Source organism: Camellia sinensis, chromosome 2, assembly GCF_055761805.1.
Source record: "Camellia sinensis isolate YWXY chromosome 2, ASM5576180v1, whole genome shotgun sequence".
In the NCBI taxonomy this organism is placed as follows: domain Eukaryota; kingdom Viridiplantae; phylum Streptophyta; class Magnoliopsida; order Ericales; family Theaceae; genus Camellia; species Camellia sinensis.
The window spans coordinates 118,440,465-118,584,643 of NC_138962.1; the positions used below are offsets into that span (position 1 = coordinate 118,440,465).

A 144,179-nucleotide genomic window follows, 5' to 3' on the forward strand; every position below is an offset into this window, starting at 1 on the left:
GAACAATGGATTGAGAAAGAGAGGTAAGAATCATTTCATTTAACTTAGTAAACAAGCTATCCTGAGTGTCTGAACTGACTTGTCCGTCAGAGTGTTAATTCCGGCACCCCTGACCGGAGTGTTTGTATCTTTTTAGGTGACTAGCTAAGGATCACTAGCGTCTCCCAGGATTTGAAGAGTATTTCCAAACCACTTCTCCACAGAAATCACAGCAGCATTATTTACAATTTTTATGTGGATAACTGCCAAATTAAAGTGGGGAATGAAAATAGAAGTAAATTTTGGCATGACAGATGGTGTGGCAACTTCTGTCTTAAGATTGATTTTCCCCTCCTTTTTAATCTTTCAACTAATAAAGATGGCACTCTTCATCAATTCTTTGCAAGGAAGACTAGCCCAAATAATTAGAATTTTCCCATCAGAAGAGTGCTGTTTACTTGGGAATTGGATGAAGAAACTACATTGCTTGGAGTCCTAGCTTCAGTCGCTTCTCTGAATCTCCATAGGGGTGACTGTTATATTTGGGCTAATGCTTCTGCAAGCACTGGTTAGTTCTCTGTTTCTTCCCTCTACTCTTTTAGTAATTCCATTCTTGGTCTTCATATTCCAATCTGTAAACATATTTGGAATAGGGCTATTCCACCTAAGGTTTCTTTTTTCTGTTGGTTGGCCTAGAAGAACAAAATCAAGTCAGCAGAATTTATGCATAGAATTGGTATTTTAGACCCTTCTATCTCCATCAGTTGCACCTTCTGTAGCTATGAATTTGAATCTGCTGCCATGTCTTGCTCCATTGCCATTTTTCTTGGCTGATTTGGTCTTCTATAATTCATGATTGGGGGCTATTTTGGTGCATTCAAGATTCAGTAGATGGCCTTCTCCAATGGTGGATGAGTGTCAAATTTAAGCATTTTGATAGGTTAATTTGCAGAGCTATCCCACACATTGTCCTTTGGTCGCTTTGGAAACATAGGAATGAATGTATTTTTGCAGAGGCTCTACCCAACTTCTCTGAAATAAGTGAATCTATCAAAATCAGCTCAGCACTCTGGCTAAAAGCATCTTTTAAGGACCTTCCCTACTCAGTTGTTTATTTAATCTTCAATTGGAGACAAATCAGAGATGGGTTTCCAAATCAATAAATGGGCTGGTATGCAGACAAGCAGGGGTCTGCTGGATTGCTCTGGGTTGTGCTGCTATTGCTACTATAGCTTGCTCTAGTTTTGCTGGTTTGCTCTGTTTTGTTCTGGGTCTGTTTGTGGCTTGCACTGGTTTTGCTGTGTCAGTGGCTTTGCCCTCATTAGTGGAAGTGTATGTTGTTTGTTGTATGCTGGAAGTGTATGCTGTTTGCCATCAGTGGCTTTTTAGCTTGGAAGTGTATGCTCTTTTGTTACAAGTGTAGCTCTTTTGCTGGTCTGCAACTGAGTTGGTCTGCTGCTAGGTAGCTCCTTCTGGTGCTGCTCTGCTATGCTGGTTTGGTTGCTGTTATGTTGGATGTTGTGTACTGTTATGCTTGTTTGCTGGCTGTATGGGTTGAATGTCAATGTTTTAGGTGGTTGTTTGGAGTTGCCTCAACTTCATCTATCTGTTTTTTTTTTTTTTTTTTTTTTTTCATTTTCTCTACTGGTTGTTGTGGCAGCATTTTATGCTTTTCTTTTGTTGGTTCCTCACCAACTGGCACTTGGAGCTTCGTCTTAACTCCAAACTCTTCTTTATTGATGTATCTTATCATACCTTATATGTTTTCATCAACAAAGATTTTTTTTGCTGACCAAAAAAAGGTGAACCAATCATTTTGTTCGGTTTTGATTAATTTTTTGAAAATTGAATTTTTTATTATTATTATTTTGTTTTGTTTTTTGTTTTTAGTGATTTTTTTAATATTGTAAATATATATATATATATATATATTTTACTTTCTAGATGCGCATAACTTTAATGCACCTAAAAAGTAAAATATTTTAAAAATTCAATAAATATGCAAGAATACGAAATGTACTGAATTTTTGTACTTTATTGTGTTTTTTGTAATCGATCAATTTTTTTTAAATATAGATTTTCTCTATAAATATTATATTTTTTCAAGTGTATTTAGGTTAGGTGTATCTAACAATAAACAAATTTCTTAAAATATTAAAATTTTTGACTAAAAACCAAAAAACATAGAAAATAAAAATAAAAATATAAAACTCAAATTTTTGAAAAATGTCTTAATTTTCTGAAACAAAACAAGGTGAATAGTTTTGTCATATATTTTAAAATTTTAGATTAGTGCTTTGGAACTCTTACAAGATTTCTGACGAAAAATCCTTTTTACTTAATATATCATTCATATTTGATTTTTTCAGTTTATTTAGCTTTAAAAAATGTGTTTTTCTTAAGTTACCATTTGTATTATTTTTTTATTCTTATTTGGATTTTATTTTTTAATTTGTATTGACACATAAAAGCTTTATCTTTTTTTGTCATAACGTTTTTACCTAATTATACCATAAAAAAGGTATGAGACAACTTATTTAATGGCCATCTTTCCCTAATTCCAATCATAAAAAGCTGTGTCAATCATATTTACAATTTATTTTAAAATAACTAATAACATAAAAAACAATAATGATTAAATCAAAACTAATACAAATATGCCTAAAGCATTCTCTAAATATAGCTTATGAAAGTCTTGGTGAAACAATGATTAAAGTTTGAGCACTACAAGAAATTATATTTTTGGCGATTCAATTTTTAGTCATCAAAAGTCATATTTTAGTTGCGGAAACGTTTTCCCGATTAAATATTTTAATCGCCGGATTTGTCGCGGGAAGATTGTCGGGGAAGGTATTGGCGACTAAAAAATATTTTAGTTGTCGAAAGTCCTAAAATGGCGACTAATTTTTTAGTCGCCAAAAGTAAAGGTATTGGCGACAAAAAAAAAAATTTAGTCGTTGATAATAGCCAAATTGGTGACTAATCTGTTAGTCGCCAAAAGCTTAGAATTTAGTTTAACATCACATTTTCAACTACTAAAATTGTCGTCGCCAAAACTTGAATAATCTAGGGCGACCAAAGTTTTAGTCGCCGATTTTCTTTTTTTTTTCTGTTCATCTAACTTTTTTTTAAATACTAAATGCTTAGTAGCCTAAAGTTCAATTTGTTGTTTAGCAACTAAATAGTTTAGTCACCTAAAGTCTAATTTTTTTCTTTAGCTACTAAATCATTAGTCGTCTAAAGTCTTTTTAAAATGGCTACTAAATATTTAGTCACCAAAAGATTTGTTTCTATTTAATTCTTTTTTGGCTACTAACTATTTAGTCGCTAAAAATATTTAACTCCATTTTTGGCTACCAATTGTTTAGTCGCCAAAAACATCGTTTTATTTTTTTTTAATTTTTTTTGTATATTAATTAATTTATCCACAACCTATATGTATCCCATGCAACATGTAACAGGTATAAAAACAAAACAATACGTATATATTATCATTCATTCCACAACACGTATTTCACTTACAACCATCTAAAAAAAAAAAGAATAACTTATAATGTCAAATTCTACAAAACCAAGTACATATTCCAATTGGAAATAATAATTTCATACATAACAAATAAGCATACAAAAACAATTTCCTCCATACACAAAAATATATTTACTACTATGCGAAATAGCCATCTGGCATGGTATAAATTACTATGGTAATCTATACCATGACAAAAGGTAATCTATATACCACAACAATAAATATTTGTTTGATGTCAAAAGTATTATGTACCCCGCTAAAAATTATATGTGCGATTCATCCAAATTCTACACAAAAAGCAAAGGACGACAAAAAAGCATGATTATTCAAAAGTCTAAATTATCCTCCGTACACAAAAATGGAAGATCGACATGTCTATGCCAAAAGCCATCTACAAAACAAAAATTACACCCATTAGTTCCATATAGCATTTGAACATAATTTCTATGCCAAAAAAAAGTTATTTGACCTGTAAAGGGATTTTTTTTCCCCCTTTTTTTGGCTGAGGCGTAGTTTCATCCCTGCAATTATAGTATTTTGAAAATGAAATTAGTATTATTGAAATGTTAGGAACCTAAATAACGCAAAGTGCACAGGAGTAAAAGTCCAATTAACTCCTAAAAAATGACAATCAATGTAAGGTTGTGCAACATATTCAGCAATAATGACAAAAAAATTCTTTCTAAAATACATAAAATACATGGCAATGCTTATTTGTCAAACCAAAAGATGATTAAAGGTCAACATTATGGTTAAATCAGGCCTATAGATCAGGTATGTTTCTCTTCAGTTTGGTTCTTTAGGACCCTTTTTGGTTGTGACATTTAGCAGAAATGTCATGTTGTTGAGTAAATATTTCAATGTATTGAGAGATCATTGAAATGGTTTTGCCTATTGCATACAATCTGTGACAATTAAAAAATGTAGCCATTGATTAGTCAATCCAAACCACCTGATCAGATCAATCAAGGTACCTAGAATCTTATAAATGGATACATCTACATGATCATTCTCATCAGTTACTATGTCTATCCATTCCATGTACACTGAAGAACCAAGATCTCTTAAAAATAAATATTGAAGGGATGTGTTTGGTGATAATAATTTTGTGTGTTTTGTTTTGTATTCGATTCTATGTCTTTAGACTTCTTGTTAATGTAATAGTAAGTTTCAAGACATAGATCTGACCACATAACCAACACCATCAAAATAGATGGAACAACAATTTGAGTGAAACTATTTTTGTATGGCTAGAGATCATTGAAATGTTTCAATGTATTGAGAGATCATTGAAATGGTTTGGGGGCTGCTTTGCATTTTCGGCCCCCGAATGACCTTTTTCAACTAAGTTCAAGGCGTTTTTCACTCCAACTCCCAACCTACATGTGCTAATTACATCCCGTTTATCCCCATAGGTCCTATTTGTCACGGTGAAGCTACCTGTGACATTCATAGAGTGGTTTAGAGGCTACTTTGCATTTTCGCCCCCATAACGGCCTCTTTCGACTAAGTTTAAGGCGTTTTTCACTCCAACTCCCAACCTACGTGGGCTAATTACATCACGTCTGTCTCCACAGGTCCCATTTGTCACAAGGAAGCTACCCGTGACATCCATAGAGTGGTTCGGAGGCTACTTTGCATTTTCACCCTCCGAACGGCCTTATTTGACTAAGTTTAAGGTGTTTTTCACTTCAACTCCCAACCTATGTGTGCTAATTACATCCTGTCTGTCCCCACAGGTTCTATTTGTCACGAGGAAGCTACTCGTGACATCCATAGAGTGGTTCGGGGTATAGCGACCCAGGTTTTTACCCCGATTTTCGTTGTGTTTCGGACTCAGATTCCATGATTGTATACTGTTGTCTATGTCTTGTTTCCTTCCTTTAACTCTTTGTATTGAGTTTTGGAATATGTTGGGCGTGTTTGGGACATGTTGGTTGTTAGTTGGTCTAGAATGTTGTTTCCCAAATTTTGGTTTCTTCGCTCGGGCGAGGCTTCTTGCGCTTGAGCGAGCCTTGTGTAATTTGCTTCTTCGCTCGAGCGAGGCTTCTTGCGCTCGAGCAAGCCTTGTGAAATTGTATCTTCGCTTAAGCGTGACTTTTTGCGCTCGAGCATGCGTCTGCATTGGTGGCAGACCTGAAGCTTTGCATTCTACGTTCGAGTGATGCTTCTTGCCCTTGAGCGGTGAGACCTTTTTGTGTCTAGTCGCTCGAGTGAGCTTGGTGTATATCAGTTTCCAGCAGCGTTGTTTTGCTTCATTTTTTGATCTCCTTTTCACTCAAAAATCCTAAATTTGCAGCTTCTCTCTCTGGAAGCCACCATCTCTTTTTGATTTCTCTAAATCCATTGGGATTTAGGCCTAAGTTCTTCACCAAAGTTGGTTATCTCCTTGAGGGCTTTGTTGTGTGCGGTGGAGATCGAGTTTTGACACCGTAAATTTTGGGGTTTCATCTCAATTTTCCTTCAAAACTTGAGGTAGGGATTTTCTTTGAGTTATATATATATTTTTGCATGATCTAGATGATTTTCAAAATCATCCTTTGTTAAGTTTTGAAAATTATTGTTGATTCAAGATGAGTAATTTTTTAAAATGTGTTTATCTTCTAGTTCCTTTTAAAATAGAAATTTAGAGTTTGGACTATATTGATTGAAGAAAGACGATTTTGTTGAGATTCCTTCAAATATTTTTAGGGATGAGTGGTTTTGGCTGAGAAAACCTAGAAATTGGGGATTTTTAAAAAGATGTTGAAAATCTTTGGAAGATGTTGTTATATTTATTTTGTGTGCCAAAATAAACAATGTTAGAAAAATTGTTTATTTATTTACAAATAAATGATGTTTTCATGGAATATGGGAATTGTTGAGATTGCTTGAAATGTGGGAATTATGTTACCCCTTGGATGAATAGAAATAAATGTATTTATTCATCTTGCGAAATTGTATTGAAAGAAGAAATGGAAATTTTGATCACAATGGAAATATTGTGTGGAAGAATTGAAAATGGATAAAATGTTGCATCACATTAATTGATACATTGGCATATTAATTCATTGATAATGAAGAGCTTTGAAATTTGATTTGAAAACTTTGCATTGAGTAAAGAATATTGAGAAACAAGTTTTCATGAATTGGTTTTGGGGTGAATACAGTGGTAAGTCTTGAAAGGTAGTGCAGAGGATAGGTGTCGAGCCTTCCAGTTAATACTGGTAAAAATGACAGATTATGGGTGTCGAGCCCTCCAGTTGATACTGGTGAAAATGACAAATTGGTAGTACTTATATAGTCTACTTGCAGACACAGACCTAGGGACTACCAGAGTTGTATTTGCTGCCCATTGAGTTAAATTGTTAAGCTTTGAATAATGGAAATTGCATAGCATCATTGAGCATGATGGTTTTCAAAAGATGAAGATGTGAATTATTTACAAAAAGGCATAGCATGGCATATGCATTCATCTCTTGAGATATGTATAAAATGTATATACTTTGTGAAGGATTTTCCTACTGGGCTTTATGTTCACCCTACGAGATTTTTGTGCAGGAAAAGACGTGGTGAATCCGCCTAACTGAGGGCGTGGAAATGTGTATGTTGAGAGCACAAGTTTCTCATTTGCTATGATTCTATTTGTAAGCCAAGGGCTTTGTATGAGGGGGTTGAATAACCTTTTTGTGTAACCAGACTTAAGCCTTGAAAACTTGTAAACCCTTGGAGGTATTTCATTTGTTTATTTACTTGTTGTTGGAGTTAATGTATTATAGCATGAGTAACTATTTATAATATGAAGTGCAAATGCGGGCATGTATAATTGGTTTTCCTTTAAAAAGGGCCATGATTATTGTGTTGTCACTTGGGTATAGAAATTGGGGCGTCACACGGGGACTGCTTTGCATTTTCGCCCCTGAACAACCTTTTTCGACTAAGTTTAAGGCGTTTTTCACTCTAACTCCCAACCTATATGTGCTAATTACATCCCGTCCATTCTTATAGGCCCTATTTTTCACGAGAAAGCTACCTGTAACATCAATAGAGCGGTTCAGGAGTTGTTTTGTATTTTCGTCTCATGAATGCCTTTTTTCGACTAAGTTTAAGGCATTTTTTACCCTAACTCCCAACCTATGTGTGCTAATTACATGCCGTCTATCCCTACATGTTCTATTTGTCACGATGAATCTGCTTGTGACATCCACAGAGTGGTTCGAGGGCAGTTTTGCATTTTCGCCCCCAAAACGCCTTTTTTCAACTAAGTTTAAGGCATTTTTTACTCTAACTCCCAACCTACGTGCACTAATTGCATGTCATCTGTCCCTGCGGATTCTATTTTTCATGAGAAAACTGCCCATGACATCCATTGAGTGGTTTAGGGGCTGTTTTGTATTTTTGCCTCTCCAAATGCCCTTTTCTGACTGTGTTTAAGGCATTTTCGACAAAGTAAACCAATTGTTTGGTTTGCTTTTGCATTTCTTTTTTTCTCAGAATAACTAGAGAAATCTTGGTTTGATTGAATTCAAAGTTGTACAAAGCTTTGCTTGTACTTTCAGAAGCTTAAAGTAAAAAAGTAAGCAAAACAAAATAGTAACTATTGTCTGAATTCTGAAAACGAAGCGGAGGAACGTGCCAACTTGAAGATTATTTGCTATCTTGTTGCCTGTTTTTGTTTACTCTCAATTTCATATCATTCAACATTTACAAAAGGGAGAAAGCATTTTAGGAATTAAGATTAAATAAGAAATTCAAAAATACTAGAGCTTCATATAAACAAATAATCTTAAGGGCATTATATAGCATGAAGATAAATTGGGCACAAACATCTCAAGTGCTGATGAATTATTTACTTAAGAACAGCAATCAAGATAGTTTAAAGAGAGCTATACATCCGATCATCACGAGCAATTACCTGAATAAGAATGATGTAATGAGAAGAGGAAGATATAATGATACATAGTACTTTAGGTTTACCAAAATTCAAATGCACTCCAAATTGTTATCAGTTCATATGAAATCTTGCAAAAAGAGAAATGTGATGTAGAGATTAAACCAAACTCAATGACAAGTACAACAAGAAGAAATAGAGTGTAGATGTCCCCGAATGCCCCGGGAGGAACGAGCTCCCGTTCTGTTCATTTGGGGTCACTACAGCTCAGGACTCTCAAATTTGTCACGGTTCTAAGTCTGAACCAAAGAGTCCAAATCTGGCAAATCGTTTTGAGAAAACAGATTTTTTTGAAAGAAGTACCAAACATGGACTGCTTTGCTAGATACAGAGTCGCCACCTAAATGTTTTTTAATGGGAAATTTAGGAAACCCTGACTCGGTGCCAAAGGCCACGTGTCCGTCGTCACCAAAGTTGCCTCGGCTCGGGAACTTGGGTACGATTGGGGAAGGTCACTTCGTGAGCACCCCCGCTCGCCCCGTCAGAGACCGGCCTCTACTAACCATGATATCTATTTTTGAAAACTTTGTGTGTTCTTATTCCGGTTATTAGCCTAGGTTACTATGTGATGCATACAACATATAAGTATAGACTGGGTCGCCTGAATTGGAACAAAACATTTCATGCTTGTTTATTTGAAAGATGGTTTGCTACTCGCAAGTAGGCTTAAAATGCAGATTTTGCCACCCGCAGGTGGGCTTAGAAAAGATGGTTTTGCCACTATCTAGTGGGCTTAAAACATTTGGTGATTTATTCCAATTTAAGTAACCCAATCTTCACCCACAGGCATTCAGGCAGTTATATCACATAAGCAATTAGCCTCATGGTAAGCATGCTATTCATGGCATTCACTCACACGCATGCAAGGATGCTAAAGCATAAAGCTCACCGGGTACTCCAAACCAAAACAGACATTCATTAGAAATCTATGCATGAATCCTAAGTATACAGAAATGCCTAATGCAACACATGCAAAATGCAACTATAGCAGGCTCGGCTATTCTAAACATGGCATATGATGATGCTACAACTAACATGTATTCGATTTGGAATTGAAAGTACAATGCGATTAGTATGATGCGCCAAGCCCGGTGCATGCAAAACAGATGAATGATGCAAACATGCTGTCATACTGTATGCTAAATTGAAATATGCCCTAATCTAACCATCATAAGCAGGTAAATAAAAGGGAAGAAAGACGCAGGGTTGGAAGACATACAACACACACACGCACACTTATTACAGTTGTGCCCTCGCGCGGAGGGTCCAAATAAATATACAGTCCCGAATAAAAGAATATTACAGTCCAAATGTTACAGTCCAAATAATATACAAATTCCTAATTAATTAATCAAATTAACTAAGAAAGCTGTAAAACTGGCGTGCAAGCTAGGGACTGCCTTGCTTCTGATGAATGATGCATGTCTGGGCTGCCTTGCGCGGAAATCCACTGGGATGCCCCAATTAGCCTCTGTTTACACCTTATTCTTGAAATGCGTGCCAAGCTCCAAAAAGTTACCGATTCTTCATTTTGCTGCAACAGAGAGCAGGAGAGGGGCATGGCAATGTATTTTCATAGATATATGCATGCCTCGATCCTCGTGCCACCAATCACGCATACCGATGCATGATGGCCGAGGAGTCGAAATGTGCAACTCAATATAGAATGAATGCACGTGTAAACACAACAAGAACCTAACTCCATCATGGGTGATCCGGAGTGTCGGTGACTTGGAAATTGAGACGCGTTCCATCACTCGGAGTACGATACGCACCTCGTTTCCCGCGCCCGGGCTAACTCCTATTCCGAACACGATGCAATATGCATGACATGCATGAATGCAACTAAGATACAGCCTAGCATGCTCAATGCTATGAAAATGAGATGCCTCGAAATGCGTGCACACAGGCACGCAAACCGAGAAAATGACATATGCAATGCAAATGACATGGAAATATGATATGGGCTTACACTAACATGAGAGAGCCTCAGCTACACTCACATAAGAGGCCGATGGATGAAAATGAAGTGCCTCGAAACGCATGCACACGGGCACGCAAACCGAGGCAGTGGCATATGCTATGCAATATGGCTAAAATGGCATATAGAATGCAACATGGACTTATACTAACATGAGAGAGCCTCAGCCACACTCACGTAAGAGGCCGATGGATGAAAATGAAGTGCCTCGAAATGCGTGCACACGGGCACGCAAACCGAGGCAATGGCATATGCAATGCAATATGGCTAAAATGATATGCAAACATACTAATGGAATTTCAGCACTGAAATGTGGGGGAAACAGCCCCGAAATGAGGCGAAAACACACCCGATGCATGGAATTTCTCCCGAATCATGAAATTTAGCGCATGAAATGGCCTATGGCTATGCAATGCATGCATAATTTGAACATGAGATGAAAAGACAGAAGCAAGGCAGACCCTAGACAAGCATTTTTACAGTTTAAAGCATGGCCAAACAGCAAACACAAATAGGGAAAAAATAGCATGCAAAAATAGCCCTAAATATGAGGTTATGAAGCAACTCACAGCTGCTGCCCCCAAACAGGTTAGGGCCCTTAAAAAACATTGAAGAGGGGCCCAAAATAAGCCACTTTACAGAACTATAAAAACCCCAAAAACAAACATAGATATGGCTAAGCTCTTATGCAAGAAAATGGGCCAAAAGGTGGCCAAAGAAGCAAGTGGTATATGCAAAGCCCAAACTGAAAAATGCCCTTCTACAACATTGAAGAGGGACCAAAAATATGCACATTTACAGTTTACGGAAGCCCCAAAATCAGTATACAAACATGCTAGAAATGCAATGCAAAATGAGGCTCAAAAGTGGCTATAACATGAGGTATACAAAGAATTCACCAAACAAGAAAAGACCCTTAATAAAACATGTTAAGAAGGTCAAAATAAGGCCACTTTCAGTTCTGATCATGGTCCAAAAATAGAAAAAAGATAGGCTAGTGAAGCATGCAAGAATATTGACATACAAAGAGATATTGAAACAAGTGCAAGATGGGGGGGTCAAACAGGGTTGAGCCCTTAAGCAAAAGTGAAAAAGAGCTCAAAAGAAGGCCACTCTCAATTAGGGCCAGAGCTCAAAACAGTAGGCATATATGGCTAAGAAATGGTGCAAAAATGAGCTAGAAAAGAGGGAAAGTGGACTTACCCTTGGAGACCAATGCTTTTGTTGCTTCTTGGACCAACTTTGATGACTCTAAGCTGCTGGAATTCCTCCCCTTGCTGCTGGAATGGAGTGGTGGTGGTAGAGCTTGATGATGATGAGGAAATGGAGCCAAAACTTGAAGGAAATGGAGAGATATGTATCTATATCTTCCAAGCAATTCTTGTAACCCTCTTTCTTGAGTTGGGAGGCCAACTATCTAGGCAAGAGAGGGAGAGAAGAGTCTAGGCAAAAGTGGAGGGAAATGAGGCTTCTTTTCTCTCCAAAAGGGTCCCCCGGATGTAGATATTTTTGGGGGAAAACCAAGGCACAGCTGGAATGCACTCAACCTGAAGAAGCAGGCCGGCCAGACATTTTTGCTGCAGGTGGCCGGCCGGCCACCTCCCCTAGCCGGCCGGCCAAGGGTCAAAAGGGCCAAGTTGTGTTAGTGGCCGGCCAGCACATATTGGTGTCCTCCCATGCCTCCTCATCACAACCCTGTGGTTCAAAATTACAAACTGTAAAACAGGAGAGAGAATAGGCCATTTTCAAGAGGGGTTCAAAAGGGTCAAATGGAATTTCTGGCCGGCCATATCATATTAGGATCCTCCCATGTGTGTACAACACAAATATGTGGTTTGGGTTTGAAGAAAGTGGCTCCAAGGTGTTCAACATTGGCTCGGAAGTGAGAAAAACGGGTGCCGGAGGGCGAAAATAGAATATAACTGGTTGCCAAGATAATTGCTGGCCTCCCACCCTCCAGTGACCTTCCTGGTGATAAAACAGAGGTACCTGCCAAAAATGAATGAAAACCGATGCAAAACGAATGCTCGGGGGCCAAAACACACAGTTCGGGGTCCCGAAAATGGGCTGCTAAGCACCGAAAGTGGCGTTCGGCTACGAAGTGGGTTTCTCAGACCCCAGCGTCCCTTGAAAGGGAGAAAATAAGATGTATGCCAAAAATCAGAGCGAATGGAGATGGTTAAGCAGTCCCAAACCGAGGCACACGGCCTGACGGCTCCGAAAACCGGAAACCGGGCTCCGAAATGGGCAAAATGGCCTATAGCCACAAAATGTAACCCACGGCCACTGAGAGATGGTCTACAGGACCTCTCCCTCCCCTCAGGAAAAGAAACAGAGAAAACCGAGTCTGGTTCGCAAACCGAGGCAAAGCATGAAAGGGTCCGAAAGTCCGGAGGCAAGGCTCGCAGCCGAGACTCTGAAACTTCTGAACGAGCACATTATGCAACATCACCAAGCGCTCAATCGGTGATGTCTGAGTCTTAAGGTCGGTCAAAAATGGGGTGTCTACATAGAGTACTCCAAATTGTTCCACAAAATCCACATATAATCCAAATTGTAATCAAATATCAATTAATATGAAATCCTGCAACAAGATAAATGGGATGTAGAGATAAACCAACTGGGCTTTTTTTTAGTTGAATTTGAAGAAGTTTCAGATGCAGCAAATGCCTCTTCCTGTGTCACCCACTTGCCTGTTTCATTTCATGCAAGTAAATATTATATCATAATAACGCATAACCAAGAAGAATATTTTGGGAGAGGCAACAAAAAATGACTCAACGTAAATCTACAAGAATAATCATATATGAAACTCATCACTACTTTTTAAATGCAATTGCTAGCTTATGAGTTCAAAAACAAAATCATAATTGTGTATCCAAGTGAAATTTCAGAAATATTACTTAATCATTATATTAAATAGCTGTAGAATCTTTATAAAATGATGCCAGTTTTAGGGTTTGTTTTCATTTGCTGCCAAATTTTCAACTTGTCTTATCCTCCCGCACTAGTGTTTCACCTTGTCTTAAAATGAGGCAAACCTATACTCATTTGTGTGGTGATGAAGTCATCAAGTTGTGTAGGACTGGTATGGTTCACACTTCACCATGACCTGAACCTAAAATATGTTGTAAGTTGCATGTTTTTATGCAAAACATGACCCTACATGAGCAATGAATTTTACAAATTCAATGGGCAGTGATGACTCTAGTGTGGTACGAAAGTTTGGGATTGATATGAAAAAGATAATAATAATACTTGAAGAGAAATCGGAAATGTGTTTTGACTAAGTTTTGATAGCTTTCTTTAAAGTTTCTTATTTGCATAGAATTTACTAAGGCATGGATGTTAAGCATCCATAAGGCCATCTCCAACGCTGCGCCAAATCTATCACCAAATTCAAATTTAGTGAAAACTTTTATTTTTTTCTACTCCAATGGCTTTATCAAACCTATATCAAATTAAGAATACAAAAAAATATTTCACCAAACTTAGGATGTCTAGCACCTTTCAGCATTTTACTATGCATAGCCGTTGAGTTTTGGACCCACTGGACGTTCGGCCGGATGTCCCCTGGAGGACCATCTCTAGGCAAAAATTTGGGAAAAATTTACATTAACCGGTCGACCGCCTGGTCGACCCCCTAGATGACCACCTCTGCATCTTTTTTAACAGGGCGCACCTCATGAAACCACGTCGTTTAGTCATGAAGGAGTTGCTAATTTCTTGTGAAGGGGTGCCCAAATTAGCAACTTTTTCTGTTGATAGAAACAATTGCCATTTCATAAAGAGATAACATGATCATCATCCTCAGAAGGATGCCAAAAATGCTACACACCATCATCAATTTCTATCAACATTAATAAAGCTATTAAAAAAAAATCTAATATTGAATTGAAGAGTTTGTCTAAATTTTATATAGGTTGAAGTTGTATGGAACTGCATCAGACAAACCCAATGTAGAAAGCACAAGGAGACATGAGAGCCTTCTAAAGCAAGAACAAACAGAGGAAAATAATCAATGACAGTAAAATTGTTGCACGTTTGGTTAGCAAGTCTGCCAGTGAAATCATGGTAATAATGCATGCAAAAGAATGACACACTCATCAGGAAAACAAGTAATGAGTCTCTGTCATACACTGATATTCCAAGAGGTCTGCGAGCACTTTTGCTCAATAAATAATATTTGAAGGAGTCCCCCTCATCAAAAGATCCTTGAAATCATCACCGTCACAATCCTCAAACTCGAAAAGAATAGGCATTCCACTCAGTTCCCTCTCCCTAATCTAAGGCACGGTTATAATATATACAGATTTGGAAATAAAGATCATAAAATAATCTAGAAATATTTCCTAAATGTAAGATTATATAATTTAAATCTTCTCAAATCAGTAGCTATACAACATGTAGTATGCTTACAGGAACAACACACAAATAATGAAAGTTATGAAACCATAAAATCTTGTGAGCAAAAAAGTATCTAACAACCACTAGAATTATTTGATTTGCAAGAAAATTGATGATACAAACCATTCATTGTGAACTTGCTCAGGAAAATCAGGTGGCACATCTCTGCTATGATATTACAATAGCCAGTTTAAACATATAATACCTATCATAACCTCCCTTTATATATTCTTGTCAAAGAAACCTCATAATTTCTCTCTTCTCAATGACCAAACCAACACCAACTAGGTCAAACAAGGTGCTAATAGCTAATTTTCTTTGTAAATGAGGCAATGATCATTAATTATAGAAAAAACCCCAAAGTCTCAATAACCCACCAAAAATTCCTTGAAATTTTTTAGCAAATGCTCACAAGCCAACAAATAAAAGTGTGAATGCAAGAGAAAAGCAAAATAGTAACAAACAAATCTCGTAAGCCATTGTTGGAAGAAGCGTTGCCTGGTCTAGGAGTGCTAGTTTTGCTCATGATTTCCTTCCCAAAATATATGAGCAATCACATAAAACCCATTAAGGATCCTAAATCGAACCCATTTTGGACACTAAATAAAAAAAAAAAAAAATTCTCTGTCAAACCCATAAACCCTAAATCGAACCCATTTTGGACATCAAACCCATAATTTTATAGCAATCAAACCACTTCAACCAAACCCATTTAAGAAATCAACACAAAAGTAAACTAAAAAAATCATATAAAACCCTAGCAAGTGTGAGAAATTGACAGATAGAGAAAGAGAGAGATAAAGAGAGAAAGAGACTGAGATCGACAGAGAGGGAGAGAGACCGAGTGTGACAGATAGAGAGAGAGAGAGAGAAACCTGTGATTTGTGGCAGTGGTGGTGATGATTTGCAGCACTAATGGTGCGACGTACGACGGTGGCCAATGACGGTGGGGTGGTGAACGTCAGTGGCGAGCGAGGGTGAGGTTTGGTGGTGACTGTTCTGTGTGTGAGAGAGTTGTGTGTGAGTGAGAGAGAATAGAGATCTGTTGTTTCTTTGAAAGAGGGGTGTGGGTGCCAATATATTCGCTTCCCTCTAAAAAGAAAAATTGTTTCTACTTTTAGCGACCAAACTTATATTTGTCGCCAAATAATAATCAATACTGACTAATGTTTTTGTAGCCAAAAGTGTAATTTGGCTCCTAATTGTTTTTTTCGTTGGCAAAAATTGATTGTACAACGACTAAATTTATTTTGTCACCAAAATTTTATATTTGCAGACAAAAATATTTGGTCGCCAAAGAGTAATCCAAAAAATAAGCCTACTATTTGGCGACTAAATTTTTTTTTGTCGGCAAATGGTTATATACGACGACTAAAACAAAAATTAGTAGCCTAAAATGTAGACTAACGCCAACTAAAATTTGCTTAGTCGCCTATTACATCATATTTAGCAACCAAAATTTTTTTTAGTCGCCAATAACTAATATACGGCTACTAAAAAATTTTTGTAGCTAAAATATAAAACATTGCCGACCAATAAAAATTTTAGTCGCCAAAGATCTGACTTTTGGCGACTAAATTTGTTTTAGTTGCCAAGTTTGCTCGCCAAAAGTGCAAATTGTTGTAGTGGAGGTTCAAATTGAGACCAGATGGATCATAGGAAGGATCACTTTCGAAACAGCTTAGTTGAGGCCAAAGGTTCTTATTACCATCATCAGTAGTTGCGTTGTTGGTTGCTGCGGTTGATGCAGAAGAAGAAGAAGAACCACTTTCAAACCTAGAAACGAAGGGTGGCGGCCAAACAACACCTGTACCACCACCATTATTATTATTATGTACCTAAAAGCCTCCTATCATCCTTAGCCTTGGATCATCATGTTCATGCCCAAAATGGTACCGGCCGCTTGCTGCCCATGATGACCATGGAAAGGAAGACTTGTTTATTATGGACTCCATCCTGTTTCCAAGTGATGATGACGATGATGATGATGATGATGATGATCTATTGAGAGAAGTATAGAAAGAAAGAGGAAGAGAAAGAGGACGAGGAGGGTAAGCACAATTTGAATAATAGGGATATAGTGGTGAAACTGGAAGATGATTTCCAAATCTAAACGGTCCAACTCCAACCCTTACCCTAACTTCAACGCCAACATTATCCATCATCCCGTGTCGCTATTTTACAAGTGCATGTTCTTGTTTGTGTCCGTTCTGGTGCCCTACTAGTCCTTCTGAAGTAGAGAACTTTCTTTTGCAGAAGTTGCATGAGAAAACCCTAGTCGTCGCTGCCTCTTCCTCCTCTTATGTCCGCTTCTTCTTTTTCTTCTCACGCGTGCCCTTCTCTGACCACGGTGATGATTCAATATCGCTCGCCTGACAAGAACCCACCTTTGATGGCTTTAAAAGATCCAGTTCCTCATTTGAGAGCTTAAGATCAAGCAAAAGGTGAGATCCAGTAGGTTTGGGTGGCCTTGGCAAATCAGAATCAAACCCTCTTTCCATACATTTTCCTTTCATCATGTTCATCTTGTCTTTGTCATTGAGCGGAGGCCCTTCGAAGATGCTGGAGGACTCTGATGGATTTTGTTCTGCACCACCACCGATTGCTTCCATCGCAAATTCTTCGCAACTTTGGCTTTGGCTTTTGGCTTGCGTTTGGTTGGGAATTATTAATAGAATGAATGAAATTAAGAGCAATGTTTTTTAAATAATGAGGGGACTTAATGTTGAATCTATAAATATATGGAAAGATATCTTGTTGTGCAATTAGTGCCTTGCATTGTGGATGTTTATATATACACACACACACACATATATATATATATATATATGTAACGTAATATCTTGCTCTCATTTCAAATTTGCAATGTCAACATAAAAGGGGAATTGGGGATGCTGTTGCGCACCCCGTGCAACAACATCTGCTATGCAGCGAAATGGTCCCATTTCGGGGCCTATTATGATAATCCCAACCATTCACATATTAGAATACATCAATTAGAACATACCTGCAAAAAATCAAGTCAATCGGATATCGTTTGTCCATTCACCCACTCACATTTGTATTTACAAAAATAAATAGTAATTGTGATTTAACGTATTGAAATGAATACAAATGTGAATGGATGAATGGGTAAACGATATCCGATTAATTTGATTTTTGGTAAACATGTTCTACTTGATGTATTCTAAAATGTGAATAGTTTGGATTATTAAAATAGACCTCGAAATGGGCCCATTTCACCACACAGTAGATGCTGCTGTGCCGGGTGCGCAACAGCATCCCAAAATTCCATAGGAGGAGGATAATTATAAAAACATGCAATGTCATATACAAGATCAAGTGGATGAACGATACTTATATTTCCTTAAATGATTTCACCAAATCTTGCTATATCGTTGCATCCATTGTAACGAAACATAAAGTTTTGGAAAGAATAGGAGGAAAATTATTATGTACTCTCGAAGTATTACGTGTTCGTACTTCTTCACTAAGGCCTCATTTGCCATGTGTCTGTTTTAATCTAAAAGTTAAAAAGTTACTAAAAAATCAAAAAGTCTATAACCTATACCAATAAGTCAAAGATTTCCTTTTTTCTCTTCTTTTTGCACATCTTTTCGTAAAAAATCAAAAAGTCATTCCAAACATACTAATTTTTTTACATCATATTTTAGCCAAAAAAACAAAAAGTTACTAAAATAATTTGTTCCCAAACGAGGCCTAATTATTATTTGTTATACCCCCTTCATGTTCCTCAATTACTATAAGAAATTGCACTTTTAGTGACTACTTTTGGCGACAACGTCAATTTTTCATAGCCAAAAGTATATTTTTGGTGACACAGTGATCAATTTCGTTGGAAAAAGTAGACCTTTACCAATGCAATTTACTGTCATCGCTAAAAAAGCATAACATTCACTAGGCGCCAAAATTTCAACAATTTTAGCTACGAGACTTATTTTTTAGCAACACAATAAGCGTCGCTATTAATGTGCTTACTTTTGGCGACAAGTTGGAGTGGGTAAAAAATTAAACATTTAGCGATGATAACACTATTCGTCGGTAAAAGTTTTGCTAGTGGAATGAGGCAGTTTAGTGATTTGTGTTTTTATTATAACTTTTCAAAAAGTTTTAAATATTCTAGTTATTGAATTGTAAAATTAAAGTAATCATCGAATTAGATCACAAAATGAACCTATCAAGTCCAAACACACTCTTAAGTTCAGATGTCTAATTTGAGATAATCTAAACTTTTTCGAAGAATGTGATTAGATTATCAATTTCAATATGTTTGGTTTTATTTTCAGAAATTTATTTCAGAATTTTGTTCCTAAAGAACTTAAAAAAAAAAAAAAAATTTGGTGAAAAAATAAAAAAATACTTATTATTTTTGTATAATTGTATCTTTTAGGAGGTCGTAAATAATTTTTAAATTTTTGAAAATATATTTTTGAATTTTATTGTTCAAATTAGTTTTAATTTTTTTATACCATTCATTCCAATTTAATAGCCTTTTATAAATGCTGTAAAAAATCAATTAAGCTTTAGATTCAAATGGCATTTTATTATTGTTATAATTGAAAATATAATGCTATGAAAAACATTAAAATAAAAATCCCTAAAATTTTGGCACCAATAGATTCCTGCTAGTTTGGGTTCCCTTATTCTTCTCTCGTCATGGACTATCAGTTCTTAGGGTTTTTAAAAGCAAACCAATTTGAAAGAAAGCTGAAGGTAATACTCTCTCTCTCTCTCTCTCTCTCTCTCTCTATTTATTATATAAATATTTATTGATTATAGTTGCTGTTTGTTTTGATATGAAGCATCAAAGACTATTTGTTGATCTCAGGTCCCATAGAGAGTAGAAAGAGATTCCAGAATTAAACCGTGAGTATTTTTCTTTGATTTTATTGGAGTGATTTGGTACATGTTAATTTCACCAAAATGTTATCTTTGATTTTTTGATTTTGATTTTCAGAATTAAACAGTTAAATATTTATTCCGATTTTGTTTTGTGTTATCTTTGATTTTCCATTGAAATCTACTTTGATTTATTTAGTGCTCCCATCTATTGTTATAATTCATTATAAAAAAATAAATAAATAAAACTTCCAAAATTTCTATGTGATAAACACAATCCCCAAATTTTTTGTCATGAATAATTTATTTAAAAATAGATACCTTTCAACAGAGCATTATAGTCCATTATAGTAGTTGGGCCCTCTTGTGTTACTGTTATGTTGCTTGTTTCTTTTCTTTTCTATCTTTGTTCCTTTAGTTGGTTGCTCACCAACACAGTCTGTGTGAACATGGTAGGGAATAGCAGTTAGGCCATCTTTGTGTTACTGTTATGTTGCTGGTTTCTTTTCTTTTCTATCTTTGTTCCTTTAGGCTTAGAAATTTTAGCATGCACATAACTCCAAAAAATCTGGACAACCTGGGGCTTGGGACTTCAGCAACCAGCAGCATGAAAATAAAAAATACCCCAAAAGTCCAACTAGTCCCTGCTACATAGACTATGTACACCGTCACTAATGGTAGACTCCACAATTTCCTAGTACAACCCACTAGGATAAGCAAAATAAAATAAACATTTTCTGATATTAAACATCTTAGACATAAGGTAATAACATAAAAAGCAAAATAATTGTGCTAGATGCACCTTTATTGATGATTAGTGGTGACTTCTAATTCAGGATTGTGTAAGATGTTATAAAAATTCCCATTTTTGGTTTTAGGATTGTGTCAGATTTGATCTAGTCTTTCTTGTTGCTTAAAAATAAAATGAAGTCTTGATTGCATATAAGAATTTTGAAAGATTGAACCCTTTGATAGATTGTGACGCTTGGACGACTCTATTATGTAGTCAAACAAATCATATGGATAAATATATCAGTGCTAGATTTTGTTTACAAGATTATTTTGTTAATGGAGCCTTTTCATTTGTAGACAACACTAGGCATTAGGCAACAACATTAATTAAATGAACTGGATAAACTAGATTATTATATAAAATAATTTGATAATCTTGGTGCATAGTTAGATCATTCTACCATGTGGGTTTGACATTCAACTTGAATCAGTGTGGTTTTAAATTAAGAATGGTTTTAAAAAATCAGCATCTGCCACTCAAATTTGTTCCTATGATTGAATTCAAACTGTGATGTACGAGTTTCATAATAAGTTATGCTATTATGGTTTCCCTTTACTGTCTGAAACATATACGAATATCACATGTCAATTTAACGTTTGCCACTTGTTGCATCACCCCTATAGAAAAAAACACAGCATCGATTAATTTTATATTATATTTTTTTAAAGAATGTGTATATGCTAGGTTTTGGATGTAATGCCCATTCTTGTTCCTGATTTTGTTGTCCTCCCCATCTACTTTGGCACCCGAATATCTACAGAAATAGTTCCACTCAACAATTTCAATATTTATTGATCCTTTAAAATTCATGACTAAGTTTAGGCATGTAAAATAAAAAACACTTAATTTATTTATTTATTTGTTGATAAATGTAAAAAACACTTAACTTAATACATAATACATGCAAATAAAATAGAATTTAAAGGATTTGTTGGTCGAAACCTTGATACAAAATTAAATAATCCTATAGCTAGTTGCACCTGTATTGACGATGACGTGTCACTCTACAATAATATTAACTACTTTGTCTTCATATTTAGAAAATAAATAATTATAATAATAAATAAATAAATACATAAATAAATAAAGGTTGTGCCCCATTGGTATTAACTGCTATCTTGTGATTAGATATGGCCAGGAGTTGGGTGTTAATTTCTGATAGATTTAGTCAGACATATGTAGATGGGGTGAACTCATTTATTGAATTTGCAAAGGCTAATTTGGGTGAGGCTAAGGAGATTGTCCATGCATCAATTGTTGTAACTTTTATAAGCAGGAGTATGATAGTGTGAAGGCTCATTTGCTCATAAATAGGATGATAGTATCGTAGACCACTTGGTTAGAACATGGTGAACTTCCAGAACACAATAACTTTAATGAAAGCAATAGTGAAAATGACGACAATCGAGATGAATATGATGAACTGATAGAGGACTATCAGATGGGGAATTGTATGGAGGGTGATACTCTTGAAAGAGAGGACGTACTACACTTTGATAAATTGTTAGATGCTTCCCAATGTTGCTTGTACCTAGGTTGCAAAAACTCAGATACTTTGTTATCATTCGTTATTTAGATGCTACATGTGAAGGTAGAAAATAGGTGGAACAATAAGTCTTTTGACAAGGTTTTGGAGATACAAAGGCGATTCCTACCAGAAGGCCATGTGGTGCCAGGGTCAATTTATGAGTGCAAGAAGTTACTACGTGACTTAGGCTTGGGATATGAGTCCATCGATGCATGCAAACATGATTGTGTACTATTTTAGAAGGAGAATGCTCATTTAGAAAAATGTCCCACATGTTAAGCATCTAGGTACAAAGTAAATGATAGCAAGGGTAAGAAGATCCCTCATAAGATATTGCGTTAGTTCCCATTGACACCTAGGTTGAGAAGATTGTACATGTCTAGGAAAACGGCAAAAGACATGAGATAGCATAGTGATAAGCATGTTGATGATGGTATAGGGAGGCATCCAACTGATTGTAAAGAGTGGAAGGAATTTGATTTACACTATCCAGAGTTTGCTGTAGACACCCCATTTTTGACCGATCTTAAGACTCAGATGTCATCGATTGAGCGCTCGGTGATGGTGCATGTTGTGCTCGTTTTGAAATTTTGGAATTTGGCTGAGAGCCTTACCGCCACACCTCAGGACCCTTTTGTGCTTTGCCTCGGTTTACGAACCAGGTCTTGTTTTCTCTTCCTGAAGGGAGGGAGAGGTCTTTTAGACCATCTCTCAGTGGCGGTAGACTACTTTTCGTGGTCGTAGGTCACTTTTTTCGTTTGGAGACTAGTTTCTGGTTTTTGGAGCCGTCGGTCGCGCGCCTCAGTTCAGGACCGCTTAACTTTCTCCGTTTGGCCCATTTTTTTGTACACACCTTGCTTCCTCTCTCTAGAGGGACACTGTGGCCTGGGAGACCATCTTTGTGGTCGCACGCCACTTTCGATGCTTAACGGCCTATTTTCGGGGCACCCGGCTGCGCGTTTTGACTCCCGAGCCCTCGTTTTGCATCCGTCTTGGTTCATTTTTGGAATGGACCTTGTTTTCATTGTTTGGAAAGTGGTACAAGGGTGGGAGACCACCTTTTCTCCTTGGAGACCACTTTTTCCCCACCGGCCAATTTTCTTGTCAAGTAACTGGTCTCCCTCATTTTTGGGCCACAATTGCTGGTCTCCCACCACACCACATTCAGTTGGGAGACCACCAAATGGGGCTACTGACCACTTTTTGTTGAGTTGACCCTTTTGAACTGGTTGGACGACCACCTGAACTGGCTGGCCGACCACCTGAACTGGTCGACCCCTTTCCTCCTGTTTTGTCTTTGTGAGTTGTTGGCAGTTGTGCCAGCTGGAAGGCACAAACTTCATCCTCTATACACGTGTATGGAGGATCTTTGGCCTTGGTTTTTAGCTTCTTGGAAAAGTTTTGGCCTCCTTTATCTATAAGAGAGGCTCTCTTCTTCCTTAGGGAGGGTTCAGAAATTTGTTGAAGGAAAAGTATATCTCCCTCTCTATATCTCTACACTTAGGCTTAGAAAGTGCTTGGTTCTTGCACCTTTGCACACCACCTCCTAGCCTAACACCTCCACCATTGCTTTGAGGTCCTTGGAGGTCATTTTCAGAGGTTGAAGGTCTGGATTTTTGGTCTCAAAGTTGCTGTCTTGCTGAGATACAAGGGTAACACACTTATTCCCTCTTTTGAGCTTTATTTTGAGCCATTTCTTAGCCTTATTTGCATGCATATTTGAGGTTGGTTGTCAAATAAAAAAAGCTTTACTTTTAAGCACTCTCCATGTTTGCTTAAGGTCATTTTCCTGTTGGGGGTCATCTACCCTCTTGCATGCTTCATTTTTCCTTATTTTGAGCCATGCCTTAGGGCCTTTGTGTTGAGCTTTGTTTGGCCCTTTAGCCACTGAAATCCAGCGGATTTTCAGTGGTTGGGATGTGGTTTTGAGGGCTAAAATCAGAGAGGGGTGATCCTTTCTCTTGTTGTCTTGTTTACTAGCATTTTTGGCCTTACAAAGGAGCCCTCATTTGCACACCTCCAAGCCTTATTTCAGGCCCTTTTCAGTGACTTTTAGGGCCTGCATAGGCTCTGTCCAGAGTTGGTTTTGTCACCTTGGGTGTGTCTCTTGCATGTGTAGAACAACCCCTCTTATAGCCTATCAAAGGAGCATATCATTCTTGCATGCATTGATAATGTTTCAGTGGGTTTTTGGGCTTTATTTGGCATGTCATGTCTCTACCTTTTGCTGGTTTAGTGGCCTCTTGAATGCTTCATATGCTTGTAGTGTAATCCATGTTCACTAGCTCACATTGCATGTTGTTTTGGCCCTTGATTCTAGCATATTTTGGCCATTATCCAAACTAATTTTATTCATATTTTGGGCTGCTTTAGCTCTGTTTGAAGTGTTTTGGGTCATGTATGCGTTGTTGTATATGGTCATAGTTCAATCAAGCTTACTAGCTTTGCATATCGGGTCCACTAGCATGCGTTGTTTGGGCTTTTGACATGATTTAGCATCATTCTTACCATGATTTCAGAGCATGTAGGGTTGCCATGTTCCCATGTTTTCCACTTTTTAAATGCGTTTGAGAGTTGTGCTTGTATGCCTCATTTTTGGGCTATTGCATAAGCTTCATTTTGTGCATTGCAAGCCATCATTTTAGTCCATTTTGCCACTGTTTTGGGTCTACATAGGGACTGTTTGGGACTAGTTTGGTCATTTGGGAATCGCTTTGCATGCCTCTAGTGTAATGCACTTAACTAGTTTCGGTAATTGTGCCATCCAACATGCATCGGGTGAGTTGTTTGCATGATTCGGGACCATCTTGTATGTCATTTTAGAGCTAGAACATGTGTCATTGTATGCCATATTTCATCCTTGTCATGCTTTGGTAGAGTTGCACTTTGTTCCTTAGGTTTGGTCCCTTGCATTTGTGCATGTTTGCATGTACCTTGTTGCCCCATTTTCATCATATTGGCCACTGATTTGGGTGTGGCTGAGGCTCACCCATCTTAGTTTAAGTCCATCTTGCATCGAGTATGCCATAGTATCCCTAGCATTGCGCATCCCGGGTAGTTAGTTGCATTGAGTATGCTATTTGACGTTCGCATTGTGTATGCTAGTTGAGAGGGGAGATTTGCGCCGTTAGTACGACCGAGCTAAGATAGGGCGGGTTGTGACAGACCTCACGGCGCCGTGCTATGTCCTCCATTGACAGGGCTGGTGGGTCTATTTTGCTCGGTCGAAAAGATCGGCTGACCGGGCGTGAACTAAGCCTGGCCGAGCTGCGACTAGAAAACCTTCGGCAGGGCACACAGCCAAGTGGCGAGGCTGGGCTACGGGTAGCTCGGGCTAAACTATGGACAAGTGAGGGATGGCACGTCTCTGACCGGTTAGCCGAGATGGGCAGATTCCAGATAACCTTGGATGAAAGTAGAACAGACGGAGGCCGGCATGCCTCGCGACCGGTATGCCACGATAAACCGGTCAATACCAGCTCGGCCCATAAGCATCACCCCTCTACCCCTTTGCCAAGGGGCAGTCCGGTGGGGAATAGCGTGGTTGAGTGCCTGTAGTGATAGTTCTTCGCCGGAGATAGGCCGGTCATGGTACTGCGGTCGGGTGTGCCACCTGGGCCAATGGCACGAGGGAGAGGACATCTGCTCCACGCATGCCTCAATACCGTTAGACAGTTCTGCATGTACTGGTGGGAGGACTAAGCCTTTACACGCGTAAGGTGGTGAGAGGCGAGCACTGCCACCTGTCTTGGAAAGGACAGCAGAGGTTGTGCGCGCATGATCTTGAGGCTGCATAGCCAGCCTTGAAATAGGGAGGAGGACGAACGTTAGAGGTATGCAACTTCTCCCCCAAAAGAAAATACTCTCTCTCTATCTGTCTTCTCCTTCCTCAAGTGGACTGACTTGATCGTCGAAGGGTCTATCCGGCACACCACCGCTGGGCAGCTCACCCTTTTTGTGTTACCAGGTAGACGCCATCAAGAGAAGCTTGGAGTATAAGGAGTACGGAAAGCAGAGGATATTTCGCCCCTGTACAATTGGCGCCGTCTGTGGGAAGTTTTTTGATACTCAACCCTTGTTCTTAGAGCTTCTTCGACCATTTCCATGGCTAACAACGGCGAAGCCCCACTGTCCGTCGTCGATGGCGTCACACCTAAGTACGTCCGCTTGAGAGAAGGTCCTCCAAATATTCCAGCCATGGCGGGCCTAGAGACTCCTTCGCGAAGTGCGCGAGACAAACGCGGGAGGAGTACTGATCGCTCGCAGAGTCCTGAGGGCCGCCGACGCCGGGGGGAGTCCCATGCGCAGCGCCTGGAGCACAAACTCAAGGACCAAGATGCCATCATTCGCAAGATGGCGGTGGAGATGGAGCTGCTGAAACGCCAGATTAAAGGGAAGGGTGTTGCTGGAGAGGGCAACCTCAGTGAGCGCACCCCGTCCCCTCGCTGTAGCAGTCGCTGCCAGGGGAGGACTCACTCTCTCTCCATCACCAGGAACTATGGGGTTGGAGGTTCCGACCAAGGAGAGGGCAGGTCCCTCTCTCGCGACAGCACCTACCGCCTCTCACGCCCGACGCCGACGTCGGGATCCTCTTTCTCCACACGTTCCAGGGACTTGAGGGATGTATTGGAGGAGAGGGCGTGCCGTCGGGAGGCTCGGAGAGTGCCGGCATTGTAGAGGTTAAGCGCTCCAGTTCGTTACAGTGAGGAAGTGGCGATGCCAGCCCCCAAAGTGATGGCCCCTGCGCTGGTGGACAAAGAGCTGGCACGACTTACTGCCACGCCGCTGTCTCCAGAGATTGAGAGTACGCCACTCCCCGCCGGATTCCACCAGCCAAAGTTCACTTTGTACGACGGCAAGACGGATCCATACATGCATGTGAGCCATTACCGGCAAGTAATGGTTGGGCACCGGCGGAATGACGCCTTGATGTGCCTTATATTCCCAGCAAGCTTGGGAGAACTGGGTTTGAAATGGTTCGAAAGGTTCCCGGAGGGGAGTATTGAAGGGTGGCAGCAACTAGCGGAAGCCTTCGTCACCAGATTCAAAACCAACACACGAACGCCGAAGGAGGTCGACCATCTCCTGGGCCTCAAGATGGAGTCTGGATGTTCATTGAAGGCATACAATGCGAAATACTGGGAAACTTACAATGAAATCCTCGACTGCCCCACCAATCTGGCGATCTCTCAGTACAAACAGGGTTTCCCAGTCGGACATAGGCTGCGAGATTCACTCACGATGCATCAACCCACAACCATGGAGTCATTGATGCAGCGGATCAATGAGCACATTCGTGTGGAGGATGATGCCGCCTCCACGACCGAGAAGGCTAATCCGGTCGCGGTGGACAGAAGGGTTGCGGGGAAAGTTCACTCGGTTGGGCAAGAGGATAACCGCCCAAACAACCGGTCGAAAGACCAGCGCTATGGTTCAAACTGTGATGACAGAAACAAGGGCCGCCGAAACGACCGGGCTGACCCTCTCCATGATGCAGTGGAGGATGCCAAAAGAAAATTTAAGGCGCGGACTGGGATCACCACGGTATTTAAAATCCCCATCTACCGCATTTTGAGCGAGATTCGAGGTGAACCCTTCATCCGTTGGCCGGCCAAGTTGGGGAGTGCACAGAGGGGCTTCAATTCAAAATATCGCTGCACCTTTCATGAAGAACGGGGGCACCGAACAGAGGACTGCTTGCCGCTCAAACAACACTTAGAGGAGTTGGTGGCAGCGGGGCATCTTGACCAATACATAGATGGGGGCATCAAGGCCACGCCAGCGGACCAAGCCGAGCCAAACGGCCTGGCTGCTCTAGAGGCCCCCCCGCAAGGTGTAATCAACGTCATCCACAGTATCATTGAACCGGCCAGGGTTTGCGAGCTGAGAGGGATGATCAAGAAGGCCGAGCACATGAGGGAAGTGCTCTCTGTTCAGCCCGCTGTGAAGAAGGGAAAGACCGAAGAAAGGGATATCCTTTCATTCTCAACCAAGGACTTGGAAAAAGTTCAGATGCCAAACAATGATGCTTTAGTAGTCACTCTTTGTGTCAAAGACTTTAACATCAAGAGAATTTTGATCGACCAGGGGAGTTCGGTAGAAATTATGTATTATGACGCGTTTAAACAAATAAAGTTGGAAGACAAGGACTTGGCCCCCGCAACGTCCCTTTTGGTCGGCTTCAACTCACAGCCAGAATGGCCAATCGGAAAGATTATTTTGCCGGTCAAAGTGGGATCGATCGTAAAGCAAGTAGAGTTATAGGTGCTTAAAGTTCCATCAACTTACAACTTGATTTTAGGCAGGGGTTGGCTGCACGCCATGCAAGCAGTTGCCTCGACCTTCCACCAAGTCATGCGCTTTCCGGCACCGAGCGGACTAATAGAGGAAGTTTGGGGGGACCAGGTGATGGCGAAACAATGCTTCGTTGCGGTAAATGGCAGCCGAGCGACCAAAGGGTTCGTCCAAATGATTGAAGGGCCTGAGGGTAAAGAGGTCCTTGAAGACGTAGGAAGAAAGGCCGAGGAAAAGTCGATCGAAGATTTGGTGGAAGTGCGCATTGACGAGAACGATCCAACTAAATTCTTCCTTTTGGGATCATCCTTGTCTAGCGCCGAGCAGATGGATTATGTCAACTTCTTGGTTTCCAATTTGGAGGCCTTTGCCTGGACGCCTTACGACATGCCTGGCATCGACCCGAGCTTCATTTGTCATCAGTTGAATGTCTTCCCTAATGCACGGCCAGTCATTCAAAGGACGTGTCGCTCAGTCTTGCACCATACTGAAGTGGTCGCAGAGGAAGTAAAGAATTTGTTGGAAGCTGGGGCCATAGAGGAGGTGCAGTACCCTCGGTGGATATCCAACACGGTGGTTGTTCCGAAGAAGAACGGCAAGTGGCGAGTCTGCGTTGACTACAAGACTGTCAACCGAGTTTGCCCCAAAGATAGCTTTCCCCTCCCACGAATTGACCAGCTGGTGGACTTAACCACTGGCCATCAGAGGTTTAGCTTCCTGGACGCATATCGTGGCTACCACCAGATAGCCATGTATAAATCGGACAGAGAGATCACGTCGTTCACAACCCCCAGAGGCTTATATTATTACAAAGTCATGCCGTTCGGACTAAAGAACGCCGGGGCGACTCTTCAGAGGATGGTAACGAAGATGTTCGCTCCTCTTCTGGGCCGAACAATGGAGGCCTATATCGACGACATGGTGGTGAAGAGTAAGGAGAAGTCTCAACACCTCGCCGACCTTGCAGAGATGTTCACCATACTTAAGCTCCACAAGCTTCGCTTGAACGCCACAAAATGCGCCTTCGGAGTCGGCACCGGAAAGTTTCTGGGTTTTCTGGTCACAAATCGAGGGATTGAAGCTGACCCATCACAGATCAAGGCCATACAAGACCTGGAGCGTCCCAACTCCACGAAGGACGTGCAACATCTTGCTGGGATGGCAGCCATGCTGAACAGATTTGTCAGTCGGTCTTCTGATCGTTGCAGGCCCTTCTTTAAAACTATGAAGTCCAAGTTCTTCTGGGATGACGAGTGCGACTGCGCACTAGCAGACCTGAAAGCATATCTCTCCTCAGCCCCTATTTTGGTCACACCTCAGCCAGGCGAAGAGTTGTACCTCTACTTGGCAGTCTCTCAACACGCAGTCAGCGCGGTATTGGTGCGTACTGAAGGCATCCAGCACCTACCGATCTTCTATGTAAGCAAGAATCTTCTCCCAGCCGAAGCGAGGTATCTTCCCTTGGAAAAATTGGCACTGGCCCTAATGATGGTGTCAAGAAAGCTGGCACACTATTTTCATGCCCATACGATAGTTATGTTAACCGAGTTCCCGCTTAAAGTACTTTTTGAAAAGGCAGACTTCACTGGGAGAATTTTGAAATGGGCCGTGGAATTAGGACAATATGACATCAAGTTCCGACCGCGCACCGCAATCAAGGCTCAAGCACTTGCCGACTTTGTGGCGGAATTTGCCCCTGGGATGCATCCAGGATGCCCGGTTGATTTGGTAGGTGCGGATTTAGCACAACCCATGGTTCTTGCAATAGAAACGAGTGTTGGTTCACAAGTAGGAAAAGGGACGAGCACGACCGGACTAACAAAGTCCGACGAGAATGAACCGATCAGAGACTTGGAAATGAGAAGCTCTCAGAACCCCTCTGACTGCTGGAAGCTGTTTATTGGCGAGATGTGGAAGCTCTTCGTTGATGGAGCGTCCAACAGATATGGGGCCGGGCTGGGCATCGCACTGAACTCGCCGGACGGGCTGATCATCGAGTAGGCAATTACACTCGGCTTCCCAGCATCTAACAACGAGGCTGAGTATGAAGCTCTCCTTGCCGGACTACAAAGCGCGCTGAGAATGAAAGCCACGGCCCTTATGGTATTTAGTGATTCGAAGTTGGTGGTCAATCAGGTCTCAGGGGAGTATGAAGCAAAGGACGAAAGAATGGCCAAGTATCAGGTGCTGGTACGCGCAGAGATCAAGAAGTTCACTGCAATAAGGTTGGAACAAATCGACCGCGAGGAAAACAGCACGGCTGATGAATTGGCAGGACTCGCTTCTGCTCAGACAACTTTTCTTAACCCCTTGATGATAGAATTTTTACCAAGGCCAAGCATTGAGGAACCAGAATCAGCCGAGGTACTTTGCACCGACTTGGGCCCTTCTTGGATGGATCCTATCATCGCCTTCCTGAAAGATAGAATTCTACCAGAAGAAAAGAAGGCGGCACATAAGATCCGGACAAAGTCAGAGCGGTTTTGGCTCTCCCCGTCTGGGGCCTTGTACAAGAAATCTTTCACCGGCCCGTATTTGAAATGTGTGCACCCCACCAAGGTGGAGGCTTTCCTCTATGAGATACATGAGAGCATCTGTGGCAGCCATACTGAGGGCAGATCCTTGGCTTACCGAGCAATTTCTCAGGGTTATTGGTGGCCACTCATGTAGGCAGATGTGCAGAAATATGTTCGCAGGTGCGAGAAGTGTCAGAAGTTCGCCCACCAGATCCACCAGCCGGCTAGAGATTTGCTCCCTCTCACAAGTCCTTGGCCGTTCGCGCTTTGGGGGTTGGATATTGTTGGGCCACTCCCAGCTGCACTGGGCAACCGTAAGTTCTTCATCGCCGCCACCGACTATTTCACCAAGTGGGTTGAGGCCGAGCCACTAGCGACCATAAGGGAAAAGGACGTGAAGAAGTTTGTATGGTAAAACGTGATCACCCGTTTCGGTATACCCAAGGCCCTCATCTCGGATAATGGCACTCAATTTGATGGTAAACTCTTTCGCGGATTTTGCGAAGAGTTGAAGATCGAGTTCTACAATTCGACGCCGGCCTATCCTTAGTCAAATGGTCAAGCAGAGGCCTCAAACAAGACCATTCTGGACGGGCTAAAGAAGCGGCTTGAGAAGGCTAAGGGCAAGTGGGCTGAAGAACTCCCTAATGTGCTCTAGGCATACCGCACTACGCCAAGGCGGTCAACCGGGGAAACACCATTTGCTTTGGCCTACGGCATGGAGGCCGTCATCCCTTTGGAAATTGGCATGCCAACCATCCGCTCTGAAAGTTTCCAGCCAGATCTGAATAGTGAAGCGGTGGCATTGGAGTTGGACCTTGCTGAAGAAAAAAGGGAGCAAGCATTGATCCACATAGCGGCTTATCAACAAGAACTCTCCAAAAAGTACAACAAGGTTGTGCACCCCAGGATGTTCAAGATCGGGGACTGGGTATTAAGAAAGGTGCTTGGCAACACAGTGGTCCCTAGCGAAGGAAAGCTCGGTGCAAATTGGGAAGGACCATACAAGGTGATTGGTCTTGCTGGTAAAGGGGCATACCATCTGGAAGATATAGATGGCAAGGCTGTCCCCAGACCATGGAATACGGCCAACCTTAAGGTCTTTTACTTTTAAGATGTAATTTGCTGGTGTTGTTTAGCTTTTTTAGACCTTCAGCCCTTTGGCACTTAATGTAAAGGATAGCAATGCTTTTGTAATAAAAAATAGCCCTCCTGTTGTTTGGAATTACATTTGTACAAATGGAATCACAAGGACGCAAGGCAATTATGAATACCAGGGGCAAGAGACCGACCTGAATGGGACCGGACTGATTTCCTCTCACCGGAATGAATGCAGACCGCACAAGCAGTTGGTGCATTGTCCAACGATGTAATTGGTGTATGGCCCCATTCGCATTAGGGTCGAGATAGTTTTGCTCACCCGGTTGAAATATTGGCGCCATGACCAACTCAACAGAAACATTGGTGTTTTGCCCAGTGTAAGGGCCGAGCTGATTTTGCTCGGCCCAGTGGACATATTGGTGTCATGCCCAATATGGAAAACGAGCGGAGTTTGCTCGGCAGAATTCGAAATGTTGGAATTTTGAACAACCGATAAGAAGCCGAGCTAAATTTGCTCGGCCTAAAAGAAATGTTGGCGACTTACCCAACTTAAAAGGCGAACTGATTTTGCTCGGTCACGTCGAAATTGCATGAAATTTACAAACTAATTAAGGCCGAACAGATTTTGCTCAAAAGAGTTAAAACGTCAGTTCATTTGAAAGTTCATGGAACTGAACTACTAGTTCTGATTAGAAAACGTTTGAGGTGATTTTAGCTCGGCAAACTGTACGACACAGCCGACCTGGCAGTTGTGAATTGTTAACAATTGAATCAAGGAATCCATGCAGATGCAAACCGAACAGAAATAGAAGATGAGCGAGCAAAAAGTCAAAAATCTTCATTGATAAAGGAAATTCAAGTACAAGACGGGGGGAACATAGCCTGGTTACATCATAAAAAAAAAGGGGGGGGAAAACGATCAATACAACTCTACGTCGACCGTTTGTTCGGCGACTTTCACAGTTTGCTCGGCCTCTTCCACATTGTGCTCGGGCAGGATTCCTTCGGCGTCATCGTCAATGCCTTCCACCACGGCAACATCCCGATCAGCCTCTTCCTCCGCATCTGGAGATGCTTCGGGAGGATTTTGTTCGGCTAGTTTCTCGGCGGCGGCTTCTTCCTCGGCCTCTTTCCTTGCATCTGTGATGAGCTGGTTTTGGGTGGCCTTGGAGTACGCCTGCATGTAGACCGGGATATAGGCAGCAGGCGGATTGATGAACATGTCAGAATCTTGACCAAGACCAACTTTCTCCACGGCAGCTTTCCAGCCGCACTGGAAAAAGATGTACTTGGTCGCTTGGACCTGCCGTTCGTAGGTCTTCTCGCCCTGCGCGTATCCCCGGTCTTCTGCATCATCTACGGCCTTGTCCTTCTCGGCTTTGTGCGCATCGCGCAGTTTCCTCAACTCGGTGAGATACTGAGCCTTCATCGACTTCACGGCCCGAAGTTTGTCCTCGTTAGCTCGATCAACCTTTTGGCTCAGGATATCTCGCTTGGCCTCAACTGCTTCCTGCGCAGCTTTAAGCTTCGCTATCTCGGCCTTTTGTGATTTATTCTCAGCTATGGCATCCTGCAGGCTCTGCCGCACTTTGATCATTCGGTTGTGGGCCAAATAGTTCTTTTGCGCGACCTGAAAACAAGCGAGAGATCGTCAGTATACGAAAAACCGAGCAAAAACGAGCAAACAGTTTGACGTAAAAAATGGAGACCTTACCAGAACTATGGATTTCATCGCCAAGTGGAGGACCTTGAGGTCTGAAAGCTCGTCATGTTTTTTCATATCAGCGGGCAAGATCAACCCCTTGGTCAAATTGAAACCAAGCGAGTAGTCCTTGTCCGCGTAGACAGAGTCTTCAGCAGAAACTGCTCGGCCCTGGTATTTGAACTCGGGCGCCCAGACCGGGGGGGTGGCTGGGCCCTTGGATTTGCTAGTCCGTGGTTGCTCGGTCTGCTCCCCGAGCTCGGTAGAGGCGCGTTCGGTAGAGTCATCATCTGCCAGATGCGGCCCGGTTTGCTCGTTCCTCGGCCGCTTCTTGGACCGACCAGCCGGCTGCTCGCTGGCAAGCGCCAGTACTGCCCCTTCTTGCTGCACGGCGGGTGTAGAGGATGTCCCCCCGGTTGCCTCTAGTCTTTGGGACTCGCCTTCTTCCCCGGTGATCAGGGACTTGATGGCCCTGATTTTCGCCATTTCTTGCTCGGCGGTGAGTGGAATAAGCCTGATCGGTGGTAAGTTTGGATCTGGTTCTGGGGTTGGCGCACGCAGAAAATCAGTAACCCGGCTCTTGCGCGGTGCGGTGTAGTGGTAGGTCTGATCGAAGCCGAGCAATTTCGAAGCCTCCCTTTCCTCGGCAGGATGGCGCAGCAGGACTCTGATGGCCTCTTGGTTGGCCCGGTAGTAGTCTGCTGCTAGGTGCTTATCTACAAAAAGAAGACAAGTGTTAGATCGACATGGAAAGTAAGTGATGCAAAGAAAATAGCACAGCCAGCTGAGCGACTCACCGGCACTGCCAAAATCCTTTCTAATATACCATCCCGGTATGGGTGCCTCGGTGTCCTCATAGCGACCGGACACCCACAAGAAGTCGTCGTCGTTTGTCTCCTTGTCCGGGTTACCCTCTATTAATTTTGCTCGTCCCTTCTTCACTTTGAGGTACCAGCAAAACCCGCTCTTATTTCTACTAAGACTATACTGATGGAAAATTTTAGCCAGACCGAGATTGAGACCGAGCCTCCGGTTCAGTTCGGCGACCCCGTTTATTATTTTGTAAGTGTTATTTGAAACTTGGGTCGGGCAAAGCCTTGTCTGCCTCAAAAACTCACAGATCAAAGGCTGGACCGGGAAGCGGAGCCCTCCCTCTACTATTGAAAGGGGGCTCCGATCTAGGTCCCCCCAAGGGGTGTCTCCCTTTTTGGCGAGCTTTAAGACGACGTCATCTGGGATGTTGTACTCCCTTCGAAACTCCTCCATCGCGCCGGGAGAACTAACCATAAATCGGTACTTCCCCATTTATCCCGGTTTTATTTGGTTTAGAGACTATCTCAGTCAAAAAGGATGGTGTATTTGCTCGGACCTTGAGCTCCACCAATGATGGTTCTGGACTGGCCTAGACGGTCCTAGTGTGTTCTGCATTATTAAAAATAATTTCCAAGGGTTAGCACGGCAAAAATTGCGCGGGCTCTTATTTCAACTAGCTCAATGAAAGTGTCACTAGTGTTTGGCCGGTTCAACCCCTACCTCGGCTAGACCGCTTTGTTGATTTCCTATCTCGGTTCGTTCCTATTTGCAGATCTAATGGAGTATTCAGCTCGGCTAGGGTATTCAGCTCGGTGCGTTCCTATTTACCAATCTAATTAAAGTATTCAGCTCGATTGCGACCTCAGTAAGAAGCCACAAACCAGTTTTTGCTCGGCTGTAGCTCTACCTGTGGATCTAAATGAGTGTTTAGCTCGGTTCTACCCAGATTTAAACTGTTCATCCCAGAAGTGGGGCAAACTCGTTCGAACCAAGGAGGAACAGGGGGCTCAGAGGCCCCTTCCGTTCTCAAAGTTCCCATTTGCCCTAGGGTGTACAAGTTCTACAGCAAAGAAAAGGGGCTCCGGTGGTCACAAAAAAAAAAAAAAAAAAAAAAAATGAAGCATAGTGGCACGGAATCGAAGAACATGTATAAAGAATTTCAAGAAACAGAAACAGAAAATGCAAGGGAGGGTAGTGTAGCTTACCAGGGGGACGGATGCGAGGGTGAACGCGACCTCGAGAGCTTGATTGTGGCCTTCGAAAGGATCTGAAATAGAGGATGTAGCACTGAGACAATAATGGCAGTGGTCTGGGGGGTTCGAAGGTTTGAGAGGCTTAGGGTTAGTGTGGAAGAGAAGGTGAAAAGTGAAGGGTTTTAGGCCCTTCGTTGGAATACAAAAGAGGGGGGAAGGAACCCCAAACGGCTGCGCCGTTTGAATTTTGCGCGTGCAGAACAGCTGGCTGTACGACCCAATGGTGTGAAGCCACGTGGCATTGGAAACGCAGCTGTCAGTACGGTGATTCGACGCTTGACAAGACTGCAGTAGAAATGACCGACCAAATGATATAGCTCGGCGACAAATATCGCCACAACCATGCTCGGCCGGGAAAGGATGCAATTCACTAACCGTTGGCTCGGTCACGGAGATAATCCCAATCACGATGACTCAGATGGGATTAAGGGGCAATTGAGAGGGGAGATTTGCGCCGTTAGTACGGCCGAGCTAAGATAGGGCGGGTCGTGACAGACCTCACGGTGCCGTGCTATGTCCTCCATCGAGAGGGCCGGTGGGTCTGTTTTGCTCGGTCGAAAAGATCGGCTGACCGGGCGTGAACTAAGCTTGGCCGAGCTGCGACTAGAAAACCTTCGGCAGGGCACACAGCCAAGTGGCGAGGCCGGCCTACAGGTAGCTTGGGCTAAACTATGGACAAGTGAGGGATGGCACGTCTCTGACTGGTTAGCCGAGATGGGCAGATTCCAGATAACCTCGGATGAAGGTAGAACAGACGGAGGCCGGCATGCCTCGCGACCGGTATGCCACGATAAACCGATCAATACCAGCTCGGCCCATGAGCATCACCCCTCTGCCCCTTTGCCAAGGGGCAGTCCGGTGGGGAATAGCGCGGTTGAGTGCCTGTAGTGATAGTTCTTCACGGGAGATAGGCCGGTCGTAGTACTACGGTCGGGTATGCCACCTGGGCCAATGGCACGAGGAAGAGAACATCTGCTCCACGCATGCCTCAATACCGTTAGACAGTTCTGCATGTACTGATGGGAGGACTAAGCCTGTACACGCGTAAGGTGGTGAGAGGCGAGCACTGCCACCTGTCTTGGAAAGGACAGCAGAGGTAGTGCGCGGATGATCTTGAGGCTGCATAGCCAGCCTTGAAATAGGGAGGAGGACGAACGTTAGAGGTATGCAACTTCTCCCCCAAAAGAAAATACTCACTCTCTATTTGTCTTCTCCTTCCTCAAGTGGACTGACTTGATCGTCGGAGGGTCTATCCGGCACACCACCGCCGGGCAGCTCACCGTTTCTGTGTTACCAGGTAGACGCCGTCAAGAGAAGCTTGGAGTACAAGGAGTACGGAAAGCAGAGGATATTTCGCCCCCGTACACTAGTCACATTGTGTCATATTGTTACACGCTTATGTTGTCTTGCATCGTGCATTGAGTATGCCATCGTTAGTTCATAGCATTGTGTATGCTAGTTACATATTCGTATGTAAGCCATTGCACGTTTGCATACTTGTGTCACATTCCATTATGCTTGCATGCATTGCATTGTAGTTAGTCATAGGGCATTGCATTGTGTATGGCATGTTCTTGTTTGCATAGTTGCATTGCATTCGGAATAGGAGTTAGTCTGAACACGGGAAACGAGGGACGTTTTGTACTCAAAGTGACAAAACGTGCCTCAATTCTCGGTCGCCAACATTCTTGACTACCCATGATGGAGTTGTTGGCTTTAGGTGTTAATTTGTGCATTCATTTCGCATTAAGTTGTGCAATTCGGTTCCTCAGCCATCATGCATCAAAATGCGTGATTGGTGGCCCGAGGGTCGAGACCTACACTCCCTTGAATTTGTACAATGATGGGGAGAGTGGTCGTGTACACATATGTTGAAAATACCTTGCCATGCCTCTCTCTTGCTCCTTGTTGCAGAAAACCAGAAACCAGAGGCAGAAACTGGTCGACCGACCAGCTTTTCTGGCAGGCCGACCACCCCTTTTGGTTTCTCCCACAAAAGGTGGTCGGCAGGTGGTCTCCAAGGCCAATAGCTGGTCGGCAGCCTTCCCATAGATCCCTAGGGTGGAGTTTCAGCCTTCTGGAGCCTTGTGCAGTGTTCTGAGGTCAATTGCAAACAAAGGCAAGTCGGGGCGTCGCAAGGGATTTCCGAACAAGGCAATTCAAGCATGCATGCATCCTTCATCATCCAAGGCAGAGCTGAGGTAGTCCGTTTCATGTAGTTTGCATGATAGTTTAATTGCTTACTTAGCTAATTTGTTAATTAGTTAGAGTTATGTAATAATTAGCTATAATTTGTTATTCATTGTGGTTGTGTAATAACTAGTTTAATTAGATTAGCTTAGATTAGCTAGGTGGTTCTTTGTATCATTTATTCGGACCCTCCGTCGAGAGGGCCAACTGTTGTAATAAGTGTGCGTGTGTGTGATGCATGTCTTCCAACCCGACGTCTTTCTCCATTTTATTTACCAGCTTATGATGGTTAGTTTTAGGGCATGTTTCAATTAGCATCCTTATGCTCGCATGATTGCATCCATTCATCTGTCTTGCATGCACCGGGCTCGGCGCATCATACTAACTGCATTGTATTTCAATTCCTATTTGAATACATGTATCAAATTGCATTTCACATGACATCTTAGAATAGCCGAGCCTATCTTAGTTGCATTCTTGCATGTGTTGCATTAGGTATCTCAGCATAGTTAGGATTCATGCATGTTTTCTAATTAGCTTCTTTCTTTGGCTTGGAGTACTCGGTAAGTGTTTATGCTTTAGCATCCTTGCATGCGTGTGAGTGACTGCCATGATAGCATGCTTACCATGAGGCTATGTGCTTATGTGATATAACTGTCAGAATGCCTGTGGGTAAAGGTTGGGTTGCTTGAATTGGAATAATTCGTCGAAACCTGTGTTTTAGCCTACTTGCGAGTAGCAAACTTCAATCCATTTTCAAACCAAATGGATATGCGATGCTTTGTTCCAACTTAGGCAATCTAGTCTATACTTGTATGTTGTGCGCATCACATAGTAATTGTAGGTTAATAACCGGAATAAGCGCACATGTGTTTTCAAAAACAAGATATGATGCTTAGTAGTGGCCGATCTTTGATCGGGCGAGCAGGGGTGCTCATGAAATGACCTTCCCCAATCGTACCCAAGTTCCTGAGCCGAGGCAACTTTGGTGATGACGGACACGTGGCCTTAGGCACGAGTCAGGGTTTCCTAAATTCTCCAAAAATAAAATATTTAGGTGGCGACGCTGTATCTGGCAAAGCAGTCCATGTTTGGCACTTCTTTCTAAAATCAGTTTTTCAAAACGATTTGCCAGATTTGGACTCTTTGGTGATTTATCGATCTCGCATTGCACTTTGCAAGATCAGATTAAGAACCGTGACATTGAGTCCGAACTGTAGTGAACCCAATGAACAAAACGGGATTTTCCTGGGACGTTCGGGCGTGTCTACATTTGCCTAGGAGACTCACAATGTTAGGTTAGGCCTAGCCACTGATGGGTTTAACCCTTTTGGGAACATGACCACTTCCTTAGTATGTGGCCTATCATACTCATGCCCTATAGCCTCCCACCTTGGAGATGTATGAAGGCCCCATTTTTCATGATGTCCTTACTTATTCCTGGACGTAATCAACCGGGGACTGATATTGATGTCTACCTAAGGCCATTGATTGATGAGTTGAAGGAGTTGTGGGAGAATGTCGTGATGACTTACGATGCCTCCACTGAAAAGACCTTTCAGATGCATGCAACTGTAATGTGGACCACAAATGACTTCCCTGCATATTTTGACTTATCCGGATGGAGAACTAAAGGTTATTTGTCTTGCCCTCCTTGTAATGATAATCCGTTGTCACGCGGGTTGATCAGTAAGATCTTGTCGGTAGGTCATTGAGCTTACTTGCCTGATAACCACCGTTGGAGAGTAATGTAGGAGAACTTTCAAGGGTATAGAGCAACCTGTACATATTGAAGAATAATTGTTTGGGTTATTTCTATAATTGACTTTCAAAGAGGGTTAATCCCAACCTTGGTCATTAAGAAACCATAAAGGTGTAATGCGTGTGTATATCTTTCTCATTGACCTCTTGTTTGTTTGTGAAGTTCTTTCTTTTTATTTTTGTATATAGCTTGTATTCACTTGATGCTATCTCTCAATAAAGCTTATTATTCATATATGTATATATATATATATATAAACCTATTTAATATGTATGGCTCTTAATGATTCCAAAAATGGCTCACAAATCTCAACATTATTTCTCCTTGTAGATCTTGTATTATGAACTTATTTAGTACATATGTCTATCAGCAATTCCAAAGATGGCTCACAGATCTCAACTTGTTGTCTTTGGCTCCTTGTAAATAAAGTGTTATGCATTTTAGATATTACTTGTAAATGTTACTTACAATTTTGATCAAGGCAATTCAACTTGCTGGTTTGGATCAGTTCATCACTCAAAATTGCAGTTGCAAGTTATTGTATTAATATTTACCAATTATATTTTTTTCCTTTTATTATTATCTTTATATAGCTTGATTTTAACTTCCTTAACTTATGGTTTGCTTTTGCAGTTGGAGACGACAGTGGAACGAATAAAAGCAGTTGATCTTGCAGCTGCCATGGTTGAAGAGATACTGAAACAAGGTTCTGTCAAGTGATTTGGAATGGTAAATGTCTCACACCTAAGCTCTATAAGCCTGCAAAATGCGGTTGACAAATAATTACGATTATTTAAAACATGTTTCTAATCCTCTAAGCACATGTGTGTATTTGGGTTTTGAAGCAGACCTATCCTTGAACATTGCTGCTCATATTCGTGGGCCAAATGTGAGCCTTACCCTCTCTCTTGCAATTGTGCATTTCTGATTGTGTTGCTTAGCTTGTGCTTGTTCTTTTATAAGGGGTATTGTATGGTCATATATGGATGTTTTGATTTAATTTCTTTATACATGAATTTCTTATGCATTCATCTGGCATTGATACCCATTTTTGCAGTTGCTTCTTTTTTTTTCCTTTTCTTTCTTTCTGTCATTTTTTGTTTGGTCCCTGTTATGCTATTTGGTGAATTTAGTTCAAAGTTTATATTTGTAGACACCTCATTTTTGACCGACCTTAAGACTCAGACGTCATCGATTGAGCGTTCGGTGATAGTGCATATCGTGCTCGTTTCGAGGTTTCGGAGTTTTGGCTGAGAGCCTTGCCTCCAGGCCTCTGAACTCTTTGTGCTTTGGCTCGGTTAGTAGATCGAACCTTGTTTCTCTTCCCTGGAGGGAGGGAGAGGTCTTGTAGACCATCTCTTTGTGGTCTACGACCACTTTTCGTGGTCGTAGACCACTTTTCTCGTTGGGAGACCAGTGTCCGGTTTTCAGAGCCCTCGGCCGCGTGCCTTGACTGGGACCACTTAACGTTCTCCATTTGGCATGGTTTTTTAACCACACCTTGTTGCCTCTACCTAGAGGGACACTGTGGTCCGGGAGACAATTTTTGATGCCCGTAGACTAGTTTTCGAGGCTTTCGGCCACGTGCCTTGCCTCCCGAACTTTCGTTTTGCATCCGTTTTGGTTTATTTTTGGTACAAACCTTGTTTTCCTTATTTGGAAGGTTGTACAAGGGTGGGAGACCAGTTCTTCCCCTTGGAGACCACTTTCCTCCTCGCCAGCCAGTTTTATGTCGGCCAATTGGTTTTCTTGGTCTTTCCACACCACTGTATTGTTTTCATGCTCTAGACTCTCTCCCACCATGGCCGACCATTTGTTGTCTTGGGAGACCACTTGTGGTGGTTGATCGACCACTTCAAGTAGCTGGCCGACCACTTCAAGTGGTCAGCTGCTTTTTCTCACCTTTTTGGAGATATTTTCATCCAGCTGGCACAGCTGGAAGGCACTAGAACCATCCTCCATACACGTGTATGGAGGGATGGCTTTGAGACCCTAAGCTTGTCCAATAAGCTTGAGCTTGGTTCTCTATAAGAGAGAACCTCCTCCTCCCTCCTCTCAGTTTAGTTCTTGAGGCTTGAGAGTTATACATATATACTTGTATCTATCTTGCTCTTGTTCTTCATTTTGTGCCTTAAAAGTGTAGCTTTACCACACTTTAACACACAAACACACACTCAAACACCATCCTTTTGTTGCTGAGGCTTCTTGAGGTTGTTTTTGGTGCTTTTGGACTGGATTTGATCCAAGAAAGCTGCTGGAGTGGTAGTCTTGAAGAGGTTCTACAAGGGTGAGCCTTTATCCCCTTAAACCCCTTGTTTTGCTTAAGCTTTTAGACCTATTTGCATGCTGATTTAAGCTTAACTTCCTACTGCAAAAAAGTTCTATTTTTCAGTCCTTAAAATGTTTGTTTAAGGTCACTTTTTTGTTGGGAGTGGTCTACCCCCTCTTAGGCCTTGTTAGGCCTTGTTTTGAGCCATCCCTTTTGGCCCTTGTTCTAGCCTTTGCATGACCTTTCTACCACTGAAATCCAGAGGATTTTCAGTGGTGGAAAGGTGGTTTTGGGGTCCCAAATACGAGAGGGTCATCCCCTCTCCTTGTGTCTTATATACTTGTCATATTTGCCTCATGTTTGAGCATGTTTATTAAGCTTGTGTTGGCTTGTTCTTAGCAGTATTTGTGGTTATTTTGAGATGGCATGCCACTATTTTTGGTTGTCTTGATCATCCCTTCCATGCATAATACACTTGTAGTGTAAATCTTATAAACTAGCTTTGTGTGCCTCATGTTTGAGCATGTCTTTCTAGCTTGTTTTGGGGCTATCTCAGTAGGTTTTTGGTGTTGTTTTAACATGCCTTAGATCTGTCTTGGGTTGGTTTAGTTGGCTCTTGCATGCCTTATACACTTGTAGTGTAAATTTCATAAACTAGTCTTGTATGCTTCATGATGTAGCATGTCTTTCTAGCTTATGTTGACTCCATTTCAGCATGTTTTTGGTGATTTTTTGCCATATCATACCTCTATTAAGGTTTGGTTTGGTTGATCCTTGCATGCTCCATGCACTTGTAGTGCAATTCCATGAACTAGCCTAATGTGTACCATGCTTTAACATGTCATTCTAGCATGCTTTTGGCTTAACTTCAAGAAGCTTTTGTCCATGTTTTAGCATGCTTAAGCTCTGATTTGTGTTGTTTTGGTCATGCATGCCATGCTTTGTATAGCTATAGTGCATTCTAGCTTGTTAGCTTTGTATATCAAGTCCACTAGCATGCATTACTTGGACTATTTTCATGATTTAGCATCATTTGTTATGAGATTTCAGTGCATGTTTCATGGTCATGCACTTGTGTCTTTCACTTATTCAATGCGTTGGAGGGTTTTCCCTTTATGCCTTAACATGAACCATTGCGTATGCCTTCATGCCTAAGCTTGCGAGCTATCATTTCAATGTGTTTTTGGGGTTATCTTGCCATGATATAACTCTGATTTTTGTTGGTTAAGTCATCTCATGCTTGGTCTTGGTAGGTGTAGTGTAAGCCACCTTATTTGCCTTACATGATCCTTGCTTTATGCCCTTCATGCTAGCTTGTCTTGGCTTCCTTCCATACATGTTTTAGTATCATTTTGACATGTTCTAGGACTGTTTTGGGTTGCCTTGGCCATATGCTTCATGTTTTGCATAGTTGTAGTGTAAGTGCCTATGCTAGCTTCAAGCTTTGGGTACCATAGCATGCTTCATTTGTGTTGTGTACATGATTTGGCATCATTTCATATGTTATTTTAGAGCATATAGCATTGCCATGTTCCCACTTCATTCACACTTTAAGTGTCTTTGAGTGTTGTGCATTTGTTGCCTAGCTTATGGACCAATGTGTATGCCATCTTGCCTAGGCTTTTGAGCCCCCATCTCAGCATGTTTTGGTCCTTTTTTAGATCTGTCTGGGCTCTGTCCATGGTTGGTTCATGTCTTTATGCCATGTATTGCATGCCCCTTGTGTAGTCCTCCTTGCTAGCTTTGTGCCTTTGGGACTCTTGCATGCCATACTTGTGTAGTTTGAATGATTTGGCATCATTTCTTACTTAATTTCAGTGCATACAATGTGGTTACACTCCCATGTTTATCACTCTTTGAGCACTCTTGAGAGTTGTGCTCTTATGCCTAGTTGATGGGCCTTTGCATTGTGTATGCATTTACTTTGTGCTTCATGCCTTAGTTTCATCATTGTGGCCACTGATTTGGACATGACGGAGGTCCATCCATTTTGGTTTAAGTCCATCGAGCATATTATGTGAATGTTATTACATTGCATCATATTGTTGCATGCTTATGTTGCATTGCATTGTGCATGCATTAGCATTATTTGCATGTCATTAGCTTTGTTAAGTTAATCATGTCACATTGCATTGAGTATGCCATGTTCTTAGCATTTAGCATTGTGTATGCCATGTTGTCTACATGCTTAGGTCATATTGCATTGTGTATGCCATATAGTTGCACTGTGTTTTGCATGTTGCATTGCATGTTTGCATGCTTGAGTTGCTTGCATTGTGTTTGGATTAAGTGTTAGTCCAAACACGAGAAACGAGGGATGTTTTATACTTGAAGTGATGAAACGTGCCTCAATTCTCGATCGTCGACTCTCTTGATCATACATGATAGAGTTCTAGGCTTTATGTGTTTATGTGTGTATTCATTTCATATTGATTTATGCAATTTGACTTCCCGGCCATCATGCATCGAGATGCGTGATTAGTGGCCCGAGGCTCGAAAACCACACTCCCTTGAGCTTGTGAAATGATAGAGAGGATGGTTGTGTGCACATATCTTGCAAATACATTGCCATGCTCTTTCTTGCTCTCTGTTGCAGCAATCTGGAGTCTGGCAGCAACAACTGGTCAGCCAGCCAGAAAAACTAGCTGGCCGACCATTTTTTCTGGTTTACAACAATGATAGGTGGTCGGCCAGTGGCTAGAAGCACCAACAACTGGTCGGTAGCCCTCCCACATGTCCCCAAGGTGTATTAGAAGCTTTTTGGAGCTTGGAGCAAGGTTCTGAGAACAGTTGCAAACAGAGGCAAATTGGGGCATCGTGACGGATTTCCGAACGAGGCGACTAAGCATGTTTGCATTCTTCTCCCTCTGAGGACATTGTTTTACTGCTTTACTTAGCTAATTTGCTTAGCTAGTTCATGCTTTGGTCTGTACTTAATTAGTTAACGCGCTTAGCTGTTCAATTTGTATTGTAATAGCTTAATTAGTTAGCTTGTTAGTTAATTAGTTTTGTGATGTAATAATTAGTTTAATTAGCTTAGATTAGCTAGTTAGCTTCTTATTCAGACCCTCCGTCGAGAAGGCCAATTGTTGTAATAAGCGTGCGTATGTGTGATGCATGTCTTCCAACCCCCATTTCTTTCTCCCTTTTACTTAAACTGCTTACGATGGTTAGTTTTATGGCATATTTCTATTAGCATACCTTATGCTTGCATGCGTGCATCCATTCATCTGTATTGCATACACCGGGATTGGCGTATCATACTAACTGCATTGTATTTCAACACCTATTTGAATACATGTACCAAGTTGCATTTCATACGACATCTTAGAATAGCCAAGCCTATCTGAGTTGCATTTTCTCATGTGTTACATTAGCCATCTTAACATGAACTAGGGTCATGCATGATTTCTAACTAGTTCTTTGTTTTGGCTCGGAGTACACTGTGAGTGTTTACGCTTTAGCATACTGCATGTGTGTTATTGTTGCCATGAAAGCGTACTTGCCATGAGGCTAACTGCTTATATTATATAACTGCTTGAATGCCTGTGGGTGAAGGTTGGATTACTTGAATTGGAACAATTCATTGAAATCCTCGATTTAGCCTACTTGTGAGTAGCAAACTTCAAGTCATTTTCAAACAAACGAACATGCAATGTTTTGTTCCAACTTAGGCGATCTAGTCTATACTTGTATGCTGTGCACATCACATAGTAATTCTAGGTTAATAACCGGAATAAGAACACATGTGTTTTCAAAAACAAGATATCATGCTTAGTACAGGCCGATCTTTGATCGGGCGAGCGGGGGTGCTCATTGCATGACCTTCCCCTCTCGTATCCAAGTTCCCGAGTAGAGGCAACTTTGGTGATGACGGACACGTGGCCTTAGGCACGAGTCAGTGTTTCCTAAATTCCCCCAAAATAAAATATTTAGGTGACAACTCTGTATCTGGCAAAGCAGTCCATGTTTGGCACTTCTTTATTAAAATCAGTTTTTCAAAACGATTTGCCAGATTTGGACTTTTGGTGATTTATCAATCTTACATTGCACTCTGTGAGATCAAATTAAGAACCGTGACATTGAGTTCGAACTTGTACTAGCTAGAGAACAAACGGAATTCGCGCCCTCGCAGACGCGGAGCCCGAGGAGTTCTCGGGGCACATCTACAATATTGTTCATGATGAAGATGAGATATTCTAATGCGGGACCAATATGTACATCACATTATCAATGAAACAAGAGCAACTGTCTTACTAAAAGAACGTGGTTCAGGAAATTCTGAAAGTGCATTCGGCGAAGGTTGTACTTGTGGTGCCATATAACCGTTTTGCAATTTGGATAATATGGATTGTGTAGCATATTGTTCTTCAAAGCACTGACCATATTATTACTGTTACTTTCTATTCTTGCAGAAGGACAGCAGCCACTGCATTTATACTTGTCGAGTAACAATCCAAAAAGTATTGAAAGTGCAAAGCTTTTGGCTAAAAATCTTTTGGATACAATCAGCATAAAGTTTCATGCCTTTAGGTAATTAGGTTTAATTTATGCTTATGTTTATAATAGAGTATATGTGAATATTCTCAATAGGAGAATTTTGTCCTCTAAAATTGCGTGAGGGTAACTTAGATTTGTTCTTTTCTTAATTGATAGGTACTTGGAGAATGTAAGCATTTTGGGTAATATGTTGGCATAACATTTTTTATCTTTTTTTGAGAGTTCATATGATGGCCTGTTTGGTGCGACTAAAAACTAATAATTAGAAAGCGGAAACTAAAAGCACCCATCCCGATAATCAACCTATTTTTGCCTCATTAGCTGTAAGCAAATGGCTGCAATGCACCAAACACACTAGCACAAACTCCTAAAGTTTAAAAAGAAATTAGCAGTCCCTATAAGCTGCACTAAACAAGCTGAGCTCTTAGAAGATAGATAAACTTTTTGTTTTTTGTTTTTTTGTTTTAATAATATTTACAATTTAGAAATACTTGTGTTTCATTGAGCATGTAGTATTCAATACTCCTTTTCTCTACAACAGTATTTTTTGTGTTGTTAAAGGGACTTTGTCACAATCCATAGGATTGAGCTACACATCCTGGGATCCTGCCATCAATCCTTAGCTATACATCCTGGCATCACCACAACCCTTCTTCAAAGGACTCTGTCACAATCCATAGGATTGAGCTGCGGGCATTCTCAACCAAACATGGTTTGCTATCCCCAGCCTTCGTTATCTAGTGGAATGAGCTATAGTGGATATTGTGGGATATATCCTCATGCCCACCCCTTTGCAGCAAGTTGCCTTAGCCCTTAGAAAGTCACATTCTCTTGTCAATTCAGCAGTTGCTCCTGCAACAACAACAGAAGCAAGCACAACAGCGAATTCTAGCGAGATCTTGTCTTATAAGGACAAACGGCGTCTGCATAAATGAAAGTTTCAAGAGTTACCAACTGCTTCAAAGGGGCGTGCAAACCCCCATAAGGTATCTATGCTTACTCTTCTTGTCCTGGAGGGTTTTGCATTTTATAGCCTTTTAAGAGAACAAAGGAAGAAATAACTACATTAGAAAAGCCCCATCTTTCAATTTAAATTAATTAGAAGTTATAACATGTTGAATATAAATAAAGGATGAACATTTTACAGCATTTGTCATGATTATTTTGACAATAGTAAACCTACACTAGATTTTAAATAAAGATTTCTTAAGATGGTAATCATTCCCTTGAAGTGGTAAAGCATGTATGATGCTCTAGGGTTGCAAGTGAACATGACAATGATAAGCCTTCCAAATTTAATGGTGCAAAATTGTTTGAAATTTGTAAATGCATTGCATGCATCTACTCCCCTTCTGTCTCTTCCCTCGAAATGTTGTTGGTTTATTTGTTTCATTCAATAATTGAAAGAAATGTTTGTTTACTTTTGATTTTAATGAAACTATGGCCCTTTATCCAGTGGAAAGGAAAAAATGAAGTCATGTTACCGATCTTAAGTAGTTGGGAATAAGGCTTTGCTATAACTGTTGGTCTGCTGCTGCTGCTGTTACTTACTGGTCTGTTGCAGCTACTGCTTCCCTGGTGGCTGCTGCTGTTGCTTACTGGTCTGCTGCAGTTGCTGGCTTGCTGCAGCTGCTACTTCCCTGGTGGCTATTGCTTGCTGGACTGCTGCTGCCGTGGAGGCTGATGCTTGTTGGGTTGCTACTACTGCAATGTTGTTGTGGGGCGGCTGCTACTAGATGTTGGTCTACTGTAATGTTGTTGCTACAATGGTTTTGTCCCTAGCCTTGGCTCTGTTTTGGTTAGTTTTGTTAGACATGTCCATATGTGTTTTACATTACTATTTTAAAATTTTTGTTTGATCCAGACATGCTTTAGATATTTAGGTTCATACATGAAACACATTATAAGTTTAAACAAAGTAACAGTCTAGTGGTAAAAGAAAAACAATATGTAACTTTATGTCTCATTCTCTAAACTTTACCAATTAATGTTATGTTATATATTTTTTTAAAATTATATTTGAATAAAATATTCATCTCTATGACATATAAGAAATATACATCTCCTATGTGTTGTAAACTATTTTTTTGAAAATTGTGTCGGCATGTTGGTTTTCTATCACACGTTTAGAACTCAGCTTATTAGCTTTGAAGTTCTGGGTTTGAACTTGAGGGAAATCACTTTGTGCAAATAATGTCAAAGGTTAAGTCTATACCCAATTAACCCATTCCAAATCACCATTCAATAGGGTTTAAACTGGGTGTATTTTTTGTCCGCGTTGTGTTGTATCATGTCAAGTGCTTGCATTCATACTTCTTAGATGGTGACTGTTTAAACCATTTATTTAGTTTGTTTTATCTCCAATCTATGAAAAATAACTTACATATTACAAAATTACCCAATCTTAATTGCAACTTCAAATTCTTGAAATCAATAAGGAATCCTAATTACCACAATCATATTTTATTTGTAAAATTGAAAAACTAGGCCTACATTTCATAAAGAAATCTAGATCAATGAAAAATTACAATGCTTATATATTATGTATATGCGCGCGCGCACGTGTGTCTGAGGTGGTTCTTGCAGTGTTGAATTAAAGTGGGGTTGGTCGTCGTAGTGAATTAGGTTGGAATGGGTTAGAATGGGCTATTGTGGCTAATGAAGAAATTGAGGAATTAGGGTTTTGTGTTTAAATTTAAAAGGGATATTATTGATACCATAATGAAGGCTATATGGTCTGATATGTCATGTTGTTAAGTTCTTAGTTGGATTATCAGACATCACCTTAATATGGGGATAGGCACAATTTCACATAAATACGAACAATCAAATAGGTTGAAACAATTAAACTAAAAAAAACCCTAAATCAGAAAGGGAAACAACGTCTTAACTTAAATATTGAAGTAATACAACAAATTGATCACCTATTGGAGTATCAGACTACGTTGAGGTGTGACTGTGAGAAAGAGAGAGTTGCCAATGGTGGTTGAAGGCCGGTGGTTGTGTTTTGGGCAAAACAAAACAATACTAACAAAACAATAATGGTGAGATGTGCATTGAGAGAGATGGAGAGATGGAGGAGCAACCACAAAACAATACTAACTGATTGGACCAGGTAGAGGTGCAATAGATTGTCCTTGGTGGTGGTGGAAAGTCGGTGATGGCAGAGGGGTGCAAAGGTAGTGGAGGAATGAGTAGGCACACTGACAGTGAGAGAGATGGAGTAGTGTGACATAGACTGAGAGACGAAGATAAAAGAATGAATATGAGAAATTAGATTTATAAAATGCATATATATATATATTTTAAAAACTGATTTGGTTCTGTTTGAATTGCGGTTTTTGAGGTAATGCACTAACCGAGCCATCAATGTATAAATGGTTCTCAGCATTTAATAAACCAAGACCGGATCAGTTTTACACAGAACCAAACCGAACCATATGGACTAGACTAGTTTTTGTGATAGCCCTAGTTTCTAGTTAGGTTAGGTTGCTTGGATATTGCTCAATATCAACTGGAATTTAGGTTGGGTTACAATTTTGAAGCCTATAATTGGATTAAGTTTAGGAAAAGATGTCGATGCTTGATCAAGACTTGGGTCAGCCTTGGGTTAGGCAATATTGAGTTGAGCCCAACTGAGTTGCATATCTTTATAGTGGCATCTCAATTAGTGTCCATAAGGAAGCATATCATATCTACTTGAAGGATCCTGATTCCTGTGACTAAATAGACTGCAGTCGTAAAATGCATTGTGATTGTATGCAACTTTTTTTGATGAATAAGTGCCTACACACCCAATTATGGTGTTAAACTGGGATCACTTAGGATACTATGGTACTGACAACAACATGTCACTAGAGATGCCCTAGGTCCAATACAATCGCTGGTTTGCCCTTGATTTCATCTGATGCCAAGTTGTTTTGTAGAAAAATGAAAGACTTAAGTTGAATGAGAGAACATCATGTGGAGTCACACTCTTTAATATTATTTATATGTGAAAATATTACTGAAAGTACAGGAATACCCCTTCTAAACTATTGTTAAAATAATAACTAACAAATATATTTCCTAATTTTGAGAGTATAATATTTTTTCCACGAAATATATGATGGTTTCTTCCAAAGATTGCAATATGTGCTTTGCATTTCTGTGATTTAAAACAATTGGGTAAATATTGCTGATACTATTCCCTGATTAATCACAAGAAAAATCATTTGCCTTTTTGGCCCTCCTGGAGTGGGCAAAACTAGCATTGTTCGTTTTATTGCATGTGCTTTGAACCGTAAGTTCTCCTGATTTTCTGTAAGAGGATTGTCTGATGTTACTGAAATCATGGTAGATCATAACTTTTGAAACTAGGAGAAACATTGTTACATGATTAAACATTGTTATTATGCAGATATCATTTTGTATTATTAACTTCCAAAACTACATGTTGGGGCATCGTCGAACCTACATTGGTGTAATGCCAGGAAAGATGATTCAATGCTTGAAAAATGTGGGAACAGCTAACCCTCTTGTGCTGATTGATGAGATTGACAAGGTATGCTAGTCTTAATAACATCGACAACTAAATGGCTTTGTTCTGGTACTCTTTTAGTGTTCAGGATGGGTTTTCTTTGGTTGTAGAGCACAATTGCATGTCTAATATGGACAAAATTGGTTTCCGACCGATTAAAGCTTCCGAATATTTGTGATGATTATTTGTAGTGCATTCTAGAAATGACTTTTTTTGTTGTTTATTTTGTTTTTTGTTTTTCCTTGTGGTAGTTGGGAAGAGGACATCCATGTGATCTGGTAAGTGCTATGTTGGAACTCCTTGATCCAGAGATTAAAGACAAATTGAAGAGATTAAAGAGCAAGGAAGAAGATCAACCATCAAAGCTTGGGAAAATTAAAGAAAGTTAAGGGAAAAGCAAAGATTGAACTAAGGTATGGAATCTATCTTGAATCCTTATGATTAATTCATCAATTTCATGAAGTCATAATGAGATTGGAAGATTTGAAACCCATTTGGGTTAGGGTTTTGTGTTATGTATTTAATTGAGCTAAATTTAAGAAATTAGAACTTGGGTCCTTTGATTTTGTTTATGATTGGAGCTCAATCTGCTGAATAACATATGAAATGAACTTTAGATTATCCATAGAACAAGATTTATGCAAGGATCAAGTGTGTTTGTGAGTTGTGTTTTGGGAACTTTCAAGATTATGAAAGATGAAACATTGACCTTGAACTTGAAGCAAAGATTGATTTGTGTGAGGTGAAATTACACTTGAATGATGTTAGTTTATCATGTTGTGGGGTAATTTTAAATGTTTTTGAGTGATTAGAGTTGAAACCTAGCTTAGAAAGTGGAAAAAAACAAGTGTTAGAGCTTTCAGCAGCAGATTTTGCCTAGAGTTACACGTGCGGCGGGGCTTCTCGCATGTGCGGTAGTCCATTTCCAGCGCCAAAAAATGATTCTAAAATAAAAGCACCTTGTCCCGCATGTGTGGCTCAATTCCCGCACGTGTAGCCCTGTTTCCCGCAGGTGCGGGGCACCCCGGTTCCAACTCAACTTCGGATAAGCATATCTTTTTCATTCGGACTCCATTATAAGTGATTCTTGAGCCTAAATTCAAGCCCCGGAAGTCTAGTTTCCAATGGTGGTAGTCTCACACCCAAATTCTAAGTACACAAATAGATATGCTCAAATTAGTGAAGATTGTTCACTTTCTCTCTACCGATTTTATACCATTTCTTCTTCTAACCCGGTTTCCTTTCGTTTCCTCCTATTTTTCTAGACACGGATTATGACCTACTGAGGACCAATGAGTTTAGAACTAACATAACTAACTGATTAAAGAGTAAAGAAAGGGATTGATTTTATTCATATGTTGTGTTATGTAATTGTGATTGTAGGTCAAGACTAGGACATCGTCCAACTACTACCAAAAGCCTATCACTGTGAGTAATAATAGTATAGTAAAGATATGTTTTTCATTATCTATCTTGATTTATGCATGACATGATTCTCTAAATGTTACATTTTATCTAAATGCACAAGTTTGCAAGAAATGTGAAATAAGTTATGAACAAGAAATGTAAATTATTTATAATATGATATGGTGGGCCCAAGGCCGTCCTGTTTATCTGTTCCGCTTATGCTATGGCATGATATGAATTGTTCGGTCTTTAAAACCTAATCATTTTGGTATGGAACAAAGTGTTTGTATGGAACTAAGTGCTACAGTGTGAGTCATCTCTAGAGTCCGTACGAGTCACCTCTTGAGTCCATACATACATGAATTGGGCCCAATGAGAGGTGGAGACATGTCGATGTTCCATCTACTCCATGATTAGATACGATATGCTACGTTTGGACCTAAGGTCGTTTTGATATATGATTGGACCCAATGCCGTTTTGTTATACATGGACCCGAGGTCGTTCAAAACATATGATATGAATACAAATGTTTTACATCGCTATATGACTCATGTTACGATGTGTTATTTTATATGCATGAATGGATGCCCTATTTTGAAATGTGCTTCTAACCTTTTGTATAAGTGAGCGTACCACGCACCACATAAAATATTTTGTAATAGTTTCAAGCATGTATTCCATTTGAAAAGACATGGATTATGATACGTAAATGTTTCTTTTGAAATAATGTAGGATACGTTTCCGCATTGTGAAATATGTTTTTCTAATGTTAAGGACATCATTCATTAACCTCCTTACTTTAATATTATTCACTGGGCATTAGCTCACACTTTTATTTTATATATATGTAGGTGAGCCATTGGGGACTAACACTAGAGTTGTATCGAGGTCCACCTCTTCGTCAAGCCGCCCGGGTTATGCCTCCGTGTCAAGGCTTTAACTTTGTATTGGAGAATTATGTATTTTGTTGAATCTTATGTATTTGTGTGTGAGATCTATGTAAGTTCTGTGATTATATATGTAAATATGGAAAGTATATTTAAATACTTAAATTTAGGAATGGCAACGGGGCGGGGCGGGGCCGGGGACCACACTCCCCATCCCCGATCCCCGATGGTAAAAGTTTTCCCGTCCCCGGCCCCGATCCCCAACGGGGAACCTATACCATCCCCATCCCCGTCCCCAACGGGGATCGAGTTTCCCCAACCCCGAAAATTCCCCGGTCCAAATCTGTTCAACAACATCATCAACAACCACCCTGGTCCAAATCTATTAACAACATCATCAACAACAACTTTGAACATCAACATTATCTACAAAATCATACACACAAAGAGGGACACACACATATATGTATACACATACACATAGAGAGACACGCACACATACACATCTACACATACACACACACAGAGGACGACAGAGGAGCTCGGCGGAGATCGGCGGCGATGACGAAGGAGATCAACACAGATCTGAGATCTGAGATCTGTGTATCTGTGAGATCAACACAGATCTGAGAAAAAGAGAGTGGTGACTGCGATTGCGACGGTGGCTACGATCTGTGACGGTGGCTACGACGAACAATCAATGACGGAAGACGACGACGATTGAGACGAACAACGGAGGACGATGGCGACTCCGGCATCGCGTACAGTGACGGAGGCACTGAGGAGAAGCGAATGAGAGGTGCAAGAGCGAGAGAGAGTAGAGAGAAGCATCGTGGAGGCATCGCGGACAGTGACGGAGGCACTGAGAAGGCACTGTGTATCTGCGAGAGAGAGTAGAGAGAAGCGAAGGAGAGGTGCGAGAGTGAGAGAGAGTAAAGGGAAGAGAGAGAGTGAGACAGGGGTCAATGAAATATTATAAATAGATTGATAGATAATAGATATATGAAGTTTACTTCGGGGAGGTAACGGGGACGGGGCCGGGGACGGGCCGGGGCTCGAAAATATATCACCATCCTCGGCCCGAAAGTCAACGGGGATTTATTTTCTAATATCATTCCCGGCCCGTCGGGGGTATTTTTCGGGGAAAAACCGCTTTGATCGGGGTCAGGGGGTCGGGTCCCCGTCGAGCCGGGTTTAAATTGCCATCCCTAAATACTTAAATTAATCTAAGTCTTCATGTATGCAAAAGCTCAATGGGCATTATCTTTATGTTGGCATTTGCTTCCGTGTAAGGTCCCGTGTTTGAATAAATATTATTTTGAAATTTTGTTTTGAGGCCTATGTACAGGCCGGTGATGGACCAAACTTTTAGGGACAGATTTGGGTCGTGGCAATAAATCTATCTATGTTTAAGGTATATATTTATACATACAAGTGGGTGTTGTGAAATCTATAAAAACATAAAATTTTAATTTAAATAAATATATATATATATATATATATATTATGTGTTGTTGAAATGGTAAGGATGTTGTTTGTTAGATCCAATGAGTTCAAACTCCATTTACTTCATTATATAATTTTTTAGAGTGTTGCTATCAACACCACATCAATTATTTTGGACCATCATTTTTTAGCTTTTTTATTTTATTTATTACAAAAATAATCTGAAATGAAATTACAAAAAAGGATATTAATAATTTTAGAACACCCCATTTCACAATTAAGTCTACACACCCACTACATCATGAGTTAGAGTTTATGAGAGCACCCGCCTCCATCACCATCCATCCATCTTCTTCATTTTCAAAACATATTCACCATCAAAACCTTAAAAATCCTTTTGTAGCAATATTTCAGCGATAACGGTGGCAACTATTTGATTACCTACACTTTTTCAGCAATGACAATGAGTAAAATTTTTTCCAACAACTACAAATTCATGAGACGAGTGAAGTACAACAATAGAAACTCAAAGGAGATTCTTAGTTTTGATGGTGTTCTTAACTCAGAAGATATTAGCCTTGTAAGGATAGATTCTTGGGGAAAAAAAAAAAAAAGGAAAAAATAATAAAAAAAATCATTATTTTTTCGGGACTAAACTCCTAAATATGTGATTGAAATTCGGGAACATAGGTCTGAACATTGTTCATTTGTTCTGGAACAGGTAACCAATTATTTTTTATTTTTTCGGGAACATATAATCAAAACTCTTGGAGACAAAGGAAAATTTTGAATCGACAATAAAAAAAATTTACATTTATTTTCTCAGATCATGAACACTTGTGGAGATGAAATAATAATCACTTTTGTGAGTTTTGTTAAGATTTTTGGCAGAGAGACTTTTTGAGGTATGAGAGTGTGCATTCAATTAAATGGGTAAAATATTTTAACAAGGATAATTTGGTATTATTTGGGGGAAAAAATGAAATTTTAAGGGTTTTGAAATTTATAACTGGGTATCCAAATAAATGGAGAATCTAAAATAATTGATAGGGTGCTAATAGCAGCACTCAAAATTTATTTTAAATGGCTGTTATAAGGTATTTTGGAAAAACTCAAAAGATGAGACACATTTGTGTCAATACTATAAGGGAGGATTGTAATCCATTGGATTATTAATCTTGAGATATATAGTTCTTGGACTATTTAGTTAGAAAGGATTTGTATCCCATGCTTTATTATTGTTATTATTATTATTATTATTATTATTATTATTATTTTAGGGTTAGATGTTTGAAAATGACTATTTTATTAAATCCAATGTTTGATTGGAATATTATGAAGAATGATAAATGCTTAATAGACTATTTTATCATTTTCAATTGTTTACTACGTAATACCGAAGGATAAATGCTTAATATACTATTTTATCATTTTTAGTTGTTTACTAAGTAATACCAATACTAAATCTGTCTTTAATATTTTAATTTTGTTTAGTTAGATTAAATAAAAATTTATTTTATTTTTTAAATTAAATAAATAAAACATTAATAAAAATTTATGTTATTTTTAAAATAAAATTTTAAATAAATTACGATAAATTAAAAATATATCCCTAAGATTTGTTTAAAATATAGATTGACTCCATCCCCTTATTAAAAATTTTTATTTAACAAAACTAACTGAAAAAATAAAATTCATAATTGTTCTCCCATGCAATAATAAAATTAGATAAATTATTAATTGAAACATATTTTTAACATCATTAAAAATTGTTAATTGATTTGATAATTTATTAATAAAAGAGACAATTTGTTATGAAATTAAAAACCTCAAGGGGTATAATGTAATTTTCAAAATCACAGGGGGTAATTTGTATTTTAATAAATCTCAAGAGGTGTATTTATAATTTACCCAAAAATGTATTTAGAAAAAATAATACATATTAAATAATGACATTAAATAAAAACTAATAAAAATTAAACAAAATATCAACAAAAACTTAAAATAAAATATCAATAAAACATCTATAAAAATTTCTTTAAAAAATTAAATAAATAAACATCAACAAAAATAAAATAAATAATTTATTTTATTTTTTTAATTAAAATTTTTATATTTTATTTTATTTTACTAAATATAATACATAATAAAATTAAATATTTAGAGGACAAATGTTTCATTTTACAACTTAATCCCATAGAATTCTATTCCCATCATTTCTATCCCACATTTGAACTGACTCCATAGTAAATTGGACATGGAGTCCAATCCCTCCCTCTAATCATTCCAAACACACACCACCTAGATAGACAAAAGATAGATGTTTTGAGTACATACATACTAGAGCCTAGAGGGTGTGTCCGAATATAAAATATAAAATTTTAATTTAAAATATATATGTCATATGTTGTTAAATTGGTAAAGATATTTCTTAGATCTAACATCATGGGTTCAAACTCCATTCACTTCCTTATATAAATTTTTATTTTAAATAACTATTATAAGAGTATTTTTAAAAAACTCAAAATATGAGACACATTTCAATACTATCCGGAGAATTTACATATTAGTAGTATAGACAGAAGATAGAAGATGAAAATAGAAGATATATATATATGTAAGTAGATTCCTAATAGTCCTAATTTTAAGATTCAAATCCCCAAATCTCAGGATGCTATGGACTCACTCATTTCATAAACAAGTCTTCAAATGAATGGGAGGTCAGTCAGAACCAGATGTTAGACGAATCTGCCAAATTCCCTTCAGCAAAGTTTGAAAAAGAGACGAGCTAAATAACAATGTAGTCTCTTTCATCAAATCTGGCTATCAGCTAGTTTGGAATTTTGAGACGAAAAAGTGACAGCAGACATACATCTCCCAAGGAAGAGAGCATGGAAATGGAACTTGGAAAAGCAAATTGACAACATCAAAACTAGACCAAAGAGCCCCATAAAAAGGGGTAAAACTCATAATACCAAATACAAAGCTTCCATAAACATCCTCAAAACACGCACGCACGCACAGCATATGATTATACAAGGACCTTATTGACAGTGAAGTAGTTAACCATCCAGCACATTAAAAAGAAAGATAGAACATGAAACCACTTAAAAGAGCCAAAACAGTATAAGACAACTCCAAATAAAAATTAGTATGTCAGGAGGCTGCATACTGGTAACTTCATAGTCAAGAACGATCTGGCTCCATCTGATTCAAATGGAAGGTACCTTCGTTGTTCTTATGTACCTCAACCTTAAATTTCTCCCCTTTGTCTCCCCTCTTCACTTTGAGAACCATATCAATCTTTGCAGATTCTTCCATGACCTGTTATAACAACCAAGAAACATATATGAAGTCAAAGAAGTAACGGTGTATTGTGTATTAGTGCAAATTGAGTAATCATTAGCGGGAACGATGTGTGTCCGGTGTTGTGTGTGTGTATAAACTGCACTTTTATGATATTTTCCATGAATACAGATAAAAAAACAATGCCTAATTAGTATACATTAATGTGTGTTTGGAAGGGAAAAGATTGAGTATACATCTAACCTTTGGCATAATGCACAAAGTGATGGTCCCAAGACTTGAACCCATAACCTCAAGGTTATTAGGCCAAGTCTTAACCATTGAACCAATGGTCACCCCTACTTTCCAAGAATACAGATCTGAGGTTAAAATCTTGCCTCAGACAAATAAACACATAAATTGCTAGATAACAGATGCTGACCTCAGCTTTTGCATGAACTATCTCTTGAAGTTCATAAGGGAACAATGAGTTGGACCTCTGCTGGATGGTTTTCACAGCATGATGCGCAGCATCCTGAACCACAGGATCATGCGTTGGCACTGCTTGCCATCCTGGGCTATGCCCATCTGATTTACAGCCAACATCATTATCGTCATTACCAAAGAAAGAACTCAAAACTTTTGACATAATATTGTTCGCATTAAAGTTCAGCAGAACTATATTTTACAATCACAGTGACTACATTAAATCTCCACATAAAGAATATTTTTTCTGAATCGACCTGTTTGAAGTCCGGAAGATGGTCAAACTAACAAGAGAACAAAACCCAAAATGTCAAAAAACATTTATAAACATTTTCCTTTTCTTGACAATGACAACATAATATCATATAAATCCCAAGGGGTTGGCCTGGAACCTGGGGGTGTGCTCACTCTATGGTCTCATGTTCAAAACCTCCTGGGTGCAAACAATTTCTTGAGGAGCCAGTCCATACGTTTAATTGGGTCTCCTGCTAGTGGACGGTGGGATTGATCCCCTGGCTTAGTCGGTCCTTTGGGCCGGATACCGAGTAATCAAAAAGACAAAAAAAGAAAGCATAGTATCATATAAGGGGAAAGCATATCCATGACGAGTTCATCCCCAAATAAATAAATAAATGAATAAGTAAATGAACAAATAAACAATCTTAGGATATGGCCACTAAGAAAAAGGACTACGTAAAGACAATCCAAGGGCCGTTTTCATTGATTTGAAACTTGCAGGGAAGAAACAGGAGTAGGAAATGGACAAAAAAAAAAGGAAAAAAGGAAAAGAGAAGGAATAAGAAAAGAATAAAAAAAAAAGAAAAAAAAAGGCAGAGGGATTCTCAGCCTCGCACACAAAATTACTTGCCACTCGATAATTGCTGCATATACTACATCAATAAAGCCAAGCAGAAATATGGTCCAGTTTCATAGAAAATGGATGGTATTTTTTTTTCCCTTACATTTCCCATCATTATTAGTACAGTTACTTTGTGCAATCAGAGATTTTCTTAAATAGTGTTTGATATGATTAAACAATATCATGTCAGCTACTACTTATCGAATAAATACCAAGTCAAAACTAAACGACTTAAAGTTCAATAATCGTTAGCTACCTTTCTTAACACCAAGATCTGACGGGGTTAATGCAGGAGTGTCACCAACATCACCAGCATGCTTGAATTCCTGCAATTCCTTGAAGTTCATCCATGGCTTCACCCAAACTTTTGCCTCATAGAGTTTCTTCTTACCCGCATCAACAGCCTCGAGAGTTATATGGTGCAACGTACCAGCAACCACCTGTTCTTGTGCCTTCACCACCCGCACGAACTCGAAGAGTGTATTCTAAAAAAACATTTAAAGCAAGTGAATATCTAAAGATAACAAAATATCTAATTATGAAGTAAAGGATTTAGAAATGTTAGTTTAATATATTTGTTTTTCGTTTGGAGGGTGCAGATATTATCTAAATGAAATTAATGAGATGACAACTTGTGATCATATGAGAAATGAACAACAAAGTATGTCCAGGACATAAAATTTTGCTTCAATTCAGTGCCCTTCTTGATCTAAGTCTAAAAAGGAGAGAGAAGAGGAAAACAAAGAGAATATTTTTCAAAAAATATGAAAGAAACCAATTAAGAACATAAGTAGATCACTAAACCAATTAGCAAAATAAAGAGTACAATTTCAGCATGCGCAAAAAAAGAAAAAAAGAAGCCGTCCAAGCGAAAACCATAGTATTACTACCCTCACCACAACGATTGTCCATGGTCATTACTCATTTGTGCTGTTCGGGAAGGCATTTTTTTGGTTTTTTTTCACTAGAAGACAAATTGGTTACAAAATCAAAAAAAAAAAAAAAACAAATACAAACAAAATATCACATCAAACCCCATAATCATTCCACTTTTTCTCTCACAAACATTACATCCAACCACAAAAAAATCTAATTATCTTCCCAAATACAAAAAAAAAAATTCTCCAATAATATCCTACAACTAAAAAAACCTACAAAAAAACCCACTTCTCAAACGCCCACATTATGTGATTACTTTTAAATGCTTGTATGAGCTAAGAATCACAATACTGAGCATGAATTTTAAAAAGAGCTTTATAGAGATGTTCACACCAATCTATTTCAGAATTCAGTTAATATACAGTGTAAGTGCTACTGATTATCTGGCAATCCATAGCCATTCAAATCCCGCAAAGCCAGCACCTCATTCAAGTCCCATAAATTCAGGAATTCCCCCTCACAGCTGACAATGCTCTGGGTTGTTTCCTTCAATAGTTTAGGGCATGTGTGTGAGGTAATTAAATCCTAGAGTTTAGCCTTCAATTGTACTGTTCCTTTATTTTATTGTTTTGTAATGTGAACATATTCATTGCAGAAAGAGAGCATCTTTGCTCTGATACCATATAAAGATATAGTCAGCCATAAAAATCTCGCTGAAACTAGGTTAGCTTTACTTCACCTGGCCTCGGCACCCCTCTTATTCTAGTTCCATGCCTTTCAAACTGCTACATACCTCAATCAATTGGCTTCCCACATCCAATCTTCAACACAAATCCCTTTTCATCACTCTTTTTTTGGGACTCCCCGAACTACCACAAGCTTCATGTTTTTGGCTTCTTGTGTGCCGTCCTTGGTTATGACCATACACTAAACATAAACTCAAACCTTGCTCTAATCCTTGTGTCTTCCTTAGTTGTTCCACCTCTCCAAGTGCCTACAAATGCTTTGATCCTTCCACCAATTGTGTCTTCATCTCTCAGCATGTCATCTTTGATGACTCTATTTTTCCCTTTGCCTCTCATGATTCATCTCACTCGTGTCACTTCCTCTACCATTAATACTCAGTTTATTACCTCTCTCTCTTGCTGGCACCACTCTTGTATTTCTTGTGCCAGTCATGCATATTCCTTCCCACAGTCCACCAGAGCCGCAGGTTGTGGAACTTGCACCACTCATGCCCAATGCCCATATGACTCCGCCTGGGTCTTTCCTCCCACCCACAAATCCCCACCTCCAACTCAGCCTACAGTACCTACCATTTCACATGGTGACTTCTCCTCCCAACCCCTTTCTAAACATTCTACTTCTAAACCTACTTCTTCAGCTTCTAATCCCATTCCTTCCAACTCAACATCATCTGATACACAATCCCTCCAATCCTTGCTACTCAAATTCATCCAATGGTCATACTTCTCAACCTGCTTCTTCGGCCTATAATCCAATTCCTTCCAATTCAACATCAGAATACACAATCCCTACAATCCTAGCTACTCATATTGATCCTATGGTCATAATTCTCAACCTACTTCTTTGGCTTCTAATCCAATTCCTTCCAACTTAACATCATCTGATAAATGATCCCTTCAAACCTTGTCTACTCATATTCATCATATGGTCAGGTCCAGCAAAAATATTTTTAAACCTAAACAACGCTGTACCACTACCAATCATCCCCTTTCTAAATCCCTTAAAACGTTGATCCTACTCGTGTTTTTCAAGCCCTTGGCACATAGCCATGTCCAAAGTATTTAATGGCCTAGTCCACAATGGCACTTAGGAGATAGTTCCCTCTCAGCCGAGTCAAAACCTTATTGATACAAAGCTTGTTTGGTTGCCAAGGGTTTCCATCAACAATCTAGTATTAATTATACTGGTACATTTAGTCCAATTGTTAAACCCACTACTATACGAGTTGTCTTGCTCTTGCGCTTGCTCATGGATGGCCTATCCGGCTGCTAGATGTCAACAATGCTTTTCACCATGGCTCCCTATTTGAGAGGTTCATATGCCTCCACTTCCTGAAGTCGTTTTTCCCTCTCATGTTTGCAAACTTTGAAAAGCCATCTACGGTTGTAAACAAACTCCCCGTGCATGATATAAGGAAATCGACATTTTCTTGCTCTCATGGTTTCACTCAGTCCCAGTCAGATACCTCGCACTTTATTTATAATCACAATGATACTACGCTCTTTTTCCTCGTCTCTGTTGATGATCTTATAGTTACTAGGAATGACACATTTTCTATTTCTAAATTCACATGTGCTCTCGCACATCCATTTCAGATAAAGTATTTAGGATCTCTTCATTACTTTGTCAATATTGAGGTCCTCTCCACTCTTACTAGTTTATTTCTTTCTCAGCATTAACATATTTTGCAGCATCAAAACACACTATTATGGTTGGCTCAAAAGAAGTTAGCACTCCTTCACCTACTACAAGGTCTCTTGTTCTTCAGAATGGCTCCCCATCAGCTCATGCATCGAACATCGCAATGTCATTCGTGCTTTCCAATATTTTCCTATCACAAGATCCAATATCATTTATGCAGTCAATAAGCTTGCTCAGTTATGCATCGACTCTTATTAATTTATGCATCAACTCTCAGTCTCATTGGACAACGACCAAACATTTTCTTTGATATCTAAAGGGCACTCTCAATCATGTTTTATTTTTAAAGCATCGTCTCAGTCCCTCCCCCCCAACCCACGCACCCAACAAGTAGAAATGGATTGTTGCCTATTTCTCTACTATAGCCGAGTATTGTGACGTTGCCATTGACGCACAACTCTCTTGGGTCCAATGTCTACTTAGTGAAATGGGTTACCAAACCCCCAATCACATATTGTGATAATGTTGGGGCAACTTATCTTTATGCCAATCTGTGTTTCTGCTCATGTGTGAAGCATATAGCCATTGATTTTCACTTTGTGCATGACAAAGTCTCTAAAGGTTACTTCAAGTTACTCATGTTGCCACCACTAACCAGATCAATGATGCCCTGACTAAACCATTATCTTGACAATGTCAATCTGTTATACAGCTAGGGATTAAATCGATTCGATACAATTAGGGCATGTGATGGAATTTTATCCTAGAGTTTAGCCTTCAGTTGTACTTTTGTGTTTCATTATTAATTTTATTTTGTAATGAGGTTTACAATATTAAGAAAAAAAAAAAAAAAAAAAAAAAAAAAAAAAAAAAAAAACCCATATGCAAAAATGGATGATGATTACAACCCACCAGAAAGTGGGATTGTTTTGGGGGGATTGACAAATCAAAAAAAAAAAAAAAAGCATGACAGAAATTGTGTTCAAGCCAAAAGTATAGATATATTAGATATACAAACCCTAGTAAAACAAAAACAAAAAATTAAGAAAGAAAAACCTCTTTTTTGTTGTGTTCTTGGATGGCAAATCGGGCGAGATTATCGATATCGGCGGTGTTCTGGTTGGATGAATGAGAATCGTGTAGTCCTCCGAGAGTAGCCATGTTTGTGCTACAAATAAACACTTCTTCTTGTGCTTGAATTTGAGATACAACTACTACCGCTGGGACTAATATCGCAACAGAGAAGCAGAACAACAAGATAGACCTCTCTACTTTCATTTCATTTCAGTTTTTTTGGGTAATTTATAGCGTTCTCTTTCACGGTTGCGATACACGATAAAGCTCCCCCCCCCCCCCTGATGCCTGAGAGTTTGATACGTGGCGAACGCGTGTCGCTTTCATGCTCTTCCTCAGTAAAAATGTCCTTTGCTTAACTTCTAAGCATTCTGCTAGGGATGGCAATTTAAACCCGGTCCGATGGGATCTGATTCCCCGATCCTGATTGAAACGGTTTTTCTCCGAAAATTATCCCCATAGGGTCGGGGATGGTATTAAAAATTAAATCCCTGATAATTTTCGGGCCGGGGACGGGAATAGATTCCCCAACCCCGGCCCCGGCCCGGCCCCGCCCCGATCATTCACCGCGTGTGTATATCTATATATATAATATATATGTTTTAGTGTTTAGACTTAGTTCAGTGCCTTATTATATTATATAATATATATGAGTGGCTTGTTTATTATATTACATAATATATATGTTTAGGAACTCAGTGGCTTTTCAACAACTCTCTCTCTCTCACTGTCTCGTTCTTCTCCCTCTTCTACTCTGTGTGTGACTGATCTGAGTCTGAGAGATGAGAAAGAAGTGTCCAAGCCTCCGTCGCCTCCTCCCCTCCTCGTCTTCACCACCATCCTTCATCGCCTCTTCTCCTTCTCCCCGTAGTCCACTTCGCCCATCCGTGACCTCCTGTGCAGTGAATCCGTCATCATCGCCATAGTACGGTGGTGGATCGGAGGCAACGTAGCCTCGATTCTCCTTCGCTGCCTCCGATCTGTGTTGATCTGATGTCTACGACGGTAGATCTGCCTCCAATCTACTATGTTGATCTGCTATTTTTTTATTTTTTTATTTTTTTTGATGTTGTATTTGATCTATAAGTTGTACACACGTCTGTATTGCTGTTTTTTTTTTTTTTTTTTTGACGAGGAATTTTCGGGGTCGGGGAAATCCGATCCCCGTTAGGGGGCGGGGGTGGGGGCGGTGATAGACTCCCCGTCGGGGATCGGGGACGGGGACGGGGACATTTCTACCATCAGGGATCGGGGACGGGGAGGGTGATCCCCGGCCCCGCCCCGCCCCGCCCCGTTGCCATTCCTACATTCTGCCGCAATAAAAGTCAAAGTATTCGTTTGAAATGAAAGTTGATTTTTTTTTTAATCCTTTTGATATTTTAATTTAAAATTAAAATTTTTTATTTGTGTTGATTTTTTTTTAAGAGAAAAAATAAAATAATGATAATTTAAATGTAATATTTTATTTATTAATTTTTATAATTATTTTAGTCAAAAAAATTTCATTTTAACCTATGCCAAACGTGAGCAAAGTAATGTTAGCCCATCTCCAACCCTTCACTAAACCTAACATCAAATTTGAAATTTGGTGGAAAAAAGCACTGTTTGGAGCTCCAACGGTCACTACTAAAAAAAGTACTTTTTGCGACCGCTACAAGCCTTCGCAAATAATAAAAAAAAGTTGCAAAAGACTTTTTGCGACGGCCTATGCGACGGCAAATGAGGGTCGCGAATGTGGGGGTGGCAAATACTTTTTGCGACCGCAAAACAACAGTCGCAAACTATTTGCGACCACCTAACCTACTTATAGCGACTAATATTTTGCCGTCGCAAAAGAGTTTAAAAAATGCCTACAATGTATTAGTGACCACCTTCTTACCGTCGCAAAAAAAAAAAAAAAAAAAAAAACCTACAATCGTATATATATATAGAGATATATATATATTCAAATATTATATACAATAAACGTAAAGACATATTTGCAAAACTCTCAACATTCATGCATTATTTTGCATTTCTTCCTTTAATAAAATCTCAACATTCATGCATTAACACTTCTTCTACACTTTCCTCGAAACTATCACAAACCTCAAAATATAATTTCCACTAAACCAAAGAACTAAACAATCAAAAAGAATTGAAAGTGAATTAAATACACATCCATGCTTCCTAGGTCCACACAATATTCTTTTCTTTTTTTAACCTAAATGGTGTAAAAAAAAAAAAAAAAAACCGCTCTACTCTTACTTGCGTGTCTTCTTTTTTTCCATGTAACGCATAACAGCGCTGCTCCTACTAGTTGAAGGGAATGAACTTTCAGGACACAATGGAGGCGACTCTCCCATGAGAACCATTGGAGAAGCACTAGTCTTGATGATCTGCAGCACTACTCTCCACGCTAAGACCAGAAAATGAGATGCTGGAATGGGCATGCATTGCAAAGCAAAGATTTGGATCAGTTTTAGAGCTTATCACGGAATCAACAGATGCCGGATTGCTGATAGCCGGCTGCATTGACTTAACTAGTCCAATTGATGACCCCTGGGGAAAACAAGCAACATTTGATGATAAGTGCATTTTAAATCAGATGTAAACTCACAAATAACAAGGGGTTTCAGTAGTACTTCAATGAGAGAAAGCATAAGCATTTATTTAGAAACTCCAGCAGAAATATTTGATGACATACATGCAACTGTGAAATGTTTGCTAGAACGTGATTGACAGGTGTTGAAAGGAAAGGAGAGGTGTTTATGTCAGTTTGGCAAGCAATAATCATGTCAGAAATTCAAGAAGCATGGCTATGATTGAAAACGTGTCATATAACATTCCAAGAAGAAAGGCCCACAGCTCAAAGCCAATAAGTAAGGTTGAGAGGGCAAATAATGATGGTACTGTTTGGCTGACTAGAATGATTAAGATTGTGAGGACCAAGAAAATATATGAAGAATGGAAGAGCAAAATCTTCACAACTATGCTGTAAAACAAAGGTGTTGCAAGAACTATCACTAGATCATATGCAAAAGTCCTACTATGAGAATTCAGAAGAGAATGATAAACTAAGAGCAAGGTATGCAACCATGGAACTATAAAAGCAATTTGGTTACACCAACCATGGAGCAGCAGTATAAATGTCAGTTTCAACCTTGTTGATGTTGTTTTGAACATCAGGAGGTAAAAAAATTTGATCCACTCTGATATGCTTAGCTGCTTCAAGATAATCCAATACACTCCCAAGACTCTCAACAATGGTGCTAGCTTGCCACACGACATGGTCCAATGTATTCGATGTGCTAGTATGGAACTTCCCTTGTCCAGTATACAAAACAACGCATCCAATGCTGAAATCAAAAACATAGAACAACAATGGACTCTCAGATAAATCGATCCAAATCCAAATATTCAATTTAAACTCGTAGGTATTGTGTGTGTGACACACACACACACACACACACAGAGAGAGAGAGAGAGAGAGAGAGAGAGAGAGAGAGAGATACATTGCAGCAATGGTGAACGTCAGAAAAATGAGAGAAAGCGCATAAGCTGTTCGAGAATAGCCATGGTATTGACGTTGGCAGCAGCAACAACAGAGACAGAGGAGGAGCAGAGAAAGGCCAAATCCCACAAACCAGATTGCAGCAATAACAAACAGGGGAGCACCAGTAAAAGCCACGGACTGCATTTAGAACTGAAAATATAGACATGCAACATGCATAAGTGTAAACACATCGTCATGAACTCTACCAAGAACAATAATTAGAACCAAAAGTTATTCATAGACAAATTCCTCTCCCTTTGCAACCAACTGCACAAAGCAAATAAAATAATACAAAATCCAGTGAACCAAAGTCCCCGAGTTTGTAGAATTTGACCAACTTTTCCATATAGAACTATGAGAAATTAATTAGAAGTCACAGGAAGATGGAAATCATATCCATCACAGAGCTAAACTATGGATGCTACTAAAGCTTTTAAAGCCAATGGATAGATGAAATTTGGGTGGGTGCCTATTATCCTTCATGGCATTTACAAAAATAAATATTCAGGCTTCCCAGCAACTTATTAGTTGGATCAGGACAATATCTAAGAAATCATTGGTGATTAGTTAAGGTTTTATCTGTGACAAATTTTTTGTCGCCAAGCCCATATGTGTGCTTGGGGAATCTTGTTAATGAGAATATATCATAACATCCAAAAAATCTGAAAAAAAATAATTGGTATACAGTTCAATTAAGCTTGTATGTGTGTGATGGTGTTGGATAACCTTTGTCGCTGAACATTGACATATACACATATCCACACGAAGATGCATGAACCCAAGGGAGATAACTTTTCTTTTCTTTTCCTTTTTCTATTTTTTTTTTTTTTTTTTTTGCGCCGATGGCTCATCAGGAAAATGCTCTCATCTTGGATTTTTAATTGCTCAACAAAAATAAAAGCAAAACATCAATGAGACTTAAAAAAAAACTTAGTCAAACAGAACAGAGATACATATTTTAGAGTATGACAATTCAAAATCTGAGTGAAAAAGCCTTTCTTTAAAGTTTCAACCAATGAATGATGCTCCATAATGCAAAATTGTTGGTCCTTGTAGGGACATACATAACAAGTGATATAAAGCACCAAAGAAATCATTTGAAACCGAACGAATAAGACAAACACTTAAAATTCAAAAAATAATCACTTACATTATTCATATGCTTCCTCGTGTCCTCCCCTAAAATGTTGATATGATCTAATGCAAGAATTGACCCAAGTGCAGTCACCAACAACACTTTTAGGACTGGAATTGATGAGGCAATGAAGAGATCCAAAAGCGCCATCTCGAAATTATTATTATATCACAAATCTTAAAAATTAACTTCACCTCCTGTACATACACACACACACACACAAATTTCAGTTAAGTTTATTGCAGAGAATATTGAGAATGAAGGCCACCAAAAAGGCATTTATGATCTATTTCCAATTTTTTATTTTTATTTATAAAATGTGAAAATTAAATATATACATGTACCAATTAGTTCGGTTTTAGGAGAATTTGATCAAATGATCAAAAATCTAAAATAAATAACAAATAAATGTAGTTGTTTTTTGCTAGCATGACCAATTCAAAAGTCCAAATCTTAGATTTAATTTAACATAGCAAAAAATATGATCAAATTTTCAGCACGTATTAATTCAACTAAACATTTCAAATACATATATATATATACAAGTTTTCTTCCAATTGAGTATCAATTGATCTACAAAATCATCAAACGTGTTTTGGCTACCTTAACCTCAATGCAAACGCCAAACTTAAAAACTTCACAAAATCGAAATTGAAAATCAATGTACCTTCTTCATGTGCATCCTCAAGCCATTGCAAGTGTAGATCCTAACATCTTGAAGCTTCTTCACATCTGCGGCATTGATTCCATGAGCAATCACTGCAAAATCACATGGATGCAAACAAAAAGAAATTATAAATTAAACTTCGATTAAGTTAAAACAGAGCACATGCCAATCCAATTTCTATACATGTAGAACCACAGAAATCCATCACCGATCATGACTATCAAACTTACAGTAAAGATATATAGATGAAAATTAAAAGCAGATCAGAAAAATATGTGAATCTCGGTATAAATCAAAGTTACTCAGCAATGAATGAACACACGCACACACACACACACACACACACACACACATATATATATATATACATATGAAAATATAGCAAAAGGATTGATTCGAACCAAAGCTTCGTAGCTGAGAGAGAGTTAGATCAATCATGAGTTCAAATCACTCCAAAATCTATACATAGGTATTTGAAATAGAAATAAATAAGAGAAGAATAGAATTAAATCAAAGTGATTCAATCAAATAACAAGAGTTTAAACTCATTCAAATTGATTTCACACATAGGGCTACAGTATAATACCATGAGATTACAGCTAAACACACACAGATTTCCATACACACACACACACAGAAACTAGGCGAGTGGACGGTAATCGGCGCGAGTCATATCCCGATCGACACAGAGCATCACCTAGAGAGCGTAAACTATTCCAGGAATGTAACCTAAGATCGCCAATACCAAGCATATGAAGAACTCTACCTGCAATCCACAATATATATACATATATAAATATACAAATATGTATGTATATATAGAGAGAGAGAAAAGAGATAGAGAGAGAGAGAGAGAGATTCATACCACTAGAGTTACGACTATGGCGAGCAAAGAGAGCGAGAGAGACAGAGAGTGCGAGAGACCTCTCTGTTTATCAATGTCGTGAAAATGACAGTGAAAGGGCTTAGGGCATAGGTGAGTATAACAAAAGGGCAAAATAAATTGGGGTCAGTGAAGAGAATAAAAAATAGGGGTAAAATATGCCTTTTGGCACAGATCATTTCCAAAAATGTTTTCTTTTTGCGACGGCTAAATTGTGGGTCGCAAAAAACTAGACGCAAAAAGTCACTTTTTTAGTAATAGGTTTTATCAAATTGATATCAAATCGAGAATTCACCAAACGTTTCACCAAAAGGAGGACAGGCTCCACATTTCACTAAAACACTGTGCATGACCGTTGGGGGAGACTAACCGGTCGACCAGCCAATTGACCACCAAAAGGTTCAAACAGTTCCAAAAAAAGTTCAAACAGTTGAAAAAAAAAAAATTCGCCTTACCGGTCGACCACTAAAAGGTTCAAACAATTCAAAAAGAAATTTTTGGCTTAACCGGTCGACCGGCCGGTCGACCAACCGGTTATCCCGACACAGATTTGATGAAAATCAACTGTTGGAACACTCGATATCAGATTGAGGAAAAAGTTATTTTTTTACTCAAATTTAATAAAAATTTTGATTCAGGATTAGAGATACTCTTAGGGGCTCATATTTTGATTGCATTCGTTTAGTAATCTTATGAACTTTACATTACTCATGCTTGGGAGTTTTTATTTGTACCTTAAAAAGTAGTTGGGGAGCTGCTATTTGTACTTTAAAATGTAGGTTGAACATCTTAATTTAATAATATTTTTTGAATAATTCTACTTATATTATTAGTTTATTTTTTTACACTTTTCATATGATATTTTTTTTCCTCTAATTTTATCTATGCTTAAAATTACTGTTAAGAATAAAAGATTAAAATTAAGTATATTTTATTGTTTCCTTATACCCATTATTCTTTAATTTGTACTGCTCTTATTTCTTTATCAATTTTTCTTCTTTGTTACATATCTCTTTTCAAAAAATAAAAATTATAGTGTTTTGATTATAGAAGAAAGTAATGAATAAATAAACGGTGGTAAAGAACCATCAAAAAAGTAAAATGGTGAATTTTATTTATTTATTTTGTAGGTTTTCATTTTGTTTTTTTAGAGAGTTCTTCGACTTTTGTTCGGTGTGTCAAAATCGAACAAAATAAAATAGTCCGAAATCACATTGTCAAACAAAAAATATATGTCCAGTAACCTACTACCGAATAAAAGATACATTTCTAATAACCTAAGGTCAAATATTTTTAATTTGTTCGGTAACTCATCACCGTGCATTTTCAATTTCATTATATATATATATATATTGCTTAGAAAGATTATGCTTTTATTTATTGCAGCAATGCAAATACAATCATTCAGCTACTGAACATCTTGAAGGGCACTCATTTACTGGTAGATTACTAAGGAGGAAACATCCTTGTTAGTTGACATATCAAGAAGTATGGTGCGATCGAAAGAGATATTGATTGCATTGAAATGGATGAATGCTTTTAATGCGACAATAATGAAGACAATCTACAACGCACGTAAAGTGACAGGTGGCTAGACAAATTTATTTTAGTTAGACCACATGACACTGGAGTAATCTAATTTGTATAGCAATGTATCACCGAACAGGTACTTCACAAATGGACCCCAACTAATTTCTTGTTAAAGTAAAGTAAAAGCATCCAATTGAATGACAACAGATGGCCAGAAAAAATTAGCTTGTCTAGTAATACGGCACTGGAGTAATTCACTTTAGCATTGTATTACCAAAAGTTATCAGTGTAGTGACAAAACTGAAAGAGTTTTGAAAAGTTTTTAGTTTAGAGTTAGTTTTAGTAGTATAATGGGTGTAATGAGAATCACATTTTTTTTTAGTGGTGCAATGAGATTGAGGGTATAAAGAAGTAAATTAGTGGTGTAAGTAGAATCACTCAAAAAGTCACATGCTTGACAAATTAATTAATTATTTATTTTTTTTAAGACACTAAACCTAGTTGTTCTTGATAATGTACGATTTCTTGAGATATTTTATCAACTCTTTTTCTAGTAAATTCCACATCTTTAGCAGTACCAGTATTTAATAGATTTTGTAAAAAGGTACGACGTTGTTGACAATTTGCGATTAATGCTAGTACTTGATTATGATCTATTAACAGATCTTGGATATAGAAATGATGATAAACACTCATAAAAAGGAAAAACTTATTACTTCTTATAAATTTAAAATGTTTTGATTTTAGGCTTACTATACTTCCAAAATAAGAACAGTATCTAAAGATTTCGACCTTTCTTAAACGTAGTCGGCGTAGGGCTCTAGCGTTGGCAAGCTTCTAGTTTACAGAGGTGGCTAACTTCAACCTTTCCTTCCTTAGTTTAAGCTCATCATAGACCTGTTTCGTTTTCTACTTCAGACCGTAACTTCAAAAACTATTTTTTTGGTTATGTAGGAGACCTATGATCAACAACTTGACATGTAATGCCCCCAAAAGACATAATATAAATACATCCATCAAAACAATTTTAACTTCAAAAGTTCCCCTTCCTCATTAAACTACGATTTTTCCTTTACAGTTCCACGTTTAACATAATAATTACACTTCCATGTATAACATAGTTCAATAAGTTAGAGGACAAAATAATTAGCCTTAAAGGCTTACAACACTTCAAGGTAGTGCCTTGTTACGACAAAAATGGACTCACAGTCCTAAAAAAAAAGTTTGGAGCTTCCATATTTACACATCCCTGAGCCTCGATGCTTCAATCCAAAATAAAAGAGTGTGCTTTAACTTACTAAGATGGTGATACATCACCAATTCCTGAAATGTTAGATAGGAATGAGTAATATGCCCAGTAGAGATACATTTAACAGAATATCTAATCATTTGAACATCCAAGCGGTATCATCAGAACTCAAATAAAATTTTAGAGTTCATGTCCACAAATTTCATGGTTAAGAAAACAATTACAATTATTTTATTTCATAGCAATAGAAAACCTTTCTCAACACAGGAGGTAAATATGCCATAAATCCCTCGTAGAAGCCAAGTAGGCTTAGAACTATAACTATTTCCCACATTTGCTGGCTATTAATATAGCAGGTGGTGGACAACCAAAACCATTCGTTTTTTCACTTTTACCGACTATTATACGACAGGATTAGTGGACACCCAAAAACGTTTTCCCACATTTGTCCTGCGATAAGCTCAAGACAGGACAATTGGGCACTTTAATTCCCTGTGAGAGTTGTAACGCCCCGAAAAATTAGGCAGGGTATATCTATTTATACAACAAACCCACCTGATAGACAAACACATATATCTAGCTAACTATTCCATACATCCATTTCCATTTAATCCCAAACACCAAATACATGTTGTTCACATCTCAATGCCCCAGTTCCAATCCCAAGCATGCATTTTACAACAAGTATAAAATGGAAGCTAAACAAATAATAAGTACCCTACAGGCTTACAAATTTATCTAAGAACATTCTTGGTTACACAAAATGGAGTTTCAACTCAACGCAATACAGCCCTCGGCTTATATTCAACAAATAACCATAAAACAAAAATGAAGCCTCAGCTCCGAGTCCTCTCAAGTCAATGCCTTGCGGAGGCATAACACTTGTACCTGAAATGGTTTCCCTTATAGGATGGGCCACAGCCCAGTAGAAATATACTACACAACATGTGAACCATGACAGGACTAAAGAGGAGTATGCTCATGCCATGCCTATGATAAAACAATTTATCTCTCTTTTTATAAAGCATGCAATACTGAGATGCAACAACAGATATAAAACCATTTCCATTTTAAACTATATCTGTTACATGAATACAGGCTCTGTAAATCTCTATGTGAGTGTCTGCAAGTAGGTCCTAATGCACTACCACTGTCATTTTTACTAGTACACTGGAAGGCTTGACACCTAACCGTGCGGATCTACACCCCCTACCCAGATTCACCAAGTATTCATTGTTTTGCAAACAAATACATTTCCAAACATTTCTTAAAAACAGATACATTTCCAATGAAATGAATGTAATGCAACGTCCAATGCAACAAATGAGGAATGTGGTTCAATTTACCTAAGTTTCATGCATTTCTACAATAATCATGGCTATCCTCCATCGATAGTCCAAAACAGATATTTCTAAACAGATATTTAAACGATTAAATTCCAATTTTTTTTTTGATAAATACAATGGCTTCGTTTGGGAAGTTGCTATTTTAGTAGGCTATTTTAGTTTTTGGCTATTTTAGTAGGCTAAAATTTTTGTGTTTGGGAAGATGATTGGATTTTTTTGTGGTTGGATGTGATGTTTGTGAGAGAAAAAGTGAAATGATTATGGGTTTGATGTGATATTTTGTCTTATTAACTATTTTAGCCTATTTTGTCTTTTTGTGAATTTTAGCCTAAACTAGGTTTTTTTTTTTTTTTGCCAAACACCCCCAATCTATTCCACATCTCATCCAATATGAACAAATACACTAGTTTTTATATCACAATCACGTCCGGTAACCTCTCAAGGTCCATTTCTAACCGTGTCAGTTTTATTCCAACAGATACATTAAACAAAATAATACCGTTAATGCCCAAGAAAACATCATTTTCTTTCCAAACTCATTCTCCAAGCATTATTCAACTATGACATACTATTTTGATCAAAAGCCCCAAAAGGTAAACATAGTTCCTTCGTTTTCTTAAAAAATGCTCTTTTGGTCGCAAACCGATAAAATTTTCAAAATCGATCAAATCGAAATCTGTTTTTATTTAAATTTAAAACATAGCTTTTTCATAACCTTACAAACATATTCCAAGTTTACACTTTCGCAATTTGGGTATCAACTATTTATTTTTCTCAAAATTTCCCTTTTAAGCAAATAAATCACAATTTTTTCAAAAATTCTAATTAAATTATATACAACTCTAAGTTCCATATAATCAAGTAAAAGTGTATAAAAAAGTGTTGGAAAAATCCCTACCTCAAGCTTAGAAGAGAAAATGAATGAAAACTCCAAAATTCGACGTTGCCAAAATTCGATCTCCACCGATCAAAACGAAATTCTTGAAGTGTTCTTCAATTTGACCTTAAGAACTATGGTCAAAAACTCAATGGATCTTGCTAGATCAAGAAAAGAATTAAGGGTTTTTGATGTTGTTTAGAGAAAGATGAGAGAAATGAGGGAGTAGAGAGAGAGAGAGAGAGAGAGAGAGAGAGAGATATGTTCTCCACCAAGAACAAAAGAAAACAAATAAAAGCAAGGGGGAATGGGGGTAGCCCCACGTGGGCTCTCTCATCATTATTATTATTTTATTATATATATATATATATCTATTCAAGTATATTTTCACATCATCATAATATTTTGTAACATAAATGATAAAATGATATAATATTTTCTCACCACAAAATATATTTCATTTAATGGTACACACCATAAAATCAACTATCAAATATTTATTATAATCCTATATGATAAATAATAACAACTTCCAATGTGGTTATAACCGATCACATTTTAAAAGGATCAAACAGTTAAACATGAGTCACTAAACAAACTCAATTTAAATTAAATTTAAGTCATGGGTCTCATGCATTAGTCAAATATGGTCCAATTATATACCAAAGTAGACCCAACAAATTTATTTCAAATCATGGTTCGAACACCCAAAACTCAATTTTAAAATCTACTATAAGTTAAACTAAATACTAATCAGTTCGTGAATTTTCATAAAATAAATACTCATCATTAAATTCTGAAATTTTTATCCAATGTGCTAGACTCATATGGAAACAACATATAAAAATTTCATAATTTTCTGAGATCGGGAACTATTTTGAAAAAATACAAAATCAAACTGTTTTCGCACAGAATTTACATGGCAATCAAATTCAAAAATTTGCTCAATTAAATTGTGCGTTGGCTATTTTTTTTTTAAAAAATTGGGTCATTACAACCTACCCTCCTTAAAGAAATTTCATCCTCGAAATTAAACACAAGTAATGTAATACATTTTATAGTCACCCACAAATTCACTCAGGTACGTACTAAATGCATCAACAACATTTATTTGACTACTACATGAGCCTCAACAAGTCACACCGGTAACAAACCAAATTATGACATTTGCACAACAATTGATTATGAAACCCTTATTAGTATAAACCATTAAGTGATTCTTCTATCCACATCGATAACCCACAACAACAAAATAGGATCTAATCCCTTAAACATAACAAAATTTTGGCAAAACGACTCCCCAGAATACTAAGACACCATACCTTATTGGTGATAACCCAACTTTAACGAACTATCCCCATCGCCTAATGCACAATACATTCCAAGGCCAAAATAACTATCACTACTCCGAGACCTTAACAAAACGAAAAAATAACTCTTCAAAAGCACTAACCACCAACTCTTATGAAACATAATGCAATCATGCCAAACACACTACTCGAAAATTCTCAGCCACACCTTTAATTGCCCAACCAAGCAATTTCTATATTATTTTTACCTATCCACTCTATTTCATTCACTCGACGAACTGACTAACAGTTTACGCAAACTTGTCTACATCCACCCACACAATTTCACTGCAACATAGAATTTACCCAAACACTCACACAATACATTTCGAGTCCACATAGAATTCATCAAGACTAGATACACATTCTAATAATACTAATGTACTCCCAACAAAAGTTAACTCAAAGCCACTCTCATTCTTTAAAACCCAAGCCATGACACCAACTCCAAAGTTACAACACAATTCTACATCACACTAATATTACAATAACTCACGAGATCAAACCCAAATTGAACAACTCTTACTATACCAACTCACTTATCGACAAGTATTAATACCGCTATTGAGGCTAATTAACAGAATATTTTATCTCTCACCCTAGAAGCATCCTGAACCAATCACAATGAGACACCTGTAAAGATTAATGCTGAAACGACTCTAAACTTCCTGAATTGTTAATAAATTGATTAATCTCAAATTACAATAAAATCTCTCCAAAGGAAATTCCATGTGCATCCCTTGCCAAAAGAAATAATTCTACACTTCTGATTCAGAATTCTAATTAAAATAATCTTTTCAGTATTTCAATCTAATCACTACAAAATTTGCTCCACACCTGAAAAATAAACAATTTAACTTGAGAAGTAATCCACCACAGCTTACTAAGGTACAAAGAAAATAAAATTGAATCCTCATAACTGCTCATGTCACAAATAACAACACCAATTACCATATTAAACCCACCACAAAAAGCCTACATAACTCAAGACAAAAGGTTACACCAACAAATACTAGTTTTAGTTACTTTGAAATCTTCTATGAAGTCTCTAGCCAACTCACCTCTACCTAAACTTTAAAAGATACAACCACAAGTTATAAAGCCTCTCATTCACTCAAAGAAATTTTATATGTCAACAATAGTCATTCCATAACAATTTCCAAGGCTAACAAAGTAATAAAAGCATTTCATACCAATTTATTCCTCAACGAGGGGCTTGCCGAATAACTTCTTCTAAAGTAATATCACCACAAAACACGATGAAACAAAATTAAAATAAGGAATCATCCTCTATTAGGCAAAACTCAATACATTTTAATTAAGAAAACACTTACCACTTAAGGTCAAATACACTCAAATTGAACTCAATGGTAATATTAGACCAACATACCAACAACACGAATTCTCACCACTTATAGCAAAACGAAGAATCAATATAAGGGATTCATAACTCTTACACCAAGCATACAAAACAATGTTATAGCTAAAGGACAAAGGATACAAAATAATCTCCATTTCCATTACATGAACCAAGCCATCATGACGCACACCAAATTTTCCCCAAAACAGTCTCATATACTTTCCATCTTCACAATTTCTAACGCATACATAAAAGTAACTGTAAAAGTTAAGATTAATCACTCTCGATAGGTCAAGCATAAATTCCCATGGAAATACTCAAATTACCACCATAGTAATTATCTTAAATCACTTAATTTAGAATTATAATATCCTCGCAAAGTAATCTTAAAAAATTTCCTCTAAAAACATTGGTTGCTAACACAACTCCACAACATCCATCATATCATGTCCCTTAACACTCATTTATTGCACTCAAGAATATCAACAACTAACTCTAAGACAATGGACTCCACCAATCTCGAAGGCACTTGGAACTCGCCTACATGTTCTAAAATATTAACTCACGAGTCAATGTTGTTACTACTAATAATCCCATCAAATGGTGTAACCCAAATCAAATTTAATCTCATTCCAATCTATCTCAAAATTATTTATCTCATTTGCCCTCTTAGGATTTGCAGCAAAATTATGAATAAAACAAACTCTCTAAGAAACACATCGCTTATTACACGATATAATTTCTATCATGCTAAGACTACATTTATTCCCAAACACATACAAAACAATTGGTCTAGGGCCCATCATTAACCTCACAAGTAGTCCATCAAGCAAGTGAAACAATCCAACTATAACTAACTTCATCTATCCCAAGAAAATTTAGAACTAGTTTTACGTGTTCTAATGTCAACAATCCAAAGCATGTTATCTTAGATTACTTTAATCATTATTAAAGTCACAACCAAACCAAACTATTAGAATAATGTTAATCTCTAACTCACTCTACTTCTAAGAATTTTTTTTTTTTTTTCATCTAGTCCACTTCTACAAACTTGATATAAAATTGAAAAATAATTAACTCCTCATAACAACAAACCGGTCACTACACAACACAAACTCTACTATTTTAAGGTCACATTTGCACCCACAATCATACAAATCGGCTAACCTACGCTTTAATACTAATTCCACAACGTCTTGACCAATCATCCCAGCCATATTACTCTAGCTTACACCTTCTTCTTAGGGAAAAGGTATCCTCATACATGAGAACATCCCGAGTACCACAAGTGCCTCTATTACGACCTCTCCTGCTTTATGACATCTTATATAAGAGACAGGATTTAGCTCAGAAGTAAGTACTCCACACTAGTTCTAACACGCTACATACGAATTAAACATAAGCCTACACATGTATCTACATCACATAAGGCAAACCATATAAGCACATAGTCACATAGAGCACCTACGAGTTACCTCTCCAAGATATTGACTCGTTCCACAAACATTCAAAGACTTCCAAATAGAAATAGCATTGATCAGGTGCTTTTCCAAAAGGACCTCAAAGAATTTCAGGGGCACAAATCACATCTCAGAAGTTTAACCCTATACTTACATAGTCACATAAACATGTTATCACATAGCCACATAAACATGTTATTACATAGCACAAAAGATATGCAACATTTCTCACTAGCGAAATGAACCCACTGTGGTAAAAATCACTTCCCACGAGCCCCAAATATTCAAACCCGGCAGCTCTGATACCAAGTTGTAACACCCTGAAAAATTGGATAGAGTATATCTATTTATAAAACAAACCCACCTAATAGACAAACACATATATCTAGCTAACTATTCCATACATCCATTTCCATTTAATCCTAAATGCCAAATACATGTTGTTCACATCTCAATGCCCCAGTTCCAATCCCAAGCATGCATTTTACAACAAGTATGAAACGGAAGTTAAACAAATAATAAGTGCCCTATAGGCTTACAAATTTATCCAAGAACATTCTTGGCTACCCAAAATGGAGTTTCAACTCAACGCAATACAGCCCCCGGCTTACATTCAACAAATAACCATAAAACAAAAATGAAGCCTCAGCTCAGAGTCCTCTCAAGTCAATGCCTTGGCAGAGGCATAGCACCTGTACCTGAAATGGTTTCCCTTATAGGGTGGGCCACAGCCCAGTAAAGATATACTACACAACATATGAACCATGACAGGACTAAAGAGGAGTATGCTCATGCCATGCCCATGATAAAACAATTTATCTCTCTTTTTATAAAGCATGCAATGCTGAAATGCAACAACAGATATAAAACCATTTCCATTTTAAACCATATCTGCTACATGAATACAGGCTCTGTAAATCTCTATGTGAGTGTCTGCAAGTACGCCCTAATGCACTACCACTATCATTTTTACCAGTAAACTGGAAGACTCGACACCTGACCGTGCGGTCCTACACCCCCTACCCAGATTCACCAAGTATTCATCTTTTCGCAAACAAATACATTTCCAATGAAATGAATGTAATGCAACGTCCAATGCAACAAATGAGGAATGTGGTTCAATTTACCTAAGTCTCATGCATTTCTACAACAATCATGTATATCCTCCATCAATAGTCCAAAACAGATATTTCTAAACGGATATTTAAACAATTAAATTCCAAAAAAAATTCTGATAAATACAATATATTCCACATCTCATCCAATATGAACAAATACACTAGTTTTTATATCACAATCACGTCCGGTAACCTCTCAAGGTCCATTTCTAACCGTATCAGTTTTATTCCAACAGATACATTAAACAAAATAATACCGTTAATGCCCAAGAAAACATCATTTTCTTTCTAAACTCATTCTCCAAGCATTATTCAACTATGACATACTATTTTTATCAAAAGCCCCAAAAGTTAAACATAATTCCTTCGTTTTCTTTTAAAACGCTCTTTTGGTCGCAAACCGGTAAAAATTTCAAAATTGATCAAATTGAAGTCCGTTTTGTTTAAATTTAAAACATAGCTCTTTCATAACCTTACAAACATATTCCAAGTTTACACCTTCACAATTTGGGCATCAACTCTTTATTTTTTTCAAAATTTCCCTTTTAAGAAAATAAATCACAAATTTTTCAAAAATTCTAATTAAATTATATATAACTCTAAGCTCCATATAATCAAGTAAAAGTGCATAAAAAAGTGTAGGAAAAATCCCTACCTCAAGGTTAGGAGAGAAAATGAATGAAAACTCCAAAATTCGATGTTGCCAAAATTCGATCTCCACTGGGCAAAACGAAATTCTTGAAATGTTCTTCAATTTGACCTTAAGAACTATGGTAAAAAACTCAATGGATCTTGCTAGATCAAGAAAAGAATTAAGGGTTTGTGGTGTTGTTTAGAGAAAGATGATAGAAATGAGGGAGGAGAGAGAGAGAGAGAGAGATGTTCTCTGCCAAGAACAAAAGAAAACAAATAAAAGCAAGGGGGAATGGTGGTAGCCCCACGTGGGCTCTCTCATCATCATCATCATCATCATTATTATTATTATTATTATTATTATTATTATTATTATTATATATATATCCATTTAAGTATATTTTCACATCATCATAATATTTTGTAACATAAATGATAAAATGATATAATATTTTCTCACCACAAAATATATTTCGTTTAATGGTACATACCATAAAATCAACTATCAAATATTTATTATAATCCTATATAATAAATAATAGCAACTCCCAAGGTGGTTATTACCAATCACATTTTAAAAGGATCAAACAGTTAAACGTGAGTCACTAAACAAACTCAATTTAAATTAAATCTAAGTCATGGGTCTCACCCATAAGTCAAATATGATCCAATTATATACCAAAGTAAACCCAACAAATTTATTTCAAATCATGGTTCGAACACCCAAAACTCAATTTTAAATTCTACTATAAGTTAAACTGAATACCAATCAGTCCGTGAATTTTCATAAATTAAATACTCATCATTAAATTCTGAAATTTTTATCCAACGTGATAGACTCATATGGAAATAACATATAAAAATTTCATAATTTTCTGAGATCGGGAACTATTTTTAAAAAAAACAAAACAGAACTGTTTTCGCACAAAATTTACACGACAATCAAATTCGAAAATTTGCTCAATTAAATTGTGCGTTGGCTATTTAAAAAGAAAATTTGGGTCATTACACGAGTACTAACACAACACCTTGTTCTCAAAACCGACTCCCTACCCGGACTCACACTCTACTTACCTCCTTTTTCTTATCACATTCCAAGTAATTAACATGAGAATAAAATACATGGGTTATAAATTTCCAAGTCCACAATCTTAACTAAGAACACATTAATAATATTGTGACAACCCCATTCTATATTATACTATTAAGTTGTAATTATACTTGTGATTATATGCTTTATGTGATCTTGGAAGCTAATAATATGATAATGTATGTTTTTTAATTCATATTTGTTCACTGTAGGAAAGTCTATTATGTATTTCGTAATAAACTGGAATTGAGGTCCGTAGAGGCGACAAAAACCAAAATTGACTATACCATTGTGATTAACATAATCTTTAGAGCCTACGTGACATTTAATTAAAAACTGATTCGGATCAAATTAATTAGAGTAAATTGATTAGAACTAAGTGGAGATGATTAGCCCTAATCAAACTTAATTAAACTAAGCTAATTATCTTATATATATTTGTGTGCGTGTGTGTGCGCACTAATTAGTGTGTTAAACACACTTTGAGCTCATCAAACCTTGCAAAACTTGCTGAGATAGCATATATATATATAGAGAGAGAGAGGTGAGAATTCAAGGGAGAAATGAGGCAAACTTAAGAATTGGCCCAAGGAAATTTAAGATTTGTGAAGAACAACTCAAGCTCTTGCTAATTGAGCTATATTGAAGCTCCTAGGTGAGTGTTTGAACCATAATTCATGAATTTGAGTCACTTAATTATAGATTAAAGGTGGATATGTAATTAAGTGTATGAATTGAGCTAAGAGTGTAAGAATTGAGATCAATTTGCACATGCATGCATGAATTTGTTGTGAAATCTCATTGTAGAGCATGTATCATATAATCTATGTGGAATTGAGAATTGTTTGACACATGCATACATGAATTGTTATGTTTTGAAGTCCAATTTCAAGTTCAAAAGCTTGTCGATGCAAGGTATAAAAGATTATTTTTCAAATATAAAGTTCAAGGCTTAAATTTCATTGAATTCATAGAATTTTGAACTATGGATTGAAGTTAGCTTCAAATATATGTATTTAGGAGTGTTCATGTTTGAGTAAGTCATGCATGAATTTGAAGCCTTGGATATGTGTTTAAAGCTCAAAACAGAATTATGAAAATTCAAGAAATTCGATAGGGTCGAGCGCACAATTCAAGCATCTAGTACTTTTGCAGACATTGGAGGTTGGCTCGAGCGACCAAAAGACCACTTAAGTGACCACCCTTTATTTTTAGTCTTGGCTTAAGCAATCAAGAAGTTGGCTCGAGCGTAAAATGAGAGCATCCAATACTTTTGTAGACTGAGGGGTTCGCTCGAGCGATCAATGTTGCGCTCGAGTGAAGTACCCCGTTTCAAGAAACTTTGAAAAGTTGTTCTATGTTTCAATTTCCGTTCTATTTCATTTTTTAGCATTCTTAGGCACACATTGAGCCTCCTAAATGAACTAAAGAGTTAAAAAGAAGCCTAAGAAAGATAAACGAATTAAAAAACATATTTAATAGTATTGTGACCCTATTTTCGCATGTGTTATGAATAGTATAGGGTCAACCACGAGGACAAATCAATCAACCGAACACTGTGAGTAATATCTAAGTAAAGATATTTTACTTATACCTTATTTTCTAATTGTCCTTATATGGTAAGTTTTTCTGAATCAATGATTTGATATATGTAAATGAGTTACGAATCGACTGAACGATATACTATCTAAACAAGTGAATGATATAACGATCCCAGTTTTTCCTCTATTGGTTATTGCATTCTGGACTCGGCTCCGTGGATGTCTGTTGTTGCGTTTGTTGCATTTCCATCCATAATTCCTTGTATATGAGTTTTGGAAATGTCTTGGGTGTGTTTCGAACAGGTTGGTTGAGTTTTAGTCTCTAATCTTGTTGCCCAGATTTCTAATGATCCGCTCAAGCGGGTCTTGTTGCGCTCGAGAGGAGTTTGCATCCTTTTAGCATTTTGTGCATCTGCAGATATACTGCAGGAGTATTTTTCACGCTCGAGCAGGTTTGAGCTCGAGCGGGTATATTTGCGCTCAAGCGGGTATCTGAAGTTTGTAAAAATACTGGAGAAGTGTATTCTACGCTTGAGCGGGTATCTTTGCGCTCGAGCGGGTGGTGCTTTGCTGTTGTCCTTGGCGCTCGAGCTGATCTTTTTGCGCTCGAGCGGGTAAAGTTTTTGTGTCTTACGCTTGAGCGTATTACTCTCTGCTCGAGCGGACTACACGTATATCAGATCGCGACTGTGTCATTTTAAATCACTTCTTCGGTTCTCTCTCTCTCTAAAACATTCCAAAACCCTAATTTGAGAGCTTCTCTCTCTAGAATACCATCTCTCTCTACATTTTAGCCAAGATCAAGTGATCTCTTCACCCCCCTTCCTTCATTAAAAAGCTTGGGCTCTTCAAGACCTCCATTTTCATCTGAGTGGAAAGTGATTTCGGCATGTTTGGAGTTCTTTCCTTGCTAGGCTCGTCTTCTATACTTAAGGTAGGGATAACCTACTCCTTTCTATGAGTTTTGACATAGATGTTATGTATTTTGTATAGATGGTATTGTTTGGGGGTTTTGAGAGAAACTAGGGTTTGAAATTGAAATTATAAAAGAGGGGTTTTCTATTTTTGGGGTTCAAAGTGTATGAGTGGTCCCTAAAATGAAGTTATTGCGTATGATTGATGAAATTTGGCCTTGGGTGCAATATTTGAGAAAATGAGAAAAAAGCCCTAATTGAAATTAAATAATTAATTTGGGAAAAGTTATGAAAATATGAAATTGAGTTGAAAATCATGAAATTGGGGGATTATGAGATTGAGTGGCGTGGTTGGATTGATTAATCACTCACCTATGAAAATGTTGATAATTTATCTGTTTGATGAATTTATTATCTGTTTAGAAATAATTGTTTTAGGCTATCGGTGGAGGATAGTCTTGATTGTTGTAGACACTGCATGATGATTAGGTGAATTAAAACTAATCAATTGAGTATGTCATTGAATATGGCAGGTGGAATAACACATTGAATATGTGCTTTGCTTGATCATTTTATATGACAAGTGTTTAAATACATTGTATATGTATGTTGTTTGAGAGGAGATAGGGGATGTACTCCATGGTTTGGGAGGAGATAGCAGATGTTCTCCTAAACCTGTTTGGGAGGAGATAGGGGATGGACTCCAGTGATAACTAAGTTGGCCGAAGTTTCCAGCGTGAAAATCCTGAAATCTTAATTACGTTTGTATAATGTAGATAATTAAAGTGTTGAAGTGTTAATAAGATGAGTTGTAGTCTCATTTGAAATTGATGTGTTGAAGTATTAATGATATGAGTTGTAGTCTCATTTTAATTGATTATGATCGAAGTATTGTTGATATGAGTTGTAGTCTCATTATGAACTGTTTGGATGAACAGAGAACCATATCTATGAATTGGTTTGGATAATGAAATGGAAAGGGATTGAAATATACTTGTGAACATGAATTGGTTATGAAAGAGATGCACGTTTGTTTATATGAGTTAAACATTTATCAAATGCTAATGTTTTAGTTATTGCTCATATTCGGTTTAGTATATCTCTACTGGGCATTGGCTCACCCTATATGGGACATCATTTTCAGGTTCAGGTGATATGCCGCTTCCAAGGGCTTAGCTTGGAAGGTCTTGGGAGTTGAAGACTCTTTTGGTTATTCTATATTTTTGGTGTTACATGTAAATTCAAGCCAAGGGCTTAATATGTTTAGAGTTAGAACTCTCTATTTTTGTAACCAAGTGTTGGCTTGGAAAGTTGTAAGCCCGTAGGGCAATTACTTTTGCTGTCAACATGTAATACTTTTGTAATGAATACTCTGATAAATGGAAATATGCTTTACTCTCTTATGTCTATGCATGTCAAGAGTGTTGGGTTTATATGTATTATTTTGAGGGCGTGACAACTTGGTATCAGAGCGTACCGGGTTTGAATACTTTTGGTACGTGGGAAGTGGTTAGTACCACAATGGGTTTGTCTCGCTTGTTAGAGACTTAAGTGTAATGTTATGTGTTTATTTGATAACATGCTTATGTGACTATGTGGGTATGAAATTTAGTTTCTAGGATGTTGATTGGACCCTTGGGTTTCTGGGAGTCCTGTTGGAAAAGCATTTGATCAATGCTGTTTCTAATCGGAACTCTAGCAATGCCACGGGACTATCATTATCTGGAAATGAAATTCGTAAGTGCTTATGTGATTATGTGCTTACGTGGAGTGACTTACAGTTGTCCAATGCTTTAGGACGCGAGTGAAATATCTTCGGTACATTTGTGAATGTGCTAATGTCTTCGCTACCTTTATTAGGATGTCAGGACGAGGATGTGGTAGTAGGGGTGGTGGTAGGCCTAGGAGGCAGGAGATGCCTATACCGGATGAGATTCCAGCGCAGCAGGAGGGTGTTGGTTAGGCCAATGTGGCCGAGCCAGTAGGTCAGCAGGCCATGAGCGCCTTAGCCCGCGAGATAGCAGGAGCATTGAAGGAATCCATGGACATTCTCAGAGCTGAGAATCAAGTCCAGGCCCATGTCGCTGAGGCAGGGCCTTCTTTCTTGAAGAGGGAGTTTTTTCGGTCTAATCCGAATGAGTTTCTTGGGGATCCTAAAGAGCCACTTAAGGCTAATGAGTGGCTTGAGCAGATGACGAAGACGTTTGAGATGCTTGGCATCGAAGAAGGAGGCTTGAGAGTGACCTTGGCGTTCTTCCAGCTGAAGGGAGATGCGGGTCAGTGGTGTATTGAATTGACTTGGGAGGCTTTCGTTGGTGCCTTCCAGGATAAATTTTTGCCTCTCTCTGTTAGGGAGAAGTTGAGGGATCAGTTTTGTTAGCTCAAGCAGCTGAATACACCAGTGGCCGAATTTGAGGCCGCATTTACTAGCTTATCAAGGTTTGCACTTGAGTTGGTGGCGTCTGAGGAACGCCGCTATCTTGAGTTTGAGAAGAAGTTAAGGACCAGGCTCAAGCTTAGGGTTGCGGGGTCCATGACTCGGGAGTATGGGCGCCTTGCGGATGCTGCGGCCCATCTTGAGATTATTATGCATGAAGAGGAGGATAGGATGAGGGGCTCCAAGCGGAGTCAGGATGGCCAGGGGGATGGTAGGAGGCAGAGGGGTTCTAACCCTCAGCAGTCCCAAGGTGCGTTTGCGAGATCCACCTTTCCAGTGCCAAGTTCAGGCTTTGGGAGAGGCAGTCAGGGAGACTTTACTTGTTACAAATGTGGTCAGCTGGGCCACAAGTCTCCAGCTTGCCCGCGGAGGGGAGGAGAACAGAGAGCAGCTTCATCTTCGGCTCGTCCTCAGAGCCAGAGTCAGGGCAGAGGCCAGCCACTCTCTTGTTACCAGTGTGGTCAGGCGGGGCACCTGAAGAGGTTTTGTCCGCAGTTGAGTGGCACATCTGGTGCATCTGGTTCGAGGCAGACTTAGAGCAATCAGCCAGCTCAGTCAGTTCAGGCCTCGAGGGCCAATCCAGGAGCCTCTTCGGCTCAGTCTGTGCAGCAGTCTTATGCTCCGAGAGGTGAGTAGGTAGATCAGAGACCTTCAGGGCGTGTGTATGCTGTTACCGTGCAGGATCTTGTACCAGCTCCATCTGTTGTGAAAGGTACCTTTTTGTTTTGCAACTCGGTTGCTAATGTGTTGATTGATACGGGTGCATCCCATTCTTTTATATCTGCTGCATTTGCATCTATTTTGGGGTTGGAGTTGGCGCAGTTAGCTTCTCCTATTTATGTTGTATCACCTGTTGGAGGTGAGTTGATTTTGAAACATGGGTGTAGAGGTTGTGATATAGAGGCCGCCGACCGTCGGCTTCCATTTTCTTTTGTAGTAATGGCTATGTCGGGTTTTGATGTGATTTTGGGTATGGACTGGTTATCGTCATACCGGGCTGTTATTGATTGCTACCGCCAGAGGGTTACTGTATGTACTTTGAGCGAGAATTGTTTTCATTTCTTGGGGGATCGGGCTGATATAGTTTTGCCACTAGTGTATAATCCGCGAGGGCGGAGTGAGCGTAGTTGCCTTCTCGCTAGCTGTATGAGTAGTGAGTATGATGAGACCCAGGCTGAGTTACCCAGAGTGGTTTGTGAGTACTCGAACGTCTTTCCCGAGGACCTTGTTAGTTTGCCACCCCTTCGAGAGATTGAGTTCTTAATTGCTTTAGTGCCTGGCACGGCACCAATCTCTATGGCACCGTATCGTTTTGCCCCAGCCGAGTTGAGTGAGTTGAAGATTCAACTCCAGGAGTTGCTAGATAAGGGCTTTATTCGCCCTAGTACTTCACCGTGTGGAGCACCGACCCTCTTTGCTAAAAAGAAAGATGGGGCTTTGAGACTTTGTATCGATTACTAAAAGTTGAATCGGGCTATGGTTAAGAACAAGTACCCTATGCCCCGTATAGATGATCTGTTTGACCAGTTGAAAGGATCCCGTTGTTTCTTTAAGATAGATTTGAGATCGGGTTACCATCAGTTGAGAGTTAGGGAGCAGGATATTCCGAAGACAGCATTCCGTACGCGGTATGGCCATTATGAGTTTCTGGTGATGCCTTTTGGGCTCACCAATGCACCCGCAGTGTTTATGGACTTAATGAACTGGATATTCCGGGAGTTCTTGGATCATTTTGTGGTCGTCTTTGTGGACGACATTCTGATTTATTCACCTTCTGAGGAGGAGCACGGGGAACACTTGAGAGTGGTGCTTGAGTTGCTTAGAGCCCATAAGCTGTATGCTAAGTTTGCGAAATGTGAATTTTGGCTAAGAGAGGTAAAATTCTTAGGCCACGTAGTATCCGGGAAAGGGGTGTCTGTTGATACATCCAAGATAGAGGCAGTGCAAGATTGGGCACAGTCTAAGAGTGTTTTTGAGATCCGCAGTTTTCTGGGATTGGCTGGTTATTACTGTCGGTTTGTGAAAGACTTTTCCAGACTAGCTTCGCCTTTGACTAGGTTGACGCGGAAATGGGTCAAATTTGTATGGAGTGAGACTTGTGAAAAGTCGTTCCAAGAACTTAAGGTTAGACTCACCACCGCTCTAGTTTTGATTTTTCCAGAGAGAGGTTTGAGCTATGCGGTTTATTGTGATGCCTCAAGAGAGGGTTTGGGTTGTGTGCTGATGCAAGAGGGGAAAGTGGTAGCTTATGGCTCATGGCAGTTGAAAACACACGAGAGGAGTTACCCTATACATGACCTAGAGTTAGCAGCTGTGATTTTTACCTTGAAGATTTGGAGACACTACCTTTATGGTGAGAGGTTCGAGGTTCGAGGTGTTCTCGAATCATAAGAGTCTGAAATAGCTGTTTACACAGAAAGACTTGAACTTGAGACAAAGGAGGTGGATGGAGTTTATTGAGGATTATGACTTCGAGTTGCATTACCATCCGGGGAAGGCCAATGTTGTGGTCGATGCCCTTAGTAGGAAGTCCATTAGTGATGTAGCTTGTATAGCCATCCGGGAATGGGAAATGTTGGGTGCACTTGGCTAGTTTGATTTGCTTCTGGGTGAATCTGTTGAGTCTGCGGCCTTGTTTTCTATAGTTGCGCAGCCTACACTTGTGAATCGAGTGTTAGAGGCACAGAGAAGTGACCTTGAGGTAGAATCCCTCCGGAAGAAGATCTCCAGTGGGAAGGTTAAGAAGGGTTTGACTATGTATCCTGACTTAAGTGTGAGGTACCGAGACCGCTTGTTTGTGCCAGAGTCTTTCCGAGAGGAAGTACTCGGAGAGTTTTACCATTCACGCCCTGCGGTGCATCCGAGAGGCACTAAAATGTATCGTGATCTAAGCCACCAATTTTGGTGGAGAGGGATAAAGAAAGATGTGGTAGTTTTTGTGTCTAAGTGCCTTACTTGTCAGCAAGTGAAGGCCGAGCATCAAAGGCTAGCGGGTTTGTTACAACCGTTGCCTATAGCCGAGTGGAAATTGGAGCATGTCACGATAAACTTCGTTGTAGGTCTTTCGAGGACTCAACGGGGTAGTGATACCATTTGGGTGGTAGTAGACTGGTTGACTAAGTCAGCGCACTTTATTCCTATGTGCGTGAGAGATTCGGTAGATCATCTTGTCGACTTGTATATTCGGGACATAGTGAGGTTGCACAGAGTCCCAGTGTCGATCGTCTCAAATAGAGATCCACGTTTTACTGCTAGGTTGTGGTAGAGTTTGCAGAGTGCCTTGGGCACTAGGTTGACCTTTAACACGGCCTACCATCCTCAGACTGACGGGCAGTCCAAACGTACTATTCAAATCCTTGAGGATATGCTTTGAGGCGGTGTCCTTGACTTTAGTGGGACGTGGGAGAGGCACTTGCCCTTAGTGAAGTTTGCTTACAACAACAGTTTCCAATTGAGTATTGGTATGGCATCATTCGAGGCCTTGTATGGCCGACCGTATAGGTCTCCAATGTGCTGGGCCGAGGTGGGTGATGCACCTTTGTTGGGTCTGGAGTTGGTTCGGGAGACGACGGAGAAAGTTGAACTTATCCGTAAGAGGCTTGTTACAGCCTAGAGTCGCCAAAAGAGTTATGTCGACCGTAGGAGGAGGCCTTTGTCGTTTGAGGTGGGTGCTCATGTCTTTCTGAGAATATCATCTAGGCGGGGTTTGATGAGGTTTGGGAAGAGTGGGAAGTTGTCCCCTCGGTTTATTGGCCTTTTTGAGATCCTTGAGAGGATTGGTGAGGTTGCCTATCGTTTAGCTTTACCGCCGGAGTTGTCCGGGGTTCATGACGTGTTTCATGTTAGTATGCTTCGGAAGTACGAGCCAGATCCATCACATGTATTGGATTGGACCGATTTAGAGGTTGATGAGGATGCCTCATATGAGGAGAGACCGGTGCAGGTCTTGGATAGTCAGGAACAAGTCTTGCGAAGCAAGACTATACCCTTGGTAAAAGTTTTGTGAAAACATCATGGGGTGGAGGAAGCCACTTGGGAACGTGAGTTGGATGTCCGTGAGAAGTACCCAAACTTGTTTGTTAACATCTAACCGTGTATTGGAAATTTTGTTTCCTTGATGAAATCTTGAAACATCATATATGTTTTGAGTTGTAAAACATTGTATATGTTGGTCTATGGAAGTATTATTGAATATGCCTTGAAAATGGGAGTTTAATTTGACATTGTATATGTTGAATGTGTTATAGAAATGTAAATGTATCATTAACATTGAATATGTTATGAAATGGTGGAATATAGTATTGGAATTTGTTGAATTTCAAGGAAAAGCATGTTGATAATGCATATTGAATTATATTGTAAATTGCCTCTTGAAAAGAGATGAGATGACCGGTAATGGGTTAGGATGTTGAATATCGAATTGTAATATTGTTAAGAATAAAAAAAATCACAATTTTGAAACTTATAACTAATTTCGGGGACGAAATTCTTTAAGGGGGGGAGGTTATAGTGATCTCGGTTTTTCCTTCATTGGTTATTGCATTCCGGACTCGGCTCCGTGGATGTCTGTTGTTGCGTTTTTTGCATTTCCATCCTTGATTCCTTGTATATGAGTTTTGGAAATGTCTTCGGCGTGTTTCGAATAGGTTGGTTGAGTTTTAGTCTCTAATCTGGTTGCCCAGATTTCTGATGATCCGCTCGAGCGGGTCTTGTTGCGCTCAAGCGGAGTTTGCATCCTTTCAGCATTTTGTGCGTCTACAGATATACTGTAGGAGTGTTTTTCATGCTCAAGTAGGTCTGAGCTCGAGCAGGTATCTGATGTCTGTAAAAATACTGGAGGAGTGTATTCTATGCTCGAGCGGGTATCTTTGCGCTCGAGCGGGTGGTGCTTTACTGTTGTGCCTTGGCGCTCAAGCGGGTAAAGTTTTTGTGTCCTACGCTCGAGCGGACTATACGTATATTAGATCGTGACTGTGTCATTTTAAATCACTTCTTCGGTTCTCTCTCTCTCTAAAACATTCCAAAATCCTAATTTGAGAGCTTCTCTCTCTAGAATACCCTCTCTCTCTACATTTTAGCCAAGATCAAGTGATCTCTTCACCCCCCTTCCTTCATTAAAAAGCTTGGGCTCTTCAAGATCTCCATTTTCATCTGAGTGGAAAGTGATTTCGGCATGTTTGGAGTTCTTCCCTTGCTAGGCTCATCTTTTACACTTAAGGTAGAGATAACCTACTCCTTTCTATGAGTTTTGACATAGATGTTATGTATTTTGTATAGATGGTATTGTTTGGGGGTTTTGAGAGAAACTAGGGTTCGAAGTTGAAATTATAAAAGAGGGGTTTTCCATTTTTGGGGTTCCAAGTGTATGAGTGGTCCCTGAAATGAAGTTATTATGTATGATTGATAAAATTTAGCCTTGGGTGCAATATTTGAGAAAATGGGGAAAAAGCCCTAATTGATATTAAATAATTAATTTGGGGAAAGTTATGAAAATATGAAATTGAGTTGAAAATCATGAAATTGAGAGATTATGAGATTGGATGGTGTAGTTGGATTGATTAATCACTCACCTATGAAAATATTAATAATTTATCTGTTTGATGAATTTATTATCTGTTTAGAAATAATTGTTTTAGGCTATCAGTGGAGGATAGTCTTCATTGTTGTAGACACTGCATGATGATTAGGTGAATTAAAACTAATCAATTGAGTATGTCATTGAATATGGCGGATGGAATAACACATTGAATATGTGCTTTGCTTGATCATTGTATATGATAAGTGTTTAAATATATCGTATATGTATGTTGTTTGAGAGGAGATAGGGGATGTACTCCATGGTTTGGGAGGAGATAGCGGATATACTCCTAAACCTGTTTGGGAGGAGATAAGGGATGGACTCCAGTGATAACTATGTTGGCCGAAGTTTCCAGGGTGAAAGTCCCGAAATCTTAATTACGTTTGTATAACGTAGATAATTGAAGTGTTGAAGTGTTAATAAGATGAGTTGTAGTCTCATTTGAAATTGATGTGTTGAAGTATTAATGATATGAGTTGTAGTCTCATTTTAATTGATTATGATCGAAGTATTGTTGATATGAGTTGTAGTCTCTTTATGAACTGTTTGGATGAACAGAGAACCATATCTATGAATTGGTTGGATAATGAAATGGAAAGGGATTGAAATATACTTGTGAACATGAATTGGTTATGAAAGAGATGCACATTTGTTTATATGAGTTAAACATTTGTCAAATGCTAATGTTTTAGTTATTGCTCATATTCGGTTTAGTATATCTCTACTGGGCATTGGCTCACCCTATATGGGACATCATTTTCAGGTTCAGGTAATATGCCGCTTCCAAGGGCTTAGCTTGGAAGGTCTTGGGAGTTGAAGACTCTTTTGGTTATTCTATATTTTTGGTGTTACATGTAAATTCAAGCCAAGGGCTTAATGTGTTTAGAGTTAGAACTCTCTATTTTTGTAACCAAGTGTTGGCTTGGAAAGTTGTAAGCCCGTAGGGCAATTACTTTTGTTGTCAACATGTAATACTTTTGTAATGAATACTCTGATAAATGGAAATATGCTTTATTCTCTTATGTCTATGCATGTCAAGAGTGTTGGGTTTATATGTATTATTTTGAGGGCGTGACAAATGATATGAAATGACTCTGAGAAATGGACCCAATGTCATTCTATACAATTGAATCATGAACTGAGATTGCTCGATATATCTAAATTGGGCCTAAGGCCATTTTGTGTATCTGATAAAGTGGACCCAAAGTCGTTCTGGATCTCTAATAAGACTAATTGACTAATATGATATGATTGAATCTCTAACAAGTCTGAATGACTGATATGCAATTGCAATAATTGAATGGCCATTTTACTACTGTAAATGATTGAACCCAAGGTCGTTCTAATAAGAGATGGCTGAATCCGATCGGTGAGTCTGTTAACTGTTGGACTTGAGGTCATATTGTACATTGTTGGGCCCAAGGTCATTCTATTGAGTATTGTTTGAACTTGTGCTGTATATTCTACTATTTTTTGGACCTAAGGTCGTTCTATTGCATGTTGGACCCGAGGTCATTCTGATGTAAAATGCTTATTGATTAAATATGATTCTCTATTTAAAAGGGGCTCATTCACTTAACCCCTTTACTTGGGTATTATTCATTAGGCTTTAGCTCACTCTTTGTTTATATATATGTAGATGAGTAGCGGGATGTCCAGCCTCAGCCCTAGTGAACCCGTGAAGGATATCAGATACTGTGGAGTCTACTATGGACGCCTCACGTGCTAGGCTTTGTTTATGATTTTCCTTTTGTTTACTTTTGTGGTCTCATAGGACCAAGCCTGTATCTATGTATATAACTTACTTTCTGTTAAGACTGTTATTGAATGATCTTGGATATATGTATATCTCTATTGACAGCATGGTGTGAGTTATTAATATAATGTGAAAAGTTTTTGTAAAGCCATATATGCATAGCTTATTAGACAAAATTTCTAATTCTGTTTCCGCATCTGGCCCCCTATTAATATCAAATATGTTTGATTTCTGTCTGAGGCCTTAGGTAATCTCATGATTACTTGCCAGTTATGATCCTAACCTCTAGAGGTGGGTTCTGGTCATGGCAAATATATTCCAAACTCTAATTATCCACACCATTCGAGGGTTGAAATCCAATTCCATCTAAGCATCATATTTCCCAAATCAAAACTAGGGTTTTAACAAATTTAGGACTTTTACCCCCCTCTTTATATATATGATACTACTCAACACCAATATTCATAGTCTATAAGAATTTATTTGAAATTTTAATAAATTTTGGTTAAAATCCCCTTGTTTTAAACATAAGCTTGACTTTTGCTTAATCATCTAAATAAAGTGTCAAAGTCACCACAATACCACATGATCATCTTCAAAACAAAGAGATACTAAGTTAAAAGTAACCATACCTCAAGGAAGAGCAAGAAGGCTAGACTATTTTGAAAAATCCTTTGTAGAATCCAATTCCAATTGCTAGAAATGAAGATCCTTAGGTAGACTCCACCTCTAGTAAGTGATTTTGACTTGAAACCTAGTGAAAGAGAGAGATAAAGGAAGATAGGAAAAGAAAAGTGAAGAAAATGATCTAAAAAGTGGTTTTTAAAATGTTAAATTTGCGCAAACCGCTCGAGCGGTCTTTTCATTGCTCAAGAGGTGAACGATACCTCTCAGTATCTCTGTCTACAAAACGAGATACTGGGAGCTCACGATCTTCGCTCGAGCAATCACTTGTTCGCTCGAGCGGTCCCTAGGCCTGCAAAACAAACTATTGGGAGCACCTGATCTCCGCTCGAGCGGTTTTTTCACTGCACAAGCGGTCACTTGAAACAAATTGTCACAATCTACACCTCTTAAGGGATTTCACCCCCGAAATAACATCAATCCACATCGCTGAAATGATAACAATGTACTAATCATTAGTTTTCAACAAATCCCAACTAAACAACAAATCATTTCTAGAATCAAAAGAAGAAAAATGAATAAGAAAAATATGGTTTAAGCTTGGTTTACCAATATCAATAAAAAAAAAACAACACAAGTGGATACATCACATATTTTGGAATAAATCTGGGTATTTCTCGCAGACCTCAGCTTCACGCTTCCAAGTTGCTTCCTTAACACCATGATGATGCCACAACAGTTTGACCAATGGAATAGTCTTACCCCTCAATACCTACTCTTGGGTGTCTAGGACTTGAATCGATCTTTTCTCATATGACGCATCCTCCTCAATTGCAATATCAGTCCAATCTAAGATGTGAGAAGGATCGGGTTTAGACTTACGAAGCATTGACACATGAAATACATTGTGCACTCTTGAGAGTTGTGGTGGTAAGGCAAGACAATACGCAACTTCTCCTACTCGCTCTATGATGTCAAAAGGGCCAATAAATCGGGGAGATAATTTTCTGTTTCTACCAAACCTCATCAACCCCTCCTAGGTGAAATCTTTAGAAACACATGGTCTCCTACTTCAAAGGACAATGGCCTTCGTCTTCGATCGGCGTAGCTTTTCTAACGGCTTTAAGTCGTGACTAATCTCTTCCAAATAAGACCTACTTCTCGGTGGTCTCGCAGACCAACTCGGGCCTAAGCATAGGTGAATCCCCCGCTTCAGCCTAACTAATAGGTGATCTACAAGGACGTCATCTCAATGCTAGCTTGGTAACTATTGTTGTAAGTAAACTCAACTAATGACAAGTGTTTCTCCTAAGACCCTTTGAAGTCTAACAAGCACGCTCTCAACATGTCTTCTAGAATTTGTATTGTGCGCTCAGATTGTCCATCAGTCTGAGGGTGGTAGGCAGTACTAAAATTCAGTTGGGTACCCAAGGCACTCTGAAGACTCTATCATAACTTGGCGGTAAAATGAGGATCTCTATCAGACACTATACTCACCGAAACCCCAGGGAGTCGAATAATTTCACAAATGTAAAGTTTGGCCAAAAACCCAATAGTGTCCCCAAACTCATGGAAAGAAAATGGGCTGATTTGGTTAGTCGATCTACAATTACCCATATTGCATCATTACCCTTTTGCATTCTTGGAAAACCTATAACAAAGTCCATGTTAACATGTTCCCACTTCCACTTAACAATTGGTAAAGGTTATAATAATCCTGTGGGTTTTTGATGTTCGGCCTTGACTTGCTGACAGGTTAGGCACTTAAACACAAACGATGCTACATCATTCTTCATATCCCTTCACCAACTGACGGCTAAGGTCACGGTACATTTTGGTGCCTCTGTAGACACCCCATTTTTGACAGTCCTCAAGACTTGGACATCATCGTTTGAACACTCGATGATCATCCATGCTCGTGTTCGTTTTGAGTTCCCGAAGGTCTCGGCTGCACGCCTTGCCTTAGGATCTCTCAACTTTGTTTGTTTTGTGCTTGGTTGTAGACCAAGGACTTGTGGTTTTTCTTCTGAGGGAACAGGGTGGCTTGTTGGCCATCCCCTCAACCCATTGGCTAAGGTATGATGCCATCGGCCTTGTTTTCTTGCCATCGGCCAAAAGTGTTGGCCGATCGGCACTATATTTGGTCAATCGACACTCTTTTTGGTTGATCAACCATATTTTTGGGCCGAGACCTTTCCATCTGCTTTTTATAGATATTTTGTGCTAGCTGTGACAGCTGGTATGCACAATTCCTATCCTCCATACACGTGTATGAAGGGATTTGTTTCAAGACTTAAACTTGTTGAACAAGCTTGAGAATTGAAATTCTATAAGAAGGGAGCCTCCCCTCCCTTTCTAGAGGTTCAGAAAATTGATATAGAAGTTATATATATCTCTCTCTATATTTCCCTCTCTCTCTATATTTGTGTGTGTGTTTGTGTTTGAAAGTGTGTTTTGTTCATACTTTTGCACTAGAGCACCTAGTAGAACACCATCCTTTGGTTGCTGAGGTACTAGGGAGTTGGTTTTGGTGTTCTTGGGTTGGTTTGAACTCAGAAAAGTTGCTGAAGTATTGTTCTTGAATGTGTTCTTCAAGGGTGAGTAACTAACCTTTTAATCCCACATTCTTGCTTAAGCTTTTAGATCCTCTTGCATATTGTTTTAAGCTTAACTATAAACTGAAAAAAGTTCTGATTTTGTGTGCTTGAGATGATTGTATAAGGTCACTTTTTGGTTGGGGGTAGTCTACCCCCTCTTAGGCCTTGTTTGGCCTTGTTTTGAGCCATCTCTTTTGGCCTTTGTTCTTACCTTTGCATGACCTTTCTACCACTGAAATCCAGAGGATTTTCAGTGGTGGAAAGGTGGTTTTATAGTCTTAAATAGGAGAGGGACACCCCTCTCTCCTTGTCTCTTTTATGCTAGTATATTTGTCTCAAAATGGTAGCATGTTTACTTAGCATGTTTTGGCTTCATTTCAGCAAGTATTTGGTGTTATTTTGCCATGCTATACCTCTGTTTTAAGTTGGTTCGATAGCCTCTTACATGCATCATGCACTTGTCTTGCAATCCTCTTATTTGCCTTAACATGCATCTTGCATTTAGACCCTCATTCTTGCATATTTTGGCTCAACTCAAAGGAGCTTTTAGTCATGTTTTATCATGCTTGAGCTCTATCTTGTGTTGTTTTGATCATATATGCCATGCTTTGTATAGCCACAATGTATTCTAGCTTGTTAGCTTTGAGTGTCCAAGTCATTAGCATGCATTACTTGGACCATTTTCACGATTTGGCATCATTTCATATGAGATTTCAGTCCATATAGTGTGGCCATACACTTGCATTTGTCACTCTTTCCATGCTTTGGAAGGTTGGTGCTTTATGCCTCAAACATGAGCCTATATGCATACCTTTTTGCCTAAGCTTTTGGACTACCATATCAGTGCATTTTTGGTGTTATTTTGACATGCCATAACTCTAATTTTAGTTGGTGAAATCATATTGTGCTTGGTTTTGATAGGTGTAGCTCAATCATCCTTATTGGCCTTGTATGCGTCATGTTTTGTGCTCACCTTTCTAACGTGTTTTGGCCTCATTCCATGTATGTTCTAGCCTTGTTTTGGCCTGCCTTGGGACTGTTTTAAGTCACCTTGGCCCTTTGGGGCTTGCTTATTATGGCCATAGTGTAAGTCACATGGCTAGCTTTAAGCTTTGAGTCCATTAGCATGCTATGTTTACCATATGTGCATGATTTGGCATCATTCCTTGCATGATTTCAGAGCCTATTTCACTGTCATATTCTCACATTTTGTACTTCTTCCATGTTCTTGAGAGTTGGTGCCTCCATGCTTGGTTTGTGAACCAATTGACTAGCACGCTTGCATATACTTTTGGACCATCATTTCAGCACCATCGGCCACTGTTTTTGGTATGGCTAAGGTCTATCCATTTTCAGTATAAGTCCATAGATCATGCGGTTCGTGTGTTGTTGCATGCTTATTGCATTGCATGTTGTTGCATGCTTGGTGTTGGCATTGTTGTTGCATGCCTATTACATTGCGTGTTTACATGTTTAGATGGCCTTGCATTTTGCATGCTTGAGTTACATTACATTTGGCATGCTTATATTGCATTGCATAACATCTTCATGTTGCATGCATTACATTGGTTTAATATGCTTGTTACCTTACATTTGGCATGCTCATGTTGCATTGCATAACATCTCCATGTTGCATACATTGCATTGTGTTTGGTTTGGGGTGTCAAACCAAACACGAGGAACGAGGGACGTTTCGTACTTGAAGTGACGAAACGTGCCTCAATTCTCGATCGCCGACACTCTTGATCCATCATGATAGAGTGTGAGGCATTTGTGTGTTGTTGTACATTCATTCCATATTGATTTGTGCAATTCGGCCTCTTTGGCCATCATGCATCGAAATGCGCGATTGATGGCCCGAGGGTCGAACACCGCACTCATTTGAGTTCCAAATATGATACGGGGTGTAGTAGTACAACATTTTCTTGCAAATGTTTTGCCATGCCCTTGTTTGTCCTCTGCTGCAGCAAAAGGAGCAGTCTGCAGGAAGAGATGGCCAATTGGCTATCTGGAGTGCCGATTGGCTAATAATTTTGGCCGATATCCTCAAAAGTGGTCGATGGCCCTTTTCCCTTGGCCGATGACCATATACTTTGGCCGATGGCCTCTCAGAGTGTCCATGAAGTGGTTCAGAAGCATCATAGAGATTTTCACAGTTTTCAGAGGTGCAAAGCAGTGCAAACAAAGGCAACATGAGGCATGGCAACGGATTTTCGATCGAAGTCGACCGAGCATGCATGTGTGCCTCTTCTCGAGGCCGTTTTAACTGTTTTGTAACTTAATTAATTTTTTTAATTAGTTAAGGGTTTTGTAATAATTAATTAGCTAGGGTAGTTAATTAATTAGTTGATTTGTATTATTTATTCGGACCCTCTGTCGAGAGGGCGAATTTTGTAGTAAGTGTGCGTGAGTGTGTGAATGTCTTCCAACCCCACGTCTTTCTCCCTTTTATTTAACCGCTTACGATGGTTAGTTCTAGGTCATATTTCAATTAGCATTCCTATGCTCACATGTTTGCATTCATTCATTCGTATTGCATGCACCGGGCTTGGCGCATCATACTAACCGCATTGTATTTCAATTCCTACTTGAATACACGATTATCAAGTTGCATCTCGCATGCCACCTTAGAATAGCCGAGCCTATTTCTAGTTGCATGTTGCATGTGTTGCATTAGCTATTTTAACATAAACTAGGATCATGCATGATTACTAACTAGTTGTTGTTTTGGCTCGGAGTACTAGGTAAGCTTTTACGCTTTAGCATACTGCATGTGTGTGAGTGTTGCCATGATAGCATGCTTGCCATGAGGCTAACTGCTTAATTGATATAACTGCATGAATCCTTGTGGATGAAGGTTGGATTACTTGAATTGGAACAATTCATTGAAATGCCATTTTTAAAGCCCACTTGAGAGTGGCAAAATCATGTTTTCTTAAGCCCACTTGAGGGTGGCAAATCCACGTCTTAGCCTACTTGCGAGTAGTACCTTCAATCCATTTTCAAATAAACAAACATGAGATGTTTTGTTCCAACTTAGGCGATCTAGTCTATACTTATGTGTTGTGCGCATCACATAGTAAGTCTAGGCTAAATAACCGGAATAAGACCGCATGTGTCTTCAAAAACAAAATATCATATTAGTAAAGGCCGATCTTTAATCGGCGAGCAGGGGTGCTCATTTTATGACCTTCCCCTCTCGTACCCAAGTTCTTGAGCCGAGGCAACTTTGGTGATGACGGACACGTGGCCTTAGGCACGAGTCAGGGTTTCCTAAATTCCCCCAAAATAAAATATTTAGGTGGCGACTCTGTATCTGGCAAAGCAGTCCATGTTTGGCACTTCTTTACAAAAATCAGTTTTCCAAAACGATTTGCCGGATTTGGACTCTTTGGTGATTTATCGGTCTTGCATTGCACTTTGCGGGATTAGATTCAGAACTGTGATATTTGAGTCCGAACTGTAGTAGCAGCCTAATAAACAAAATGGATTTTCTCGCCATTCGCGCGCGGAGCCCGGGACGTTCAGGCACGTCCACACCTCTGGGATACACCGCAAGGTGAGAGTGGTGGAATTCCTGAAGCACTTTTTCTCTAATAGATCTAGGCACAAACAATCAGTCAAAATAGCAAACACTCGCATCGGTATAATATTCAAACCTTTCTCTTCATTTCCCTTGGAGATTCTCTCCTGAATGGTCCTCACTTCCTGATCTTCTTGTTGTGCTTCCACTACTCGTGTACTCAGGATAGGTTGCGACAACAGTGAACAAAGTGGCCTGCTCAGAGGCCTCGCGAAGTTGTAAGTCAAATTCACTAATATCCCCCATCATCTTTCATTCCCTCACTGCTAGACTAGCTATGGCACTTACAGATTTTCTACTCAAAGCATTAGCCACAATGTTGTCCCTTTTGGGATGATAGTGTAATTCAAAGTCGCAATCCTCCATAAATTCCATCCATCTCCGTTGACACTAGTTTAAATCTTTCTGAGAAAATAGGTACTTAAGACTATTATGATTGGAGAATATTTCAAATTTTTCTCCATATAAATAATGCCTCTATAATTTCAAGGCAAATATGATAGCAGCAAGCTCTAGGTCATGGGTTGGATAATTGCTCTTATGAGTTTTTAATTGTCACGAACCGTATGCTACCACTTTACCCTCCTATATCAGCACACCCCCTAACCTTTCTCTTGAAGCATCGCAATACACCATATGCCCCAAGCAACGTTCCGGTATAATGAGAATATGAGCGATAGTCAACCTAAGCATTAGTTCTTGAAAGGATTTCTCACAAGCTTCACTCCAAACAAATTTCTCTTCCTCATGAGTTAATCTAGTCAAAGGTGATGCTATAGAAGAGAAATTCCTTACAATGCAGTGATAGTAACCAACTAAACCCAGGAAACTACGGATTTCAAAGGCATTTTTAGGTTGGTCCCAATTCTGTAAAGCTTCGATTTTTGAAGAATCCACTGTAACCCCATCCCCGAAAACTACATGGCCCAAAAAATTCATTTCTGATAGCCAAAACTCACACTTTTCAAACTTCACATACAAGCGATGTTCCCTAAGGAGTTACAGGACAATACGGAGGTGTCTCTCGTGCGCCTCCTCAAAAGGGGAGTACATGAGAATGTCGTCTATAAAGACAACTACAAATTTATCAAGAAATTCTTAGAAGTTTCGATTCATCAAGTCCATGAATGTAGTAGGTGCATTGGTCAAACCACATGGCTTAACTAAGAACTCATGGTAATCGTATCTCATAAGAAAGGCTGTCCTAGGTATATCCTCATCCCTGACTCGTTGTTGACGAAAAGCCAACCTCAAATTTATTTTCGAAAAACAATGCGAACCCTTGAGTTGGTCAAAGAGGTCATCTATTCTTGGCAAGGGATACTTATTCTTAACCGTAACTCGATTCAGTTTGCGATAATCTATACACAATCTCAACAAACTATCTTTCTTTTTAGCGAACAACGCTGGTGCTCCCCAAGATAAAGTATTAGGATCTATGAAGCCCTTATCCAGTAACTCTTGTAATTATTCCTTTAGGACAACTAACTTAGCTGGTGCAAATCTATACATGGGACATGAAATAGGTGACGTACCTGGCATTAAGTCTTTGGAAAATTCAACCTTTCGGTGAGGCGGTAATTCGGTGAGATCTTCAGGAAAGACATCTGAATATTCAAAAACCACTTTAGGAAACGCATCTCGAACCCCACAACTTCCATCATCTAAGAAGGTTGTCAAGAGAGAGTTAAGTTCACCTTGACCACATAGTTCATATAATGGCAGCAATGATCCGTTAGTTTTATTTCCTAGAAAAGAGAAGCAATCACCACCCGACGTACATATAGTAACTCTCCTACGGTAGCAGTCTATAATGGCACAGTAGGAAGACAACCAATCCATGCCTAGATTGACATCAAAACCGGACATTTCTAACAACACAAAGCAAATTGGAAGTCAATGACCGGTGACCTCAATTACACACCCGTGACATCCCCGATTCAAAATAGTCTTCCCCCTAATGGGTGACTCTACCACAAGCGGAGACTCTAGTTGCTCACTCTCTAACCCCAATAAGGATGTAAATGCAGATGCTATGAATGAGTGGGATTCCTCGGTATCTATTAACACATTGGCCCAAGTATTAAAAATAAGATAAAGTACCTCTCACAACGGATGGCCCTGAAGACTACTCTGATGCAGTGACAACATAAACCTTTCCCTATAACCTCTGTTTCCCTAGATCATCATCTCTCGGAACATAGGCCTGTTGTATCGATTGTGCAGATGTGGCCCTGTGTATTGCTCTAGGTGCCTAGCCCGATTGGACTGATTGATGAGATTGCCTCTGCCCTTGACTTGTCTAAAAACCTCCTGACTGATAAGACCCTAACACACTGGCTGGCCTTGCTCTCTGTGGACAAAACGTCTTCAAATGTGCTGGTTGACCACATTAGTAACACAATGGAACCTGACCTCTATTCTGAGACGGGCCCGAGAATGAGTAGACTAAGACTGTGGCCCACTCTTTCGTCCGCACTCCGAAGCTTTGTGACCCAACTAGCCATATCGGTAACATGCACCACGGATTTGACTCGTGCTCCTAGAATTTCCACCCATCACAGAATTAGAAGACTTGGTCTGCTGTGGTGCTGACTAAAATGATGATGATGAATCCCTAGACTTCTTAGAGGATCCTGAATCATCTCGGGATTCTGAGTATCCCATCTTTTTCAGTTTTTGTATTGCTTCTTCTATCTCTACCATAATTTCTACATATGCCTTGGCCTCCACTGACCGATCATAATCGCGAATTATATTTCCAACCACTTTCATCAAGATTTTTTTTGTCATAATCACTTCTCAAATTCTAAATATTAGCGCTCTTCTATCACCACAAGTTCTGGTGCAAAGTGGGAAAGCCTAGTAAATGCAGCTTCAAATTTGGCCACAGGGGTATTGAGCTGCAACAACTCTTTAAATTGCCTCCTCAACCGTTCCTTAGCAGTGGGAGGGAGGAACTTCTACTAGAAGGTGAGTATAAATGCCTCCCAAGTATGCTCAACATGGTTCTTGGTATATTTCCACCATTACCCGACCTCTCATTTCAGTTGATAAGTTGCTAATGCCATCCGTAACTCATCCTCACGAATGTTCAAAATTTCAAAAGATTTGACAATTTGCTATATGCACTAATTCGGTTTCAAAGGGTCAAGCCCGCAATTGAACTTGACGGAGTTTGAATGAAAGAATTCCTTTTTCAAGAAAGTAGTTCTAGTCTTCCCTTCAACAGTCCTAGCTGCTTGTTCTGCTCTCAATATATCCATAGACTTTATAAAAGCCCCTGTAATTTCCTGCGCCAAAGCCTCCATTGCATCTTGGGCCGATGGAGTGGCCACATTGTTTTGACCCACTTCTTTTTCTTGTGGAGGGATCTCTGGTTGGGCCGGAATATTCCGACCTTCCTGGCAAGGTCTGTCATGGCCTCTAACGTGCCTAGACATCCTATAAGAGACGGAGGTAAAAAGAAAATCAAATTCAAGACTCACTTTCCGCACTTAGATACTCCACTGAAGATCTTATATGCCACACACGGTTTGTACTTATGCCTATACATGCATCTATTTCCACAGAAGGCAAACCACTTAAACACATAGTCACATAGAGCACACACAAACCACCCTCCTAAGATATCAATACGTCCCACGGCACTCAAGGACTTCCAAGTGGAAAAAACATTGATCAGGTGCCTTTCCAAAATGACTTCAATGAGTGCAGTGGATCCAAGTTGTATCCTAGAAGTTTGATCTGATGCCAATTTGTAACGCCCCCAAAAGACATAATATAAATACATCCATCAAAACACACTTGACTTCAAAATATCCTCTTCCACATTGAACTATGATTTTTCCTTTACAGTTCAACGTTTAACATAATAATTACACTTCCATATATAATATAGTTCAATAAGCTAGAGGACAAAATAATTAGCCTCAAAGGCTTACAACGCTTCAAGGCAGTGCCTTGTTACAACAAAAATCAACTCACTGTCCTAACAAATAAGCTTGGAGCTTCCATATTTACACATCTTTGAGCCTCAATGCTTTCATCCAAAACAAAAGAGTATGCTTCAACTTACTAAGATGGTGGTACATCACCAATTCTTGAAATGTTAGATAGGGATGAGCAATATGCCTAGTAGAGATATATTTAACCGAATATCCAATCATTTGAACATCTAAGTGGCATCATCATAACTCAAATAAAATTTTAGAGTTCATGTCCACAAATTTCACGGTTAAGGAAACAATTACAATTATTTTATTCCATAGCAATAGAAAACCTTTTTCAACATAGGAGGTAAACATGCCATGAATCCCTCGTAGGAGCCCCATACTACATATACATATAGGTTTACAACTATAACTATTTCCCACATTTGCTGACTATTAATGCGGCAAGTGGTGGACACCCAAAACCATCCGTTTTTCACTTTTACAGACTATTATGCGGCAGGACCAGTGGACACCTAAAAATGTTTTCCCACGTTCGTTCGACGATAAGCTCAAGACAGGGTAATTGTGCACCTTACTTCCCTGCACAGGTACCAACACAACACCTTGTTCTCAAAATTGACTCCCTACCCGGACTCATACTCTATTTACCTCATCTTCTTATCACATTCCAAGTAATCAAGTATTCAATAAAACATGAGAAAAAAATACATGGGTTATAAATTTCCTAGTCCACAATCTCAACTAAAAACACATTAATAATATATTCCAAACTCTAATTATCCACACCATTTAAGGGTTGAAATCCAATTCCATCCAAGCTTCCTTCTAATCTGAACAATCCCTATTCCATCCCTGTCAACTATTGGAAATTTTTTTACATCTTCCTTTTTGCCTTGAGGTGGGGATCCTCTTGATGACTTGTATGCTATTTAACTTCGTTATGTATTATTTTGATAACTTGGTGTAGCTCGACTTTTCCGCGCCCCCTTTTAGAGAGCTTGAATTGGTCTTACAGTTCGGACTCCTGTCACAGTTCTGAATCTAGTCTCACAAGTGCAATGTAAAACTAATAAATACCAAAGAGTCCAATCCGACAAATCATTTTGGAAAATCAATTTTGAATCAAATTGTAACGACCCCGAAATACAAATTATAAATTAACTTTATTTAATTATGGGTTAATGTATTTTAATTTATTGATATCTATTTGAATTGAGAAATTATCTATTGAGTTACGACTTTAAAATTGAAATTGCCGACCTGCATGGGTTCAGAAACCGAAATTGAATGCATGGATATGCTAGCGGGAATTTTTAGAGCCAATTGGGAAAGTTAATTGAAAATCTGATTTGTCTGATTCGTTAAGGTATGTTTAGGTGGTTTATTTTGCACTGCAAATTGAGGGTTTAGAGGCTTCACAAACCAGAACGAAATACATAATTATGATCAGTATAATTTTTAGAGTCACCTGTAAAGTTTAATTGAAAAGTAATTTTGTCTTATTCGCTAAGTTAGGTTTGGTGGGCCGTATAGATACATAGACTTGTTTATATATATATTTTGAGCCTTATATGTTGGATAGACTTAACCGAACACTAAGAAACATCTCCTGGGAAGAGAGAGAGAAGGAGAAAAGGGAGAGAAGAAGAGAGCCCACCTTAAAGCTTGTGGATTTGAGAAATTGGAAGAGGAAATCAAGAAGATAGCTCAAAGTAAGTTTTACATATCCTAAACCTTTTTTTAATTGGTTAGAATCAAACCTTAAAGTGATGTTTTCTACATGTATGGGAGTTAGGGTTTTGGGTTATGGTCTCAACTTAACCAAATTCATGAAATTAAAGAGATAGTCATTGGATTTGGCTCATTTAAGGGTTGATCCTTGTGTTTTGGGTTGTTTTGAGCTATATTTCTTTGGTTCTACACATTTTAAACTCACTCATACATCTTGAAGTTTTAAAGGTATATTGTAATAAACCAAGCATGGTTGAAATGTAAAGAATTTGAGATGTAATTATATGAATTTAAGAGGAGTATAGGTTGATTATGTTATGATTCATGTTCCTTGTGATAAAATACTATGATATTGAGCTAATTTACCCTATCTTGTATGTTGCAATGGATTTGGCTAATTGAGTTTTTGTCTAGATTTTGGACTGCCAAAATAGAGCAAGCGACCGCATGTGCGGGGCTCATAGTCGCACTTGCGGAAAACAGGGGAAAATGGTCGATATGTACTGTTAAAAAGGCACGTGTGGCGCGCACGTGCGGCGGGGACTCCTGCACGTGCGGCCCAAGTTTGGAAATTCTGTAACCTTCTTCCGCCCTTCTCGACCCCCTGAATGTGTTGTTATGTCCGTTCAGTATTCCTGCAATGTATTTAATTATATGAAACATAATGAATTAGATAATTGAGAAATAAGAAGAAACTAAGGAAAGATGATGTACTTACGAATCGTATGCCATGTGTAGGGCATGTACAGGAGGGGACTATCGTTCGCCGCATCACTGTGAGTAATAATAGTGTAATGCTATGTTTACTCCTGTATTTCTGCTTGTGAGTTATTATATCTTGACTTCACTTGGCATGTTGAATCATTATGCTACGAGTTACATATTATGATTGTGATTGGCATATTTGGAATGAGAAGTGCCAGGATTCATGTCTTTTTCCTAGATACGAATTGTGTTTAGTGCAATGATGTACGTTATATGAATTATGTTTTAACAGAGATGATTAAACAATGGCATTGACATGGACCTAAGGTCGTTTTGTTCTATTAATAATGATAGGCCTAAAACCGTTATGATATGGGTTACTTATGATTCGTGGCTCTAAGGCTGAGGAAAATGGAGACATGCCGATGTTTCATTTACCCTATGATGATATGAATTGTTTATAACTCATGGCCCAAGGCCAGGGGAGGTGGAGACATGTTGATGTTCTATCTACCTTCTAATGTTCCAAACAACTGTTGATACATTGGGCTCGAGGCCGTTCTGATATATGATTGGGCCCGAGGCCGCTTTGACATATGATTGGACCCGAGGCTGTTCTGATATTTGATTGGGCCCGAGGCCGTTCTGTTAAATAGTGGGCCTGAGGCCGTTTGGTAAATATGATCATAAATAATGTTGTGAAGGATGTAAATGAGGAAGTGTATAGTGTTATGCTACCTTTGAATCTAGATTATTTACCTGATTCATTTCACTTTATTATTACTCATTGAGCCTCGCTCACTCCGTATTTTATCTGTATGTAGGTGATCAATCCGGAGACCATCCTTAGGTCAACTTCAGGGATTCTTTTGTGAACCTGCTAAGTCAAGCCATCAAGATGCGCCTCTGTGTTGAGGTGTTAACCCTGTATTGTTAGCAATTTTGTATTTACCTAAGTTTTATGTATATGTGTGTGAGATACATATTTATATATGTATATTAATGTATTTACATTGATTTAATTATTTTAGTTATCATGTATGCACAAGCTTAATGGACATTGCTATTTGAATTGCTTCCGCTTAAGGCCCTGCTTTTGAATAGATATTATTTTTTAAAAAATTTTGTTTAGAGGCCCAAGTGCAGGCCGGTCATGGACCAAACTTTTAGGGGCGGGTTTGGGTCGTGACAGTTGGTATCAGAGCATGAGTTACTTCCACACGCACAGGTCCATTTGAGCTGTAGGGTGTCCTGGAAAGACTTAGGGACATTACACTAGCATGTGTGCGTGTGTAAAGATATCGGAAAATGAAATGAATGCATGTTAAATGAAGGCATATATTTGAACTGTAATCTATGAAAGTCATAAAAACTTAGCGGCCGATGGTTATGAACTGTGTAGATATGTTTGAAATGAAATGAGAACGAAAACTATGAGGATGAAAGTTATATACACTTGTATTCTACTAATTCTGATATACATATGTGGAAGTTACGTAGAAGTATGATTATCGTTATGATACAAATACGAAGGTATGTAACCACCTGTATGATTTTGATCTTATTATCTATACAAATATGTGTAACAGCGCCCGCGTGGGACCTCGTGCTACAGTTCGGACTCGCGATTTGTGTCGCGGTTCTTAATCTTGAACCAAAGAGTCCAAATCTGGCAAATCGTTTTGAGAAACAGATTTTTAAAAAAAGTAGTGCCAAACATGGACTGCTTTGCCAGATACAGAGTCGCCACCTAAATATTTTTTAAAATGGGAAATTTAGGAAACCCTGACTCGGTGCCGAAGGCCACATGTCCGTCATCACCGGAGTTGTCTCGGCTCGGGAGCTTGGGTACGATCGGGGAAGGTCAGCTATGAGCACCCCCTTTCGCCCGGTCCGAAGACCGGCCTCTACTAACCGTGATATCCGTTTTTGAAAACTTTATATGTTCTTATTCCATTTATTAGCCTAGAATTACTATGTTATGCGCACAGCAAACAAGTATAGACTAGATTGCCTAATTTGGAAATAAACATTGCATATCCGCTCGGTTTGAAAATGCTTTGGATTTGCTACCCGCAGGTAGGCTAAAACGCGGATTTCAATGAGTTCTTCCAACTCAAACAATCCAACCTTCACCCACAGGCATTCAAGCAATTTATAACACATAAGCATCTAGCCACATGTTAAGCATACTATCATGGTAACATTCACACTCATGTGATATGCTAAAGCGGAAATACTTACATAGTACTCCGTGCCAAAACAAAGAACTTGTTAGCAAACGTGCATGATCCAAGTCTATGTGAAGTGCCTAATGCATCGCATACAAAATGTTGCTAGAATAGGCTCGGCTATCCTAAACATGTCATGTGAAAATGCACAATTATCACGTATTCAGTTTGGGAATTGAAGCATTGATGCAATTAGCGTGATGTACCGAGCCTAATGCATGCAATACAAATGCATGGATGCACACATGCGTAGCATAAGGTATGCTAAATTAAACGTGCCCTAATACTAACCATTAAAGCGGGTAAGTAAAAGGGAAGAAAGAAGTGAGGTTGGAAGACATACACACACTCACGCACACTTATTACAGATTTGCCCTCGCTCGGAGGGACCGAATAAATATTACAAATTAATTAACTACACAAGCTAATTAATATTACAAATTAACTAATTTAATTAACAAATTAAATAAATTAATTAAAGCAGGAAAACGTCTCGGGAAACGCGCCACCATGCGCAAGCTGCCTCTGTTTTCCTCCCTTTCCTCCTCTGGAGGTTGTCAAAACCTCTGGACTGCATCCTTGGACAGAGGGGATCACCACCGGCTGATTGAAATTTCCACCGGCAGTGTAATATGGCCATCGGCACAAAATAGGGTCTGTCGGCAGAGAAAATGGTGCCGGTCGGCATATTACACTGCCGGTCGGCAGAGTATTCCTGCAGAACCTGCAACTCACAGCAACAGAGGGCAAAACAAGGCATGGCAGCACAATTCAAGGCATGTATGCACCAACTATGTCTCTTATCATTGTAATGACTCAAAGGGACATGTGCCTCGGTTCTCGGACCACCAATCACGCATTTCCATGCATGATGGCCCAAAGAACCGAGTATGCAACTTTGGTTTAAAATGCAATGCAAACCAATCAAACAAAACTCCCAATCCCTATCACCTAAGTCAAGGGACAAGGAATGCATGCAAGATGTAATGCAACCTAGGCATACAAGCTAAGGATGCAACATGGCATGGCAAGGCAATTATGCAAGCATACAAGCATGCATATGGCAATGCAAATAAATGGAAAAGATGGACTTAAACATGAATTAGACAACTCTAATAAGGCCTAAAACAGTAGCCATAAGTGCTAAAGAGTGAGGGCTAAATGGCATACACACACACATGCACATAAGGACCAACACTTAAGCACAAATCAAGCAACATTCAAGCACACTTGAGAGGGACAAACATGAACAATTAGCGTGCATTATAAGTATTGAAATCATGTTAGGATGGTGCCAAACCAAGCAACAAAATCAAACCAAAACATGCAACAAATAGTCCAAGTGTTCAAAGCAAATCAATGAGGCATTGAACTATACTTAACAAGACCAAACAAGGCATGCAAAGAGGGACCAAAATCAGAGGTTTAGCATGTTAAAACAAAGCTAAAGGACTACTTAGATGGCATCTAAATGGCCCAAATACAAAAGCATACACCATGGCCAAAACATGGAGCATTGCAACACATGCTTTCAAAGCATTAAAGAGGCATGCAAGGCAATCAAACAAGCATGGAAATGGGACTGAAATGGCATGTAGAATGATCCCAAATCACCAAAACAATGCAAAGACGGCATGCTACACATGCACATACTCAAGGCCAACAAGCCCAAATACAAAGGAGCTATATAATGCATGCTAAAATCAACCCAAATACTTATGGACAGATCTAAAACATGGCAAAATAAGCACATAATCTTCACAAATGCAAGCCTAAAACATGCTCCAACAAAGGCTAACAACCTAAGGCACATTAAGGCATAAACATGGCATTACAAGGCAACTATGCTAAACATGCATGGAGTTCCAAAACCAACTTGAAATCATGTTATATTATGGATATATAAGCATGAAAAAAACAAATCAAACATGCTCAACACACACTCAAGCATGGGCTTCCTTAAGAGGCCAAAATGTGCCCTTTTCAAGGACAACAAGGAGAGGGGGTGGCCCTCTCCTTCTTGGGACTTCAAAGCATCATCTTCACCACTGAAATCCCTCAAGATTTCAGTGGTGAAGAGACCTCAATACCAAAATCCCGGAGCTAACACAAAATGGCTCAAAATGAGGCCTTTTGAGGCCTAAGGGTGGTCAACAACCCTCAAACAACAAAACACTCTTAATAAACAACAAAGAGGGCTTAAAAACAGAACTTTTTTATGTTATACAATAATCACAAAAACAGCTCTAAGACTAGTAGAAAATTGGTGCAAGAATGGGGAAAAAAAGGACTAGTTTCTCACCCTTGTAGTCCTCTTCGAAAATGGTGCTCCAATGGCCTCTTTGAGCTTGAATCCAACACCAAAACTTCAAAACACACTCTTTAGAACCTCAGCTCCAAGAGGAAGGTGAAACACTAGGTGTTTGTGTGCAATAGTGAGACACAAAACACCTAGTGTGCAAAATGAGAGGAAAAGAGAGATAGATGAGTGTATCTAACCCTAACCCTAAAAAACCAGAGCTCTCCTCTGTATTTTTCCTCTCTCAAAAATGTCTAAAGCCTCTCCCTTTTGCCTTAGAGAGAAGAACCTCTCTATATGCCTCTTGTAAAGCTTACAAGACAAGCTTTGCAAGAGGGAGATCCCTCCATACACGTGTATGGAGGGGAGCAAAAGCCATACAGCTGTCTAAAAATATCTGCAAAAGCAGATGAACAGCAATCGGCCGGCAAAAAATGCCATCTTGGCCAAACAAAGTGCCGACCGGCACAAAATAGTGCTGACCGGCAACAAAGAGTGTCGGCCGGCAAACTATATTGCCGGTGGCAGCAAAAACCAGCCGGTGGCATCTAGCCACTGCCGGTGATGGGTGGGGATGGTCTACAAGCCCTACCCTACCTCTCAAAGGCAAGATGCAAGTGTTTGGTGCAAAACCAGACACTAAACGGTCGAGTTCGGGGATCCTGAGGCAAGGCGCGCGAGCCGAGACCTCCGGGAACTCCAAACGAACACAAACATGGATAATCACCGAGTGTTCAAACGGTGATGTCCAAGTCTTGAGGACGGTCAAAAATGGGGTGTCTACAATATGAGATGTGAATCGTCATGTGAACGTGTATAAGCAAGTGTTGTTTTTGTTATAATGCAAGTATATGCACATGTGAATCATAAACTGTTGCTTATGTGCATTTCGATTTTACAAGGAGGTGTATATATGTACCATGAATATAGTTGTGCAATTATTTAGTACGTATTCAGTATGATAAGTACGGGACATTTCTTATTATGTATATGATTATGTATGTGTATATGATTATGTATGTCTGGGTGATACGTAAAATGTGTGCCTATATATTCTGCTTGGTTCTGTACTACTTAAGTACTAGTGCAACTAGATTATAGAGAATACCAGAGGCAAATGAGTTAGAAGACCCTTCCACAGCCCAACTAGATAGACTAGAAGGTATAGTCCAAGAAATGGTAGCGGTCCTAAGGCAACCGCATCAGCTACAGCTACGACAAGAATCTTTGCCTCCACCAATGCAAGAGCTCAAGTGAATTTAAGCCGGTCCTTTGAATAAATGGGAAAGTAGGAGGCATGATTTTTCCTAAGGAAAATATCATTTAAGAAGCAAGATTTCCACATTATAAGAAATATAGCACCAACATGTGATGAATGTGGCAAGGAAACATCGAGGGGTTTGTTACCTCATTTTTAGGGCTTGTTATAGGTGTGGTGTGTAGACGTCCCCGAACGCCCCAGGAGGGAGATCCCCCCTCCCCCCCCCCCGGTTCTGTTCATATTGGGTTCACTACAGTTCGGACTCTCAAATTGTCACGGTTCTTAATCTGAACCAAAGAGTCCAAATCCGGCAAATCGTTTTGGAAAACAGATTTTTAGAAAGAAGTGCCAAACATGGACTGCTTTGCCAGATACAGAGTCGCCACATAAATATTTTATTTTGGGGGAAATTTAGGAAACCCTAACTCGTTTGCCTAAGGCCACGTATCCGTCATCACCAAAGTTGCCTCGGCTCGGGAACTTGGGTACGATTGGGGAAGGTCAGCTATGAGCACCCCCTCTCGCTCGATCCGAAGATCGGCCTCTACTAACCATGATATCTTGTTTTGAAAACATTACGTGTTCTTATACCGGTTATTAGCCTAGAATTACTATGTGATGCGTACAGCAAGACAAGTATAGACTAAATTGCCTAAGTCAGAACAAAGCATCGCATTTCCGTTTGTTTGGAAAATGGTTAGAATTTTGCTACTCGCGAGTAGACTAAAATACGGATTTCGATGAATTATCCCAATTCAAACAATCCAACATTCACCCATAGGCATTCATGCAGTTATATCACGTAAGCATATAGCCGCATGGTAAGCATGCTATCATGTTGACATTCACACTCATGCGAGATGCTAAAGCATAAATACTTACATCGTACTCCGTGCCAAAACAGTGAACTAATTAGTAATCATATGCATGATCCTAATTCATGTTAAGGTGGCTAATGTATCGCATGCAAAATGTCACTAGAATAGGCTCGGCTAATCTATGAATGACATGTGAAATGCAACAACTTGATGCACGTATTCAAGTTTGATTTGAAATACTATGCAGTTAGTATGATGTGCCGAGCCCGGTGCATGCAAGACTGATGAATGATGCACGCATGCATAGCATAAGGTATGCTAAATTAAACATGCCCTAATACTAACCATCAAAAGCAGGTAAGTAAAAGGGAGAAAGAAGTGGGGGTTGGAAAACACGCACCCACGCACCCACACTTATTACAAACTCGCCCTTGTTCGGAGGGACCAAAAGAATAATACAATTTAATTAACCTATAAGATAATTAAATATTATAGACCACCTAATTAATTAACAAATCAATTAAGTAAAGAAAGTGATGAAACGCCTCGGGAAGAGGGTCTGATGCATGCGTGCTCGGATTTGCTCGGAAACCCGTCGCCATGCACAAGTTGCCTCTGTTTTCCCTGCTCTGCTCCTCTAAGACTTGCACAAATCCCAAGGTACACTCTTTGGACACTGTGGAACACCACCGGCCAGGAGGAATGGTTATCGGCCATGGCAGGGTGGTCATCGACCATCCATGGAGCTATCGGCCATCTATCATTGGTCGATCGGCACTTGGTGTAGTCGACCGGCCAAAGCTTCCTGCAGAAACCTATTTTGACAGCAGCAGAGGGCAAAACATGGCATGGCAATGCATTTCAAACAATGTTTGCACCAACCACACTCCTTATCATATTCATGACTCAAAGGAGCATGGTACTCGATTCTCGGACCACCAATCGCGCATTTCAATGCGTGATGGCCCAAGGAACCAAGTATGCATTTTCAATGTAGAATGAAATGCACATAAACAAACAATGAACTCAACCTCTATCATACTCAATTCAAGAGGCAAAGCATGCATGCCAACGCAATGCAACCTAGGCATGCGAGCTAGTATGCAACATGAGCATGTGGGCAAGTATACAAGCTAGCAAACATGCAAAGTATAATCTTAACCATGCAAGCATACAAGATGCAACATGGACAACATGTTAAGTACAATGCATGCCAAATGCATTACAACTTAAGCATGCAAATGTGTAATGTAACAAGCATGGAACAAGGCCAAATATGCAACAACACATAAGGAAAGCATGCAACATATGCGAAGGATGGTCTTAAACTAATTTAGGCAGCCCTCAAACAAGCCCAAAACAGTGGCCAATGCTAAGGAAATGGGGGCCAAATGCACATACAAGCATGCATGCAAACATGGTCCATCACTTAGACATAAAAAAGCAACTCTTAAGCACACTTAAAAGGGGATAAACATGGGCACATGGCAAGCATACCAAACTCTAAAATTGCATGAAATAGAGGTGCCAAACCAACTAATTAAAGCAAGTAAAGTATGCAAGCAAAGTCCAAAGCTTACGGCTCACCAAAGAGGCAATGAACCACACTTAGCAAGACCAAACATGGTATGATTTAAACAACTAAAATCAGAGTTTTAGCATGTCAAAATGGACCCCAAGAACCACTTAGATGGCATCCAAATGAGTTACACATGGAAGCATACACAAATGTCCAAACATGGAGCATAGGACAACAACCTTTTAGCACATTAAAGGGGCATCAAATGCAAGCATACAAGCATGTCATGAGGACTGAAATGATGCTATAAGTGGTTCTAAGCCACTGAAATGATGCAAGGATAGCATGCTAGAGGGTCCGATACTTAAGGCCTACAAGAGGGATTACATGGTAGCTATAAAAAGCCAAGCATGGGTGACCCGAATGACCAAAAACAGACCTTAAGCACACTAAAACAAGCATAAAAGTTTCACAAAGTTAGGCCAAAACACATGAGCATGGTAGTCTAAATGCTATGTACATGTTAAGGCAAATCATGGCATTACAAGACATGTATGCAAGGCAAGCATGGTGTATCTATACCAAGTAAAAAAAGTGCTATATTATGGCATAATAAGCACAAATAACACTTAAGACATGGCCAACATGCACTTAAAAATGGTGCTCACACATGAGGCTAAAATGGCACATATTGAAGACAACAAGGAGAGGGGGTGGCCCTCTCCTTCTTAGGACCTTAAACCACCATCCTCATCACTGAAATCCCTCAAGATTTCAGTGGTGAGGAGGCCCAAACAAGGTGGTCCCGGCGCTCACAAAAATAGCACAAAATGGGGGCCAAACAAGGCCTAAGAGGGGTCAAACAACCCCAAACAACAAAACACCCTTAAACAACTATTTAAAGCACTAAAAAACAAGACTTTTATTAGTTATATACAAAGTCTAAAAATAGTTTCAAGATGGGAAAAAAAGCTATGCAAAAATGGGGAATAAAGGGTGAAGTTGTTACCCTTGAAGACCTCTTTCAAGAACTGAGCCCCAGCCCCTTTTTCAAGCTTGAATCCACTCAAGAACACCAAGAACAGCTCCTCAGCACCTCAGTAGCCAAGGTAAGGTGTAACACTAGGTGTTTATGCACAAAAGTAAGACACAAACACACTTAGAGCAAAAGAGAGGGAGAAATAGAGATAGAATACACACACTATGTAAACCCTAATCTCAGAGCTCTCTCTGGAATTTTTTGTAACCCTAGAGGAGGGGGGAGAAGCCTCCTCTTTATAGAGCTTCACTCTTGCAAAGCTTCCAAAACAAGCTAAGCAAGAGTGAAATCCCTCTATACACGTGTATGGAGGGGGGCAAAGGTGTATGCCAGCTAGCATAGCTGGCATAAAAATATTTGCAAAAGCAGATGCACAGTGATCGGCGAGCCAAAAATGCTATTTGACCAAAAAAGATGGCCGGTCGACCACAAAGAGTGCCGGTCGGCCAAACATTTGGCCGATGGCAACAAACCAATGGCCGGTAGCCTCAAGCCATGGCCGGTGAGGTGTGGGGATGGCCAACAAGCCATTCCCTGCCCTCCAAAGCAAAAACACAAGTGTTTGGTGCAAAACCAGACACAAAACAGTCGAGTTGAGAGATCCTGAGGCAAGGCTCGTAGCCGAGACCTCCGGGAACTCAAGACGAACACAAACAAGGATGATCACCGAGTGTTCAAACGGTGACGTCCAAGTCTTGAGGACGGTCAAAAATGGGGTGTCTACATGGTGCAATGAATCATATAGTAAGCAACTGTCCTCGGATTGCTAATCAAAATAGTGTAATTACATTTATGTCAGAAAACACTCAGAACACTGAATTCGTTTCCCTAGGTATTTATACTATTTATAACTGAACGCTTATATGTCGGTTGATTCTAGGCTAGTGTATATTTACATCCTTGCTCTACGTCATGTGTATTAGACTGATCAGCCTCACAAGATTAACTTCTTATTTATATGTGGCATTTATGTGTGAAAGAGCGATTTGGGGAAAATTTATATATCCTTTAGCATGAAATGTAATGGTAATAAGATGATTGATTTTACGTTTGACACTCTAATGTTACTGATATGAAATGGTATTAGACTTGCACACTTTTGAACCTCTAATGATTGAGAACTTTTATGTTTGACTTTGTGGATATGCAAAATAGGTTGATTAACCCTCACACTGTAATTGGCAAGTTATTATGATGTCTATTGATATGACTATGAGCATAAATTAAATAATTGACATAGATTACGAGCACAATGGTTACGTAGTAATGAAGATGGAAATCAAACATTCAATAAAACTTGGGAACATACTGACTGAACTTAGAAGTTCACGAGACTTATAGACTTAACTTGTGTAATGTGGTATACCACGTATGTAGAATTTGAGAATGGGTTTATGAGTTGAGTATGATAGTGACGCTAAGGTTGTGAAAGATATGGAATATTGGTGTTACAAAAAAAAAAATGATAATATAAGCTTGTTCGTAGGAACATGTGGTGAAAGAGATTAAATCTTGACTTCTATGTGGGTTACATACGGAATTAGAGTATGAGAAATTGTGGGAAGCTAAGGCTATTATTCATCAATAAAGTGTAAGGAACGATGACAATTGAAAGACATGATGATAGATAACGAGTATGGGTCTAGATGAGTGAGTGGTAGGAAATGGTTTGACGTAAGCTGAAGAATTTGTTCCACCCAAATCTCTGTAAGATTGCATGATTCTATGTTTCATGATTAAACATGTGATACTATGTACTATATTGTAGTTAGTAAATGATCCCCACGTGTTATCGGCTTATAGCTGGTGACCCTTGAAGAAGATGATGAAATGTGGAGATGAACTGAAAGTTGAGTCCTGGTTGAAGCAATTGGATAAAGTAGAAGGACGATTTATGAATATGACAGAACCTATGTGAACATGTCATGAGAGGCAATGAGACCAAAAGAAGAAGTTAAGTGTGAATTCGCTAAATGAATCAAAGAATGTGATAGGAAGTGTTGTGGTACAAAAGTCAATGACAGGGAATTTACTGAATATATACATTGGAATTAGTGTTCCTATATCTGTTCGAACGCCTATTGGGGAGTTTAAATTTCTTTTGAGTGAAGAATTGAAACTTGAGCCAAACTGCTACGATAATTAAGGACACTTCAATGTGTTAAAATCAGTATTACATGTGTTTAAACTATTGTCAGCAAGATATTAGTTTAGAACCCATTCGCTTATTTGACTCATTTAGTTATAAGATGAGTTGATCATCAGACTAATAGTATATGTTAAAGGTTTCTTCATTACTCGAAGTTCTATTTTTATGAGAAATGATATATGGATTTAATCTGAAGCCTTCATATAAAATATGGAAATAAATGATGAGTAAATGTTATTAGCTTGCCTAAGAGAGTTATTTATGACTTATGACTTTCGGACCCACCTAATTGATTTATCAATAAGGCATATAAGCTATACGACGACTACTATTTGGACTAATGTAGTGAAGAAATTCACGGACCAAGGCTATATCCGATATTGAGGTTATGTTAAATACTTTGAGGTTGTGAAAATAAAAGAGTGTAAGCATGGATGGCATTTAAAAAAAATTAAATTGTGATTATTGGGAATTATGTGAATTGGAAAATGTAGATGGTAACACAAAAATATATGAGTTCATAGATAACTTGTTTTGTGTTTTTCTATTATGAGGCTGATTTTGTAATTATTATGACGTTGTGGGATAATTTTTAGCGACTGAACCAATTCGGGTTAACAACCAATGCATATATAGTAATGAGTTAAACTCCGATGATAAGGAAACCAAATGGTAAGAAATGTTTAGTAGAAAAGCTAAGTCTGAAATTGACAAGGACTACGAAAGGAAATTCTATGGTGGGGGTAATCGATAAGTATGTATATATTGAGTGAAGGCAAGAGGACTTAAACCGAAATTTGGTTGGTAGGCAGTTTAGACCTCATTTACCCTATGCAATATGAAAATAAATAGACTGTAGATACTTTGAATTATCTAGATGTCTCAATCAATTGTGAGCAGAGAGCCCTAAAGTTATTGATTCAAACCCCTTTGTTCATTTCGGTTCAATTGTTGTAAAATGAATGCGTTATGGGGAGCTCAATTGCGTAATGAATATTTTTTTATCCTTCGAAGAATTATGTTACATGAAAACGAATATTTGAAGAGAATTAGATTAGAAACACCATGGAGTTAAGGTTCTACCATTTGGGATATATGGCTTATGGATTAATAAATTAAAATATAGGAAGGTTGTGAGTAATAAGATGATGTTTTGATATCTCTGAGTATTATTATTACTTGGATTACCAATTGACCAGTAAATGACAAATTAATTGTGATTCGTGAAACAAACTTTATTGAGATTGACAGCATAGGACTATAAACTGCTAAACGATTGAGGGTCATTGTATAGTCGAGACGAACTGGACTTGTAACAAGGTGAATCAAGTTTGGAGGACCAAACTTTTTAAGGTAGGGAGAATGTAATGACCTCGAAATGTGAATTATAAATTAACTTTATTTAATTATGGGTTAATGTGTTTTAATTTAATGATATATGTTTGAATTGAGAAATTATCTGTTGAGTTACGACTTTAAAACTAAAATTGCCGACCTGCATGGGTTCAGAAACCAAAATTGAATGTAAGGATATGCTAGCGGGAATTTTTAGAGCCAATTGGGAAAGTTAATTGAAATTTTGATTTGTCTGATTCGTTAAGGTATGTTTAGGTGGTTAATTTTGCATTGCAAATTGAGGGTTTAGAGGCTTCACAAACCAGAACGGAATACATAATTATGATCAATATAATTTTTAGAGTCACCTGTAAAGTTTAATTGAAAAGTAATTTTGTCTGATTTGCTAAGTTAGGTTTGGTGGGCCATATAGATACATAGACTTGTTTACATATATATATATATATATATATTGAGCCTTATATGTTGGATGGACTCAACCAAACACTACGAAACATCTCCTGGGAAGAGAGAGAGAAGGAGAAAAGGGAGAGAAGAAGAGAGCCCACCTTAAAGCTTGTGGATTTGAGAAATTGGAAGAGGAAATCAAGAAGATAGCTCAAAGTAAGTTTTACATATCCTAAATCTTTCTTTAATTGGTTAGAATCAAACCTTAAAGTGAAGTTTTCTACATGTATGGGAGTTAAGGTTTTGGGTTATGGTCTCAACTTAACCAAATTCATGAAATTGAAGAGATAGTCATTGGATTTGGCTCATTTAAGGGTTGATCCTTGTGTTTTGGGTTGTTTTGAGCTATATTTCTTTGGTTCTACACATTTTAAACTCACTCATACATCTTGAAGTTTTAAAGGTATATTGTAATAAACCAAGCATGGTTGAAATGTAAAGAATTTGAGATGTAATTATATGAATTTAAGAGGAGCATAGGTTGATTATGTTATGATTCATGTTCCTTGTGATAAAATACTATGATATTGAGCTAATTTACCCTATCTTGTATGTTGCAATGGATTTGGCTAATTGAGTTTTTGTCTAGATTTCGGACTGCCAAAACAGAGCAAACGACCGCACGTACGGGGCCCATGGCCGCACGTGCGGGGCTCACAACCGCACGTGCAGAAAACAGGGGAGGTGGAGACATGTTGATGTTCTATTTACTTTCTAATGTTCCAAACAGCTGTTGATACATTGGACCTGAGGCCGTTCTGATATATGATTGGGCCCGAGGCCGTTTTGACATATGATTGGGCCCGAGGCTGTTCTGATATGTGATTGGGCCCGAGGCCATTCTGATATGTGGTGGGCCTAAGGCCGTTTGGTAAATATGATCATGAATAATGTTGTGAAGGATGTAAATGAGGAAAAGTATAGTGTTATGCTACCTTTGAATCTAGATTATTTACCTGATTCATTTCACTTTATTATTACTCATTGAGCTTCGCTCACTCCGTATTTTATCTGTATGTAGGTGATCAATCCGGAGACGATCCTTAGGTCAGCCTCAGGGATTCTTTTGTGAACCTGCTAAGTCAAGCCATCAAGATGCACCTTTGTGTTGAGGCTTTAACCCTGTATTGTTAGAAATTTTGTATTTGCCTAAGTTTTATGTATATATCTGTGAGATACATATTTATATGTGTATATTAGTGTGTTTGTATTGCTTTAATTATTTTAGGTATCATGTATGCACAAGCTCAATGGACATTGCTATTTGAATTGCTTCAGCTTAAGGCCCCGCTTTTGAATAGATATTATTTTTTAAAAAAATTTATTTGAAGGCCCAAGTATAGGCCGGTCATGGACCAAACTTTTAGGGGCGAGTTTGGGTCATGACACAAATAATGCCAAAACTAGACTGCTTTGCCAGATTATAGAATCACCACCTAAATATTTTGTTTTGGGGAAATTTAGGAAACCCTGACTTGTGCCAAAGGCCACGTGTCCGTCATCACCAAAGTTGCCTCGGCTCGAGAACTTGGGTACGAGAAGGGAAGGTCCTGAAATGATCACCCCCGCTCGCCCGATCAAAGATCAGCCTTTACTATCATGATATGTTTGTTTTATAAACCTCACGTGTTCTTATTCTAATTATTAGCTAACTTTACTATGTGACGCACACAAGTAAGTATAGACTAAAATTGCAAGAATTGGAACATTTCAACTCATGTTTGCTTATGAAAATGGTTTGAATTTGCCACCCTCAAGTGGGCTTAAAACATGATTTGCCACTTCACAAAGTGGGCTTAAAACATACAACCATTGAATTGTTCCAATTCAAGCAACAAAGCCTTCATCCACAAGCATTTATGCAGTTTAGCAAGTAAGCACATAGCTTTTTGGCAAGCATGTGAAACATGGCAATATGGCAATCACACTCATGCAAGTATGCTAAAGCATAAAACTCACCGAGTACTCCAAGCCAAAACAAAAGCTAGTTAGAAACAATGCATAATCCTAACTATACAAGATGCCTAATGCAACGCATGCAATAATGCAATTAATAGGCTCAGCTACTAATATGGCATATGAAGCAATTTGAACAACATGCTTTGAAACATGTATTCAAAGAAGTGTATTGAAATACGATGCAATTTGAATGATACACCGAGCCTCGGTGCATGCAAGACAAATGAATGGATGCAAACATGCAAGAATAATGTATGCTAATCGAAACATGTCTCTAATCTAACCATCAAAAGCGGGTAAATAAAAGGAAGAAAGACGTGGGGTTGGAAAACATACACATACGCACGCACACTTATTACAACATCGTGCCCTCGTGAAGGGGGTCCAAATGATTAAGCTAACTAGCTACGCTAATTAAGTTAACTATTACAAAACAATACTAATTAACTATTCTAGTTAACTAATTATTACAACAATTGAAATAAATTAACTAACTATTCTAAGCTAGCTAAATAATACAAACCGAGATTGAAGAATTAGTTACACTAACTAATTAAGCAATTAAATGGCCCCGAGGGACGAGGGATGAGGGACGAGGGATGCATGCATGCTCAGTTGCTTTCCTCCCGAAAATGCCCTTACCTTGCATCGGATGCCTCTTTTTGCACTCATTTGATCACCGAAAATTGTACCAACTTCCAGATTGCCTCTGCTGCAACACAGGAACACATATGTGCAAAAATTCACAGGTGGCCGGTCGGCTACAAAAAGTGGCTGTCGGCCACCCCAACTAGCCGGTCTGCTACCTCAAGTGGCCGGTCAGTTACTTCAAGTGGCCAGTCGGCCACCCACTTTTCTAGACTTCTTCTTTTACTACAACAAAGAGCAAACAGAGGCAAAGCAATGCATTTTCAAGAAATATACGTACTGCTACCCTCCTTAACATCTCTCAAGCTCAAGGAGTGTAGCTCTTGGCTCCTAAGCCATCAACCAAGCATTTTCAATGCATGATGGCTAAAGAACCAAGCCTGTACAAGGTCAATGAATGCACAAACAAGACCAAAACAACCACCACCTTATTATGCATGATCAACGGTGACGGTGACTAAGAAAAGTGACACGTTTCATCACTTTGAGTATGAAACATCCCATTTCTCTCGTGTTCGGATTAATGTCCGATCCAAACACATGCAATGCAACACAGAGATACTTATCTTGCCTCTTTTACTTTGTTCATTTTGTTTACACATTTTACATTATCGATTAGTCCTTTAATCGATTAAGTCCAAGGTAATTGTCCTCTACTGGAAAGAGGGCTTGAACCATAAGTGCCTTGAGCATGAAAGAGGCCTCATGCTGTTGGTAATGAACTCCCGAAGGAATTAAACCATTAGGCATGAGGGTCTCAATTCCACACTCAAGCCAACAAGGGGTTCGAAGTCACTTTCAAACAAATGAAAAAGTGAAGAATAGAGGGAGATTGAAGAGATTTTAGTGCTAAATGGGAGTGCAAAAAGACATTAAAACATGTAAGCAACTCATGCAATACATACTAAAAAGTATAACTCACTAAGCTAGTGAAAGAGATTGCATTACAACCATACAATACAAGCCTCAAAGGGCCAAACTAACTCAAAACAGAGTTAAAACTAGTCAAAACAGTGATTAAATCATGCTGAGATTGAGGCACAAAATGCTAGAAAAACATGCTCACATGTTGGCTTGCAAATAAGACTCAAGACACAACTCTCAAAAGCAATGAAAGAGTGAAACAAATGAGCACGTAACAGAGCTATATACACTGAAATTACATGTTAAAAGACATTACAACATGCAATCATTCCAAGCAAAACATGTTTAGAGGCCTAAAATGCCAAGCTAATGAAGCCATTTGCATTACAACTATGCAAAACAAGGCTCACATGACCAAAGAAGCCCAAAACAAAGCTAAATCATGCTAAATCAGAGGCAAACACATGCTGGAAATAAGCTAAGTTAAGCCGCAAAAACAAGCTACCATGTGATGCTAACTAGGTATGGAAGTGAAACACAAGGAGGGGAGGCTAACCCTTCCATTTTTGGACTTCAAAACATGTTTTTTACCACTGAAATAACTCTGAATTTTAGTGGTTTAAAAGCCCAAAAAGTTTGATTTTAATATGCTAAAAAATGGTGCAAAGACTCACACAAATAAGCAACAAGAAAGGTAGACAACCCCTTAGCACAAAATGGCTTCAAACCAACATGTTTAGGCCCCAAAATCAGATCTTTTTGTAGTTGGAAACTAGGCCCAAAATAGTATAAAAAGATAGCCAAGCAAGTGATTAAAATAAAGCTTACAAGGTAAGTAATATACCTCTTGAAGCACAGCACAAAACAGGTCCTCTTTAGGCTCAAACAACCTTTCAACAACTTAAATTAGGCTCCAAGGGACCTCAGCTCCAAGGTGGTCCAATTTGGTTAAGGGCTAGTGTGCAAAGGTGTAGAGAAAATCAACTATCAAGCACAAAACAAGAAGAGAGAGAGAATTCTAGAGAGAAAGAGAGAAAATTTTGCTCTAAATTGTCTAACCTCTCAAAATGGAGGAGAGACCCCCCCTATATATAGAAAATCAAGCTTAGCGCTTGTATTCATCCCTTCATACACGTGTATGGAGATGAGCTTCAGTGAACAACAACTGGCACAGCTGGCAAATAAATATCTGAAAAAGGAGAAAAATGGCCGCCGGCCATCATCAGTGGCCGACCGGCCATCAATGTAGCCGACCGGCCACCACTGGTGGCTGACAGGCACAAGTCATGGCCGGAAGGCTAGGGGGATGGTCGACTGGCCACCCACTCCTCCAAAATTGAAGCAACAAGTTCTTGGTCCACAACCAAGTACAAAACAGACAAGATTAGAGGCTCCAAGGCAAGGCGCTTAGCCGAGACCTTCAGGGACTCAAAACGAACATGAGCAAGCACAAACATCGGGTGTTCAAACGATGACGTCCAAATCTTGAGGACGGTCAAAAATGGGGTGTCTACACTTGGGCTTTTGAAAAGTTAGGGTTTTGGTTAATCTATTTGTTAGTGCATAAAAAGGGGATTTCTCATGAGCTTTGCTTGTTGTTCTACTTAAATCTCACTTGTTTCTTTGTGAGATGGTTTTTGAGAAGAAAATTGAGTTTGGAGATAAAGTCCTTTTCTTTTTATAAAAACCTTTGGGATGTGGTGGTTTTGAAAAAAACTTGATGATTTTGGAAGTCTTAATATCGTGTTGAACTAAATTATAGTTGTTATCTTTTAATTTTGTATTAGAGATAACTATTTTGGCTATTAGTGGATGATAGCATTGTCGTGTGATAGAAAGTGCATGTGATTTAGGCAATTGAATTATTCACAAATCATGCATCTCATTTATCATATCATGGATATTGAACCTAATGCTTTGTACTTTGGTAATGTGTTATATTGAGAACGCTTACATTGTTTTTGAGAAAAAAGGATAAATGATGTGGTGAATCCGTGTAGGCGATATGGTTATGGATAATTAATTTGGTTATAGGCCCATGGTGAAAGTGTAAAAACCTGTGTGGTCAGGTGCCAATTCCTTTCGGTTAGGAATCAGTAAAATAGCTTTTGATAGTGTTTTTATAGCCAACTTGCAAGCACTAGCCTTGGGGATTTACAATATTGTATTTACTGCCCTATTTTCTATATGAAGGAAAGTATTGAAAATGTGATTTTTGAACTCTTGCATGGCATTGTTTCAAAATGGATAAAACCCATATTTTGGCATCGCATTTCATATGCATGGCACCATATCACATTTGTAAAGCTTTGAAATAATAAACACCACCCATACCATGATATCCAATAGAAAACATAAACATGCGAAATATCAACCTTTCATTTATATTCCTTTTTCCTTACAAAATATGACATGCGCAAGTATACATTCATATATCCTAGATCTTGAATCTATAGCATATGCCATATATAAGTGTACTGAACTCAAAGGTAATAGAGATAAGTTTATACCCTAATGGCTACATCTTTTCAAGACATTGCTTAGTTACAATAAAATGAGTCAAGCTCAATGCATAGAAAGTCCAAGGCTTGTGTAGAAATAATTACATAAAAGAAAACAATAAGAAACTCTCGGCTCCATGTCCTCCCAAGTTATGTCCTTGGTGGAGGCATATCATAGGCACCTAAAAGTTGTTTTCTACGTAGGGTGAGCTAAAGTTTAGTAGAGATATTTTAACACAATGTATGAAACTTAACGAAGTCATAAGGTGAATGCATCATTTGCCAAACATTATACTTTTTCATCTCAAAACAATGCAATGCCATCATTGTTATATTTCAATTCATGAAAATACCCTTTTATATTAGAAAATAGGATAGTAGATACAAAACACGGGGAATCTTTAGGTACGTGTCTGCTAGTAGGCTATACAAGCACTACCAAAGCCATTTTACCGGTACTAACCGAAAGGATCGACACCTAACTGCACTGGTTTTTAAACTTTCACCAAGGACACACAGGCCAACATAATAACCACAACCCCTAACCAGATTCACCAAGGCATACACATTTTTTTCTCAAAAATAATATATTTTCAATGTTTAAGTATGAAATAATGTTCAATGCAAAATGTATGAGTAATAGGTTTCAATTAACCTAATCCTTATGCAATTTCTACAACAATCATGACTATAATAAATAAATTTTCAACCAATGTAAATCTCATAAATTACAAATTGGGAGCGATAATAAATATCCAACTCCACTATCATCATCAACGTCAATGAGCCTAGTTTTGCAAACGTTGTGCACGGCGAGGACGAGACGACGATAATGCATCGGTCGTGACAGGCGACCGCAAAGGTGAATAGAGAGAGAGAAGAGAAAAATAGAGAGAGAGTAAAAGAGTGTTTTGATGATGTTTAACCCCGTATAATAGAATACATATACCTGGGGATAGTTGGTCATTTTGTATGGGTTTTTCCTTATGGGAAAGATAATTTAGAGTGTGAACATTTGACCAAAGAAAATTCAGAATTGAACTTTTGGACTAGGTGCCCTATTTTTTAAGTGTATCTAGATTAGGTGCATTTAAAAAATAAAAAAATTCTTAAAATATTAAAATTTTTGACTAAAAAAAAAAAAAAAACACTCAATTTTCTAAAAAGTGAACTCGTTTTTCTGAAACCAAACATGGTTTATATAATTCCGAACCTCTATTTTCTACATGGTAAATCCATCTATGTTTTGGGTATATATTTATACATACTAGTGGGTGTTGTGAAATCTATAAAACATAAAATTTTAATTTAAATAAATAAATATATATATATATATATTATGTGTTGTTGAAATGGTAAAGATGTTCTTTGTTAGATCCAATAAATTTTTAGAGTGGTACTGTAATAACCCTCGTCACTGTTTACCGAATAACCACTGATTACCGTTAAACTGAACTGATTATGACTGATAATTAAACTGAATGAAATATTGAACTGACTGACTGAAATTTGAAACTGAATTGATTGAGTACATTTGTTTGAATTGCATTCTATCTGTTGATTGTTTATTTGATCTGTTCATACTTTAGTGTTTAAACTGTTAACTGAAGGCCTTATCGGCGGCCGAATCGAAAATCGATTAGTGTTTTATGATCATCATAATTTATGTGATTTTATAGCATATTTATCCGAAAACTGATTAGGTATGATTAAATTAGATTAAATGGTACCAAATTGCATGAAATGGACTTATTTACAATTAGACCACTTAGTGGCCACTACTTCACACAAATTGAACCTTTGCATACTTGAATCAAAACATTTAATTTGTCCCTTCTCCTTGTTCAACCGGCCATAAAGAGAGAGGAAGGGAGAGAGTTGAATTGTTCTAGAGAATTGGCTTGAAAGGCTTGAAGAGATCATAGGAGATTTGCCTATTGGACTTCTACACTTGTAATTGAAGCTCTAGGTAAAGAATTCAACCTCTCATTGTTGTGTTTAAGCTTATTCATGCAAGATTCTTGAGCCTCTAGTGGTTTAAGTCTAGAATTGGTTCATTATTGTTGAATTATAGCTTAATCTTTGCATGCATGGCATACTCTTGCATTTTTTTGAGGTTGTTCTTCATGGATTTTTGCATGCATGTTCATGTTAATGCTTAGGACCATGTTTTCATCGTGTTTTTGAAAGATTTGGCTCTCTAGAGCATGAAATTGAAGCTTTGAATTGGTCTTAATCCATGCATGTTGCATGTTCTCCATATTCATGAAAATTGGTTTGAAATTGAGTTTGAATTAAACACCCTTGGGCTTTGATTTCTCAAATTGAGTTTTGAATCATGTTTAACTATGAGTTTATAAGAGTTTTCCAGAAAATGGGCCCAAGAGGATCGGTTTTGATGCATTTAAACTTGAGTTTGAGCTTGGAGGTGCAACCTGGGTTTTCCAGATTTTGCGCTCTCGCTCGAGCGGGGAAAGTGGCGCTCGAGCGCGGAATCCGAGCATCCAGTATCTTTGCACTGTTTTACAGTCCGCTCGAGCGGGGGATTGGACGCTCGAGCGGAGGCAACTGTATCACGCTCGAGCGGCCGTTGAGCGTCCGTCGAGCGGAGATTTCATCCATCCAGTACTTTTACAGTACACTCGAGCGAAAGATTTGACGCTCGAGCGTGTACCTTTGTTGCATGTCCGCTCGAGCGGGACTCTGTTTTTCTGAAAATTCTTAAACTGTTTTCTGATCATATCTTTGCATCCTCATCCCATTCTAGGCATTCTTAGGCCTAGTTTAGGACATCTTGTTGAGGATATAGATGTTGAACACACCGAGGCAAATTAGGGATTAAGTTATTATCTTTCCCAACTGTGTAGCTTAGTGTGTGTTCATCCTGTGAACTGTGTAGGGTTGGCTTTCCGAGGAGACGCTCTAGCTTACTGTAGCCCAAAACTCTGTGAGTAACATCTGTGTAAAGATATGTTCAAAAATGATTATCTTCTGAACAATTGAACTGTACTGCTTTCTAAACTGATTACTGTTAACTGATTGAATGTATGTCCTATATTCTGAACTGTATTGTGGCATCCTTAGCACCTACTGTTTACTGTTACTGCTACAGAGATCTCTGTCGGTTCCCTCGTTGGAACCACTACTGTTTACTGACTGATGACCGTCATTTACTGTTCGGTCTTTAAGACCTACTGCTTACTGTACTATTATGCTAACGGATGTACCACATATGACTGAATGACTGATATACTGAAACAATGAACTGTTTTCATTACTATAAGGACATTCATTCTTAACCCCTTTACGCATTGTGTTATTCACTGGGCTTTAGCTCACTGCTCATATATATATATGTAGGTGTACAGGCACCAGACCGCGGCTAGAAGCGTCGGGGTAAACTCCAGTTTTGTCAAGCCAACTACTGTGCCTCACTGCGAGGTTCCGAGCTTGCCATGCTATGGCTTAGGGGTCTTTTATTCCCCCCTCTTCTGTCTCTGTACCTGTTTTGTAAACTGTATAGACTGTTAGCACTGCACTGTACTGTACTGTAATTAGGGATTGAGTCCCCGATCGAAATGAATGTAAATATTGTGCATACTGTTCTGTACCGTTTATGTATATATGTATGAAAAGTCTTTTTGCATACAGGCTGTCCTAGCTCATTGGACATTGTTTATTTACTGTTTTGGCTTCCGCCAGGCCCTGTACTCTGTTTTACTGTATTATTGTTAAGCAGGCCTTCGGTAATCCCGGATTACTGGCCGGTTACGGTACTAAACCCATAGGGCCGGGTTTGGATCGTGATAGAGTGGTATCAGAGCGATACTTAACCACGAGTTATACCGCACACACGTGTCCAAGTGAGCTATAGGATGTCCTAGAAAAGCGATTAGGGCATTTCATGAGCATGATAAGTGTGTGCCTATGGCATGATTGAATATATGTTAATATGTTAATCTGTTTAAACAAATGACTGCTTATGTTGATAACTGTCATAACTGCTTGTAGTGAAATGGATAATGCAAGAACTGCAAACGAAACTGAACCCTCATCCTCTGAAGCCAGAATGGCTAGATTGGAACGGATGATGGAACTGATAACTGAAAGATTAGACCAGCAACAGAATCGACAGCCCCCACCTCTACCTCCGGCTGTACCGGAACAGAATGTGAATGTAAATGATGGGGATATAATTGCTCTGACCCAGAAGTTCAGCAAAATGAAACCGCCATCCTTTCAGGGAGGCCTTGAACCGTTAAAAGCTGAAGCGTGGGTTCTTGAGACTAAAAAGTTGTTTGAGGTTTTTCCGTGCTCTGAAGCACATAAAGTACTGTTGGCCACCTTTACCTTGCAAGAAGAGGCTAGAAGGTGGTGGATGCTTGTCCGTGATGACAATACTGTAATGACTTGGGCTCAATTCAAAGGAGCCTTCTTTGAAAAGTACTTCCCTCAATGTGTTAGGGACAGAAAGGTGACTGAGTTTGAACAACTGAAACAAGGCACCATGTCGGTGGCAGAATATGAGACAATTTACTGAACTTGCCCGATATGCACCGCACATGGTTGACACTGATTACAAGAAAGCCAGAAAGTTCGAAAGCGACCTTAATGTTGCCATATTGGACAGAATAAATGTTTTGAAATTATCGAATTATGTGAATGTTCTTGACCGAGCTTTGATGGCAGAATCGAACATCGAGGCACTGAAAACCGAGACACCAGCGTCTGAATGGCGTGGTAAGAGACAGGGTTCCAAGTTTAAGAAAGGCAAGAACAACCCGTTGAACAAAAAACAAAACACAGGGTCAACGACTACTTCTAGTCAAGGAAACTGTTTAATACCACCCTGTTCTGAATGTGGTAAAAATCACAAGGGAGTTTGTTATAAAATATCTGGAGCCTGTTACAGGTGTGACAAGGTGGGCCACATGGTTAAAGATTGCCCCTCTGCTCCTCAAGGCAATAGCAAAGCTGCAGCCAGCAGCGCAGCATCAACTGCTCCACCGAAACCGAACCCTAAAGCTACCGGGAAAGAGCCCATAAGGCAGGGCCGAGTGTTCGCCCTAGTACCGGGAGATGTGCAGAATACCGAGACCGTTGTGTCAGGTATTCTCTCTATTTGTACTCAAAATGCTTATGTACTGATTGATTCAGGGTCTACGCATTCATATGTGTCGCATGCCTTTTCTCGAAAACTGAATAGACCCTTAGAACCCATGAACTATCTGTTAGCTGTATCTTCACCCGTTGGGGGATCTATGACCTGTGCATATAAGTATCCTGCTTGTGAAATTATTGTTGGAGATGCACGTCTATTTATTGATTTACTGCCACTGAACATTGATCATTTTGACGTAATATTGGGGATGGACTGGTTAACGAAATATCATGCCACCATAGACTGTGTAACGAAGCAAGTAGTTTTCCGTCCACCTGGTCTGCCTGAATTTGTGTTTGATGGGATTGGAGTAGTACCTCCCCCGTATTTGATTTCATCTGTGAAAGCTGTTAAATTGATTAGAAAGGAATGTAAAGGATATCTGTGTTCTGTATTGACTGTATCTACTGATGATAGTGCTAATGTGAACAGTATTCCTATAGTCAGAGAATTCCCAGATATTTTTCCAGACAATTTTCCAGGGGATTTGATTGACAGGGAGATTGAATTTACCGTGGATGTGATTCTCGGAACACAGCCAGTTTCTAAAGCTCCTTACCGAATGGCTCCAACTGAACTGAAAGAACTGAAAGTGCAACTGCAAGAACTGTTAGACAAAAAGTTCATCAGACCTAGTACTTCACCGTGGGGCGCACCTGTTTTGTTTGTAAAGAAGAAAGACGGCTCACTGAGACTGTGTATTGATTACCATGAACTGAACAAGGTAACTGTGAAAAATAAATACCCATTGCCTTGTATTGATGACTTATTTGATCAGTTACAGGGTGCACAAGTGTTTTCTAAGATCGATCTCAGATCCGGATATCATCAGCTGAAAGTTAAACCAGAAGACATAGACAAAACTATTTTTAGAACGAGGTATGGACATTACGAATTTTTAGTTATGCCTTTTGGAGTTACCAATGCACCGGCTGCATTTATGGACCTCATGAACAGAATCTTTAAACCGTACCTTGATGACTTTATTGTTGTATTTATTGATGACATACTGATTTACTCCAAAAGTGTAGAAGAACATGAATATCATCTGAGACTTGCCCTACGAACCCTAAGAGAACAGAAACTTTATGCTAAACTGTCTAAATGTGAATTTTGGCTTGATCATGTTATGTTTTTGGGGCATGTTGTTAGCAAAGATGGAATTTCCGTTGATCCGCAGTAAATTGAAGCTGTAGTGAACTGGCCTAGACCAACAAACGTGACAGAAGTCCGAAGCTTTTTGGGATTGGCTGGATATTACAGAAGATTTGTCAAAGATTTCTCCAAAATTGCCTTACCATTGACTCAACTGACTCAGAAGGGGATATCATTTGACTGGACTGACCAAAGGGAATCTGCATTCCAAGAGTTGAAAACTACTTGTGACTGCACCGATTCTTACCTTACCTTCAGGTATAGATGGTTATACTGTATTTAGTGATGCTTCTCATAAGGGTTTGGGATGTGTTTTAATGCAGAATGGGAGAGTTATTGCTTATGCTTCCCGACAACTGAGACCTCACGAAAAGAACTACCCGACCCATGATCTGGAACTTGCTGCAGTAGTATTTGCACTGAAAATCTGGCGTCACTATTTATATGGGGCGCCATGTGAAGTACACACTGACCACAAGAGTTTGAAATATTTCTTCACACAGAAAGAACTGAACATGAGACAGCGGAGATGGCTAGAACTGATTAAAGACTATGACCTACAGATATTGTACCATCCGGGAAAAGCCAATACAGTTGCCGATGCATTGAGCCGGAAATCGATTGGAAACGTAGCATGTTAGCTTACCGGATAGAAAGAGTTGCTTTGTGACCTTGAAAAATCTGAAATTGAAATTGTTTTGCGAGAACAAGGTGGAACCTTAGCTGCTATTTCTGCTCAACCGGCACTGATTGAAGAAATCAAAGAGAAACAGTAACATGATGACTTCTTGAAGAAGATCATCGAAGAAAGGGAAACTAAACCTCAACCGGGTTTCAAATTTGAAAATAATGTACTGAAATTTCAAGAAAGACTGTGTGTACCGAATGATTCTGAACTGAAAAGAAGAGTTCTGCAAGAGGGCCACAATTCAAAATTTTCTATCCATCCGGGAAATACGAAAATGTACCAAGATCTAAAACTGAATTTCTGGTGGCCGGGAATGAAAAAAGAAATTGCTGATTTCGTATTGAAATGTCTGCACTGCCAACAAGTTAAAGCCGAACATCAACGACCCGCAGGCTTATTACAGCCCTTACCTATACCGGAGTGGAAATGGGAACATATCACCATGGATTTTATTGTGGGATTGCCTCGCTCCAGTAAAGGTATGGACTCAATTTGGGTTATTGTTGATAGACTGACTAAATCTGCTCACTTCTTACCTGTTAAGACAATTTATAATGCGGACAAATTGGCTATACTCTATATTGATGAAATTGTTAGATTGCATGGAGTGCCTGTGTCCATTATTTCTGACAGGGATTCGAAGTTTACATCGAGATTTTGGCAAAGCTTACAGACTGCATTGGGTACTGAATTGAAACTGAGTAGTGCTTACCATCCTCAGACAGATGGCCAGTCAGAAAGGACCATCCAGACTCTGGAGGATTTACTGAGAATGTGTGTCCTTGATTTTCAGGGAAACTGGGAAAGTCATTTGCCCTTAGCTGAATTTGCCTACAACAACAGCTATCATTCAAGTATTGGTATGGCGCCTTTCGAGGCATTGTATGACAAAAAATGTAGATCTCCGATTTGCTAGGCAGAAGTTGGAGACGGGCCTTTGCTTGGGCCCGAGATTGTATATGAAACGACTGAGAAAGTGAAACTGATACAACAAAGACTGAAAACTGCACAGAGCAGACAGAAAAGTTATGCTGATGTTAGAAGACGAGACAGAGAGTATGAAGTGGGTGATCACGTGTTTATGAAAGTGACACCGATGAAAGGCCAGACTCGCTTTGGAGTCAAAGGCAAGTTAGCGCTGAGATATGTCGAACCGTATGAGATTATTAAGAAAATCAATCCGGTGGCGTATCAAGTTGCGCTTCTTCCTGAAATGGAGCATATGCATAACGTCTTCCACATCTCTATGTTGAGAGACTACCTCCGGGATCCTTTCCATGTAATAGAGCCTACTCGTGTAGTGCTGAGTGATGACTACACTTACGAGGAACGGCCCATACAGATTGTGAACAGATGGATCAAAAAGTTGAGAAACAAAGAGATCCCGCCAGTGAAAGTCGACTGGCAAAACCATGATGGCATGTATGCCACTTGGGAAAGGGAAGATGACATGGCTAAAAGATATCTTGAACTGTTTCCACTAAATCCTGCTTTCTTCCAGAATGAAGGTAACTCGAGTTTAGAGGACTAAACTCTTTATAAGGAGGGGAGACTGTAATAACCCTCGTCACTGTTTACCGAATAACCACTGATTACCATTAAACTGAACTGATTATGACTGATAATTGAACTGAATGAAATATTGAACTGACTGACTGAAATTTGAAACTGAATTGATTGAGTACATCTGTTTGAATTGCATTCTATCTGTTGATTGTTTATTTGATCTGTTCATACTTTAGTGTTTAAACTGCTAACTGAAGGCCTTATCGGCGGCCGAATCGAAAATCGATTAGTGTTTTATGATCATCATAATTTATGTGATTTTATAGCATATTTATCCGAAAACTGATTAGGTATGATTAAATTAGATTAAATGGTACCAAATTGCATGAAATGGACTTATTTACAATTAGACCACTTAGTGGCCACTACTTCACACAAATTGAACCTTTGCATACTTGAATCAAAACATTTAATTTGTCCCTTCTCCTTGTTCAACCGGCCATAGAGAGAGAGGAAGGGAGAGAGTTGAATTGTTCTAGAGAATTGGCTTGAAAGGCTTGAAGAGATCATAAGAGATTTGCCTATTGGACTTCTACACTTGTAATTGAAGCTCTAGGTAAAGACTTCAGCCTCTCATTGTTGTGTTTAAGCTTATTCATGCAAGATTCTTGAGCCTCTAGTGATTTAAGTCTAGAATTGGTTCATTATTGTTGAATTATAGCTTAATCTTTGCATGCATGGCGTACTCTTGCATTTTTTTGAGGTTGTTCTTCATGGATTTTTGCATGCATGTTCATGTTAATGCTTAGGACCATGTTTTCATCTTGTTTTTGAAAGATTTGGCTCTCTAGAGCATGAAATTGAAGCTTTGAATTGGTCTTAATCCATGCATGTTGCATGTTCTCCATATTCATGAAAATTGGTTTGAAATTGAGTTTGAATTAAACACCCTTGGGCTTTGATTTCTCAAATTGAGTTTTGAATCATGTTTAACTATGAGTTTATAAGAGTTTTCCAGAAAATGGGCCCAAGAGGATCGGTTTTGATGCATTTAAACTTGAGTTTGAGCTTGGAGGTGCAATCTGGGTTTTTCAGATTTTGCGCTCTCGCTCGAGCGGGGAAAGTGGCGCTCGAGCGCGGAATCCGAGCATCCAGTATCTTTGCACTGTTTTACAGTCCGCTCGAGCGGGGGATTGGACGCTCGAGCGGAGGCAACTGTATCACGCTCGAGCGGCCGTTGAGCATCCGTCGAGCGGAGATTTCACCCATCCAATACTTTTACAGTACGCTCGAGCGGAAGATTTGACGCTCGAGCGTGTACCTTTGTTGCATGTCCGCTCGAGTGGGTAAACCTGCGCTCGAGCGGGACTCTGTTTTTCTGAAAATTCTAAAACTGTCTTCTGATCACATCTTTGCATCCTCATCCCATTCTAGGCATTCTTAGGCCTAGTTTAAGACATCTTGTTGAGGATATAGATGTAGAACACACCGAGGCAAATTAGGAATTAAGTTATTATCTTTCCCAACTGTGTAGCTTAGTGTGTGTTCATCCTGTGAACTGCGTAGGGTTGGCTTTCCAAGGAGACGCTCTAGCTTACTGTAGCCCAAAACTCTGTGAGTAACATCTGTGTAAAGATATGTTCAAAAATGATTATCTTCTGAACAATTGAACTGTACTGCTTTCTAAACTGATTACTGTTAACTGATTGAATGTATGTCCTATATTCTGAACTGTATTGTGGCATCCTTAGCACCTACTGTTTATTGTTACTGCTACAGAGATCTCTGTCGGTTCCCTCGTTGGAACCACTACTGTTTACTGACTGATGGCCATCATTTACTGTTTAGTCTTTAAGACCTACTGCTTACTGTACTGTTATGCTAACGGATGTACCACATATGACTGAATGACTGATATACTGAAACAATGAACTGTTTGAATTACGGTAAGGACATTCATTCTTAACCCCTTTACGCATTGTGTTATTCACTAGGCTTTAGCTCACTGCTCATATATATATGTAGGTGTACAGGCACCAGACCGCGGCTAGAAGCGTCGGGGTAAACTCCAGTTTTGTCAAGCCAACTACTGCACCTCACTGCGAGGTTTCGAGCCTGCCATGCTATGGCTTAGGGGTCTTTTATTCCCCCCCTTCTGTCTCTGTACCTGTTTTGTAAACTGTATAGACTGTTAGCACTGCACTGTACTGTACTGTAATTAGGGATTGAGTCCCTGATCGAAATGAATGTAAATATTGTGCATACTGTTCTGTACCGTTTATGTATATATGTATGAAAAGTCTTTTTGCATACAGACTGTCTCAACTCATTGGACATTGTTTATCTACTGTTTTGGCTTCCGCCAGGCCCTGTACTCTGTTTTACTGTATTATTGTTAAGCAGGCTTTCGGTAATCCCGGATTACTGGCCGGTTACGGTACTAAACCCATAGGGCCGGGTTTGGGTCGTGACAGTTACTATTAGTATCCCATCAATTATATTGGACTACCATTTTTTAGCTGTTTTTTTTTTAAATTTATTTATTACAATAATAACCTTAAATGAAATTACTAAAAAGGATATCAATAATTTTGGAACACCCCATTTCACAATTAAGTCCACACACCCACTACATCATGAGTTAGAGTTTATGAGAGCACCCACCTCCATCACCATCCATCCATCTTCTCCAAATTCAACCTTCAAAACATATCCACCCTCAAAACCTTAAAAACCCTTTGGCAGCAATATTCCGGCGATAGTGGTGGCAACCATTTGATTATCTACACTTTTTCGGTAATGACAATAAGTGAAAGTTTTTCCGACTACAAATTCATGAGACGAGAAGAGTACAACAATAAAAACTCAAAAGATTCATAGTTTTGATGGTGTTCTTAGTTTAGAAGAGATTAGCCTTGTAAGGTAAGTTTCTTGAAGAAAAAAGGTAAAAATAATAAAAAAAAATTCGTTATTTTTTCGGGACTGAACTCCTGAATATAGGACCGAAATTCGGGAACATAGGTCTGAACATTGTTCATTTGTTCTGGAACAGCTAATCGAACATTTTTTATTTACTCGGGAACATATAATCAAAACTCTTGGAAATCGCAAAACCCACAAAGAAAAATTTTGAATCAACAATAAAAAAAATTTACATTTATTTTCTCAGATCATGAACAAATGTGGAGATGAAATAATAATCACTTTCGTGAGTTTTGTTAAGATTTTTAGGAGAGAGGCTTTTTGAGGTGTGGGAGTGTGCATTCAATTAAATGGGTGAAATGTTTTCACAAGGATAATTTGGTATTATTTAGGGGGAATGGGGAAGAAATTTTAAGGGTTTTGAAATTTATAAGTAGGTGTCCAAAGAAATGAAGAATCCAAAATAATTGATAGGGTGCTAATAGCAGTACTCAAACTTTTATTTTAAATAGCTGTTATAAGGTATTTTGGAAAAACTCAAAATATGAGACACATTTGTGTCAATACTATAAAGGGGGGATTGTAGTCCATTGGACTAGCTCTTGGACTATTTAGTTAGAAAGGATTTGTATTCCATGTTTTTTTTGTTTTTTTATTTTTTATGATTAAATGTTTGAAAATGACTATTTTATTAAATCTAATGTTTGATTAGAATATTATGAAGGATAAATGCTTAATAGATTGTTTTATCATTTTCAGTTGTTTACTAAGTAATATCAATACTAAATCTGTCTTTAATATTTTAATTTTTTTAGCTAGATTAAATAAAAATTTATTTTTCAAATTAAATAAATAAAACATCAATAAAAATTTATGTTATTTTTAAAATAAAATTTTAAATAAATTTAGGGTAAATTACAAATATATCCCCCTAAGGTTTGTTTAAAATACAGATTGGCCCTCGTGATTTGAAAAATTACAAATATCCCTTATTAGAATTTTTTATTTAACAGAATTTACGGAAAAAATAAAATTCATAATTATTCTTCTATATAATAATAAAATTACATAAATTATTAATTGAAACATATTTTAACATTATTAAAAACTGTTAATTGACTTGATGATTTATTAATAAAATGGACAATTTGTTATGAAATTAGAAACCTAAAGGGATAGAATGTAATTTTCAAAACCACATGAGGTGATTTGTACTTTAATAAAACCTCAAGGGGTGTATTTGTAATTTATCCAAAAATGTATTTAAAAAAAATAATACATATTAAATAATGAAATTAAATAAAAACTAATAAAAATTAAATAATGAAATTAAATAAAATATCAACAAAAATTTAAAATAAAACATCTATAAAAAAATTCTTTAAAAAATTAAATAAATAAACATCAACAAAAATAAAACAAATTTATTTTATTTTATTTTTTAATTGAGATTTTTATATTTTATTTATTTTACTAAATATAATACATAGTGAAATCAAATATTTAGAGGGCAAATGTTTCGTTTTACAACTTAATCCAATAGGATTCCAATCCCACCATTTTTATCCCACATTTGGAATGACTCCATAGGAGATTGGACATGGAATACAATCCCTCCCTCTAATCATTCCAAACAAACACCATCTAGGTAGATACAAGATAGATGTTTTGAGTATATACATACTAGAGCCTAGAGGGTGTGTCCGAATATAAAATATAAAACTTAAATTTAAAAATATACATGTCATATGTTGTTAAATTGGTAAAGATATTTCTTAGATCTAAGATTACGGGTTCAAACTCCATTCACTTCCGTATATAAATTTTTATTTTAAATAACTATTATAAGAGTATTTTAGAAAAACTCAAAATATGAGACACATTTCAACACTATCCGAAGAATTTACATAGTAGTAGTATAGACAGAAGATAGAAGATGAAAATAGAAGATACATATACATATATGTAAGTAGATTCCTAATAGTCCTAATTTTAAGATTCAAATCCCCAAATCTCAGGATGCTATGGACTTCAAAGTGTCTCACTCATTTCATAAACAAGTCTTCAAATGAATGGGAGGTTATTCAAGCCTCATTTCGCAAATGACTTTTTTAGTCAAAAAGTCACTAAAAAAATTAAAAAGTCAATAATCCATACCAAAAAATTAAAAATTTTCTTCTCTCTACTTTTTACACATATTTTCATAAAAAGCCAAAAAATCATCCTAAACATATTAATTTTTTTTACATCACATTTTAATCAAAAAATCAAAAAATTACTAAAAAAACCTATTCCCAAATGAAGCCTCAGAGTAACAAGTGGCCAGCCAGAACCAGACGTTGGACGAATTTGCCAAATTCCCTTCAGCAAAGTTTAGCTTATATGTCATTTAAATAGCAATGCAGTCTCTTCCATCAAATCTGGTTATCAGCAAGTTTGGAATTTTGAGACGAAAAAGTGACAGCAGACATACATCTCCCTAGGAAGAGAGCATGGAAATGGAACTTGGAAAAGCAAATTGACAACATCAAAACTAGACAAAAGAGCCCCATAAAAAGGGGTAAAACTCATAATACCAAATACAAAGCTTCCATAAACATCCTCAAAACACACACGCATGCACACACAGACAGCATATGATTATACAAGGATCTTATTGAGAGTGAAGTAGATAACCATCCAGCACATTAAAAAGAAAGAACATGAAACCACTTAAAAGAGCCAAAACAGAAAAAGACACAGCTCCAAATCAAAATTAGTATGTCAGGAGGCTGCATACTGGTAACTTCATAGTCAAGAACGATATGGCTCCATCTGATCAAATGGAAGGTACCTTCGTTGTTCTTATGTACCTCAACCTTATTTTACTCTTCACTTTGAGAACCATATCAATCTCTGCAGATTCTTCCATGACCTGTTATAACAACCAAGAAACATATATGAAGTCAAAGAAGTAACGGTGTATTGTGTATTAGTGCAAATTGAGTAATCATTAGCGGGAACGATGTGTGTCTGAGTGTTTTGTGTGTGTGTATAAACTGTGCACTTTTACGATATTTTCCAAGAATATAGATAAAAAACAATGCCTAATTAATATACATTTTGGGAGGGGAAAGATTGAGTATACATTTAACCTTTGGCATAATATATAAAGTGGTGATCCCAAGACTTGAACCCATAACCTCAAGGTTATTAGGTCAAGTCTTAACCATTGAATCAATGGTCATCCCTATTTTCCAAGAATACAGATCTGAGGTTAAAATCTTGCCTCCGACAAATAAACACATAAATTGCTAGATAACAGATGCTGACCTCAGCTTTTGCATGAACTATCTCTTGAAGTTCAGAAGGGAACAACAAGTTGGACCTCTGCTGGATGGTTTTCACAGCATGATGCGCAGCATCCTGAACCACAGGATCATGAGTTGGCACTGCATGCCATCTTGGGCTATGCCCATCTGATTTACAACCAACATCATTATCGCCATTACCAAAGAAAGAACTCAAAACTTTTGACATAATATTGTTTGCATTAAAGTTCAGCAGAACTATATTTTACGATCACAGTGCTACAATCACAGTGACTCCATCATTAAATCTCCACAAAAAGAATATTTTTTTCTAAATCGACCTGTTTGAAGTCCGAAAGATGGTCAAACTAACAAGAGAACAAAACCCAAAATGTCAAAAAACATTTATAAACATTTTCCTTTTCTTGACAATGACAACATAATATCATATAAATCCCACGGGGCTGGCCTGGATCCTGGGGGTGTGCTCGCTCTATGGTCTCATGTTCAAAACCTCCTGTGTGCAAACAATTTCTTGAGGGGCCAGTCCATACGTTTAATTGGGTCTCCTGCTAGTGGACGGTGGGATTGATCCCCCGGCTTAGTCGGTCCTTTGGGCCGGATACCGAGTAATGAAAAAGACAAAAAAAGAAAGCATAGTATCATATAAGGGGAAAACATATCCATGACGAGTTCATCCCCAAATAAATAAATAAATGAATAAGTAAATGAACAAATAAACAATCTGAGGATATGGCCACTAAGAAAAAGGACTACGTAAAGACAATCCAAGGGCTGTTTTCATTGATTTGAAACTTGCAGGGAAGAAACAGGAGTAGGAAATGGACAAAAAAAAAAAAAAGGAAAAAAGGAAAAGAGAAGGAATAAGAAAAGAATAAAATAAAAAGAAAAAAAAAGGCAGAGGGATTCTCAGCCTCGCACACAAAATTACTTGCCACTCGATAATTGCTGCATATACTACATCAATAAAGCCAAGCAGAAATATGGTCCAGTTTCATAGAAAATGGATGGTATTTTTTTTCCCTTACATTTCCCATCATTATTAGTACAGTTACTTTGTGCAATCAGAGATTTTCTTAAATAGTGTTTGATATGATTAAACAATACCATGTCAGCTACGACTTATCGAATAAATACCAAGTCAAAACTAAACGACTTAAAGTTCAATAATCGTTAGCTACCTTTCTTAACACCAAGATCTGACGGGGTTAATGCAGGAGTGTCACCAACATCACCAGCATGCTTGAATTCCTGCAATTCCTTGAAGTTCATCCATGGCTTCACCCAAACTTTTGCCTCATAGAGTTTCTTCTTACCCGCATCAACAGCCTCGAGAGTTATATGGTGCAACGTACCAGCAACCACCTGTTCTTGTGCCTTCACCACCCGCACGAACTCAAAGAGTGTATTCTAAAAAAACATTTAAAGCAAGTGAATATCTAAAGATAACAAAATATCTAATTATGAAGTAAAAGATTTAGAAATGTTAGTTTAATATATTTGTTTTTCGTTTGGAGGGTGCAGATATTATCTAAATGAAATTAATGAGATGACAACTTGTGATCATATGAGAAATGAACAACAAAGTATGTCCAGGACATAAAATTTTGCTTCGATTCAGTGCCCTTCTTGATCTAAGTCTAAAAAGGAGAGAGAAGAGGAAAACAAAGAGAATATTTTTCAAAAAATATGAAAGAAACCAATTAAGAACATAAGTCGATCATTAAACCAATTAGCAAAATAAAAAGTACAATTTCAGCATGCACAAAAAAAGAAAAAAAGAAGCCGCCCAAGCGAAAACCATAGTATTACTACCCTCACCTCAATGATTGTCCATGGTCATTACTCATTTGTGCTGTTCGGGAAGGCATTTTTTTGATTTTTTTTCACTAAAAGACAAATTGGTTACAAAATAAAAAAAAAAAAAACAAATACAAACAAAATATCACATCAAACCCCATAATCATTCCACTTTTTCTCTCACAAACATTACATCCAACCACAAAAAAATCTAATTATCTTCCCAAATACAAAAAAAAATTTCTCCAATAATATCCTACAACTAAAAATACCTACAAAAAAACCTATTTCTCAAACGCCCACATTATGTGATTTACTTTTAAATGCTTGTATGAGCTAAGAATCACAATACTGAGCATGAATTTTAAAAAGAGCTTTATAGAGATGTTCACACCAATCTATTTCAGAATTCAGTTAATATACAGTGTAAGTGCTACTGATTATCTGGCAATCCATAGCCATTCAAATCCCGCAAAGCCAGCACCTCATTCAAGTCCCATAAATTCAGGAATTCCCCCTCACAGCTGACAATGCTCTGGGTTGTTTCCTTCAATAGTTTAGGGCATGTGTGTGATGTAATTAAATCCTAGAGTTTAGCCTTCAATTGTACTGTTCCTTTATTTTATTGTTTTGTAATGTGAACATATTCATTGCAGAAAGAGAGCATCTTTGCTCTGATACCATATAAAGATATAGTCAGCCATAAAAATCTCGCTGAAACTAGGCTAGCTTTACTTCTCCTGGCCTCGGCACCCCTCTTATTCTAGTCCCATGCCTTTCAAACTGCTACATACCTCAATCAATTGGCTTCCCACATCCAATCTTCAACACAAATCCCCTTTCATCACTCTTTTTTTGGGACTCCCCGAACTACCACAAGCTTCATGTTTTTGGCTTCTTGTGTGCCATCCTTGGTTATGACCATACACTAAACATAAACTCAAACCTTGCTCTAATCCTTGTGTCTTCCTTAGTTGTTCCACCTCTCCAAGTGCCTACAAATGCTTTGATCCTTCCACCAGTTGTGTCTTCATCTCTCAGCATGTCATCTTTGATGACTCTATTTTTCCCTTTGCCTCTCATGATTCAGCTCTCACTCGTGTCACTTCCTCTACCATTAATACTCAGTTTATTACCTCTCTCTCTTGCTGGCACCACTCTTGTATTTCTTGTGCCAGTCATGCATATTCCTTCCCACAGTCCACCAGAGCCACAGGTTGTGGAACTTGCACCACTCATGCCCAATGCCCATA

At 38.8% G+C, this 144,179-nt stretch overlaps 6 protein-coding genes and 1 pseudogene across 9 annotated transcripts in view; 4 read left to right on the forward strand and 3 right to left on the reverse strand.

The window, feature by feature from the left end:
• The first annotated feature begins 19,444 nt into the window (after positions 1-19,444).
• Positions 19,445-47,368, forward strand: LOC114275490 (protein RIK). Its single transcript, XM_082915484.1, has 6 exons — positions 19,445-19,560; positions 19,650-19,713; positions 40,272-40,367; positions 40,484-46,209; positions 46,323-46,440; positions 46,969-47,368. The coding sequence occupies exons 4-6, from the start codon at positions 46,110-46,112 to the stop codon at positions 47,222-47,224; spliced, it is 474 nt and encodes a 157-aa protein (XP_082771610.1). The 5' UTR covers positions 19,445-19,560; positions 19,650-19,713; positions 40,272-40,367; positions 40,484-46,109; the 3' UTR covers positions 47,225-47,368.
• LOC145818975 (uncharacterized) lies at positions 27,267-28,271 on the forward strand. Its single transcript, XM_082912949.1, has one exon. It carries the CDS (start codon positions 27,267-27,269, stop codon positions 28,269-28,271), a length of 1,005 nt encoding a protein of 334 aa, XP_082769075.1.
• On the forward strand, positions 31,536-31,931 carry LOC145818976 (uncharacterized). Its single transcript, XM_082912950.1, has one exon. The coding sequence runs from the start codon at positions 31,536-31,538 to the stop codon at positions 31,929-31,931; it is 396 nt and encodes a 131-aa protein (XP_082769076.1).
• A 499-nt stretch (positions 47,369-47,867) lies between the features above and the next one.
• Positions 47,868-53,380, forward strand: LOC114305046 (lon protease homolog 1, mitochondrial-like). 2 transcript variants are annotated; one of them, XR_014361572.1, is made up of 5 exons: positions 47,868-48,176; positions 50,807-50,950; positions 51,178-51,339; positions 52,310-52,354; positions 53,186-53,380. XR_014361572.1 is itself a non-coding variant. In XM_082915486.1 (4 exons), the coding sequence occupies exons 1-3, from the start codon at positions 48,144-48,146 to the stop codon at positions 51,313-51,315; spliced, it is 315 nt and encodes a 104-aa protein (XP_082771612.1). In that variant the 5' UTR covers positions 47,868-48,143; the 3' UTR covers positions 51,316-51,339; positions 53,186-53,380. The 2 variants fall into 2 exon arrangements, 1 of the variants encoding a protein (XP_082771612.1); XM_082915486.1 differs by lacking the exon at positions 52,310-52,354.
• Positions 53,381-57,600: 4,220 nt separating this feature from the next.
• Positions 57,601-64,196, reverse strand: LOC114301921 (cysteine proteinase inhibitor 6). Its single transcript, XM_082915487.1, has 4 exons — positions 63,621-64,196; positions 59,554-59,782; positions 58,395-58,540; positions 57,601-57,991 (listed from the first exon to the last, which is right to left on the reverse strand). Exons 1-4 carry the CDS (start codon positions 63,840-63,842, stop codon positions 57,854-57,856), a joined length of 735 nt encoding a protein of 244 aa, XP_082771613.1. The 5' UTR covers positions 63,843-64,196; the 3' UTR covers positions 57,601-57,853.
• A 1,508-nt stretch (positions 64,197-65,704) lies between these two features.
• On the reverse strand, positions 65,705-67,332 carry LOC114302833 (uncharacterized). Of its 2 annotated transcripts, none has more exons than XM_082915488.1 (3): positions 67,133-67,332; positions 66,781-66,976; positions 65,705-66,179 (listed from the first exon to the last, which is right to left on the reverse strand). In XM_082915488.1, the coding sequence occupies exons 1-3, from the start codon at positions 67,315-67,317 to the stop codon at positions 66,003-66,005; spliced, it is 558 nt and encodes a 185-aa protein (XP_082771614.1). In that variant the 5' UTR covers positions 67,318-67,332; the 3' UTR covers positions 65,705-66,002. The 2 variants fall into 2 exon arrangements, with proteins under 2 accessions (XP_082771614.1, XP_082771615.1); XM_082915489.1 differs by having other exon boundaries at positions 66,749-66,976.
• Positions 67,333-140,349: 73,017 nt separating this feature from the next.
• LOC145820305 (cysteine proteinase inhibitor 6-like) overlaps positions 140,350-144,179 on the reverse strand; it is a 6,373-nt pseudogene continuing 2,543 nt past the window's right edge. The window contains exons 2-4 of the transcript XR_014361573.1: positions 142,308-142,536; positions 141,128-141,273; positions 140,350-140,729 (exon numbers count right to left, since the gene is read on the reverse strand). The product of XR_014361573.1 is annotated as a cysteine proteinase inhibitor 6-like (transcript). The remainder of the gene's footprint in view (positions 140,730-141,127; positions 141,274-142,307; positions 142,537-144,179) is intronic.

Coding starts and splice junctions, on each gene's coding strand:
- LOC114301921 (XM_082915487.1), bottom strand. CDS start 63,842: ATGAAAGTAGAGAGGTCTATCTTGTTGTTCTGCTTCTCTGTTGCGATA. Junction 59,783..63,620: donor AAGAACACAACAAAAAAGAG/GTTTTTCTTTCT, acceptor ATGTTTTTTTAG/AATACACTCTTCGAGTTCGT. Junction 58,541..59,553: donor AGATCTTGGTGTTAAGAAAG/GTAGCTAACGAT, acceptor GCTGTAAATCAG/ATGGGCATAGCCCAGGATGG.
- LOC114302833 (XM_082915488.1), bottom strand. CDS start 67,317: ATGCAGTCCGTGGCTTTTACTGGTGCTCCCCTGTTTGTTATTGCTGCA. Junction 66,977..67,132: donor ACGTTCACCATTGCTGCAAT/GTATCTCTCTCT, acceptor TTTTGATTTCAG/CATTGGATGCGTTGTTTTGT. Junction 66,180..66,780: donor TTCAAAACAACATCAACAAG/GTTGAAACTGAC, acceptor TGTTTTCCCCAG/GGGTCATCAATTGGACTAGT.
- LOC145818975 (XM_082912949.1), top strand. CDS start 27,267: ATGGAGTCATTGATGCAGCGGATCAATGAGCACATTCGTGTGGAGGAT.
- LOC145818976 (XM_082912950.1), top strand. CDS start 31,536: ATGGAGGCCGTCATCCCTTTGGAAATTGGCATGCCAACCATCCGCTCT.
- LOC114305046 (XM_082915486.1), top strand. CDS start 48,144: ATGTTGGTCTACTGTAATGTTGTTGCTACAATG. Junction 48,177..50,806: donor GTAATGTTGTTGCTACAATG/GTTTTGTCCCTA, acceptor GTTATTATGCAG/ATATCATTTTGTATTATTAA. Junction 50,951..51,177: donor TGATTGATGAGATTGACAAG/GTATGCTAGTCT, acceptor TCCTTGTGGTAG/TTGGGAAGAGGACATCCATG.
- LOC114275490 (XM_082915484.1), top strand. CDS start 46,110: ATGCGGGACCAATATGTACATCACATTATCAATGAAACAAGAGCAACT. Junction 46,210..46,322: donor TGAAAGTGCATTCGGCGAAG/GTTGTACTTGTG, acceptor CTATTCTTGCAG/AAGGACAGCAGCCACTGCAT. Junction 46,441..46,968: donor ATAAAGTTTCATGCCTTTAG/GTAATTAGGTTT, acceptor GTGTTGTTAAAG/GGACTTTGTCACAATCCATA.